This window comes from Schistocerca serialis, chromosome 8 (assembly GCF_023864345.2).
Source record: "Schistocerca serialis cubense isolate TAMUIC-IGC-003099 chromosome 8, iqSchSeri2.2, whole genome shotgun sequence".
In the NCBI taxonomy this organism is placed as follows: Eukaryota; Metazoa; Arthropoda; class Insecta; order Orthoptera; family Acrididae; genus Schistocerca; species Schistocerca serialis.
Genome location: NC_064645.1, coordinates 338,045,436 through 338,178,389, shown reverse-complemented (window position 1 = coordinate 338,178,389; position 132,954 = coordinate 338,045,436). Strand labels below are relative to the sequence as shown.

The 132,954-nt window shown below is 41.4% G+C and overlaps 1 protein-coding gene across 1 annotated transcript; it reads right to left on the bottom strand.

Moving 5' to 3' along the window:
- Positions 1-15,828: 15,828 nt before the first annotated feature.
- LOC126417006 (luciferin sulfotransferase-like) lies at positions 15,829-130,642 on the bottom strand. Its single transcript, XM_050084894.1, has 8 exons — positions 130,576-130,642; positions 71,713-71,891; positions 57,917-58,016; positions 52,874-53,015; positions 48,085-48,205; positions 33,493-33,587; positions 22,019-22,200; positions 15,829-16,012 (listed from the first exon to the last, which is right to left on the bottom strand). Exons 2-8 carry the CDS (start codon positions 71,882-71,884, stop codon positions 15,829-15,831), a joined length of 996 nt encoding a protein of 331 aa, XP_049940851.1. The 5' UTR covers positions 71,885-71,891; positions 130,576-130,642.
- Between the last annotated feature and the right edge of the window lie 2,312 nt (positions 130,643-132,954).

Sequence of the window (132,954 nt, the reverse complement as noted above, 5' to 3'; positions counted from 1 at the left end):
GTTTATGCATGTAAACAAAGTTTGCTCTGCAATAGACATAATGAAACAAATCATGCACATGGAAAAACATCGGCTTTAAGTACATGTGTTGTATGTCGCAATAATTTTTGTTTGCCATGTATCTACGATCAGTATCATCCTGATCATTGCAGTGCTTTCTAAGTTACGTATTATACTTGCCACACATATACATACAATAATATAAATGAAATGACTATACTCATATGACTAAAAGTTCTCGTGTATCGTTTTCTCATTTTCGAACCCCTTAAGAAAAATACATTCTCGTTTTTCAGTGTAAAGATTAGGAAAGTAATAAATGAATCATTAAATATGGATAATCTTCACAGTCATAATAAACCTGTTATTAGAATTATGTGGGAATAGAAGAAAAACACCGGCGGTGAGATTCGATCGAGAGACCTCGCTTTTATGGAATTAAGCGCTAAAATTCTCCAACTTGATTTTCTGGAAAACGGTTGATAGTTGCGTCTTCCTGTTTGCATATCTTGAGGTCCTTATAGTGCCCTACATACGCCGTCAATATGAATCCAACTGGTGAGAGGAAGTTCCTACCGTCCCTCTGCTAGAAAGAAAAAAATGGATAAGGTGAAAAGGCTCTGTTATTGCATTATAAATATTGATGTATTTGTCTACATATTTTCACTAGCCAATAAATTTCGAAGTTTTGAGATATTGGGGGACACTTTTCCTCTTGTTCCACTTCTCAACATTTTACTATAGCCTACAGATCTCGCCAAACGTCAGTTATGAAGCTTACTTTGGCTACTAATCAACTTAATCATTGATAGCTCCTTAATCCTGATTTATATCCCGGTTATTGGTGTACGGATGATATCTCATAACCTCAATTTCACCGTTCCGTGTTGAGTTAATGGAAATTATTTTGCGTAGAGGATCCGCCTAGTGCGAACACGCCATCACTTGACGGTGACGTCACTGGCTGTTCCACAGACTTCAAGAGCAAATCGGCCTTTAATCTTCCTGTTTCAGCAGTTTTGTTGTTGCTGCTGTTGTTTTTGTTGTCGTCGTCGTCGTCGTCTTGGTCAGACGGATTTGATGCAGTCCCCCATGCTAGTCCATCCTGTGCAAGTCCCTTCAACTCTGCACAACTACTTCAGCCTACACTCATTTGAACTCGCTTACTGTATTCAATCCTCGGTATCGCTGTAAAATTTTTACGCCTCACGCTTTCCTCCGTTTACAAATTGAGAACTGTAGGGATCGGCGGAAGTAATTAACTCTCAGTTTAGTGAGGATTAATTCGCTCACTTTATCAGTTGTATTTCCGAATATATCTACATCTACACCTACATGGTTACTGTGCAATTCACACTTAAGTGCCTGGCACAGGGTTCATCGAACCATTTTCATACTACTTCTCTACCATTCCACTCTCGAATGGCGCTTGGGAAAAAGAAACACCTAAAGCTTTCCGTTCGAGCTCTGATTTCTCTTATTTTATTATGATTATCATTTCTCCCTACGTAGGTGGGTGTCAACAAAATATTTTTCACATTCGTAAGAGAAAGTTGGTGATTTAAATTTCGTAAGTAGATCTCACCGCAAAGAAAACCGCCTTAGTTTCAGTGACTGCCACCCCAACTCGCATATCATACAAGTGACACTCTCACACCTATTGCGCGATAACACGAAGCGAGCTGCCTTTCTTTGCACTTTTTCGATGTCCTCCGTCAATCCCACCTGATAAGGATCCCACACCCCACAGCAATATTCCAGTGTAATGTAGGCTGTCTCTTTAGTGGGTTTGTCGCATCCTCCAAGTGTTCTGCCAACAAAGCGCAGTCTTTGTTTCGCCCTCCCCGCAATATTATCTATGTGGTCTTTCCAGTTTAAGGTGCTCGTAATTGTAATTCCTAGGTATTTAGTCGAACTGACAGCCCTTAAATTTGTGCGATTCATCGTATACGCAAAATTTATCGGATTTCTTTTAATACTCATGTGGATGATCTCGTACTTTTCTTTGTTTAGTGCCAATTGCCACTTTTCGCACCATACAGAAATTCTCCCTAGATCATTTTGTAATTGGAATTGATCGTCTGATGATTTTACTAGACGGTAAATTACAGCGTCATCTGCAAACAGTCTAAGGGGGCTGCTCAGATTATCACCTAGATCATTTATGTAAATCAGGAACAGCAGAGGACCTACGACACTACCTTGCGGAACGCCAGATATCACTTCTGTTCCACTCGATGATTTACCGTCTGTCACTAAGAACTGTGACCTCTCTGAGAGGAAATCCAGCCAGTCACACAACTGAGACGATACTCCATATGCACGCAATTTGATTAATAGTCGCTTGTGAGGAGCGGTATCAAATGCCTTCTAGAAATCTAGGAATATGGAACCGATCTGAGATCCCTTGTCGACAGCATTCATACTTCATGGGAAGTGCCACATGAACCATTATAATATTCCACCTACGACGTAAATTACTTTTTCTTTTGCGTTTATCCAAACATATAACACGCATTGGCACCAAATATTTGTGTATTAGCACATCCTTCTGCCGATCCCTTCAATCCCTTGCTGACTCGGGATGTGTCGCAACAACTCATCGCTTCTTTTATTATTTTAATCGGGTTGTTCCACAAACACCATTTTTCCCCATTTATTGACTCCTTTATCATTATTTTTGCGATGCACCCATCTAATGTTCAACATTGTTCCGTAGCAATACAATTCAAATGCCTCAAACCTCTTCTTACAACACAAATTATTTAAACACTCTAACCACCTACATAGCAAAGCCTGGTTATTGATACTGTCCTGATATCCCCCATGAGAATATCACACCCTTGGTCCCATAAAAATAGCTCTTGAAATGTCGACGATTCCCCTCCCATGAGGATGTGCAGATGGCAGTTACGAAAATATTCACGCACCAGGCTCAGATGTTTTTCCAAGTGGGTGTCTTCAGCTTAGCGCGTCGATAGAATGATTGCCCCAAAGCTCGCGGAAATTTTACCTAGTTGGCATACCGATTCTGGCCTCTATGACCTTCGAACATAAATTTTTGATCGCCCTTATATACAAGAGGATGCATGAAGATATGCAAATATTTTAATACGTTATTCTACAATTAAAACTAAAGAAAAAAATTCATAGAAACATAGGTCCGCAAATTTTTAGTTACGGAGTTACGGCTAATAAAAGATTTTCCCTGAAATTTAGCAAGTTCGGTAATGTGAAGCCATCGCAAAACTGCACGAGGTTAAAGCAAAGCACGATTTCCATATATTTTGTTGTTACTGATCTGGTGAATTTAGTAAAACATGTCCCAGACGACTATCTGCAGTAGTTTTCCAGAACAGCCAGAGAAGCAAAGACATAATTTCGTAAAGTTTTTAATTTATTAACTAGTTGGCCCAGTTCCTTATTTTAAATTCCAGACAATTACCCAAAATTTTCAGCTGAAGTTGTAGAGAATTTAATTTTGGAAAAATAGTGGTAATAACGTAACTGAAACTGTATAAATTTGTCAGATAATCTGCTTTTATTAACACCATAGCACACGTAAATTCATCTTAAACCTGAAAAACAAAGCTCAGTGTTAAGGATGTTGTACAGTGTACATACTGTTTCACAATACATTCATAATAAATGTTCAAAAATGTCGCAATCGAGTTCAATGCATTTAGCGGCATGTGTATGAACATATTTTATTGCTCGTTTCAGTTTCACAGAGTTGTTCTTAATTTCGTCTATTGCATTCATAATGCGAGCAGGTAATGCCTCATGCGTATTGACTTTGTCCTCATAAAATATGTCTTTCACCCATCCCCACACCCAAAAATCCATTGGTGGCAAATCGGGCGATATGGGTGGCTACAGACGTGTAGCACCACGATCAATCCATTTCTGGGGAAAATGTTCATTTAAATGTGTAGTAACGGCGTTGGGGAAATGTGGAGGCGCTCCGGCATGTTGAAAATACATCTGTAATCGCGTAGGTTAGGAAACGACTGCAACAACGCACTAACGGTTGCCAACAATGACATAAGCGTTTCCAGATTCTTAATGGAAAGTAAACAAATTTGCTTTTGTAATAAACTTTGCTTCTCCGGATTTTCTAGAAAACTACTGCAGTTCACGTCTGGGACGTGTTTTACTGCATTCACCAGAGCAATAACAACAAAATAAACGGAAATCGTGCTTTACTTTAACCTCCTACAGGTTTCCGTTGGCTTCATATTAGCGAAGTTGCTGAATTTCAGGCAAATTCCTTTATTAGCCGTAGCTCCGCAACTAAACATTTGTGGACGTATGTTTATCAGAACTTTTATCTTTATTTTTACTTGTAGAATAACGTATTAAAACATTTGCATATCTTCGTGAATCACCCTGTATGTCATCGCTCCCTACCGCTGTGTCTCCCCATACTGGTTAAATGTCATCGAAACTGGCATCAGTCATAGTACTAGCCCCGAAAGACACATCGTCGTTCAGGCGACTTTTACATGTCACACTCTTCACACTGCAATCCGCAACCATAAAGGGTACTAGGTGTGTCTTGTTACTTAAACCTTAAATCATTTATATTGTTTTTTTTACAGTATATAGGTTTTTGAGAGTTCACTCTAATACGCATTCTCGAATTTGGAGGTAGCAGGATAAAACTACGGGGAGTGAAAGCTTATTTGTAACTTGTATTGTGACCAGATCATTATTATAAGAGTAGAAGGAAATGAAATGGAAGACGTACTCAAAAAATCTGGATAAGTGCAAATAGGATCCGCACGTTGAGGATTCTGTAAAAACTTAATTATGTATATAAATAGTTCATTAATCGTAGGAATCGAGGAACTGGACAATTTTTGCTTTTTATCGATATCGGTACTGACATGATATTGGTCAAGGAAATTCCACGATTTACGAGAATGCTTCAATTTGAAGTGTTTGGTCGAAATTTTTTGTTTAATCTCACTATGGATATTGTAATTTTTTGTTCGTTTTATTAATTTTAGAAATACATTAACATGCTGTGCTAACTGGCAACTGTATATGGCTTGACTTCGTCTGCTGACGTCCTTGTTGCGATTACTAGTAAGATTTGAAAGAAGTCTCCGGACATCACGGTACAGCCCGTCATAGGAATACTGTTGTTACGCAGATGTCGAGTTTTTCTGTGGAACGCTTCAATGGTTACTTAATGGAACACTTGAACCTCATCACAAGCAATGCAAGTGCAATCCTGCATCAATTACCATGATTACTTCGCTCTCAAACATTACAGAAGCTGCACGTATCGTAGGCATACACTTTTAGCGCTGTAGTCCGGCGGCCGAACGCCCATAACCGGTAAATCACAAAGCATTGTTTTTACAGGCGCAACGGACTTCATTTCATCGTAACTCAGCCAATTAGCTCGAAATATTTCTAAACTGTTCACACAAATCTCCCTCGAGAATCACTCAACCTGTTACTGAAAACTCATCACAAAGTGGGTAACATTATTGGCAGGTTACGAATGCAGTGTAAGTTTGTAACAGCAAGAGAATATGTTTTATGTGCTATAATTACAGTTTAACAAATTTCGGAGTTTTCCCTTTCCTTTTACTGTAAAATCTTGCTTCTCGTCAATTTTCGTATTTCTATGTCAACGGAAAGCTCTGTATAAGTTTTGATGAATGATTTGGCGAGTATCAAAATATGTAACATACATGGCAGTATCTTTTGATTGAAATTTACGCAGAAGGTTCTGTTCTTTTCACCGCCAAAGGACGATATACCTCAGTATGTAACATTAATCTCAACTTGATATATCCATTTGGTCCTGAGAAAAGACGGACAGACATAGTCGGATAACAAAAGAAAAAAAGTTTTTCGTGTGATATAATTACAGTTGAACAATATCAGTATTATTATTTTACTTGTAGTGTGAAACTTTGCTTAGTGCCAAATTCCATTATTCTAGATTATCGGGAAGTAACCTACACGTTCTGATGAGTGAGTTTGCAAATATCAAAACATTTGACATAATAGGCTGTATTAACAGGACAGGCAGGCAGGCAAAAACATATTTTTTCGTGTGATGTAATTGTAAATTAACAACTTTGGGATTTTTCCCATTACTTGTACCGTGAAACCTCGCTTCTTCCCAAATTTCATGCGCTAGGTCAACGGGAAGCACACTATAGGCTTCGATGAGTGAGTTTGCAAGTCTCAAAGTATGTGACGTAAATGGCCACATCTTTTGATTGCACTGATTTACAAGCTTATATTTTTTACACCGCCAAAGAAAACTACATCTTATTGTATGACACAAGTTTCAACTTTACACATTTACCCGTTCCTAAGAAAAAGGGGTCTTAGCAGTCGGACAGAGAGAGATACAGTCAGACGGACACACAAACAACGAAGCGATGCTACACTGAAGCGTATTCAAATACAGAGACATGTAAACAGGCAGAATACGGCGCTGTAGTCGGCAACGCCTGCATCAGACAATAAGTGGCTGGCGCAGTTGTTAGATCGGCTACTGCTGCTACAATCGCAGGTTATCAAGATGTAAGTGAGTTTGAACGTGGTGTTATAGTCGGCGCACGAGCGATAGGACACAGCATCACCGAGGTATCGCTGACGTGAGGATTTTCCCGTACGATCATTTCACGAGTGTACCGTGAATATCAGGAAACCGGTGAAACATCAAATCTCCGACATCGCTGCGGCCAGGAAAAGATCCTGCAAGAACGGGACCAACGACTACTGAAGACAATCGTTCAACTTGACACAAGTACAAACCTTCCGCAAATTACTGTAGATTTCAATGCTGGGCCATCAGCAAGTGTCAGCTTGTGAACCATTCAACGAGACATAATCGATATGGGCTTTCGGAGCACAAGGCCCGCTCGTGTAACCTTGATGATTGCACGACACAAAGCTTTACACCTCGTCTGGGGCCGTCAACACCGACATTGGATTGTTGATGGCTGGAAACATGTTGCCTGGTCGGACGAGTCTCGTTTCAAGTAGTATCGAACGGATGGATGTGTACGGGTATGGAGACAATCTCATGGATCCATGCACCCTGAATGTCAAAAGGGGTCTGTTAAAGCTGGTGGAAGCTGTGTAATGGTATGGGGCTTCTGTAGTTGGAGCGATATGGGACCCCAGAAACGTCTAGATACGACTGTGACAAGTGAGACGTTCGTAAGCATCCTGTCTGATCACCTGCATCCATTCATGTCCATTGTGAAATTCCATCAGGATAATTCGACACCCCACATGTTTAGAATTGCTACAGAGTGACTCCAGGAACACTCTGATGAGCTTAAACACTTCCTCTGGCCACCAGACTCCCCAGACATAAACATTATCGAGCATATCAACGTGCTGTTCAGAATAGTTCTCTACGCCCTCGTACTCTTACTGATTTATGGACAGCCCTGCAAGATTCACGAAGTCAATTCCCTCCAGAACTACTTCAGACATTAGTCGAGTCCATGATACGTCGCGTTGCGGCACTTCTTCGTGCTCGCGGAGCCCTACTCGATACTATGCAGGCCTACCAGTTGTTTTGGCTCTTCAATGTATGATGGTTCAGTTTTTACCGACTGATGTGAGGTATCATGAAATGGAGTGAGTCTGGGTTATAGTGTATCTCTGTGTTATTAATACTGTACATCGAGCAAGGACCAAAGGAAAACATGGAGAAATCAGAGGCCTGCCGGAGTGGCCGTGCGGTTCTAGGCGCTACAGTCTGGAGCCGAGCGACCTCTACGGTCGCAGGTTCGAATCCTGCCTCGAGCATGGATGTGTGTGATGTCCTTACGTTAGTTAGGTTTAATTAGTTCTAAGTTCCAGGCGACTGATGACCTCCGAAGTTAAGTCGCATAGTGCTCAGCGGCATTTGAACCATTTTGAGAAATCAGAAAGGAAATTTAAGTTCAGGGAGAGGAAATAAAAACTTTGCAGTTTGCCAGTGACATTATAATTCTGTCACACACGGCAAAGGACTTGGAAGAATAATTGAACGGAGTGGATAGTGTCCTGAAAAGATGTTATAAGATGAATATCAACAAAATTGAGAAAAGAGTAATGGAATGCAGTCGACCTGGTAATGAAGGAATTAGATCGGCAAATGAGACACAAAAAGTAGTAGATGGTTTCTGCTACTTGGATAGCGGCATAACAGATGATGGCTGCAGGATATAAAAATCAGACAGGCGACAGCAACAAAAGCACTTCTGAAAAAAAGAAGTCTGTTAATATCGAATTTAAATTTACGTGTTAGGAAGTCTTTCGGTATGTTTGCGTCTGGAGTTTAGCTTTGTACGAAAGTCGGACATGGATGATAAGCAGTTAAGACAAGAAGAGAAAAAAAGGCTTTGGAAGTGTGGTGCTAAGGAAGAGTGCTGAAGATTGAATGGGTAGAACTAATAACAGTTAAGGAGGTACTAAATCGAACTGCGGAAAAATAAGTTTATGGGACACATCACGAGGCATCAAGCAATTGTCAGATTGGTAACGAAGGAAGTGTGAGATGAAAAAATTGTAGGTGATCTTGACATGGACGCAGTAAGCTGGTACAAATGGATGTAGGTAATCCCAAGTCGTGTAGAGATGAAGAGGTTTGCACAGGACAGCGTGGAGAGTTGCGTCAAAGCAGTATTCGGACTGAACTTGACAACAACAAGACGTTTATTTTTTTTCTTTAAAGGACATTATAAAAACGACACCTACCTTGCAAAAAGCGAGTCCAGTTCAGTAAAAACAAAGTATACGCTAGAAACAGACAAATTTCTCACAATTGTTACTCCAGTGGTTTTCAGAAGAGGATAAATAAATCTATAAATTTATCATTATTGGTATAGAGCCTTTTAGATCTCGTTCACTCGTATCCACATGAACTATGTGCTTTGCCTGTTGTCGAATGTAGAACAGATATGCAAGAATAAGAACGGGTGCAACTGTTCCTCACAGCAGTGAAAGCTAGTCACTAGGGTTATCTCACAGGCTTTCTAATAAAGGACGTGAAGAAATTTAGAAGATTTGAAGTAAAATCATCGATCCATATCGGTTCGAAAACTAGTGTGCGTAAAGTCAGGAACCGATGATACTGGAATCTTTTGGTATGTGTACATTATTTTTACAGACTGTTTATAAAACACTTTTGTTTTTTGTTGTGGAATGGTGAAGAACCTTATTTTGAGAGCCACGAACTTTCGCTTATACAATATTGATTCATAAGCATTACAGCACGGTGGGTGGAACACAAAACGCAGACACTGCCGTGTTAACCCTAGAACACTAAAGGGAGGAAGATGTTACTTTGGTACTAAACCACTATAAATTTTACTATTCAAGTTTTATTAAAAGGAAATAATAATTTATAGATTGTGATTTGTTTAATTCAATTATTAGATCCTCAACGGTATGATACATTCCAAACTGAGAACAAAATGTCCTGTTTTATACCCTACTGCAACCTTTAATTTTACGAGGGTTCACTAATCTATGTTTAAGAGAGTCTGTGTGAAACGTAAGCAATCAGTTCTCGTGTTAGATACCGCTGAAGTAAACTGAGTTCAACAACTTTTTGTACTGAAGCGAAGTCCTGTCAGCAGAAACACAAACTGACTTCGTAACAAGCGCTTGGATTGTGTCAGTTCGTGACGAAAAACGTAGGGATACGATTGAGCGACCGCTGTTGTGACTAACTTACCTCTGCTCACCAGTCGTCACCGAACCTTCAAAAAAACCAGTGCTACCACACGCCACATAGGTAGTTACTTATATCAATCAGATGACCTTGGCTAGAGGTGCGATAGCGCATCTGCAAAGATAGCATGTTAAATGTATCAGCGCTTTTAACCATCAATTCGGTCTACATTGTCCTTGAAGTGCAAATTGATCGATTAAACACTTTTCTTGACCTTTTCTCCGCTTGAGTGTGTTCGCAGACAGTGTTGGTTACGGGTAGTAAGTTTCTGTTTCACGGATCTTTTGCGTGGTAAATCATAACAAAGTGGAACGGGTCATTTTGTTTACACACCATATGGTATTGTGTAAGCACACTTGTGTTTCAGAGGAACGCTGGGGTAGTCACATCACATGAAAGCTGCTTGCAATTTTCATGGTTCTATTTGTTCATATTCGATGATTTTGTCTGACTTTTTACTTCGAAGGTCGTTTCTACGTTGCAAAACACGGGAATATGATGAGACTGCTACTTTCTGGCGCGCTTTTGCGTAAGTTTCAACTTTACATTTCAGCTTTCTTTGTGACCAAGATTAAATCTGTTGTTCCGAGCGAGAGACGTTAATCTATGTTCAGGGATCAATACTGGTGTCTCACTAGCTTATTCGTTACTATCTCACTTATTTAATCTAAGGGACTGGAGGGTATTATAGATTACATGGCGTTCTATTTTCTTCTATTTTGGTGATTTGTGGTAGTGTGTTCCACATGGTCCGATGGATGACATATGTAGTTTCATTACATAAATTTTCGTCTTTAGTAATCCATAATGATGTAGAATTCTCTTCAGTATTTTTCATCCAGACCCTCCCTCATAATTTATCACGTTTCCATGGGCAGCTCCTTTGTCTAAAGTCGTAATTGAGGCAAGAAGATTTAAATGAATACGTCCTACCCTCTGCGAAATCATTATTTAGGGAAGACACCATCAGAAGATGATATAAATATATTTATATATTTTTGCTGCTGAGAATTTCGCGGCATGTGCTGATCCTGAATACGTTGTGACTGACTTTTGTGATAAATGCCCGTATGTGCAACGTGAAGTCTGTTATTAGGAGGATGCTGTATACTTTCAGATTGCATTAACAGTTTTGAATGTACTGGTCATAATCAAGTATTCCTTAAACATATGTTCACGGCCGTCTATATTTATCGTTTCATTAAGGAAGTCTGATTCCAAATAGCTCATAAATAGAAGTTAGCTTGCATCACTATTCATTCTTAGATCAAAATTTTCTAAAGAAAGGGGAATATTTTTAGGGCATTATCTCCGAGGCCATACCAGTTATGAACTCAGATTAAGTTTAGAAAGGCAGCAGAAGTCTTACGTCCGGCGACTGTCTACGAGGATAAATTTTTGGTCCTTCTCATTAGTTATTTGTGGCCATACTATACAGTTTAGTTCACGTTCTGTAATTAATTCGTGTTTATCTGATAATGAGAAAAAGATTTTCTATGATGTAATTACAAATTGACAATTTTCGTATTTTTCCCTTCAGTTGTACCGCAAAACCTAACTTCCTGTCAATTTTTATGATTTCTGGTGAACAGGTGGTACCACATAGGTTTTGATGAGAGAGTTTGCCAGTATCAAAATATGTGACATAAATGGCTGCATCTTTGGCCTCATTGGCTTACAAGCTTCAGTTTTTTGCATCCGCAGCAGATCGGACAGTAGACTTTAATATGTGACATGAATTTCAATATTATATATCCACCAGTTCCTGACAAAAAGAGTTTTTAACAGTCGGACAGACAGACAGTCGAACAGACAGCAAAGTGATCCTATACGGATTCCAAGCAACTGAGGCACAGAACCCTAAAAATAGTGAATACTGACTTTAAATTTCCTTTGGGTAAATACTGCGTTATTTCAATACCAGTATTGTGTTCTGTAGCTACTCTGTTGAGAAACTTTTCCTATTTCTTTTTGTCTTGCTTTGCATATGGATTTATTTCTGGTATGCTGTGTCCTGAATTATCAGTGGTCATGTCTTCCATGTTTGAATTTTGTGCCTAACTTATTCACTTATTTTGTTACTCTTGCACTTAATCATTTTCAGGCGGCTTTGAGGTGTTTATTTAATGATTATTTGTGAGAATTCTGTATCTGTTTTAGTGTACTGGCATGATAGCAATAAATTTTTGAACAATTTTATGAATTTAGGCTCTCCTTATGATGTGGCTACAATGAGATAAGCATGTAATTTTTGCTGCAGAGGGAACTCAGAAGTGGCACTGAATTAATGGGCAGTCAAATGCAGGTAAGACATACTATAGATTTATGTTGAACTTACTTTGCAAGTTTATGTAAAATTCGAAGTGTATACAGATGATTTTCCAAAGGAACAATGCTAGCATACTAAATATCGTGATGAATTTATTAAGATTTAGCATTAACAATGTTGTTTGAACATACAGAATCAAAATAGTGCATTTTGTTAGGCAGATCATTGTTTTTGACTCTTCTATTGATACTGTGTGATACTGAATACCCTTGTGGAGTGAATACTAATTCAATTTTGCGCTGGAATGTTATTTTGTTACCTATACTTGAAAACTGATGTTTGAACTTGCTGTGAGGTATGTGATGTAAGAATCAATACTGAATTTTGGTGTCAATCTGAATTTTATTTTTTCTTTACTTGCAATTACGGATATTACTGTGATCTAATGCATACCCTTGGCTGGGGCCCCTGTATGAGAATGTCATCGCTAGTTAACTGAAACTGTGTCTGTACTATATAGATTATTCATGTGGATATGCAGTGTGTGTTATCAGCTTGTAGGTGGAGTACTTCTGATGAAGTTCACTTCTGAAACGCATGTACATTGTTGCAAAAAGTCGTAATGTAATTATAAGAGGACAGAGGAAGCTTTAATTATCAGTTTCACAATCATGATTGGCAGTGGAGATAAACTGTGAAAGTTAGAAGTGTATGGAAAGTATTTCAACCCCCATTCCCATCCACCCTGCTTGTTGGTATTGAGTGGGAATCTTTTGCAGTGGAGTGTATATTTATTTTTGCGCGACTTGAAAGTGTTTAATCCATTGGAGTTTACTAGTTTCATCGATTTTCCTCATTGAAGGGCCTATTGGACTTTCAAAACTTTCGTGGTGTTGATGAGATGAGGTAATTTTGGATCTTTACTGTCAAGACTTGGGATGTATCCACTACTAGTGCTGATCATTTACTGTGTGTGTATAATACAGGTGTTCTGATAATTTCTTATTCTATTGTTTTTTGTATTTGATGGAAAGTCTGATTATTGAAGGTTTGTCTGAATTCAGTCTTGATCCCTAACATTTTAAGAATATTTTTGAGCAAGCCTACTGAGAAACAATATTTGATATTGATGTTTTATTTTTCTGCATTTGTGGTGCTGTATAGAGATTTAGATGGTACAGTTAAACGTAATTTCTTTGTTATCAGTTGCGTGAGTGATGATTCTTGCATTTGTATGTGGTACAGTGAGGTGTTCTTAAAGCATTTTATTTGTTACTTTGTTTATGTGATCATTTGTTGCAAATTGGAAAGAACTTTGGCAAATTAAATAAAAAATAAGTGTAAATATTCGAAATAAGCCTGTATCTTTTGAATGCTGATTAGTCAGCGAACTTAGTCACAGCTGTTAAGTATCCATGAGCTTCTCGAAAGATTTAAGACTAAACAAACAGACAAATCTAACCATGGTGAAGTCAGGTGCTGCTCTGCGTTTGTTAGAAGAGTGCTAATTAAATATAGCTTGCTCATGAATAAATTACAAAGCTGTAACAAAACTAATTCTTAAACAACCATCCTTCCTCATTTACTAGCAGAACCTTTTTTGGCTTGTAAATTGAAATAACTATTTGTCCAGCTTTTGCAACTGAATTTTGTTTTCGTTTATAACAAATATCTTTCACTAAGCGAATTCTAACCTAATTCCATGACTTGGACATGTGACTGGATTCGTAATTTCCTCTCAGTTTGGTCATAATTCATAGTAATTTATGGGACATCTCCTTGTCTCTGGGCTTCTCACAGAGATGTTAGGCCCTTTGTTGTTCTTAATCTACATAATCGATGAATGAGTAGTCCTCTTAGCTTTGTTTTCAAGTGATACCGTCGTTTATTGTTTAGTAATGTCATGATAAGATAAAAACCAATTAAAAATTTGCATCTCAAATGAAGGAGTGTAAAACATCTGTATCAAATATTGTTTCTCAAGATCCAATAATACGATTAAGAACCAAGAATGAATTCAGAAAAATGTCCAAAAATCATCGGAAGATTTATATTAAACACAAGTAGTAAATGATCAGCACTAGTAGACTAGAGAAATGCACTTTAAGTCTCAAAAGCAGAAATCCAAAATTACCTTATCGCATCAGCACCACAAAAATTTTCAAAGACCAATATGCCCTTTCATAAGTAAACAAATTGCATAAAATCAATAACACAATTAATTCCAATGAATTTCACAAATGTCCTAGTGAATACTGTTTTTGTTATTTTATTTAATATAATATTAACTGCAACTTGACACCCACCCACCCACACACACACACACACACACACACACACACACACACACACACACACACACACACAAACACACACACACACACATATATATATATATATATATATATATATATATATATATATTATTGCTGTAGTTTTATGCTGCCATATGAGAAATTAGGGGAAAATTATCCTCATGATAAAATAATAGAAATTGTAGCTCTTATTTCTTTCATCTTTGGCAATGTTTGTTGAAGTGATACTGAGATGCACTATGGTTTGGCATCCATGTTAAACTGCAGTTACGCCTATAGCTTGCGGCATAAGTCAGTTCGAAGGTCAGAAGGATGCATTGGCATACCACCCTCCAATAACCCCACAACAAGCGAAGCACCATTCTGTTTGAACTATCTACCGTTTTGATAGTAAGTACTATGCTTATTCTCATGACTCCATATTCGTCGACTATGCTAGCTCATAGCCGCCTTTCGATCAAACTTTTCTGCCAGTTGCAGAATGTAACTTTCCTGAGTTCCTTATCCCAGCGATCAGGTGGTCTCCCTGGTGGTCTTCGTTTTTCTCTGGGACTTAACTATGAAACTGATTTTGTCCATTTCCATCCTCCGTTCGTGCAATATGTCCTGCCCACTGCCATTTTAGAGTCTTAACCCGATCTATAATATATTTTACTCTTGTTATTGCTCATATGTCTTCACTTTTCTGTCGATCTTTCTTAGTGAGACCTAAAATTGACCCTTTCACAGCTCTCTGAGCAGTTCTGAGTTTCCTTTTGAAAAATTCATTTATTGTATATGTGTATGTCCACATCCAGGATCTCCTCCTAAATTTCTTGATCGATTTCAACCAAATTTGGCACAGAAAACAGTAGGCCTCACGAGTATAATCAGTGTGGTGTATATAGCCTCCTAGTTCTAATAGTAACAGAGGTGTGGGGCGTAACACTGTTTTATCCAGGCCCTGGTTTATAGACTGCCCTTCATGACAGGCATGTTGTGTGGGAACTGTATTGGCCCACTAAATCAACCCACTTTTTGGGGGAACCTACATACCAGGGGCTCGAATGAAACATTTTTCCCCATTAGCTGTTGATAAATATACTACCATAATTAAATTCTTGTATTCAGATTCATTGACTTCACCAACTCACAATCAAGCTTTCACCTTTCTAACAAACCTGTATCTTGGATTGATAAAAAAAATATATGTTAAAAATATGGAACTGAAATAAATATCTCCACAATTCCATTCATTGTCACATTATTCACGATGATGTACATGCCTGAGAATAATCACGTCCTGGATTAAAGCCAGCATCTGGCATATGGGCTTGACCCACCCAGGGAAAGTACAGTTTCAGGCAGATATTGTGGAAAAATAATTTATTGTTTGGAAAGTAAATGCACCAACATGTTTCAAACACAATTTAGAACATTGTGTATGTTTGCTTTGTTGGGAGTCCTCGTGTTCATATTGCAGAATGCTTCAATCTTCTGGGATTCAGCGTCGATGCCGCCTATGCAGAGGTTGTGAGGACGCAGAAGACGGCCCCTCAGAAGTCGTCGTGTCCGCCAGACACGCCCACCTGGTAGCCCGTGCCTTCGATATGCTTCTGCGTCCACTGGTCGTACTTTTCTATCCAGCTGTCCGGCATCTCCGTGCGCCAGCCACCAGCCTCGCCGCGCCGCATAAACTTAGTGGGGTCAGCGCCAGTTTTCTCCACCTCAGCTGGCTCTCTGTGAACAACAGTACATTGTGGTAAGTCTCAAATATTCTTGTGCTTAAGCATACATAGCGCAAGTACGTATATTGCGGCATACAGAGTGCACTGTCGATGTAGGTGTTCAGAAATTTACAATGCCTTAGGTCGGAATTATGCATGTTGTAGAGGTTCCTTAAGTGGGTACTTTACGATAAGAAACGATCAGTTAGAGATAAACCAGCACCTTCCTCCCCCCCCCCCCCTCCTACCCTTCACAAACAATATTTTAAAAAATCGAATTTCCATATACAAAACATCTAAAAATGAGCTGTCACAGGTGGTACCGGTGGGGCAGTCAGAAGGTGGCGATGGTCACAGAGGGACGCAAGAGAGAGAGAGTGATAGATAAACTGATGAGACAACAGGGGAATGGCGTGCATTTACCGTCGGAAGTGTGCACACAGAATTAGCAAATATTCATCACGTGGACTTGCTGGTCTTGCATTTTCCGTGTTTCGAGTTCAAATTATTCGACATAATATCCTCCTGTTTTGCAAAACAATATTTCTTTATGTGACCCAAACACGTTTCAGCCCCTCTGTGGCGTCATCAGTGGGTTTCCTTTACTCAAATCTGTGAATTGTGAACATATTTTAAGTGATAGCAATTCTACGAAAACTGGGCCCAAAGACAGTTTTGGTTGTTTCTTTCATTACCTTAATTGTGCATTATACTATGCTAGTAGCTTGTCATATGCGATCAAACGATGTTAATATGAATTTTGTTGGCGAGTTAACATTTCACTTTATGTTTAAACGGAATTTTGTTGTGTCAAGATATTTCCTACATATATTTGATATTACTTACGTTTTGATGTGGCAGATCCTTTTATCTTGTTTCCTTTCTGAAGAGTTATTGAAAAATACTACACACATTTTTCGTAATTTTTCTTTGTAAGAAACATTCCTCATGTCAACAAAACACATGGTGAACACCATTGTTATGTGTTCCAATCGAGTCGACTTTCGCTTCTTCTCCTGAGATTCTGAATGCCCGTTGAAGTGCTCATGCCCTCTGGGTAAAAAAATTATTGAAGTGAGTTCGGTGCCGAATTTCGCTTCTGTTTACTTTCTGTCTTTCTTTGTGTGTCTGCATACGTGTATGTGTGGGGGGGGGGGGGGGGGGGGGAGGGGGGTCGGCGGTGTGTGCATGTCTTTTTAGCTGTTTGTGTTGTTGTATCTGTAAAATCCCTATAATGTACTAAATATCGTGCCTTTACAGAGTGTAATGTATTCAGTGATAACCTGTATTTAAAAAAAAATTAAAAACAAAGAACGAGATAATCAGAGCATCTTCGAGCTCTAAAAAGTGACAGCTCCGTAGTACATTGGCACAGCTCCTAATAGCCCACAACCACCACCACCTACAATAGAGATAAATTTAAAAATACGAAAACCCATCCACAGTCTACACAATAGAGGAAAACTTCCACATACAGAAGGCAATGCGAGAACGAAACCAGGATATACATGAGTACACTACAATGTGCAAAGGCACACTATTTAACACGTTAAAGGAACTTCACAGAAAAGACAATACACACACAAAAGAACACCACACACACACACACACACGCACACACACACACACACACACACACACACACACACACACATACAAAAGAGAAAGAAAGATACAATCAAAATACGAATTTGGCTCCAAGCTCACTCGTGAGCAAGTGAACGCCTACTGCGTTGTGGTGAAGCGAAAAGCTTTCGTTACAAACAAAAATTTAGTACAATATTTGTAAATTTGTATTTACTTGGGGTTCTCAATAACTCATGAGAATGCAAAAGACAAAGGACATTTCACAGCAAAATATAAGTAATGGCAAATACAGTATGTAATGTGTATAAGTGCAGATATTAATAAATGTACTACCTTAATATGAACACACATCAATGTGATGGCTGTTTCTTGTCTGTGTCGAACAGTCTTACCACAAACGTGTTACAAACTTTACGACCTGATGTTTTCTGTATGCCCATAACTACACCACTAAGTGGACTATGCCTGTCAGTACAGACTAAACGTTTTGCGTCCAGGCTTCCACACATCAACACCTGATCTGCTGCTCAGAGGGAAATAAACATCAATGGCTCGCTCTTGCAACATGTACGTGGAGGTACATACAACTTATAATAGCCGTAGATAATTAGTCTGCAAAGTACGTAAATACTGATGTAATATTGTTAAGTACACCATCCACAGTCACGAACAGAAGTATCTGCACATATACCTCCTACACTCTCCATGTGTGTAACACATCTTGATACAACAAAATTACGTTTAAACATGAATTGGTGTTTTAACTCGGCGACAACACCATTTGATTGCAGATGACATGCGGCTAGCACAAGATAATGAAAAAATGGAGCTGCATAACTGTATAGTGAAAAAATTAAGGCAATGACAGAAACAAACCAATAGCATCTTTAGATCTAATTTTCGTAACTTAGCTATTGCTTAAAATATGTTCACATTTCACAGATTTGATTTAAGAAAACCTGCTGATTATGGCTCAGAGGTGGTGAAACATGCATGGTTTACCCAAAAAAACATGTTTTGCAAACCTTGCGCTGACGTGACAAAAGTCATGGGATATCTCCTAATATCGTGTAGGACTTCCTTTTCCCGCCATAGTGCAGCAGCTCGATGTGGCATGCAATTGATAAATCGTTGGAAATTCCTCCAGAGATAATGAGCTGTGCTGCCTCTATAGACGTACAAGATTACGTAAGTGTTGCCAGTGGACGATTTTTGCACAAACTGACCTCCCAATCATTTCCAATAAATCTTCGATAGGATTCATGTTGATCTACATGGCCAAATCAGTCGCTCGAATTGTCCAGAATGTTCTCCAAACCAATCGCGAACAACTACGGCCTGGTGAGATGGTGTATTGTCATTAATACAAATTCCATCGCTGTTGGGAAACATGAAGTCCATGAATGGCTGCAAATGGTCTTCAAGTAGCCAAACATAACCGTTGCCAGTCAATGATCTGTTCATTTACACCGAAGTAGCCAGTCCATTCCGTGTAAACACAGCCCACACCATCACGGACCCACCACCAAGTTGCACAGTGCCCTGTTGACAGCTTGGGTGCGTCTCTTCGTGCTCTTACGAACTGCAGACGAAACTCATCTGACAAGGACACAGTTATCCAGTCGTCTACCGTCCAACCGATGTGGTCACGAGCCCAGGAAAAGCGCTGCAGGCGATGTCATCTGTTGCCATACCCCATTAACGTCAAATTTCGCCGCACTGCTCTAAATGATACGCTCGTCGCACGTCCCACATTATTTTCTGCAGTTATATCATACAGTGTTGCTTGTCTGTTAGCAATGACAACTCTACGCAAACGCCGCTGCTCCGGTCGTTAAGTGGAAGCAGTCGGCCACTGCATTGTCCATGGTGACCGGTAATACCTGAAATTTGGTATTCTTGACACATTCGTGACCCTGTGGATCTCGGAATATTGAATTCTGTAACGATTTACGAAATGGAATGTCCAATGCGTGTAGGTCCAACTACCATTGCGCCTTCAGAAACTGTTAATTCCCGTCTTGCGACCATTATCACGTCTGGAACTTTTTCACACGATGCACCGAAGTATAAATTGCAGCTCCGCCAACGCACTGCCCTTTTATACCTTGCGGTACGCGATGCTACCGCCATTTGTATGTATGCATATCGCTATCCCATGGCTTTTGTCACCACACTGTACATCCAGTAACTGGAACTGACAAAATTTAACAATTGGAAAAATCACGCTACAAAGGCACAAGTGGACAATAGGCAAAAGACAGTGTTCATTTCAACGTACGCACAAGTCTATAAGATGCAGAAGATGGTGCAATCATTACTCGGTCTGTAAATTAACAGTTGGTGGATAGAATCTAGGTTGTTTTTCTTGTGATCTTCAGTCCAGGGACTGATTTGATGCAGTTCTCAATGCTACTCTATCTTGTGCAAACCGGTTGACCTCTGAATAACTACTGCAACCTACATCCTTCTCAATCTGCTAGGCTTATTCATCTCTTGGTCTCCCTCTACGAATTTTACCTTCCACGCGTCCCTGCAGTGATCCCTTGATGCCTCAGAACATGTCCTACCAACCAACTCTTTCTTCTAGTCAAGTTGTGTCATAAATTCCTCTTCTCCCGAATTCTATCCAGGATGTAGGTACTTAATGACAATGCAGTATTCAGAAACTAATACAAATGTGGGCTTCTTGTTTAGCATAACAATCTTCCCACAAATATTGTGCCACCTCAAAATCCTCACAGTTGCGATGCGCTCGAACGCCAGTACGCGGCTGGTGTTGAGCGGCGGTATTGGCAGTCCGATAGTGACACCTCCTAAATAAAACTGTCTGCCGTCGGGTGACAACGTGTAACTTAACTAAATTCATGTTCTAAATTTTTCGTAGTTTACAAAACAAGATTTGTGCTAGAAATTTCTCATATCAACGGTGGACTCGTACCGTGCGGAAGGTATGACATCCAGAAAGCGACGTCACGCCTGTCTGAATGAAGATATGTAATGTAATAAACGGTAATACTTTTAAGCTTATCAATAATTCTCATTTTCTAAAAGAAACTCAGTGAAGCCATCTCAGGTTTTAAAGTTTTAGATCAGTAACATAATAATAAATGCAGTCTTGAAGGACATCCACTTGTATTTTAGCTTTCAGCGCACGAGTTGATCTTGTGATTCTGAGTCATTTGCAAGCGGTGGAAAAGAGAAGTGCGGATAGGTAAGCAGAGGTTGTGAAGGTGAGTCAAGATCCATCCTCCCATTAGTAACAATGAGAATTCAGAATTAATGTAAACAGCTCTAATATCGGAAGTGGCAGCAGCAGATGATGGGAAAAAGTCGTCTCTGTTATTTGGGTTACGGAATGCAAGATTTTCGAAACTGAAATTGATGACAATGTTCGGTGTTGCCACCAAGAGCATAATGACGTCAGGGAGCACCAAGGCTTGTTGCGACAGTGGTTACAAAAACTGAGGCTTGAAGACATCACTCTTCAGCGACCTCACCACAACAGCAGCATCTCCGTATCTGCATACTCAAGACAAGCCAGTTCTTACGATTGTTAATCTTTTTTCAGAACTTCCAGGAACCTCAGTCCATATTTCAATATATGTGGTGCTTTATTGGAAAAAGAGTACTCACGTTAATTGCCTTTAAACTATTATTTAGCATAACGAGTTTCCTGTTTCCTCTATTCAAGTAAATTTAACTCACAAGTTTGAATGTATAATAGTTTTTCAAAAGTCCACAATTACGACAAAAACTCGTTGTCATAAACATTGTAAGAATATGATATTGCTCCCACAGAGCTAAATAATTGTTAACGAATACTATGGACGCTTTTCTTATTTGAATCTGTTGAGAATATGTTTCAGTTAAAGTATATTTTCTTGACCGTAATTTTGTAAAGTAATTATTAACTCGGTAACTTATTTAGTCACACTGTGCAATGCACTTTTGCATTGGTAGCGGGTGTGGTACGTTAAGTTAAGGTCATCCTATGCATCTTGTATCCAAAAGTTGTTTAAATCTCAAGTTTGTTGGAACTTTTGTTTGTTTTGCCGTTTGACTGCCTCGTCCTGCAGCTTAATATTTAGTTACGGTTCGCTGAAGAGAAGTAATCTGCTACCATCTCATTTGTATGATGGGCAGTGGAGAGGCGCGGCGGGGTTGGGAGGGGACAGGGAGGGTACGAGAATACGAATTTTTCAACAAAGATTTTAAAAAGTCACTCGAGAATTGTACCACGAAACTAACTGTCAATAATACTCGCCAGAAGCTCACCAACTTTGAGCAAAACTGTACGGCAAAAAAAAAAAAAAAAAAAAAAAAAAAAAAAAAAAAAAAAAAAAAAAAAAAAATTTACTGAATTGTATTCACAGCGAGAGTGCATACGTCATAGTGCCCTATTTCGTAAGATCTACATGTAAATACATACTTTTTCGGTAATTCACTGAGGCCATTCCGCAGACGGATGTTGGCAATGTACTCTTGCTGGTTGACAGCGGGGTTGTTCTTCATGCTGGAGAAGCTGAGATGCTCACAGAGTTGTTCCATCTGTTCGTCAGTCACATTCTTTCCCAAGAACTTCGCGGTTCTCCTGATCACCCTCGGAAGATCCTGGAAACGAAACGTACTACTGTCAGTAGAATTTTCAAAATATTCCAAGCAAATGTAGAACCAAATTAACATACACTTAAGGAAGGTTTTTAGTTCGTAATATTAAACAGTGAACACAAAAACTGGTAGAGTACGACATCAGTTTCGAATCACCAATGACTGTGACGTACCCCACTTTACTTCAGTTAAGTTGTGTAACGAAGATGACATGTATTTTTGTAGTACGTTGACTGTCTATAGGGTAATGCTCCCGTGTCATTTCCTAGCAGTTCCTCTTGTAGAGCACATGACAGCAGCGCCAAACAATTTTAGACATATAAGTTGTGTTTATTTATTAATAAGTCTTCAGAATGTGATATACATATGAAATTTCTACAGTGGCTAGCCTAGTTACTATGAACATTTTCATGAACTGGGGAATCAGAAACCAATATTTGATGAAAGTCTGGCAGCCCTGCTGGCATACAAAATTAACATTTAGCTTTTTGTATTACGAATTACTGCATTCATGGCTAACAGCAGTTACCACTGAAGCCACCGAAAAGATGACAAAATTTCAAAACGACAAACATCGAAGTATAACGTAAAAATTGGTGAACACATTCGGTGCTAGGTATTGTTCTCACCTTAGCAAAAGCAGATGCTTGTTTAAAGAGAGGAAATTGTTGAGGTATCACAGAAGATTACAAAAGTAGCCCTTAAACAAATTATTGACCATCATGTGTACCATAAAGCGTAGACCTCCATCTTACGAGCCAGGTAGGTCAGCTAGAGCTGGTTTGATCTGCGTGTCGGTTTAATCACTATTCGTCGTGCACAGCGTGCTTAGATACGGGCCAGCCTGAAGTCGTCCTCGCACTGGACTTGAAAGCGGCTGTGGACGTGGATTTGATCAACGGTGGTTAATGCCTTAAGGACTGCATGACATCAAAGATGTACTGTTACAATACATCTGCTCACTGAGTGTAGTGCGTAAATTGTGGAATTGTGAACTTAGTGTAATTATTTACATTTTGGTATCTGCAAACATTGTAGGACTTTCTTATTAAATTAATAGAAGAGTGTTCCACAATATTACGCGTAAGGGTGCTGTCTCTCAGGAGTGGGTGTGTTCGATTTTGTGAAAATACCAGGGAACAGGCCACAATGAATTTTAGGACCGCTTCCTATGCACTGCCTGGTTCGACGAAATTCAAATTTTACTTTATTTATTCGTACAGAACGCTTGACCGATTGTGAAATACATAATTCCTTTGTAAATATTGTGTATGATTGTGTGTAGAAACGTAGAAACAAACAAGCACACAATCACACAAGCACACATACACACACACACACACACACACACACACACACGCACACACACACACACACACACACACACACACACACACACACACACACACACACACACATGAAGTGCAAGTAAATTTAACAGTGCTATTGCAGTAAATAAATTATTGCTTTGGTTTCATCTAAACGAGTGGTTGCACTATTTGCAGTAGAAGATTTTGCCCTCTCTTGTCACAACTCTTGTATTTCACCTATTTTAGAAATACCACTAATAAACTGAGGCAGTGACTTTGTACAAATGAGTATCGGGATTTTAACTTACTGAAAAGACAAAGATAAAATAATTTTTAAATTATGTTGAAGTTATTGCAAACTTTTTGTAATGGAAGTTTAAAAATCTGATGGCATTTCTGAGTGAATATGGAACTTTAATGTTTGGTAAGATCTTTCAGCAGAGTGAAAGTAGGATTTCCTATAAATTGCACAATTTTCATAGCCAAATGTGGAGTGTAAAATCGGTAAATGGGCATTCAAATTTACCAGCCTGAAGTTTAGTTTTGCATAAAAAAGTATAACTGGTTGAAAGTAATCAAGGTCATTAAGAAAAACGTAGTAGCGATTTGAGGGAAATAGAAATATTTCATGAACAGCTGCTGCTAGCTTTGGGAATGAAGTGTGCAAACGTTTGTGTCTTCAAGGTCTACCTATTTTACACATAAAAAGTTACATTAGTATGATATTTAACTGTCAGAAAGGCTTGTTCCGAATCAAGTACTAAATTTAGCACATTCTGACATCAGAGGACACATAAAATCAAATGAAGTGTCAGTAACATCATGCTTTCTGAACAGAACTCAAAAACAAAATAAAAACTGAAAATTGGTCAAGTCATTTGTGAAATGATTTTTCTGAAAGTTAGAAATAAAAAAGGTTAAAGAAATATTTTACACACTTTTGAATGATGCTCAGAATTATGTACAGCAAATGAGGTGCATCCTGAGCTAAATTAATAATGCAGATAATTAGATTAAAACTATTTGAGATACTGTAGACCAGGAGACAGGACAGCCAGTCTAACATTCCATGACAATTAAACCAAGTGCAAATGTTGTGACTGATAATTCAGAAGTTGTGAGTACTTTTAACAATCTCCTTCTAAAAGTACCAGCAAAAATAGTATGAAATTGTTCAGTTTAAGAAACAAGATAATGTATTAAAAGTGCCATTCTGCAAAACGTTAAGCAACTATAAGTAGCACCAACATCGTTCACTGGTGTTAACTGAATCATCAAAAGTCTCAAAAATAAAGTCTCATATAATGTTGATGGAATTTTAAACAAAATTCTGAAAAAAATGTTCTAATTTAATATGTAATGTTACTAGTAACATAAACGATGTATCATTGACCCAGGGATTTTTTCCAAACAGGTTAAAATATCCAACTGTTAAACCTCTATACAAGAAAGGTGACATAAAAGATTTAAATCATTACCATCCAATTTTCTTACTGACATATTTTTCCTAAAATACTGGAAAAAGTAATGTACTCCAGAGTGTTCACATTTTTAAGTAGAAACAGTTTACTTAGTGTAACACAGTTTGGATTCTAGAAGAGTTATTCAACTGAGGATGCTATTTAGACATTCACCCACCAAATATTGCAAGCCTTAAATAATAAATTATCGCCATTTGGAATTTTTTGTTATCTTTCCAAGATGTTCGATTGCGTAGATTAAAATCTTAGAAAAACACAGGTTTTATGGAATTACTGTCTTTACATGCAGCTTGTTTGAATCATACTTAATAAACAAAATTCGAAAAGTTGTGAATCATGCAGACAATGTTAGAAAGTTAGAAAACTATAATGACTGGGGAGAAATCACAAATGGGGTCCCATAGGGTTGAATTTTAGGTACACTCTTATTAATTATATATGTGAATGAACTTCCAAATAACATTTATCAAGCCGAATGGGTACTTTTTGCAGACAATAGTAGTGTCATAATAAATCCAATTAGAGAGGACGCAACAGAAGAGGTTGTTAATGACATTTTATAAAGACTTATCAAGTGGTTCTCAGTAAATGAACTCTCTCTCAATTTTGAGTAAGACACTGCATTCAACTATGTACAAAAATGATACCAACAAGTGATATAGCACTTGAGGAGCAGTCAGTGAATAGGTTATAATGCTCCAAATGTTTGGGTATATATATTGAAGAAAATTGGAACTGGAAGAAGGATATTACTGAGATACTTAAATGATTAAGTTCAGCCCTGGTGCAGATCACACATGCTTGGGTATTGAGCTCATGAAGATAAGTAATTAATTCTATAATAACTGTCAATTAAGTAATATTACACTGTATGTAATTTAGAGTCTGTTTCATATAATCTATTGAATGTTTCACTCTTTTCAAAGTATTTCTCGAAAAAACAAAAAAAATAGCCTAAGGGCCAGTTTCCAAGTACTTTACACATAGATTTACATACAAATTTAAGACATTTCTTTAAGTATTAAGTGAAGAATTTAGGTTGTTTTCATTACACATATATTTAGTAGTGTCATATCTATTCAGGGAATTAAAGGTTTTAAGTTCTATCTTTTATTTCCTTTCAATACACGTAAGGTAGATATTGCACATACACGATCTTAGGCCTAATTTTTAGGGTATATAAGTTTTGATTTTTGACGTTAGTTTAAGTGCATTACCTTGTTGTGTTAATAGTATACACGTATACAAGTGTTCCACATAACTTTAGTGACTCTTGTGGCCTGTAGTTAATAGAATATTACTGTTATTGCCTACGCAAATTTTGTAAAAATATTGCAAAAAACCATGAGTGAGAATGTCTGAGCTGCCATGGAGAGTCTGTCCGGGGCTTCTGTCCAGCTGTTGTGGCAGATGGTCACATTGGGGTGAATATAGTATCATGGGCATTGGGGAAGTAAATGGATCTCTTCCATGGTATTGCAGATTATGTTCAAGAGATAGGAAAATAGCGGAATGGGAAGGAAAGAGCCCTTCAGGCTGAACTGAATAGTGCTAGGGAGGAACTAATGAGGTCAAGGGGGAAGAAGGGTGAAGACAGGTGGAAAGTGGTTGCAAGGAACAGGGGCCACAGAAAGAGAACATTATCTGACAGTTTCAGCATTGGCACAAGCCATAGATTTGCCTTGCTACCTTAGCCAAGTAAGGGAAAGGCTCAAGTAGATGTAAGTGTAATCAGCAATCAACAGACTTTCACTAGGAAACCAACTGTTTCAAAAAAAGTAGTATATAGGAGGAAAGCTCTGATGTTAGGTAGTAGCTATGGAAGAGGTGTGGGCTAGATCCTGCAGGAAAAATTAAGTGGCAGGTACCAGGTCACAGGTATTTTCAAGCCCAGTGTATGTCTTAGCCAAGTGATAGAGGATGTAGGATCATTGTGCAAGGGATTTACAAAGCAGGATCATGTTCTGGTAGTGGATGGAGTGGGAAACAATATTGATAGGGATCAGGGTTACAATATTGAGTGTAACCTGGTAAAAATAGCATCTGCAACGAACCATACAGATGTTGGCTTGGTTACTGCTTTCATGCAGTATGATCAGCCCCAATTGGACAGCTCTATCAAGAGGGTCAATATGGAACTAGATCAGCTGTCACAAGATTCTCATAAAAACACAGTGAAAAATAATGTTGTATATTGCATCAGAATATCAGGGGATCAAAAAATAAAGTTAATGAGCTTCTTGTTTCCTTAGAAGATTTAAAAACTGAGGGTGGAATAGATGTACTATGCTTGTCTGAACATCATATAGTCAAATGTATAGAAATGGTAAATTTAGGTGGATATAAGCATTCAGCACATGTAAGTAGAGACACTATGGAGAGAGAGGAGTTACCATATATGTTAAAATCTGTAATAGTGTGCAAAGTTTCGAAATTAAAAATTTTTGTGTAGAGCAACATATAGAAGCATGTGCATGTGATCTTAAACTAAATAGTGGCACTTTTATAAGTAGCAATGTATAAGTCCCCACTGGAAAATTTTCAACTATTTTTGAAAAACTTGGATTGTTTATTGTGCTATCTGTCAGACAGAGGAAAGCAAATTGTTGTTTGTGGGGATTTCAATGTACATTTTCTGAAAGTCTGACAGAAAGCTTGAAGTAGTACTTGGTTCTTTCAATTTGATGTCAGTTATTGATATTTCTATTCAGGTGGTACAGGAAAGCAGCACACTGATAGATAATGTTTTCTTAGGACAAGAAAAATTTAACAAAAAAAAAATTTTCCTGTTAACATCATGATACATAGCTAGTTACAGTATATGATATAGCTCCATACAGTAATGCAAAATAGTCCTCCAAAATAGTGCATTCAGTTAAAAATTTAGCAACTGCAGATCTTAGGGAAAGCTCATAACAGTTAGACTGAGATGAGATGTACAGGGAACCTGATTCTAATTTAAAATTTAACCTCTTTCATGATACCTTCGTGAGTATATTTGAAAACAGTTTCCCTAAGAAAACAATGAAAAATAATTGTAAGAAATTATGTAAAAAGCCATGAATTACTAAAGGGATAAAAATATCTTGTAAACAGAAAATAGAAATATATCTTATAGCTAGGAGGAGTAATGATTCCAAAACAGTGAAACATTATAAAAACTACAGCATTGTATTAAGAAAAGTTATTAAAAAGTCCATAAGTATGTGCATTTGTCTGAAATTAGCACATCTGATAGTAAAATAGTAACAGAATATTGTTAAAAGGGAAGCAGGGAAACTGAGAGCACAGGAAGACTGTATTTCTATCAAACTCAGTGAATAGTTTAACAAGAATTCAGTTGTAGAAAACATTTTTAATTATCATTTTTTAAGTGTTGTAGAGAAAATAGGATCCACCTATTCATTAGAAAATGCAATACAGCATATGAAAGAGGCAATACCTGTGCAATTTGATAAAATTGATATTTAGCCCACCTCTCCTACTGAAATTAAGAAAATAATAAATTCACTCAAAAATAAATGCTCACATGGAATTGATGGCATTTCCAACAGAGTACTAAAAGCTTGTCCCAAGAAATAAGTAGGATTTTCAGGTGCATATGTAGTAGCTCACTGAAACAGGGTATTTTTCCAAATAGACTGAAATATGCTATTGTTAAACAATTGCATAAAAAAGGGGATAGGTCTGATGCTAACAACTACCACTTCCGACGATCTTATCCAAAATTCTTGGAAAAGTAATGTATTCAAGAGTAGCATCACATATCAATAAAAATGAAGTACTAATAAAATGTGAATTTGGTTTTCAGATGGGCTTTTCAATAGAAAATGCTATTATATGCTATCACTGATCAAATATTAAGTGCATTGAATAACTGAACGTCGCCAATTGGGATATTTTGTCATCTCTCGAAGGCTTTTGATTGTGTGAATCACGAAATTCTTCTAGATAAGCTTCAGCATTGTGGTATGAGCGGAACAGTGCACAAATGCTTTAATTCATATCTAATTGGAAGAATGCAGAATTTTAAAATTAGCAGTACAAATTGTCTGCAAAAATCAGCAGAGTCTTGGGTCCCTTATTGTTCTTAATATACAGGATGGTTCACCAACTGTTGTCACCTATAATAACTCCAAAAACATGACAGTATCTGAAAAGTTTGTGGAACAAATGTTGCATGGGACAATGGTGGCTATAATATGACATTGGTTTTTTGTTTCTAGGTGGGGTCACATAAGAAATACAAAGGTCAATTTTGTTTTTTATATGGTATGCTATAGTTTGGTACTTATTTTCTAATAGTGGCTATCAAGACAAATCCAATGACTTGTAACAGTAAGGCCTTTGAAGGTCAACAAAGGTCAAAGAAGTGGCATGAACGTCAATTTACAGGAGGTGTTCGAAGTGATGACCATTCATATCAATGCAGTGCTGCAATCTTCTTATCACTTTGGCACTTACCGAAGCACATGCTCTGACAATTCTCTCTTGTATATCGTGCAAATAGTAAATATTCTAAAATATTCTCCGATATCCATCTAATGTACCATTGACACGTAAACAAAATTTGACAGTTTCACAATACAACACTAATAGGAATGGTAACGCCAGTATCATCGAATCAAGTGAATGTGAATGATGTATTCCTTCGAGAAACAAGTCCATATGCCTCTCATTTACAGGGAATGCCAACGAAATTCAGTGAGAGCTAGAGACTTATACACTGATAGATATCCTCAACGTACTCACCTTACACATCATACATGTGTATGATACACTGACAACAACTGGATCTTTAACACATCAGAAAGGAAAGTTACTAACGAGGAAACGGAAATTGGTGCTCTTGCAAATGTTGTTCGAGATCCTGTCTTAGTTCATGTCAAATCGTAAGGGAATCTGGCATGAGCCAGAGTAATGTTGTTCGTGTTCTGCATCGCCATAAATATCATCCTAACCATATCAGTCTCCACCAAGGATTAACTGGTACAGATTGCGTGCATCACACTGAATTCTGCCGATGGGCTCAACTTCAGATTCAGAGGGCTGATACATCGATTAATTTAATTTTATTTACTGATGAGGCTACATTCACGAACCATAGAAATGCTAATTTGCATTATTGGGCAACTGAAAATTCGTGTTGGCTGCAGCAAGTTGCACACCAAAAACTGTGGGCAGTGAGTGTATGGTGTGGGATTCTGGAGGACAGAATTACAGGTCCCTATTTCATCGAAGGAAATCTTCATGGTAGGAAGTACACCACATTCTTGCAAGAAACATTAGGTGTGATATTGGAAGAAATACCTTTAGGAACCAGGAACAGAATGTTGTATCAACACGATGAGTGTCCGGCACATTTTTCACTGATGGCTAGAAATGAGTTGCAGAGGCAATTCCCAAATCGTTGGATTCGACGCCAAAGAGATGTGTCGTGGTGCCTCGTTTGCCAGACTTGATGCCTCTGGATTTTTTCTTGTGGGCATTCCTAAAAGACATTGTTTATAAAGATGTTCTAACTACACCTGAAGATATGAGAGAGAGAATTGTCAGAGCATGGGCTTCAATTAAGTGCTGATGTGATAAGGAATAACACGCAATCAATGATAAGAAGATTGCAGCACTGCTTTAATACCAATGGTCATCACTTCGAACACCTTCTGCAAATGGACGTCCATGCCAGCTTTGTGAGCTTCGTTGAGCTTCAAAGACCTTACTGTTACACATCACTGGATTTGTCTCGATAGATGCTATCAGAAAAAAACACCAAACTATAGCACCCCATTAAAAAAAAGTTACCTTGATATCTCTGAAGCGAACCCACCTAGCAACAAAAAAAACCAATGTCATATTATGGCCTCTTTTGTCCCATGCAACATTTGACCCTCAAACTTTTCAGCTCCTATCAAAATTTCGGAGTTGTTCTAGGTGGCAATAGTTAGTGACTCACCGTGTATATTAATGACTTGCCACTCTATATTCATGAAGATACAAAGCTAGTTCTTTTTGCTGATGATACAAGTACAGCAATCACACCCAAAAAACAAGAATCAGCTGAATTTCAGAATATCATTAAGTGGTTCTCTGCAAATGGCCTCTCACTAAATTTTGAGAAATTATACAATTCCATACAGTAAATGTCATAACACCATTGATAAATATAGACTATGAACATCCTGTTGCTAGGGGGAGAATACTCAACATTTCTGGATGTGGGCATTGATGAGAGATTGAATTGGAAGAAACACATCGATGATCTGCTGAAACGTTTAGGTTCAGCTACTTATGCTATTAGGGTTATTGCAAATTTTGGTGATAAACATATCAGTAAATTAGCCTACTATGCCTATTTTCATTCACTGATTTCACACAGCATCATATTTTGGGGCAATTCGTCATTAAGAGAGAAGTATAATCAGAAGTGTAATCAGAATAGTAGCTGGAACCCACCCAAGATCACCTTGCACACATTTATTTAAGAAACTCTGGATATTCACAGTACCTTCACAGCAGATATATTCATATATGAAATTTGTTGTTAATAATCCATCCCAATTCAAAAATAACAGTGATGTGCATATCTACAACACTGTAAGAAAGGATTATCTTAACTGGTCTGGATTAAATCTCACTTTGGCTCAGAAAGTGGTGAATTATGCTGCCACCTCCTGACATGTTTTGCATATTTCCTCACAGTAATGTCTTGTGGAATAATTTTCTGGGTTAGCTCATCACTTGTAAAGAAAGTATTGATTGCACAATAACGAGCAGTAAGAATAATATATGGTGTGCACCTGCAGTTGTCAAGCAGGCACCTCTTCAGATAGCTGGGCGCTGTAACTGCATCATCACAATACATATATATTCGCTAATGAAATTTGTCAATTTCAAAAGAATAGTGACATTCACACCTACAACACCAGAGGAAAAATGACGTTTATTACGATTCTTAAAGCTGTCACTCACTCAGAAAGGGATTCGGTGTAGAGCTACAAAAATTTTTGGTCATTTACCCAATATTGTAAAATGTCTGCTAAGTAGCAATGCAAGTTTTAATTAAGCTAAAATCATTTCTCCTTGACAACTCCTTCTGTTCAACTGACCAGTTTCTATTTAATAACTGGTAACTTGCAAAACAACTAGTTTTTAAGTGCAATTGCATCATGTATACATAACCTATAAACGGACTCATTCCACATCACTTTGATAAAAGAATCGTTCGTGTGATCCGTGGAACATGGAAAGACTTAACTAACGAATTAAATGTTTGTTTAATGGAGAAACAAGTTATTTGCACTGGACAGATCAGCTTGAAGAACTGCTTCAAACCACTCTTCAGAAGGACGATCATAACAATGAGAACTTGGACTCTCTGTTGTACACTACATTAAAGACCGGAACTGGAAACGTTTCTAGAACAGGATGCCTGAAAGGTTAAAGCACTAAGCAATGGTTAATTACCAGATATTTGGCATTCAACAGGGTACAAAATACGTACTCAAGACAAGAGCTCTTCTAATTTTTTTATCGCTATTACTAAAATCAAAGGTCAATTTACGCTTCATCTCCATTAAAATAACCCTAGTCTAAAGAAAACACTCCCAAAGGTAATACTATCAAAGACACTTTTCTTCAGAAAAGGAAAAGCATTTGCTTTTGACAGTTCTATGACACTGTAACTGGAGTGTGTTAAGGGCATATTGCATACAGAACTTACGAGTACATACTGAAAATTAATGCCTCCAAATTTTGTGTTCTGTTCTCACTATCATCTGAGGTATTACACGTCTTGCATATTACTCGTTCAACTTTCCCACGTCTCTGAATCACGTTGCAACTCTCTACCATTAGAGGGTTCCGAAATACAGCGTATAACTTGGCCGTGTATACCGTCATTATTTCAGTAATTGAGCAACAGTGAGCTGTAACCGAGTTTCTGAGTGAAGAAAACGTGCTTCTAATTGAAATCCTTCGCCCTTTATATGACAATACCAGACCACACATAAGCGAAGCGAAATCTACAATAGTCTTAGTGCTTGGGTTCATGGTCATTGATCGTCCACCATACCGATCCTGCTTGGCCCCTATCCTAGTTTTATCTGTTTGCAAAACTTAGAAACACCTTCGAGGGCTTCATTTTGACAGTGATAAAGTGGTGCATGGAGAAGTGAAATTGTGGCTTCATCAACTAAGTGAAATATTCTACAATGATGGTATCAACAAACCGGGAGAAATGTGTATGTCGGCAGGAAGCTTTAAGAGTTACCACACAAAAAATTCGTAGGCATTACTTTTCACCACTTACTCGTACATAACAAACCGGCAGTGGCCGTCAGGTTCTAATTATTGGTATCATATGCCACTATGAATAAATGGCAAATATCACATGGTAATTTTCGGTTTCCTGCCTAGCTTATAACTGTCAGCCACAGTGGAATTCACACCACCTTGCAGAATTTAAAGATGGTGCATTTGTTATTTAAGGCACTCGTAGTGCTTACCTTCTTCATTTCTTCATACGTGTTGAACAGTACATTCGGCTCATTTCTCATCTTCCAAAAATCGAGTACATGGTCCCAGAACGGAGTGAATGGTACTGTAAAACAAGAAGATGCCAGTTAAAACATGCAGTGAACGAGGCAAAATAGAATCTGCATGACAAAAAAAGTGAAGCACCCAAAAAGGAAGGAAGAAATGAGATGAAACTTCGTGGACTGAAAATCTATATGATTTTAATGGTTACAAAATCGAGTCACACTAATAAAGAACTCAGCAGTATGAGCACACTTGTAAGTATGACATTGCACCTCGTCTGTTCAGGATGCATGTATTGATTCGCTTGTATTCTCTCCTGAGGCAAGCTGGTCCATAACTGTTGCAAATAGTCCTTGATTCCTATTTAATGGCACTGGGCATTGCAGATGCTCCCATCCATGATCTATTGGGAACAGATCTGAGGGATCTTGCTACCTACAGGAGTACCTCAGCATCAGACAGACAGTTCATGAACGTTTGTGTCATGCGTGGACGAGAACTGTCTTGTTGAAACCAGTACATGAGAGGTAGCTCTAGAGTCCGCAGGAGGCTCGTGATTTACTTTTCTGCCGCTAGAGTTCATTAAACCACTGTCAGCCATGACCTGTAGTCTTACCGAATGGCTTGCCACACTATGACCCCAGGGTTAACATCGCTGTGTCTCTGCAGAACACTGGGAGAATGAGACCTCTCCCCAGATCTCCAGCATACTCGCGAATTATGAGCATCCAGGGTAGTCCAAAACCGCGATTCGCCACTGAACACAATTCATCAGCTGTCCATGCTTCTTGGTCGACTATAACGTCGTCACAAAAGTTTCTGTAATGATTGTAAGTACATTTTAATTCTTTCTGGCAAAGCTGCGTGATATTTTCAGTGTAGTTTATGTTTCCAATATCAGTAACAAGGCTGTCCAGATTCTTCAATAACAACTACATACCAAAGCGTTTGTTGGCTTCTTTCTTCTTCTTCACTAATAGTTGGGGATGTTTAGCATTTTGAAGGAATGCATATTGTCACTTACCGCTGTCACAAAAGACTGATGATATGCAGCTATCAAGCGTCCTTTTACACTCTAAACGTCCAAGATAGCAGCACTTCCAATAATATGATCTTCTATCACATCCTCTGAATATGTTTATTCTTGCAATCCAGCTATAATCTCCTAGGTCAGTTCCACTAGAGTGTGTGTGTGAGGGTGGGGGAGGGGGGGTTAGGTGGAGGGGAGGGGGGCTTGCGGGTGGGTGGGGAGAGGAGGGTGCTGTGTCATGGATACCCAGGGCCTGAGAAGATCGACAAGCAACTTGCATGTTTCCTTGTATGCTACTATATACAACTACAGAATGGACCTTGTGTTTGAACTTTATAAGTGTATTAAACCTCAACAAACTGTGCCAGTTAGTTCTACATGGTGTCATCTAATGAAGAAGTTACAGTACAGTTGCTGTGTAATGTTTAACAGTGTTCCGCAGTTTGTCTACTGATGCAAGAAGAATACCTGAAAATTGACTGTTATACAAGTTAATTTCCTGGGCAATTAAGAACAAGAAAAAAAATTGCGTTCTGTTTGCCGAATTTTAATTATTTACCGATGAACTACTTGGAGATTCTTAACACATACTCCAAAAAGACAATATATTTATTACACAGAAGAGATATATTAAAGTAGGAGAAATGTATTTTTCACAATCCATGTTATTGTTGTCCACATCCTCATCCTTTACACTCATCCTTTGTAATTAGAATCTATGCATCACCCTCTTCATTTGAGGTCTGTATACCATTGGGGGAGATCTTCTTCTTGTTGGAAACCATAGTTCTCCCGCTGAAGCATCATAATATTTAGGAATCTTTGTAACATCTGGGCTAATCCAATGTGTTGAATACAAAAAGTTGTGCAGTCACTGTTCTCACTGTTAATGGCTGTATGAGCACAGGCAGAAGCATCAGTGGTCATAACTTGCAATATAAACTCAATGTGTACTGTCACCCTGCATGTAGCGTCAAAGATCATAATCTCGTTCATTTTGACAATAAGCTGTCAGTAGAGCCCAGCATATCCAACTTTTATACCAAAACCAAATCTAAAATATAAATATTTTTAAATGACATCCACTGCTGCGAATAATACACATTAGCAGTGATAAACCGTCATGAGAGAACCATCAAAGGATAAAGATGTTGATGCTCATAGCAACACTACTTGCTGCAAGACAGTGTAAGTACCAGCACTGGTAATGATGATTGGTATATATATATATATATATATATATATATATATATATATATATATATATATATATATATGTGTGTGTGTGTGTGTGTGTGTGTGTGTGTGTGTGTGTGTGTGTGTGTGTGGGTGTGTGGGTGTGTGTGGGTGTGTCTAACTAATAGTGTTTATTTTGTTTCCTTGCAGATGAGGTGAAGTCACTGCAGCAGCAACACCACCTGATGCAGAAATTATGTTGTTTAGCATTAGTTACAGTGTAAACAACAGCAGCAGCAGCAGACATGTCAGTTGAGTACAATATTGGACCAGGAGTTGTATCCAGTGGTTGTATTACAATATTCACGATTTAGTGAAGCCAAAGTTGTATTATCCACAGATGAAGGGATTCGAATATGCAATGCATCAATGCAGATATTTGCTTTATCCATGGAAATGTTGACCCACCATAAGTTATGCTGGAAGAATTACAGGGCTTAACAACAAACAGTTCTCACCACCACAGGAGAATGCATTTAAGAATTTAATTAGCACCAATTATGTAATACAGCAGTCTCTAGAATGTTGACTACAGTGGCAAAAGCATGCCCACCGATTCTTAGACATTGTGGAGTAATCTGAGGGAGATAAATCACCACAGTCTCTCTTTGAAGCGTTAAGCCACTATCAGAAAGTATTAAACATTTCTCACACATGGCAGATGGAAGAAGAAGAAGAAGAAGGAGAAGAAAGGAGAAGGATATACTACCAATGACTTCATCAACCATCACAATATTAGCCAATCAGGAAAGACATTCGGGGTCAGCTGGGATTAATCGTATATGTTGGGAAAACATACAGTTCAAGAAGCACCAATACATGTTGGAGAAAAGGTGTTTGATTTGACACCCGGTTTAGTGGGCCAGGACTATTAGAGTCCTAAAAACAACGAACCCCAAAAAATTTTTGCCAGAAGATATATCATATGCTGAAACCTTGTGTATGACTTAAATACATAGGTGAGACAACGCCCCAAATAGGCTGTTAAAAAGCACAAACAGTAGAAAATCACATTCTAATTATTAGATCAGCATCAACTGGTGCACTTAGCAAAGCTGAAGAAATTGACATTCTGCATAAAAAACTGAATGCATTACCTCTGAAGTGCACGTGATGGTGTGATGAAAAGTAATGATCCAAAGCTTTTATTCCTTCTTCTATGATGACAGAGATATTCATGTCAGACGTATTACTCAGTCGACTTTCCCATTTCGCTTATGCAAGTTTCAACCCTCTGGTGCAAGAGGACTGTGTCACACAGTGATGTGTAACTATTTCAGTGTGTGAGAAACTGAATGCACGACTTCGAAGAGTACCTCTACAGATTGAACACCCTCTCCTCCAGTTTGACAATGCCCCCTGATGAAAGTTGTCATCTGCAACAGTGGGACACTTTGAGATCACTGTCATCGATCATCAACTGTAAAGTTCCGACTTAGCTCCATCCAGTTTTCACATGTTTCCAAAACTTGAACACCGTCGAGGACTTATCTTCGATAGTGACGAAGCTGTGCAGGCAGAGGTGAGTTGTGGCTCTGTCAACAAAGTCAAACATTCTAAAGCGAAGGTATCAAGAAATTTATCTCTCTTTGGGAGAAACGTGTTCAGTGCCAGGGGGTCTGCGTTGAGAAAGAAATATATAGACGTGAAGACAAGGGTTGTTGAATGTTAATAAAATTTATTTTATTAAAAAGCTTTAAGAGGTTCCACGTGAAAAATCCAGAAGCCCTTGTATACCATGATGACCTGAATGAAATCATCGAATACTTAAACTACACACGTCAGTTGCTGCAGGGAAAACAGTCCAAATGAATGAAATAACATAAAATATTTCAAAGCTTCAAGAAAGGTTGGGACGAAATGGTCTCATGACAAACTAAAACAGACCATAGACGCGAATTTTACAAGAAGAATTTCAAGCAGGTAACGGAACAGTGCGGAATAAACCACTACTCAACATTCTTCCACAAGAAAGCGAGTATTGTGGAACATCTGAACAGAACGATAAAAATGAAATGAAGATGCAATTTAATCTTTGAGGTTCATACAAATTTGCTCGACATTCTGCCACAATTTATTGGGGAGTATAATTGAACTAAACATCATAAGACTAAAATGAGGCCTATTGAGGTTCATGATAGTGGGTTTCAAAATACGCTGTACAGGCACACAATCGTATTAAGATTGTGGATCCACACAAGCAGAAATTGAGTGTATGTGATATGCTGCGTATGCCGAAGTATACAACTTTGCTTGAGAAGGCTTACCAACCGAACTGATTAACAGAGATATTTACATTTTCCAAAGTACAGTGGACAAACTCCGAGAACTGCATCTTGTGTGGATCAAAAAATGGCACACATTGAATCAGTCTCTTCAGGAACCTTGGTGAAACGATGCATCAAGATATGCATATCCCCATAGCTGCACATACTGATGGTGCAAAGTTTCAGCTTTTGACAAAGAAGGGGGTCTTTCCAGTTTAGTACCTGGATGTGAAGGAGTGACTCCATGGAACCATGTTAGCTGTCATAACCACATTCTGCAGTAAAATCACATATACTGCAGTAACAGATGCTGAGTATGGGCATACAGTGTACGTCTGACAGGAGTTCTGATTTTAGGACGCATCTTAAATTGAACATGACAGCCAATATATAGTTGTCTCAAACTTGTTTGAGATTTTCCAGCATCTGCGCGTAGGAAAATGCTCTCTGAATCCTGCCTTTTGTTACACTGTACCAGGGCTCTCATGGGACACAGTCTTAAGAACATGTGTCAAACTATTATATGTATCAATTCCGCTACGAGTTTGTGAAGCCGTACTTTGCTGATCCAAATTTGCTTTATACAGACAGTTTCATCTACTGGGTGGAAAGCTGCTATCCATATGAAGTAATTGGATGCTATCTCTAAGCATTCGAGATCTCCAGATATAGGACTGATAGTCCTTATTGAAAGACACCTCAAAACAAGGAAGTTATTGGCCTGAGGAAAAGCGAAGTGAATGGTTTGTGGAATTTGTAGTGTTCACATCGAAAATGTATGCATATCGTAAAGACACAGGTGCCATCCAAAGAAGGGCTAAGAGTTTTGCACTGTGGAACCTCAAAGGCTCTCACATTAGAGGATTACAAGAGGTGCTTGTTCGATGGCATTGGTGCCGCTCTGGATATGGTATGCCAAGTAGTATTGCACGACAGGTGAAAGGTGAGCTGTCGTGAGATGACAACGCTTCATCTTTGTGGATAGGATTGAGACCCTCTCATAGCCACACTTCATTTGCGAGTGACTGAGTGCACAGATCTGTATATATTTGTAAACAGCGGTTGTTTGATAAACAGTGGTTGTGTGTGTGTGTGTGTGTGTGTGTGTGTGTGTGTGTGTGTGTGTGTGTGGTTTTTCTTCATCTTCTGCGTCCAGTTTCTATGTTCCGTATATTGTATGTAGAAATGCTCAGAAGAAAATGAATAAAAATTTAATGGTGCATAAACTGTACATAGCATTTAAGTTTTCTCTCTACTACTTTTTAGTGTATAAATGTATCTTATAGTAGTAACACTGGATATAAGTCATCGGAAAATTTTATTGTAAGAATTTGCTTTGCAGTTTATTATAACTAAAGCAAGTACTAGTAATTTACATACATACTCCACAACACATCGAATGGTGCATGGTGGAGGGACCCTATACCACAGCTAGCCATTTCCTTTGCTGTTCCACCCATAAATACGAGCAACAAGGAAATACGACTGTCTATATGCCTCCGTGTGAGGGCTTATTTCCCTTATATTCGTGGACCATACGCAAAATGAACGTTGGCAACAGAAGAATTGTTGTGCCATCAGCTTCAGATGAGGGGTCTGTAAGTTTTGTCAATAGAGCACTGGGTTCTGTTACTTAAGCAGTCTCAGAGCCAGTCACATATTTGAGAACCTATTCTGTATGCTCGTAACTTCTTTAACGGTGTGCAGTATTCGAAAATTCTACAGCAAATCGATGTGAAGGAAACTGGTCTGTAATTAGGCAGATCCGATCTTTATTTCGAGTCGCTTGGGACTTCGCGCTGGGCGAGAGATTCGCGATAAATGTAAACTAATTAAGGCGCCAGTGTCATAGAGCACTCTCTGTAAAACCGAATTCAGATGACATCCGACTTATGTCTTTTCAACAGCTTCAGTTGCTTCCCTACGCCAGGGATGCCTGTTATTACGTCCTCCAAACGGAAGTCTGTGCGACTGTCAAACGACGGTATGTTTGTACGATGATCCAACGGGAAATTCTTAAACGCCAAATTTAAAATTTCAGCTTCCTTTTGCTGTCTTCTATTGCCACACCAGATTGGTCAACGAGTTTATAAGCCTTAATCCGCTTCGTAATTTCACATAGAGTCAGAGTTTTCTTGGGTTCTTGTCAAAATCATTTGTTAAGGTTGAAGTTTAAAATGCAAACATATTAGGTTAGGCTTTACCGTGCCGTGCGGTTTTAGCCGAGCGGTCCAAGGCGCTGCAGTCATGGACTGTGCGGCTGGTCCCGGCGGAGGTTCGAGTCCTCCCTCGGGCATCTCGGGCATGGGTGTGTGTGTTTGTCCTTAGGATAATTTAGGTTAAGTAGTATGTAAGCTTAGGGACTGATGACCTTAGCAGTTAAGCCCCATAAGATTTCACACACATTTGAACATTTTTTTTTTCTTTACCGTCACTGTTATGACATTAAATGAAACAACAAGTTTACTGTTACCAGTCACTCTTTATTTATCTCCACTACGCGTCTGAAAGGTTTAAACCTCCATCATAAGGTGGATTTAGATTTGTTAGTATGACATTTGTGTGTGAGTTGTGTTACGATTTTTTTTGAGGAAATTGTGGCACTGTCTAGTGGAGAAACAAAACACTAATTCAGAACTTGGTTTTGGGTTTCTTTTGATAAAAAACTAAACGTATATCTAACGGCAAGAATAAAATAAGTGAAATAGAATTATTAATTACAGGACTATATCACTAACGTCGATTTGCAGCAGGGTTTTGGAACATGTACTGTATTCGAACATTATGATGTACGTCGAAGAAAACGATTTATTGACACATAGTCAGCACGGTTTCGGAAAATATCGTTCTTGTGAAACACAACTAGCGCTTTATACTCATGAAGTAATAAGTGCTATCGACAGGGGATGTCAAATTGATTCCATGTTTTTAGATTTCCAGTGGGCTTTCGACACCGTTCCTCACAAGCGTCTTCTAACCAAACTGCGTGCCTACGGAATATCGCTTCAGTTGTGCGACTGGATTCGTTATTTCCTGTCAGAAAGGTCACAGTTCGTAGTAGTAGACGGAAAGTCATCGAGTAAAACAGAAGTAACATCCGGCGTTCCCCAAGGAAGTGTTATACGTCGTCTATTGTTCCTGATCTATATTAACGACATAGAAGACAATCTGAGTAGCGGTCTTAGATGATGCTGTCATTTTCCATCTTGTAAGGTCATCAGATGGCCAAAACGAATTGCAAAATTATTTACGTAAGATATCATATGGTGCGAAAAGTGGCAATTGACCCTGAACTAAAAAAAGCGTGAAGATGAGTACTAAAAGAAATCCGCTAAATTTCGATTACGCGATTAGTTCCACAAATCTGGAGGCTGTAATTTCAACTAAATACTTAGGGATTACAATTACAAAAACCCTAAATTGGAACGATCAGATAGATAATGTTGTGCATAGAGCCAACCAAAGACTGCGATCCATTGGAAGAACACTTAGAAGGGGCAGCAGGTCTACTAAAGAGACTGTTTACACCACGCTTGTCCGCCCTATTCTGGAGCATTGCTGTGCGCTGTGGGATCCGCATCAGGTGGGGCTGCCAGATGACATCGAAAAAGTACAAAGAAGGGCAGCTCGTTTTGTATTACCGCGAAATAGGGGAGATAGTACCACAGACATGGTACGTGAATTGGCGTGGTAATCATTAAAACAAAGGCGTTTTTCGTTGCGACGGGATCTTCTCATGAAATTTCAATCACCAGTTTTCTCCTCCGATTGCAAAAACATTCTGCTGGCACCCACCTACATATGGAGAAATGATCATCACGATAAAATAAGAGAAATCAGGGCCCCCACAGAAAAATTTAAGTGCTCGTTTTCCCGCGTGCCGTTCGAGAGTGGAAAGGTAGAGAGACAGCTTGAACGTGGTTCATTGAACCCTCTGCCAGGCACGTTATTGTGAATAGCAAAGTAATCAAGTAGATGTAGATGTAGAGTACCTACAGTACTGTAGGCAGTCTATTTTATTTATTTTATTTTTACGTTTCAGCCAGCTCTCGGTTCCGAGACGAAGTTGAGCACGACAGCTTTTCTGGAGGGTAGAAAATTCAGGAACTTTATTCTGTGCGCAGTTTGCTTTCGCTCTCTGCGTATCGACTGGCGAGCGTTCATCGGGGACCACAAACTACCGTCTACCCTAAAACAAAACCTTGTGCAGTGCGCAGATACTCTTCTACTAAAGACCTGCTTCATTTGCGTAGTGCACCATCGCCCTATCTATGTCTTACAATTCTCCACGCCATAACCCAGGTCCGGAAATCTGCAAACAGTACCGTCACAGAATCGGCAAATTCTTTTGCTGTGACCACTCGGCTCCAAACCAAAAGACCTCGATTAACCCTGTGAACAATTCTGCAGACTGCGAGCTCTGCTTGCACCCAGCGCGTGAGGCCAGCAGTCTTCACCACTTCCCGCGAGCCGCCCCGAAGCTGTGGATGGCCTCGAAACCCACGCGGGAGACGTCATTGCTGCCGACATGTGCCTTGACTAGCAGATGACTGCATCCTGCACGCTCGATAACAGCAAGCAAGGCCTCCTCTACATTTCCTATGAGGCCATCGACAGGTATACCGAATGCACACTGGATTTCTTTCCGGCCCTAAGCTGTTTCAGAACCTTCAACATCGCAGCGCGTCAGCAACCGTTGGTTAATATATTAAAAAACTAAAAACCCGCCTCGATTGCGAAAAAAGCACCTAGTGTTAAGTGTTAACCCAGGTTTCGGCGTAGATAACTACACCTTCTCCAGAACAACAATAAAACCCACAAGTGCCTATACATTTATAAACGAAAAAGAAAAGGAAAACACAAACAGTACATATGTACAAAGTCAAAACCACTACTTAACTTAATGGTGTACGCTCCACCTCACACTGGCCTATGTCCGATGGGCCATGACCCGCCATAAACTGCAGCTACAAACGGTCGCTCACTTGCAAGCCTCACCCGCTATGTTTGCACATGCGCAAGACAAGCGAAGTTACTTGAATGCGCGTGCTCATACGAATACGAGAAAGTTTATCCATGGGTCGGGGCTAAATAGCCCATATATTCCCAACCGTGGATCAACGTATATCAAAAAAATGAAATGGATAGAACAAGAGACGAGCTAAATAGGAGATGAAACCTAAAAATAACCGCACACGGTTGCTTATGCGAGTAAAGAAACTTATATATGAAGCCACATATGACAACAGGAGGAACTTTTAAAAACTATACGTAAAGCCAGTAGTTAGCCTGGGAGGGGAGTGGGGGGGCGGGGGGGGGGTTACTGAGTGGACGTAATCTAAAGACGTCGTGGTAATAAAGATATAGGGATAAAACGTGAGGTGATCAACGGGCTAAAATCACCTTCATCGTAAAAGGAGCATGAGGAAAAAAGAAAAAAGATGAACAGCTTGACCAACCGCGCTCGCCAATGAGCGCGCGCGTGTGATAATCCCCAGATGTTTTGGAAGAAACGCAGATCTTTAAGCATCTGCAACATGTTAAAGACAATATCCTCAAGGACCTATTCCTACTAAGAAATAGAAATTTTTTTTAAGATTTCGCGCCTTTACTTTGTTCTTTATACTTGCATATCTGATGATCTGGGGATTATCTCACGCGCGCGCTCATTGGCGAGCGCGGTTGGTCAAGCTGTTCATCTTCTTTCTTTTTATCCTCATTTTCCTTTTACGATGAAGGTGATTTTAGTCCGTTGATCACCTCGCGTTTTATCCCTATATCTTTATTACCACGACGTCTTTAGATTACGTCCACTCAGTAACCCCCCCCCCCCCCGCCCCCCCACTCCCCTCCCAGGCTAACTACTGGCTTTACGTATAGATTTTAAAAGTTCCTCCTGTTGTCATATGTGGCTTCATATATAAGTTTCTTTACTAGCATGAGCAACCGTGTGCGGTTATTTTTAGGTTTCATCTCCTATTTAGCTCGTCTCTTGTTCTATCCATTTCATTTTTTGATATAAGTTGATCCACGGGTGGGAATATGTGGGCTATTTAGCCCTGACCCATGGATAAACTTTCTTGTATTCGTATGCGCACGCGCATTCAAGTAACTTCCCTTGTATTGCGCATATGCATACATAGCGGGTGAGGCTTGTAAGTGAGCTACCGTTTGTAGCTGCAGTTTATGGCGGTTCATGGCCCATCGAACATAGGCCGGTGTGAGGTGGAGCGTACACCATTAAGTTAAATAGTGGTTTTGACTTTGTACATATGTACTGTTTGTGTTTTCCTTTTCTTTTTCGTTTATAAATGTATAGCTATTGTGTTATTTCAATCATTGACAAAGGTCTTCTTAGGCACTTGTGGGTTTTATTGTTGTTCTGGAGAAGGTGTAGTTATCTATGCCGAAACCTGAGTTAACACTTAACACTAGGTGCTTTTTTCGCAATCGAGGCGAATTTTTAGTTTTTTAATATACTAAGCTATTTCCCTAACGTGTTCCTGATGCACCTAACATTGGAGCTCCCAATAACTAGCAAACACCTTCCCCTGGTGCCTGCTCGGATCCTGCTCATCTAGACTCACAGATAAAATGGGTTAGGCCGGAGGCCCAGCCCATACGTCGACTCTCCGCCTCGAGCAACACGAACGTGTTAACATTCGCCAATTTCCCTGCACTGAGGGCAGATTCACAGCGTCGTGTACACAGCAAAGTACCTCGGAAGCAGAGTACGAGGAGAAACATGGTACACCTGAAGTGTCTGATGTGATGCGTCACATTCTCCGCCACCACTACACCCGAGGCAGGAGCCTGACGATCGCTGACCGTGGCCAAATGCATCTTCAGCTACATGTGAATTGCTGCCAGCTGTTCCTGGGCCCACACAAAACCTAAATATCCTGTCACTGCTAACTTAAGAATCAACCGTAAAAGCACACAGAGAAAGCTAACTATTGAACTTGCTACTCTCCCGATGTTTCGCCAAGGGAGACTGAACGCCTTACTGGACTGTGTAACCAACCATTCAAAAGAAATCACAACTATGCTACAGGTCGCGTAAACTACTCTTTACAGTTACTAAAACGCAAAATTACATGTCTTAAATATAAAAACACTCACGGAATTTAAGAATTAAACTATATAAAAGCACAGGCGGTAGCTACAAACTAACTGATTATACAGGGTGTAACAAGGGCAAGTACTTTTACATGTGGTATATTAAAGCGCACACACACCAGTATGTTGGTTGTTGTTTCTGTGTGTCGAAAAGTCTTCCCCCCCGATGTTTTCTGCACAGTTGTAACTGCAACATTAAATGGATTGCAGCTTTCTGTTTAGACCAACAGTTTGCCACTCAAACATCCACACTTCAAAACCTGACGTGCTGCCCAGGGGAAACTAGACATTAACGGCTTGGTTAGAGAATTTCTCCAAGCACGCCCGACTTTACCTGAATGATACCATTCCAGGATGTTGGATTGGAAGTGGAGGAGCAGAAGATGAACTTCATCGCCAGTGGCCTCCCACGTCTCCAGAACTCACACCTTCTAACTTATCTATGCCTGACAATCTTGATAGTCTGCGACATTTCATTGTTGAAGCTGTGAATTCGATAACGAGAGACCAGCTGCGTCATGAGTGGCAAGAAATAAGCCACCGTCCTGATAATTATCGTTTAACACATAGTGCTCACATTGAATGAATAAAAATTTGAACTTTTCTCTTTCCAGGGACATTGGAATTGTGTTTCTATTTTTTGTGGTTTTGAAGCAACAATTTTTTCAAATCTGTTCCTTCTTTTCGAATAACCCTGTGTAAACAACGAAATAGGTCAGTCCCGAATATACACTCCTGGAAATGGAAAAAAGAACACATTGACACCGGTGTGTCAGACCCACCATACTTGCTCCGGACACTGCGAGAGGGCTGTACAAGCAATGATCACACGCACGGCACAGCGGACACACCAGGAACCGCGGTGTTGGCCGTCGAATGGCGCTAGCTGCGCAGCATTTGTGCACCGCCGCCGTCAGTGTCAGCCAGTTTGCCGTGGCATACGGAGCTCCATCGCAGTCTTTTAACACTGGTAGCATGCCGCGACAGCGTGGACGTGAACCGTATGTGCAGTTGACGGACTTTGAGCGAGGGCGTATAGTGGGCATGCGGGAGGCCGGGTGGACGTACCGCCGAATTGCTCAACACGTGGGGCGTGAGGTCTCCACAGTACATCGATGTTGTCGCCAGTGGTCGGCGGAAGGTGCACGTGCCCGTCGACGTGGGACCGGACCGCAGCGACGCACGGATGCACGCCAAGACCGTAGGATCCTACGCAGTGCCGTAGGGGACCGCACCGCCACTTCCCAGCAAATTAGGGACACTGTTGCTCCTGGGGTATCGGCGAGGACCATTCGCAACCGTCTCCATGAAGCTGGGCTACGGTCCCGCACACCGCTAGGCCGTCTTCCGCTCACGCCCCAACATCGTGAAGCCCGCCTCCAGTGGTGTCGCGACAGGCGTGAATGGAGGGACGAATGGAGACGTGTCGTCTTCAGCGATGAGAGTCGCTTCTGCCTTGGTGCCAATGATGGTCGTATGCGTGTTTGGCGCCGTGCAGGTGAGCGCCACAATCAGGACTGCATACGACCGAGGCACACAGGGCCAACACCCGGCATCATGGTGTGGGGAGCGATCTCCTACACTGGCCGTACACCACTGGTGATCGTCGAGGGGACACTGAATAGTGCACGGTACATCCAAACCGTCATCGAACCCATCGTTCTACCATTCCTAGACCGGCAAGGGAACTTGCTGTTTCAACAGGACAATGCACGTCCGCATGTATCCCGTGCCACCCAACGTGCTCTAGAAGGTGTAAGTCAACTACCCTGGCCAGCAAGATCTCCGGATCTGTCCCCCATTGAGCATGTTTGGGACTGGATGAAGCGTCGTCTCACGCGGTCTGGATGTCCAGCACGAACGCTGGTCCAACTGAGGCGCCAGGTGGAAATGGCATGGCAAGCCGTTCCACAGGACTACATCCAGCATCTCTACGATCGTCTCCATGGGAGAATAGCAGCCTGCATTGCTGCGAAAGGTGGATATACACTGTACTAGTGCCGACATTGTGCATGCTCTGTTGCCTGTGTGTATGTGCCTGTGGTTCTGTCAGTGTGATCATGTGATGTATCTGACCCCAGGAATGTGTCAATAAAGTTTCCCCTTCCTGGGACAATGAATTCACGGTGTTCTTATTTCAATTTCCAGGAGTGTATGAACTCTGGTGATAGTCGTTACATTGATAGCTCTAAATACCTTGTGTGACATTTAAATACGATAAGTTTTGAGCCTCACAAAGTTCAGCTGTGTTTGTGAGTTAAAAATAGCCGATATTGATGTTTAACAGAATATCATATCCTTCGGAAAATGTATGCTCTTGTTAGATATTACATCTTGGTCTTTCAGATTAAGACGAAAAAACCGAAATTAATCTGCACCAAAATCGGTTTTTATGGTAGCGGTTAGGTGGGATGCAGTGTAATGTTCTCCAGCGAAGCTGTGGTTTACAGCTTAAAGAAAATTTCCCTAGAAATCATTTCTTGAAAAATTTTTATAATGACGTCGTGAATTGTCTATGTATTAAGTATTAAATTTGACGTTTTATTCCGTCCACACTGTTTCCGTTGCCATTACATCATTTAGTTTTTTTCTTTCTTCAGTGTACTGTCGAGATTCTTGGTTGACTTGAAAATTCAGTGGCTCAGTTGTATTCTGCAAGGCTGTTGCTTAATGCTTTCAAATCTTTCAGACTTTTTTATAGTCTCCACAACTGTAATTTGGACATAATGTTATACATTTTTAAGAACTATGAACATGGATAAATAAAAGGAGAAAGAAATTAATTATTCCGTAGTACTTTACACCAAGTCTTATTATGTCTTTCTCTTCGGACTCATCTACAGTGTAACCAAAATTATGATCACTATAGTTCTTACTAATTTGCAACTGCAATGGCCTGTACTTACTTTGATCCGTCATGAACCAGTCCAAAAAGTGCTCGAAGCTGAATCTGAAGCCATAGACCAGTTTATAGTAGTGGTAGTAAGAGAGTACCGCGTCTTTTGGATCTCTGGAGACGTAAATCACCTGCAGAGAACAGAAAACAAACGTAAGCAACTTTGCAGCAGGTGGCTTTCGATTGTTGTGCAGAAGGTTGCCTCCTCCTATTCTGGTTTTTCGTGGCTTTATAGCGTGCTGAGATTACTGTGTTGTTGTGCTGAAAGGTGTCCATGAACTTGATTGACTGTTCCAGTTTATAAACGTCAATATGTTTTAAAATTGTGTACATATCGATGGACCAACATGTTGAGAAGCGTGATGTGGTATCATGCAACACTAAATTGAAGCAGATTCATCTTCTTCGGCCCGATCAATGCAATGGGTGAATACTTACAGCAAAGTGAAGCACCAAATTTGTTAAGAGTTACGAAGAAACGGCGACACATAAATGTTGTGTTAATGCAAATGTGCTGAACCGAAGGGAGAGGAAAACTCGTTTACGAATGGTTAAAAACTTTTTACAGGACTGAAACATGGAACAAACATTTTGTTCACGAATGATGACTGTCCTGGCAATCAAAGAATTCCCATGTAGAAATTAACATGATTACTATAAGTAAGGACTTTGTGAAACCCAGATTACTCTACTCGTTCACGAGATTCAGAAGAGAGTTAAAGGTGAAGCCCTGATTGATGGCGTCTTTCTTGACTAACAGAAAACTTTGGGAAGTTCCTCACCACACCCTAGTAAAAGATGACACGTGCCTACAGAATTAGGAAGAGACAAACGATTCCATGGAAGACTTGCCAGGGAACAGAACTCAGCGCCTCTTCCTTAAGGAGAATAATCGACAGGAGTAAAGGCAGTACCGAGTACCTCAGGGTAGTGTTCTGGGGCTGCTACTGTTCACAATTGTGCAGAAGTAAGGAGGAGATAAGTGTTGAACGTCCCGTCGATAACGAGGTCACTAGAGACGAAGCACAAGCTCACATTAAAAAAAGGACGGAGAAGGGAATCGGCAATGCCCTTTCAAAGAACCATCCCAACATTTGCTTCAAGTGATTTAGGGAAATCACGGAAAGCCTAAATCTGGATGGCCAGACGCCCGTTTAAGCCATCATCTGAATGTTCATAGCTTACAATGGTGAGAAAAAACTGTAGGACCACTTTCTTAACAGGCTGTTATTCCATCTTTGGAACACAGTACAGCACTGTTCTTGGGCTACGTTAATTGTAGGTATAACTCTGCCGTTCAGAAATGAATAAAGTGCATTTTCTCAAAATTAAAGGGGTGCCCCTTAGTAATTCTTTAGACAGCGTCATTAACAATTTCTGCTTTTGCTTTCTCTTTAATGGGAACTAGTATCGTCTGCAAAGAGAACCAATTCTATTTGATTGAAAAAGGAATCAGGAAAACTACCACCTGTGGTTCTACAGCCAGTTTTCAGACCCTCAAACTCAGAAAATAAAGTAGCAAGTGTTAATGGAACATCTCTGAATCATCTTGCTGATAGCATTCTACTGTTTCCATATAGTGAAGACAATCATTAACAACAAATGGGGAGACTACATGGGGCGTCCCAGGAGGAACGGTAAAAATTCAAGAAATGGGAGGAACGACCATTTCAAGCGAAAACTTCATATGGACGTTTGTCCTGCTCCGAATGGATTCTGAAATAGAATACATCTAATGTACATTGTTATTTATGTTCGTTTTTAGTCGGTAGATTGTCTGCCTCCGTAGCTGAGTGGTCAGCGCGGCTGACATGTGGGGGACCTGAGTTTGATTCCTGGTATTGCCAGACATTTTTCTTGGTGACAGAACTGCTATGGGGTGTAACAGTGTCTCGAGGCCAACTGGGGAGGTACTAGATAGAGCAGTAGCGATTTCAAGGTCAAGAAACACGACGACGCCCAGGAGCGCCGTGTGCTGATCACATGGCCCTCCGTACTGCTTCCAGTGACGCCATTGAGAGAGGATTCCATGGCGATCGGTCGGGCCCCATGGCCCCGTCGAGGGCCAGAATGCGAAACTTTACCGGCCCTGCTTTATTATTCAATATATTGTCGCGGTTACACATCTACAACAGTTAGTAAACATTGCAACATGCGTTTCACGATCAATGGAAAGTTACATATCTTTAACAAATTCACGTCTAAGCATTATCGTAAATTCTCATTACAGGTGTCATACAGTGCACAATAAATTTTCGAATATGCCAGCGTCAACTTCAATGCAATTGTACACTGTCGAGAGAGTAGGCTGTTTGCTTGTTTCGCGAATACCTTCGTTTGTACACCTCCGAAATCATAACAAAAGAAAAAAAGACCTAATGGAATACTGTTTGGTTGATCGAAAAACGAATTTGGAAATTAATTTCCACTGTGGAATTGCCTGCGACTGTCGATGGTTATTATGTGTGTTGTTCATTCCATTCCGTATAAATGTTGCTTCATTGGTGAATAGTATTAATTCAATCAAATGAGGATTTCGTTTAACCAGTGATAAACTTCAAGTCTTGTGGTACTGCCGCCAATGTGAAGATTGTGGACACGCTGTACGAGAAATGGATAAAAGTTTTCCGTGCGTTGTATTCGCGACACACGAGTTATGAGACGCTGATACGTGCAGAAAGTCGCTGACTGCCGTTAGTGGCACCAGGAGCACCAACACATCAGAAGCCGTAAACACAAAGCATATCTGCAGTTAATCATTGTGCAGTTGTGTGTCATTTCGTTTTAGCCAATTCATGTACAAACACAACTAACCAGTGCTTCTCTCTGTTGCACTTTCAGTCCCTTAAACTCCTTCACTCACATCACCCAATGGTCGGGCTGGACTAAAACGTCGAAGAGGTTGTGTAAGTAAGTCGCACATGTACGCGCCACTATCCCCACGGCAAAAGTACACTCATGTTCAGAAAAACAGAACACCTTGAACGACTAGATATAGGACTTACATATTCACAAGGCCTGTACATTGGTGTGTACTGCAGAAATGATTTACATTTCAGTTCACATTGGTTCAGCATGTGCCCCGTTGCCCAGTAGATAGAAGGTCCGCCATGGTCCCTGATAACTTGTTCAAAGAATGATTGCATCGACACGTATAAGGCGGAAATGATGTCCTGTGGTAAAGCCATCCATGCTGCATTCACCTAGTTCCAAAGTTCGTCTGTGCTAACGTTCTGTGATACGAAGAATTCACTTGTTCATGCAGCTGGAAAACGGCGTCTGGGATGTTGTACAGAAAAGGTATCAGGTTGTCATTCACGTAGGTCACACTGGTCACAGTGCCCTGGACCTGCACCAACTGTGATTTGTGACTGTACCCAATAGCAGCGCAGACCGTAAGGGCTCGATTTTGCGCTGTATGTCTTGTGTGAATGCAGTGAATGTGATGCCACTCCCCATGTCTGCGGCAAACAAAAATGCGGCCATCATTTTAAACAAACAGAATCTGTATTCGTTCGAAAACACTATCTGATGCCATTCCAGTACCCAGTGATGTCGTTCCATACACTATTGCCATCTAGCATGTTTCTCCACATTCGTCACAGGTAGGTGGAGAAGTGGACGGCGCGCACGTAACCTATACCATAACAAACTGCGACGGACTGTCACCTCGGAATGTGTAGGACGTGCACACTGTTCCACTAGAACCCAGACGGACACAGATCTGTCCTGCAGTCCCGTTCGGATGAGTTGTCGATCTTCTCGGAGGGTGGTCTGGGTGGTGCGACTTGAGCCATTTCGCCGTGTTCTACGGCCTTCTGTAAACCATTCTTCACTGCCGAAACACTTTGTCCCACACTATCAGCAATTACCCGGATGGATACATCACATTCTCTCATGCGCATAATGCGCCCTCTTCCAAACTCACTGATTTGACGGTACGGTTCACGCATACGTCTGCGATGCCGCCTGCTCGTCTGCTGAAATCGGTTTATAGCGACAAAGAGAGCCGCAGGTACATTTTTCTGGTATGCGATGTTGCGCCGCTACGTCGATGTTGACCCTGAACCCGCGGACCGATATGGTTTAAATGCTAGTCATTTCTGTAGAACACAGTAATATACACGTCCTGAGAATATGAACGTCCTATCTATAGTCGTTCAAGGTGTTCTGTTTTTTCTGACCGTCAGTGTGTATTAAATATGTCCTGTCACATAAGCCATTCGGAACAGGACATGGGTCTATACGAAAGTTTTTGCTTCAAATGAGTGGGCCTGTCATATCCCTGAATCCCGAGCATTTTCGCTGGGACACTTTGTATACCGAATAAAAGTGGGTCCAATATTGAACTCTGTGGGACTCCCTACATGATTTGTCCCAGCCAATGAAAATCTCTCTCCTTCCAAAAATGTTTGATTAATTAAGCACAACTATTTGCATTCGATTTATTAAGTACGATTTAATCATTTGTTTATAAAGCCATCAACGCCATAAAACTTGCTTTTTTCTAAGAGAGGAATACAATATACACAATCAAATGCATGCCCACGTGCCGAGGAACTACAGTAGCACTCGTATTGTGAGACCAAAAGAGCAATCTCAAGACATCATTTTCGTAACTGAACGTTTATTTGGTGTTTTAAGCCCCATTTTTAAGGAGATACACATAAAAAGTAAAGAATCAATTACTCACATCTTTGGCGCCACAGGATAGATTTATAGACAGATCAAACAATTTCAACTGAGCAGCTGGTGTTTCAAGTATACTGTAAACAGAGTGATGTCTGATAAGGGCTAACCTTTGGTTTCTCGGTCCAGACCTGGGTGGGAAGCAGCTCCTTGGGCAGGTGGCTCTTGATATAGCGCGGTGGAGTCAGATTTGCTGCCTTCTGGACTGATTGCAGCTCACCATCTGCCACGTCGCCGCCGATGGTCATATTCCTGCACACACACGTACACAACGCTGCTGTGAACGATAGTTTCTTAAATTAACTACCTCGTAGCTGAATGAAAAATACAAAAACAAAGCGTGTGAGTAATCTTTCTTACATGTAGCGACGAGAGCAAAGTGAACTCGAAGTACGGAGACTTTCACCATCTCACCGACAAAATCTGAGGAGCGACAGTTTGCGTTTTGAAGAAATGTGAAAACACGTGAGGCAAATGCTGATCCTATGATTTATCTCAAAAGAGATACTGTAGAAGGGTAGATCTAAGTTTGTAGCATCCAGATTTAGAGGATGCTTTGAATAAAACTGCCTGGTACATAATATTTGCAATTCTGTGGATAGCAGGAATAAAATACACCACAAAAAATACACCAGAAGGTCATCTATTACATTTACAAAAAACACACTACAGCTATAAGAGATGAAGCACATGGAAGGAGTTGATCAACGAATGACAAAGGTGTACTCTATCCTTGAGGTTGTTCAACACATTAAGCAAGCAGTGAACGAAATTTAGAAGAAATTTGGAAGGCAAAATAAAGTTCAGGGGGAGTAAACAAAAACTCAAGATCTTTGCCGGTAACTTTCTAGTTCTCTCATGGACGGCGAAGGACTTGGAAGACCAGTTGAATGGAATGGATAGTACCTTGAAAAGAGATTATAAGGTGAATATAAGCAAAGGTATATTAAGTGTAATGAAAAGCAAATCATGTGATGTAAAGCCTATTACATTAACATATGAGACACAGAAAGAAGAAGAGTTTTAAACTTTGGGTAGCAAAATCTTAAATCGATTTTAAAATGTAGAATGCACATTGATAGTAACAACAGAATCATCTCTGAAAAAGAGAGATTCGGTGCCATCTTATATACAGGGTGATTCAGCTGCCCCTGCCGATGGGTCTTACGCAACCCACAACACCATCAAAAACCACACATATGATATTCATATTCTCTCGCTTGCTATGTGCAAGCTATAAGTTCTGCAGAAAAAATGGGCAGGACCTTTTCGTAGGAAATTTAACAGTTACATTCTGTACTGGGATACGTTATCGCTTTTGCCATGGTTTTCGAATTATCCAAGAAAACTCGTTTGAAAGCCACTTCTCTGCGTTTTCTTGAATAGTTCGAAAACTATGGCCTCTAGCGAAAACGTATACCAGTATTTTAACTACGTTAAAAATCCTACCTAAAGTTCATGTTCATTTTTTCTGTAGAACTAATAGTTTAGGCACAGCGAGCGAGAAAATATGAAAATCTCACATGCTGTTTTTGAAGGTCCTGCAGGTTACATAAAAGCTATCGATAGGGACAGCTGGATCACCCCGTATACAGGGTTATTGTTTTAACTAGATATCTCGAGAACCACACATCATACGAAAAAATGATCTAGGTGAAAAGTTGATATTATTAAAGAGGACATCCGTGCTACAACTGGCCAGATGACCACCTCCTAATCAACCCTCCTGTGTGGATGGGGTCAGCTTTGTATTTTGAAATGAGAACCCCATTTTTATTGCACATTTAGATTCTACACCAAAAAATACGTACAATTTACTCAAAGCATTGTTTTCCATTTGTGGTAGATGGTACTGTAATCGAAAAATGCCAGGTGTGCTTCTTTTTGTAATCAAGAACCGACGCTTTTGGTTCTACATGTCATTTACCACGTAAATGTAAACCTTTGTGTTCTAATAGTTGATGTTTATGTTATAAATTTACTTTAGTGTCGTACATTTCATTGTGCAGCACACTATGTTCGGAAACTATATTTAGTCTGATGTAGGAATAAGGACACGAATGTATTAGTATTATGTTATAAGAGGATTGAGTAATAAGATAGAAGAATTTCTTGTCTGTTTGGAGAATTTAGAGAGTTCCAAAAAGATAAGCATCCTGTGCCTTTCTGAGCACCAGATAACCACAGGATTAGGTAAGTGACATGTAAGCACCTTACTGATGTGAACTAATATGGAAGAAGGAGAATTTTTTACACATATTAAGACAGAAGACAAGTTCAAAAAAACTGGGATAGCAGATTTTGTTGTGATCAGCACATAAAAATGTGTGCTTGAGAATTGATGCAGAAAACAATTCACTTTTAGTTGTAACTATTCATAGATCCCCACTGGGAAATTTTGAAAAAACTTGTGAGAGTCTGGATCCCTTACCATGCTATCTGTCGCATAATGGTTAGCATTTAAGAGTCTTTGGACACTTAATATAGATATTCTAAAGTTTTGTGATAGGGAAAATGATCTGGAAACCATATTTGGAACCTACTATTTGATCCCAGTAAATAACTTTCCACCATGGTTGGATAAAGGTGGTAGGAACCTAATTGATAATGTTTATTTTTATGAAGTTCACAGCAAGAAAATAACCATATACCCAGTAACAAATGCTCTCTCTGATTATGGTGTGCAGTTAGTTAGGATAGATGACATAGTACCTTCCAGTACTGATACTCCACAGTGGAAGTCAGTTAGAATAATTAATTATTCAAAACAAATGTTACTAAGAATTGTTTACAAGAGATGACCTGGAATGAAAATCATAATAAATCGAATATTGGAATAAAATTTAATTTATTCCATGACCAATTTATATTGTCATTGAAAAACAACTTTCTGCTCAAGGTAATCAGGAAAGACATTAAGCAGCCATGTAAGAAACCATGGGAAATAGGAAGCATTAAATTATCTTGTGAAAGGAAAACGTAAATTCATCTGTTGGCAAGAATGAGCAGAAATCCTGCCATAGTAGTCCATAGTAAAATCTACTCAAAATTATAATTATACATTATTAAAAAATTAAGGAACATACACATTATTTCAAAAATCAGTAATTCCAACAACAGACTTATGTGGAATGTAGTGAAATGAGAGACAGGACAACCAGCCGCAGAATGAGATAAAATCACTATTAAACTGAATGGAAGGGCTATAAACGGTCAGACACAAGTAGCTAGTACATTTAATGATCATTTCATAAATGTAGCAGAAAGCAGAGGGACAAACAGACCAAAAGAAAAACATAGCAGGATGTCGAAAAAAAACAACGCTCATAACAATCTATCATATAAATAAAACATCAAATTCTTCTTCTGAAATTAAGAAAAATACATATTCTCTGAAAAATAAGAGTTCATCTGGATTTGAGAGTGTTTCCACTACTGTAGTAAAGATGTGTTCTTGTCTTATCTGAAACATGAAATGCATCACTGACTCAAGGTGTTTCTCCAGATAAACTGAAATATGCTGTTGTTAAACATCTCTTTAAGAAAAACGATGGGGAGATGTCAATAACTATCAACCTGTTTCATTACTGACACCATTTTCCAAAATGTTGAGAAGATGACATATCTTAGAACACTGTCTCACTTGAGCAACAATAATATCCGCAGTAAATCACAGTATGGCTTTCAGAACTGTTGCTCAACTGAAAATGTCATTCGCATGTTCACTCTTCAAATTTTACAAGCATTAAATGACATCATAACTCTGGGCTGGTACTATTTGCGATCTATCAAGAGCATTTGACTGAGTGAATCACAATATTCTCCTACAAAAACTGAAGTTTTTTGGAATTGATGATATAATCAACCAATCCATGATATCTCACCAAAAGGATGTAGAAAGCTGTAATTAGTAATTCAGAGAATGTAGCCTGGGGACATTGTTCTGAATGGGGAGAAATCATATATGGTGATCCCCAAGGCTCAATATTAGGTCCACTATAAATCCTAAAACAACTTAGTTCAGTCACATTTTCACTTTGAATCATTGCAAAACTCAGGGAGCTACAAATCAGTAAGTTGACATACTTTGCATATTTTCATCCAGTGACGTCGTATGGAATGTGCTCTGGGATAATTCATCTTTAAGAAAGAAAATATTCATTGCTCAAAATCGTACTGTAAGTATAATATGTGGTGTCACCCACGAGCATGTTGTATGCATCTGACTAAAATGTTGGGTACTTTAACTGCTGTTTCACAGTATATTTATTCCCTCATGAAATTTGTTGTTAATAATCCATCACAGTTCAAAAGGAACAATGATGCATATAATTACAACACTAGAAGAAAAAACGACATTCATCACACCACATTATGGGTATCTTTAGCACAAAAATGGGTGCACAGTGCTGCACTCAAAATTTTTGATCACTTACCCAGTGATATAAAATGTCTGAGAGACAAAAAAGTAAAATTTGAGAATAAACTGAAAAAGTTTCTCCTTTTTCCACGCACTCTATGCCATAGAAGAATTTCTATTACTGTAATATATAAAACATGGTGGTTAGGAATTAATCACGTCTGCCTGTCTTCTTTCATGTCAATTATCAGTATGTAGGTGAATATACCAAATAATTTGTGATGCGAATTTAAAATGACTCATTCCACATCATTACGATTTGTCGTGCGAGATATCTATGTAACTTGAAACTAACTAACTAGGTATCAAAGTATTTTAAAGTTACAGGATGGTACCAGATCATAATTTTAATCTTGTATGAACGCATGTAAAGCATGCACTACAGAATATATACAGTGCTCTACAGCGAGTGTTTGCTATTTCCATGGTAGTTTAACCTGTAATTTAGCCTCATTCCAATCAAACCATCTGTTCTTGTATTTGTTCATGCATCCAGGTTGCTGAGTTACTTAACAGGCACGAAGCAGTAACTGGTAGGATTCTTGTGTACTGGCTTCACAAGTTCACCCCTCATGGTTTGGTCTTAATAAGAAGCTAACACTGTAGTGTAAGGTGTCCAAATACAGCAGTTCATATATTGCATATGGCATCCCTTGCAGAAAGAATTAATGGGTATATTATGTGTCCGCTGTGGAGACGTGGTTTATAAGTGGATGTCTTACAACGTACTTACTGAATTTGAGGAAATCTGTCATCCAGGTTGATCTTCTTCGCCGTCTCGAAATCGCAGTCGTGCCCAAGAAGCCACACCATTTCTTGTGTCCATGTCGTTCCTGTAACAACATTTACCAATCGGTTCAGTTGCAGCAGCAGATACTTAGAAATTTGTACGAATGTCGCTCCATGTTTACCAGCAAACAGGGAAATTTTGTTGTGCAGGTGGTACCAAAACTTCGTGTGGCTAGCGGAGAAAGCTACAGGAGCTGTTCCTTACCTGGAACAGGAACAAACAGAAAAATGTTTGCGCATAAAAGTAACTGCGGCCTGCTGCCGTTAGCAAGCTACTGATTATTAATTTATCTCCGGTAAGTCGCCAGTCAGTAGTGGGGTATGCGCCGACAGTCGTCCTGCTGTATTCGAGATACATATTGAATCGAATTCCTTCTAGTTAACGTGAAAATGTGGTTTAATTTTGGTTTATAGCTTGTTAATCTCTAAAAATGAGGAAGGAAGTGGATGAAACATTTGCGGTTGGAGTATTCGCGTAGTACGATAGTCTTATGTCGAGTGTGCCGGTGAGCCCAGATATGGTTCTCCTTATGCCACTTTAGATGAGAAGAACATAGTCAACTGCTTTGCTCCATGGCCAGAATAGACGACTAGACTCGAAATTTCCGAGGTTTTGCACCCTGAAGCCACAATATTCTTCTTGAATTTTGTAAAATTATGAACTGAAACTTCCTGCAGTATTTCAAATGTCTTTCTACAAGGTGTGTAACACAACTGGGGCAATGCAACTTTAATACACAGCCTCCACGCCTGCCCTAATAATTCCTGAAGGATATTCCTGTAAACAAAAGTATTCATAAGATTCGACACCGAGAGTGAGAGGATAGGCGCTAATGTTCTTAACTGATTGTAAATTAAGATGGAGTTTTAATGGCCCACATTCGTCAATGAAGAAAGGACTACTTATTCATTCATTCATTCGTGGTATTCTGCATATTCGATCAGGAAGAAGAACCTTCAGGGCTATGGAATGAGTCAAGGTATATCCACTATGTAATCAAAACTATTCGGACACCTGGCTGAAAATGATTTAAAAGTTCATGGACCCCTCCATCTGTAATGCTGGAATTCAGTATGGTGTTAGCCCACCCTTAGCCTTGATAACAACATCCACTATTGATGGCATACGTTCAATCAGGTGCTGGAAGGTTTCTTGGGGAATGGCAGCCCATTCTTCACGGAGTGCTGCACTGAGAACAGGTATCGGTGTCGATTGGTGAGGCTTGGCACGAAGTCGGTGTTCCAAAACATCCGAAAGGTGTTCTATAGGATTCAGGTCAGGACTGTGTGCAGACCAGTCCGTTACAGGGATGTTATTGTCGTACAACCACTCCGCCACAGGCCGTGCATTATGAACATGTGCTCGATCGTGTTGGAAGATCCACTCGTCATCCCCGTATTGCTCTTCAACAGTTGGAAGCAAGAAGGTGCTTAAAACATCAATGTAGCCCTGTGCTGTGATAGAGCCACGGAAAACAACAAGGGGTGCAAGCCCCCTCCACGAAAAACAAGACCTCACTACAACACCTCCTCCTCCGAATTTTACTGTTGGCAGTACACACTGTGGCAGACGACGTTCACCAGGCATTCGCCATACCCACATCCTGCCATCGGATCGCCACACTGTGTGCCGTGATTCGTCACTTCACACAACGTTTTTCTACTGTTCAATCGTCCGTTGTTTACTCTCCTTACACCAAGCGAGGCGTCGTTTGGCTTATGAGCAGCCGCTCGACCATGAGATCCAAGTTTTCTTACCTCTTATCTAAATGTCATAGTACTTGCAGTGGATCCTGATGCACTTTGTAATTCCTGTGTGATGGTCTGGATACATGTCTGACTATTACACATTACGACCCTCTTCATCTGTCGCGGTCTCTGTCAGTCAACAGACGAGGTCGGCCTGTACGCTTTTGTTCTGTACGTGTCCCTTCACTTTTCCACTTCACTATCACATCGGAAACAGTGGACTACGGATGTTTAGGAGTGTGGAAATCTCGCGTACAGACGTATGACAAAAGTGACACCCAATCACCTACCCACGTTCAAAAACCGAAGAGCCCCATTCTGCTCGCTCACGAGGTTTAATGATTACTGAGGTCGCTGATATGGAGTATCTGGCGGTAGATGGCAGCAATACGCACCTAATATGGAAAACATATGTTTTTGGGGATGTCCGGATACTTTTGATCATATAGTGAATAAGATTAAATGGTTCAGTAGAAGAAGCAAGAGAACGTATTAAACATGTCATTCCATAAAACTTTAATCAATCGAAGTAGCCGAAATAAAAAGAACTACAAAAATTCTAAAAAACAAAACCTCTTGTGATGTTGATGGAATATCAAACACAATTTTGAAAAGTTATGCCAACATAATATGTAATAGCCTTAGTGATTCAACAGTGCATCACTGATACAGGGAATTGTCCAGACAGGTTAAAATATGCGAGTGTTAAACATCTTCATAAGAAAGGTGATGAGACACACATAAACAGTTATCTTTCGACTTCCTTACTGATATTTTTCCAAAATCTTCGAAATAGTTATGTACTCCAGCGTAGTCTCGAACTTAAGTGGAAAGAATTTATTTAGCACGTCACAGTTCGGATTCCGGAATGGTTGCGCGACTGAGAATGCTATTCACAGATGCAAACCTGAAACAGTACAGGCCTTAAATGCGTAAATATCGAAAGCTGGTATTTTTTTTATCTTCCAAAGGCGTTTTTTACGCATTTCGTAAAACTCAAGTTTTATGGAACTGATGGCTTTGTGCACCGCTGGTCTGAATGATACTTAGCAAACTGAATTAAAAAGATTTTGGTGAATAATACAATGTCGGTAGGATATAAAATCTTACTGAATGAAGTAGTGGTTAATGAGACATTTTCAATTTTCTTTTGTGTTGGTATAGGTTACCGGTTTCTTGATTTTTGTTAGATGGAAGCTTGTTGAATATCTCTGCACTTGTGTACAAAACTCCACTGTAAACCCTTGACAAGGAGACGAATAGTACACAAAAATAACTTCTGTTTGTTACACTGATATAGTGCAAGTCACAGTGCAGCTTATGAGCCAAGTGAGTGGACCTAGAATTTAGCCAATTGCACTTCCTCATCTATGTATTCACTACACTGACTGATTTCTGGATACTTTCCCAGGCATGTTCAGATACACAGTGAAGAGCAGGGAAATCCGGCTGTTGCTCTAATGGAAATCTCCTCTGTGACGTGTTGCTGCTCCTTCTGTCTACAATGGTAGTCAGGATGGGTTACTGTGTTCTTGAGGTTCCGCGGAAGGGTTTGCAGCCTGTCGCGATGGGGGAGGCTCATGAGTACAATCTATCTTTAAGCTGCTAGCCAAGGCGATGGAAGCCTGTTGCCATCCTCACGATCCACGTTGGAGGTGGGTAGCTTCATCATGAAAGTTGCATCTCGCCTCTTCCATCTGATGGTAATTGGCCACCTGGTAAGCACACCAGCTTCAAACTATATGTTGTCTGCTGCATTCATTTTAGTATTTTGACACTGCTGATTCAATAAGTTGTGTGAACTGTAAGTAACTCTCGTCCTCTTTTGGCCGTGAATTGACAGGTTGCCACATATCTGCGATATGGATTAATCTGTACTCACAGCAAAACCATATAAGTTATCAATGGGTATAGTGTACTCATGCTGCCTTTGATGGACCACAGCATGTCTCTACATTGTTTAGTGCTATGATAATTTAATCTTCACTTCCGGCATCCAACCATACAGCAAATTTAATTTACACTCCTTTTCAAGAACTGTAGACAGAAGTTAGTATACAAGAGCTAAAGTTTCATAGCCTCAATAGTACTACACCAGTAAGTCGCCCTCTCCCTGCCTCCTCACGATTCTAAACAGAGTCGAACGCCCACACGTAAAACAGCTTCAAATTATGTCCAAAAGTTGTTGGAAGCCGCTAAGTGTGAGCTAGAAAAAGTTCCGACAAAACCTTGAAACTATGTCTAAAATTTGTTGTAAGTCACTAGACACCCTCATTCCCAAACACTAGATGAATATAGTGCTGGTATTTTGCGCGCCATGCTGCCTCAAGACACATACACAATTTCTAGCTTTAATACTTAACTTATTGTATTAAACTTTTAACGTAAGATTGCACTTTTTATTGTCTGTGGAAGCATTCATATAGGCAACCTTTAACTGGGAGCATGTGATCGATTTAGTCTAATTAATATACACTGAGGTGCTAAAAGTCATGGGATAGCGATATGCACACATATACAGGGTGGTCCATTGATCGTGACCGGGACAAATACCTCACGAAATAAGCGACAAACGAAAAAACTACAAAGAACGAAACTTGTCTAGCTTTAAGGGGGAAACCAGATGGCGCTATGGTTGGCCCGCTAGATGGCGCTGCCATAGGTCAAACGGATATCAACTGCGTTTTTTTAAAAATAGGAACCCCCATTTTTATTACATATTCGTGTAGTACGTAAAGAAATATGATTGTTTTAGTTGGACCATTTTTTTCGCTTTGTGATAGATGGCACTGTAACAGTCACAAACGTATGGCTCACAATTTTAGACGAACAGTTGGTAACAGGTAGGTTTTTAAATTAAAATACAGAACCTAGGGACGTTTGAACATTTTATTTCGGATGTTCCATTGTGATACATATACCTTTGTCAACTTATCATTTCTGAGAAAGCATGCTGTTACAGCGTGATTACCTGTAAATACCACATTAATGCAATAAAAGCTCAAAATGATGTCCGTCAACCTCAATGCTTTGGGCAATACGTTTAACGACATTCCTCTCAACAGCGAGTAGTTCGCCTTCCGTAATGTTCGTGCATGCATTGACAATGCGCTGACACGTGTTGTCAGGCATTGTCGGTGGATCACGATAGCAAATATCCTTCAACTTTCCCCACAGAAAGAAATCCGGGGAGGTCAGATCCGGTGAACGTGCGGGCCACGGTATGGTGCTTCGACGACCAATCCACCTGTCATGAAAATTGCTGTTCAATACCGCTTCAGCCGCACGCGAGCTATGTGCCGGACATCCATCATGTTGGAAGTACATCGCCATTCCGTCATGCAATGAAACATCTTGTAGTAACATCGGTAGAACATTATGTAGGAAATCAGCATACATTGCACCATTTAGATTGCCATCGATAAAATGGGGGGGGCAAATATCCTTCCGCCCATAATGCTGCACCAAACATTAACCCGCCAAGGTCGCTGATGTTCCATTTGTTGCAGCCATCGTGGATTTTCCGTTGTCCAATAGTGCATATTATGCCGGTTTACGTTACCGCTGTTGGTGAAAGACGCTTCGTCGCTAAATAGAATGCGTGCAAAAAATCTGTCATCGTCCCGTAATTTCTCATGTGCCCAGTGGCAGAACTGTACACGACGTTCAAAGTCGTCGCCATGCAATTCCTGGTGCATAGAAATATGGTACAATTGCAATCGATGTAGCATTCTCAACACCGACGCTTTTGAGATTCCCGATTCTCACGCAGTTTGTCTGTTACTGATGTGCGGATTAGCCGCGACAGCAGCTAAAACACCTACTTGGCCATCATCATTTGTTCTAGGTCCTGGTTGACGTTTCACATGTGGCTGAATACTTCCTGTTTCCTTAAATAACCTAACTATCCGGCGAACGGTCCGGACATTTGGATGATGTAGTCCAGGACACCGAGCAGCATACATAGCACACGCCCGTTGGACATTTTGATCATACTAGCTATACATCAACACGATATCGACCTTTTCCGCAATTGGTAAAAGGTCCACTTTAACGCGGGTAATGTATCACGAAGCAAATACCGTCCGTACTGGCGGCATGTTACGTGTTACCACGTACTTATACGTTTGTGACTATTACAGTGCCATCTATCACAAAGCGAAAAAAGTGGTCCAACTAAAACATTCATATTTCTTTACATACTACACGAATATGTAATAAAAATGGGAGTTCCTATTTTAAAAAATGCAGTTGATATCCGTTTGACCTATGGCAGCGCCATCTAGCGTGCCAACCATAGCGCCACCTGGTTTCCCCCTTCAAGCTAGGCAAGTTTCGCTCTTTGTAGTTTTTTCGTTTGTCGCTTATTTCGTGAGATATTTGGCCCGGTCACTATCAATGGGCCACTCTGTAGATGGCGGTAGTATCGCGTCCTCGAGGTATAAACGTGCAGTGCATTGGCTGGTGGAGCTGCCATTTGTACTCATGTCATTCGTGTGAGACGCTTTCTGACGTGATTATGGCTGCAGGACGGAAATTAACAGACTTTCAACGCGGAATTATAGCTGGAACTAGATTCATGGGGCTTTCCATTTTGGAAATCTTTATGGAATTTAATACTCCGAGATGCACAATCTCAAGAGTGGGCCGACAGTACCAAATTTCAGGCATTATCTCCCACCATGGATAACGCAGTGGCCGACGGCCTTCACTTAACGACAGAGAGCAGTGGCGTTTGCGTACAGTTGTCAGTGCTAACAGACAAGTAGCACTGCTTAAAACAAACGCAGAAGTCAATGAGAGATGTACGATGAATTTATCCGTCTGGACTGTGAGTCGTGCTTGGGTAGTTCAGATGATAGAGCACTTGCTCGCGAAAGGCATAGGTCCCGATTTCGAGTCTCGGTCTGGCACACAGTTTTTACCTGCCAGGAAGTTTCATATCAGCGCACACTCCGCTGCAGAGTGAAAACCTCAGTCTGGAAACATATCCCAGGCTGTGGCTAAGCCATGTCTTCACAATATCCTTTCTTCCAGGAGTGCTAGTTCTGCAAGGTTCGCAGGAGAGCTTCTGTGAAGTTTGGAAGGTAGGAGACATGGTACTGGTAGAGCTAAAGCTGTGAGGACGGGGCGTGAGTCGTGCTTGGGTAGCTCCGATGGTAGAGCACTTGCCCGCGAAAGGCAAAGGTCCCGAGTTCGAGTCTCGGTGCGGCACACAGTTTTAATCTGCCAGGAAGTTTCATATCAGCGCACACTCCGCTGCAGAGTGAAAAACTCATTCTGAATTGTTTGTAACATTTATTTAGTGTGAGCAGTAATGGCCGACTGAACATCATCCATCGACGAAACCCGGGCACCTGTTGCGCCATCATGAACTAATGGCAGCCGTCTGCTTCCAGCGCGATTAATATCACGTGTACCTCTGGACACCGTGACTCTGTCAAGTGTGGCTACTCTAGAGTCGTGAAAGAATTTACTAGAGAGTGGAAAGGCACTCTGTCGGCTTCAGTGATGAGAGTAAGTTCTGTCTGCATGCGAGTACGGACGTAACCATGTATGACGTATACATGGTGAGCTGCCTATTCCAGCGTGCATTTGCCATGATAGACAGGCCCCACCACCGCAGGCATCATGGTGTGGGAGGACATCAGTTACGACTCGCAGTCACGTTTGGTGTTTCTGCAAGGTGGAGCAACCAGTATCCACTACATTGCCGTTACGTCCGTGTTACTGCCGGTTCTATGACAGGATGGCGATGTGCTTTTTGATCAGAACAATGCACGTCCACACATGGCTGCAACGACGCAACGTTCTCTTCGTGATGAACAACAGCTGCCGTGCCCAGCAAGATCACCAGATCTTTCGCCAATTGAATACGTATGGGAAATGATGAAGCAGGAATTCACTCGTTCTCTAAGGCATAGAGGATTCATTGACGAATTGAATAAAACGTGCAAGATGCTTAGGACAGTCTATCTCAGGATGCCATTCGGCACCTTTATGATCGTTTGCGTGTCAGAATATGCCTACATTGCCGCCAATGAGGCAGTTTGGGTGGGGTACATTGTTTATTGATGCTCACGTTTGGGCACCCTTTACTGTGACATGTATGTCTCATGGGTGTGGCCGAGCGCTTCTAGGCGCTTCAGTCTGGAAACGCGTGACCGCTACAGTCGCAGGTTCGAATCCTGCCTCGGGCATGGGTGTGTGTGCTGTCCTTAGGTTAGTTAGGTTTAATTAGTTCTAAGTTCTAGGCGAATGATGACCTCAGAAGTTAAGTCCCATAGTGCTCAGAACCATTTCTGTATGTCTCATCTTGTCTGAAATTGTTATCATATATCCGAAAATGACGAACTACCTGTCCCATCTCTTATCAATAATATGACCTTGTCGTTGAGGGTGCTGAAATTTTTTGCCAGCAGTGTATATAACTAACCAACTAACCCAGTTTATGGTTCATGGTTTATAGTCCATGATCCACATATCCAGTTGCTGTTGTCTATGAGACTGCTTCCAGGTGTAACAAAATTTTGTTTTTCTATATTTCATATAATTAATAAAATTGCTGCCATAATTCAGTCATTAACAGGTATATCCTTTGTTTAACGTGGGGCTGGGGGTGGGGGTGAAGGTGGTAGTGGAGTCGTAAAGCGCGTGTTTGAAAACGAATAGGTCATGGAACAGAATTTCACTCGGAACACGGATTTTTCGGTCTTGGATTTAACCTAGCCTTCACCTGCCGACCATGTGAAAAGTCGCCAGAAACGACACCTGGTTTGGATTTCACGTTAAACTACAGGTTTCCGGTTAGATAACTGGGATAGGTTCAGTTGGTGGTAAGGCAGGTGGCAGTCGTCAATTTATTGGTAGAATACTCAGTAAATGCCACCAATCTACAAACTAGATTGCTCACAGATCACTCATGCGATCAGTTCCAGAATATTACTCAAGTGTGTGGGACATATTCCAAATAGGACTAACACAGGATACTGAACGTATACACTGAAGGGCAGTACGAACGATGACACATTTCTTTGACCTGAGGGCGAGTGTCACAGAGATGATCGAAACCTAAACTGGAAGACTCTTGAAGATAGACGTAAAGAATCGCAAGAAAGACTACTAACAAAGCTCCAAAAATCGACTTTAGATGATGACTCTACGAATGTACATTATATGATCAAAAGTATCCGGACACCCGAAAAATATACGTTTTTCGTATTAGATGCATAGTGCTGCCACCTACTGCCAGGTACTCCATATCAGCGACCTCAGTAGTCATCATACATCGTGAGAGAGCATAATGGGGCGCTCCACGGAATTAACGGACTTCCAACGTGGTCAGGTGATTAGGTGTGACTTGTTTCTTACGGCCTTACGCGAGATTTCCACACTCCTAAACGTCCCTAGATCCACGTGAAGGGACACGTACAGTACAAAAGTGTACTGACCGACCTCGTCTGTTAACTGACAGAGACACCCGAGAGGGTTGAAAAATGGCTCTGAGCACTATGGGACTCAACGTCTGAGGTCATCAGCCCCGTAGAACTTAGAACTACTTAAACCTAACTAACCTAAGGACATCACAAACATCCATGCCCGAGGCAGGATTCGAACCTGTGACCGTAGCGGTCGCGCGGTTCCAGACTGAAGCGCCTAGAACCGCTCGGCCACCCCGGCCGGCCCCGACGGTTGAAGGGGGTCGTAATGTGTAATAGGCAAATCATCACACAGGAATTCCAAACTGCACTAGCATCCTCTGCAAGTACTATGACAGTTAGGTGGAAGGTGAGAAAACTTGGATTTCATAGTCAAGCGGCTGCTCATAAGCCAAACGACGCCTCGCTTGGTGTAAGGAGAGTAAACAACGGACGATTGAACAGTAGAAAAACGTTGTGTGGAGTGACGGATCACGGCACACAGTGTGGCGATCCGATGGCAGGGTGTGGGTATGGCGAATGCCCGGTGAACGTCGTCTGCCAGCGTGTGTACTGCCAACAGTAAAATTCGGAGGAGTAGGTGTTGTAGTGTGGTCTAGTTTTCGTGGAGGGGGCTTGCACCCCTTGTTGTCTTGCGTGGATCTATCACAGCACAGGCCTTCATTGACGTTTTAAGTACCTTCTTGCTTCCAACTGTTGAAGAGCAATTCGGCTACGGTAATTGCATCTTTCAACACGATCGAGCACCTGTTCTTAATGCACCGCATGTGGCGGAGTGGTTACACGACAATAACATCCCTGTAACGGACTGGCCTGCACAGAGTGTTGACCTGGATCCTATAGAACACCTTCTGGATGTTTTGGAAATCCGACTTTGTGACAGGCCTGCCTGACCGACATCGATACCTGTTCTCAGTGCAGCACTCCGTGAAGAATGAGCTGCCATTCCCCAAGAAACCTTCCAGCACCTGATTGAACGTATGCCATCAATAGTGGATGTTGTTATCAAAGCTAATGGTGGACCAACACCATACTGAATTCAAGCATTGCCATGGAGGGCGCCACCAACTTGTAACTCATTTTCAACCAACGTTTGATCACATAGTGTACTACAACGCCCTACGTATCGCTGACGTACGGATTGTGAGGACAAGAACTGAATAATTACATCAAACACTGAATCATTCATTCAGTTATTCTTCCCGTGCTCCATACGTCAACAGGAAGCAGCACTAATAACTGGTACATGTTACGCTCGCAGGTTCGAATCCTGGCTCGGGCATGGTTGTGTGTGATGTCCTTAGGATAGTTAGGTTTAAGTATTTCTAAGTCTAGGGACTGATGGCCTCAGTTGTTAAGTGCCACAGTGCTTAGAGGCATTTGATCCATTTAACTGGTACGATAGGACGTATCCTCTGCCATGCACATTGCCGTGGTTTGCGAAATATGGATAGAGATGCAGATGTAGAGGAAGAATGCCTTAGGCTTTTCGCTAGCCGCCGCTGTTGCGACTTGCTCCCTTGGCCTTAATGAAAATCGCTGGTAACGAGGCCGCCTCACAGAGACTTCCTTGTACGCGCGTGTGACGAGCGTCTGTCGTCGCCAGCAGCCGGGTGGCGACGCCGCGCCGTCGCTGCACACGCCGACCCACTTACCGAAGCTGCGCGGACCACGTCAAAGCGAGCCGCCTCCTCTGTGGCGCGGCGCACTGCGCTCACAGCGCCGACGCGCTCTCATTGCGGTCGTTAAATGTCATCGCCCAAGAAGTTCATCTGTTGGAAATGAGAGCACCAGCGGCTTGTTTCGTCGTGCTAAATATACAAAGGGTATAAGTGTTCGCATAAATATTTTAATATAAAAAGCTTTCCTGGTATTCTGCAAGTAGTATTTATTTAACCACAAATCGGTTTTCAGATTATTTGGTCATCATGAACATACATAAAAGAGATGCAGGTGGTAGTGTTTACAAAGGAAAGCATGGCATAATTAGTTGTCTGTTCCATCAGTCATTTGCACGATATCCCTATCCACTACCTTTCACACACAATAATAATAGAGATTCTTCTACGAAATAAAAGGAGTTGTCAGAACAAACTTTTTCAATTTGTTTTGAAATTTTACTTTTCTTCCTATCAGATATTTTAAATCACTGAGTTAGTGATCAAAAACTGTTGTTGCAGCATTATGCACCCCTTTCTGAAATGAAAACAACCTTAGTGTGGCGTAACGAATTTCATTTTTCCTTCACGTATTGTAATTCTGCACGCCACTTCTTCTTTTGAACTGCTCTTGATTATTTACAGCAAACTTCATGAGGTAACAAGTATATTGGTAGCAGTTTCCTATGGGACCAAACTGTTGAGGTCGTCAGTCCCTAGGCTTACTCACTAGTAAATCTAAACTTAAACTAGCTTACGCTACGGATAACACACACACACACACACACACACACACACACACACACACACACACACACACACACACACACACACACCTATGCCCGAGGGAGAACTCGAACCTCCGACGGGTGGAGCCGCGTGAATCGTGGCAAGGCGCCTGACACCGCGCGGCAACTCAGCGCGGTGGTAATAAGTATAACGTGGAGCAGTAGTCAAATATCCAACTCCTTAAACGGATAGCTATACGATGTTCATTGGTGAGCACCGCAAATTAATCTTACTTCAGGTTTCTGAGTAACGAAGACTTTCTTCTTTGGAAATGAGTTACCTCAGAATATTATTCTATACGACATTATTGAATGACATGACTGCAGCCATCAAGTTTATTGTTAGTTTTTTATTATCTTTCAAATGAAAATATGTTTAAGATTTTTTTGATATTACATTTCTATGAGGACCATCTGAGCTGGAATCTATGGAATGTACGTTAGCATTTGTCTCTTTTTCATTTAAACCCGATAAACCTTTGCGCATGCGTGTTGCGCAGTGTCTCTGGTAAGTCCGTCGATCGCGTCATATCACACTTTCCAGTTCTGAGCGCATAATGAACACGTAAAGATCCATAGAAGAATATAGTGTCTCTCGCCAATGTGAAATGCGTGATGTCTTCGATTTCTCCGTGATGAGGGTTTCCTCCTGATTTCCATGCAGCCACAGAACATAACTGTCATGGGTGACAGCAAAGTGCCGGCCGGTTTGGCCGAGCGGTTCTAGGCGCTTCAGTCTGGAACCGGGCGACCGCTACAGTCGCAGGCTCGAATCCTGCCTCGCGATTGAATGTGTGTGATGTCGTTAGTTTAGGTTTAAGTAGTTCTAAGTTCTAGGGGACTGATGACCTCAGATGTTAAAGTCCCATAGTGCTCAGAGCCATTTGAACCATTTTTGACAGCAAAGTGCGGCATCGATGCAGAACTTTTTAGCAGGGCGTACAGATATTCATGGTGCAGGCACTGAGGGAAGGAATCGAATGCCGATCAGTGACCAAATTTAGCAAGTGGATGAGGCGATTCGATAGGGTGATTCAGAAAACACAGGCGTTGTCCTTCTTTGTGACAACCTTCTGTTGCACACTGCAGCAGCAACAATAACGCTCCTGCTTCGAAGAGAGGTGTTTGGTCACCCACCATTGAACCCAGTCTTGGTTCTTTCCGATTTTATTCTCTTTGCCCACATGAACCGCTGGCTATGAGGACAGCATTTTGACACAGACAGCAAGCTGGCGAACAGAGTAGAGAACTAGAATGAAATTTTCACCCTACAGCGGAGTGTGCGCTGATATGAAACTTCCTGGCCAATTAAAACTGTGCACCAGACCGAGACTCGAACTCGTGACCTTTGCCTTTGCGAAGGTAGGAGACGATATACTGGCGGAATTAAAGCTGTGAGGACGGGGCGTGAGTCGTGCTTGGGTAGCTCAGTTGGTAGAGCACTTGCCAGCGAAAGGCGAAGGTCCCGAGTTCGAGTCTCGCTGCGGCACACAGTTTTAATTTGCCAGGAAGTTTCAGAGTAGAGAACTGTCCGAAAGCACAGGCACCTGCCTTCTACGAAGAGGTTATTGTAACGTTGGTACCACGAGGCGACAAATGTCTACATCGGAGAGGCGGCCATGTAGAGAAGTAACTGGATCTAGCTTAACGTTGAAATTAAAACATTTTTTATGTTCACCAGGGTTTCCATTGCACGATTGACGGGACTTTGAAAAAAAAGTAGCCCTCATGTGTACTGTGTATTCTTGTTTTATGACGTGTCTTGTATCTATATCACTGTGGATCTATGGAATGAAAAGTACATCTAATCTAATGAAGTCTAATCTTCTTCATGGAACGTCTGGGCTTTTATGGGTAGGTTGGCCTGGCCTGGGTGTTCCGTCGGCTGATGATAATGGCATGGCAGTTACTGCTTTGGAAACCAGGCGTCTCTTCCGGGTCCAGGCGAATTAAGGCCGTTATGAAGGTTGAAGATAGTCTTCCTTCACACGTAGCGCAATGCAATGGACCCATCAGCGAACTTCGACTGCATATGTCACTTATGTCTAACCAAATGCTTGGTCACATGGCGAGATCTGTAAATGTTTTGAGTGATGGATTACTCACCACACTTGGGGAATGAGACGACCCACACGTCGTCGGAGCGCACCTTGAAGTCTGAGACGCAGGTCCAGTTGCGGCGGTAGTGGTCGGTGACGATGCAGCGCGAAGGGTCTGCCCTCCACAGCACCACCTTCCCGTTCAGTTCTCTCACTGGCTCGAAGTGCATCGCGCCCATCTGCTGTCTGACAAATAAATCCTCTCTGAAGACGTTTTCAGAAGTATACTGGCGGTATAGTTGTGACGTCAGCGTTATGGCCGATTCACACTTGAGGAAACAGAACTGGACGGAACGGAACGTCAAAATATTCCACAATGCATTTCAAATGGTGGCATTCACACACGCCGGAACGTCATCTCCCAGCATCGGAAGTTAACCTAATTTCTCCACGCTCACTCGTGCTATAGTAGTGTATTTCGTGCTTCTGCATATTTCAGTGTTTATTATACAGGGTGTCCGAAAAGTCTTTCCCTGATTACATAAATTGATAACTCATTCTAGAAGTATGATACAAATATGAAACTGGTGTCTAATTGTTTACAAACTATCAAAGTTTTTTTCACACATCAGTAAACTTCCACATCGTTCAGGCCTTGTTGCCCAATGACAGTACACGTTGATATGATTTTGCGGCCGAAATGCTATCATGTATTGAGGACGATGATGGTTATCTCAGACGAATTGCCTTTTCCGACGAAGTGACCTTTTTTGTCAGTGGCGTAGTGAATCGCCATAATGTGCGCATTTAGGATTCACAACCCCCTGGCGAGATCATGGAGTGCACCAGAGGCAGTCCAAAGGTGAATGTTTGGTGCGCACTATTGCACGATCGAATTACCGGGATATTCTTCTTCGCTGAGGTTAGCATCACATCTGCAATGTATCTGGACATGTTGCAACTGTATGCTGTTCCTCATCCGCTTCAGTATCACCCCAATGTCTTGTTTCAGCAAGACGGTGCACCGCCTCATTGGGGTTTGGACGTCCGTGCCTATCTCGATATGACCTTTCCTGGGCGATGGATTGGTCGTGATGGGCCAACGGTTTGGCCTCCACCCTCTCCTGACGTAACCCCATTAGACTTCTTTTTATGGGGTTATGCCAAGGACGAGGTCTACCGAACACATGTACCGGATCTTGAAACCCTGCGGCAACGGATAACCACAGGGATGTTGGCTAATGTGTGGACGGAAATTAAATATCGCCTAGATGAGATACGTGCTACCAAGGGTGCTCATGTGAAAGTTTACTGATGTGCGAAAAAAACTTTGATTGTTTGTAAACAATTAGACACCAGTTCCATATTTGTATCTTACTTCTACCCTGAGTTATCAATTTATGTAATCAGGGAAAGACTTTTCGGACACCCAGTATTACATTTGTTTTCGTACCTGCCAATACAGCGTGACAAGCGGCGCACTAGCTTCCCAGATAGAAAGGTGCGCCAGGCCCGGGTCGAATTAACGCGGCGCTTTAACGACCGTGGCTGGTGCGCCATCAGCCTAACCGAGGCTTTTTTAACTCACACTCTCTTTTACGAAACTGCTAACAAGGGAACCATAGAACTTTCCCTCACCGATTTGATTCGTTCCGACAGGGTGTGTAGCGCACGACTAGGCCTTCAACACAACACGTGAACGGGAAGGTGCAACTCTCAACCGTTTTCGAGAAAATTTAGTTTGAAAATTTTAGCCGTCCTCATTCACTTTGCATGGTTGGTATTACTCAATAATCTCCACCCGAACGAGTAAACGCTTAGCTTCCGCAAGCGTAAGGTTTCTGTATCGAATCTCGCCGACGGTACTTTTTCTTATTTATTCCGACGAAATGGTAACAACAGTTTTAATATGACTCAATTATCAATACCTAATGAATCATTTATTATCTTCATGATCTTAGCCCTGAAAAATCAGATTCTTCTTCAAAATTTTGGAAGTACTTTCCCACTCACCGTGAGCCCGTTTCAACCGCATTCGTACGCGAGGAAAGAACTTTTTGTTTTGCTTCTCGGTTTGCGGGGAGTACAAACGAATCCAGGTTTGTACGGCTAACGTGTCTGCGGATCTGCTAACGTTAATGTTAAAGTGTTTCCTCCACGACATACACTGCTGGCACAGTTCTGAGACGTTTATTTTTACAAGTAGGTGTAGAACCTATGCGTACATCATCGAACGGAATAGTGAGTTAGCTTGTAAATCAGTTCGCATACAAATTCAGTCAGTCGCATATCGTCAATTGCCTGCACCTACATTCGGTGATATGCTGCAATATGCGTGGTATGCTGCGAGATTTTGATGATGACGGTGGACCGTTCCTGAATATAAACCAAGTTTGTTTTATAATATGTTGTTGTTGTTGTGGCCTTCAGTCCTGAGACTGGTTTGATGCAGCTCTCCATGCTACTCTATCCTGTGCAAGCTTCTTCATCTCCCAGTACCTACTGCAGCCTACATCCTTCTGAATCTGCTTAGTGTATTCATCTCTTGGTCTTCCTCTACGATTTTTATCCTCCACGATGCCCTCCAATACTAAATTGGTGATCCCTCGATGTCTCAGAACATGTCCTACCAAACGATCCCTTCTTCTAGTCAAATTGTGCCACAAACTCTTCTTGTCCCCAATTTTATTCAATACCTCCTCATTAGTTATGTGATCTGCCCATCTAATCTTCAGCATTCTTCTGTAGCACCACATTTCGAAATCTTCTATTCTCTTCTTGTCCAAACTATTTATCGTCCACGTTTCACTTCCATACATGGCTACACTCCATATAAATACTTTCTGAAACGACTTCCTGACACTTAAATCCATACTCGATGTTAACAAATTTTTCTTCTTCAGAAACGCTTTCCTTGCCATTGCCAGTCTACATTTTATATCCTCTCTACTTCGACTATCATCAGTTATTTTGCTCCCCAAATAGCATAACTCCTTTACTACTTTAAGTGTCTCATTTCCTAATCTAATTCCCTCAGCATCACCCGACTTAATTCGATTACATTCCATTATCTTCGTTTTGCTTTCGTTGATGTTCATCTTATGCCCTCCTTTCAAGACACTGTCCATTCCGTTCAACTGCTCTTCCAAGTCCTTTGCTGTCTCTGACAGAATTACAATGTCATCGGCGAACCTCAAAGTTTTTATTTCTTCTCCATGGATTTTAATACCTACTCCGAACTTTTCTTTTGTTTCCTTTATTGCTTTCCCAATATACAGATTGAACAACATTGGGGAGAGGCTACAACCCTGTCTCACTCCCTTCCCAACCACTGCTTCCCTTTCATACCCCTCGACTCTTATAACTGCCATCTGGTTTCTGTACAAATTGTAAATAGCCTTTCGCTCCCTGCGTTTTACCCTTGCCACCTAAAGAATTTGAAAGAGAGTATTCCAGTCAACATTGTCAAAAGCTTTCTCTAAGTCTACAAATGATAGAAACGTAGGTTTGCCTTTCCTTAATCTTTCTTCTAAGATAAGTCGTAGGGTCAGTATTGCCTCACGTGTTCCAACATTTCTACGGAATCCAAACTGATCTTCCCCGAGGTCGGCTTCTATCAGTTTTTCCATTCGCCTGAAAAGAATTCGCGTTAGTATTTTGCAGCTGAGACTTATTAAACTGATAGTTCGGTAATTTTCACATCCGTCAACACCTGCTTTCTTTGGGATTGGAATTATTCTATTCTTCTTGAAGTCTGAGGGTATTTCGCCTGTCTCATACATCTTGCTCACCAGATGGTAGATTTTTGTCAGGACTGGCTCTCCAAAGGCCGTCAGAAGTTCTAATGGAATGTTGTCTACTCCCGGGGCCTTGTTTCGACTCAGGTCTTTCAGCGCTTTGTCAAACTCTTCACGCAGTATCGTATCTCCCATTTCATCTTCATCTACATCTTCTTCCATTTCCATAATATAGTCCTGAAGTACATCGGCCTTGTATAGACCCTCTATATACTCCTTCAACCTTTCTGCTTTCCCTTCTTTGCTTAGAACTGGGTTTCCATCAAAGCTCTTGATATTCACGCAAGTGGTTCTCCTTTCTCCAAAGGTCTCTTTAATTTTCCTGTACGCAGTATCTGTCTTACCCCTAGTGAGATAAGCCTCTACATCCTTACATTTGTCCTCTAGCCATCCCTGCTTAGCCATTTTGCACTACCTGTCGATATCATTTTTTAGACGTTTGTATTCCTTTTTCCCTGCTTCATTTACTGCATTTTTATATTTTCTCCTTTCATCAATTAAATTCAGTATTTCATCTGTTACCCAAGGGTTTCTACTAGCCCTCGTCTTTTTACCTATTTGATCTTCTGCTGCCTTCACTACTTCATCCCTCAAAGTTACCCATTCTTCTTCTACTGTATTTATTTCCCCCATTCCTGTCAATTGTTCCCTTATGCTCTCCCTGAAACCGTGTACAACCTCTGGTTCTTTCAGTTTATCCAGGACCCATCTCCTTAAATTCCCACCTTTTTGCAATTTCTTCAGCTTTAATCTACAGTTCATAACCAACAGATTGTGGTCAGAGTCCACATCTGCCCCTGGAAATGTCTTACAATTTAAAACCTGGTTCCTAAATCTCTGTCTTGCCATTATGTAATCTATCTGATACCTTTTAGTATCTCCAGGGTTCTTACATGTATACAACCTTCTTTCATGATTCTTAAACCAAGTGTTAGCTATGATTAAGTTATGGTCTGCGCAAAATTCTACCAGACGGCTTCCTCTTTCATTTCTTTCCCCCAATCCATATTCACCTACTATGTTTCCTTCTCTCCCTTTTCCTACGCTTGAATTCCAGTCACCCATGACTACTAAATTTTCGTCTCCCTTCACTACCTGAATAATTTATTTTATCTCATCATACATTTCATCAATTTCTTTGTCATCTGCAGAGCTACTTGGCATATAAACTTGTACTACTGTAGTAGGCGTGGGCTTCGTGTCTGTCTTGGCCACAATAATGCGTTCACTATGCTGTTTGTAATAGCTTACCCGTACTCCTATTTTTTTATTCATTATCAAACCTACTCCTGCATTACCCCTATTTGATTTTGTATTTATAACCCTGTATTCACCTGACCAAATAGGCACAGATAAAATCATGCACATGCCAAAATTCTGCTTTCACTACGTGTACTCTACGCAGCAATTATTATTCTGTTCCGTGTCTCTACAATCATTAACATCCTGATTTGCGCAGTACTCCTTATTATATGTATTTGTCGCTGATGTAGTTACAATTAGGTAAATTAAATGGTTGTACTGATTCGACTGAAGGTTCTCGTGTACCCTCTTTTATTTACAATCTCCTTACGAAAAAAATTTCTCCTTTTTCCAGGATAAATATTATGAAAATAATAAATGAATCATTAAATATTTATAATTTACACAAGCATAACAAATCTGTTGTTACAATTACGCGGGAATGAAGGAAAAAGGTGACGACAGTGAGATTCTACCCAGATGCCTCGTCGTATAAAAATAAACGCATACCAGCTCGATTCCGGACGCCTTGAATGCTAGCGACCACACAAAGTATACAAGCACGCATGAAATTTTCAAACTCAAACTCAATTTTCTCGAAAACAACTGAGAGTTGCGTGTTCCGTTTACATATATTGAAGTCCTACTCGTGTCTACACGTTCTGTCAATATGAACTCGGTGTGCGGAAGTTTCTACGGTCATCTTGTAAGCTGGCCCACACTTCGCGCCTCACACAATACGGAACGCAAACAGTCAACATTCGATCACACACGGAACAATTACAGAGTTCACAAACAAGTGAGGCACACGACTTCCCTCCCTTAGGTAACTAACGATTTTTTGACATAACGTGAGTTCAGTGGAGCCCGTCCTGGATAGGATAAACTAAAACGAAAAGAAAAACAATTGCTTTGTTCTCGTGACATAGTCAAGTGTTCTGTCACGACTTTGACATTTTTTCCGCGAGTTTTCTTCCACAAGAGACCCCACATATCTATGTAAAAGCGAAAGATGCTTTAAATTTTGGAATACTTTTGCACAGAAAAACTTACACCGTGCATAAATAGGAACACAGATTGGTGAAATAATTTTTTAACAGTAAAAGAGTCTCCATTGGAAGGGAAATACATTTATAGACGTTATTTGATACTTAGAAAGCAAAAGCACGATGGATGAAGTAAGAAAGCTCTGTTTACTGCCTTATACTCATAGTTTGACGTGCATGTGTGTATAAAAGCAAACTTAAATTTTCTGAAATGTTTGGCCGACGCTTTTCCTATTTTTACACTTTCTAGCGGTTTACCACAGAGACTTTATCAAGAGTCAGTTACGAAATATGATGTGGTTGTTAACAAACTTTATCACAGCTAGTTTCTTTATGCTGATACTAAATTCCAACTTTTTATATCACAAAAAAATGGTTCAAATGGCTCTGAGCACTATGGGACTTAATTTCTGAGGTCATCAGTCCCCTAGAACTTAGAACTACTTAAACCTAACTAACCTAAGGACATCACACACATCCATGCCCGAGGTAGAATTCGAACCTGCGACCATAGCGGTCGCGCGGTTCCAGACTGTAGCGCCTAGAACCGCTCGGCCACTCCGGCCGGCCTTTTATGTCACCGATATTATTCACAGCCTCAACTTTCAGCCTTCAGTACTGGGCTAACCGAGCGGACGTTCTCTTGACTCTGTCTTTTTCCCACCTGTCTCGTTTTCATTTCACTGCCCCTTATACAAGCCACCTCCTGCGCATCCACGATGCGTTTCAGAGCGACGGCAAGGATGTCCTAAGCCATCTAGATTTCTTCTTTGAATAGGCCGTATATGCACCAACACTGAATGAAATCGCACCAAGCGTTCCAGAGTAATGCATTATAGTGCAGATGCCACAATGTGGCCTTTGGTAATGCCGATTAATACACGAGCATGGATAAGGACTACCGATCTCACTCGAACCCAGTCATGGCAACATTACTCAACATAACAAAGGAGAACTGTGAGCAACATACGACACAAAGCAAAGCGGAGTACATCAAGCATTGAGTGACAGCTGCCGTGCGATTGTTTGCTGATGTTGGCACTGCCGTAAACGAGGTATTCAGGACCGACTTCTACCGCTATCTAAAGCCGTCATAGTTTAAAACACCCCCCCCCCTCCTCCACCAAAGACCGCCACATTAAAATGTGCCTTTCTATCACCTCATCTCCTCATAGTGGTTAAATGTCGTTGGGACTGGCATCAATCAGCGTAGTAGCCTCGAAAACCACTCGTATGTAGTCGATACCAACGTCACTCGTTTCAGATTGTTTTTATATGTCACACGCTTCACAACCCCCAAGGATATCAGGTGAGCCTTATTACAAAAACTATAAACCCTTACATTGAGTACTTTTTTCTGCACGTACGTCACTAAATTTTAAAAATATTATAAGATCTATGCTAACTGTGCAAAAAAGCTATTCCAGTTCAGCAAACACAAATTTTTTCAAAATTTTGGCTTCTTTTTCACAAGAGGGTAAATGTTGTTGTTGTGCTGTGTGGTTTTCAGTATGAAGACTAGTTTCATGCAGCTCTCCTCGTTAGTCTATACTGTGCATAAGCCTCTTCATCGCTACATAACTACTGTAACCCACGTCCATTTCAACCCACTTAGTGTACTCAAGCCTTGATCCCCCGCTGCAGCTTTTTACTCTAGACCCATCCTGACATTACCAAATTGACGATTACTTGATACCTCAGCATGTCCCCAATCAACCGGTCCCTTTCTTTTTGTGAATTCGTACCTTCAATTCCGTATTTTCGCATTCGATTCAGTACCACTTCTTTAGTCACTAATTCTGTGCATCTAATTCTGTAGCATCTAATTCTGTAGCACTACGTTTCAGAAGCTCCTATTCTCTTCTTGCGTGAACTGCTTATCGTTCGCATTTCACTTCTGCTCAAGGCAGCACTCCAAATACTTTCGGTAATACCCGTGGTGACAAGTGACTAGGACTCGAAACCGGATTTTACGCTAGCGGCAGCCGTAACAGCTTCGGCTGTCTGAGCACACTTTCCATTCAACCGACATTCTCAACATGTCTCACACTATGCATGTTGCGTACACCGTCCATTATCCTCACTGCTCGCAGCCTCGCCTGAATCCCACAAGAGTTTGGACGTAGTGTGCAGCCACACTGAATGAATCATTATCCGCCAGCAAACGTGTGTGTGTGTTTGTATATGTGCATGTGTATGTGTGCGCATGCGCGTGTTCTTTTGGACATGTCCGAAACACACACACATATGTACATACAGGGTGGTCCATTGATAGTGGCCGAGCCAAATATAAGCATCAAACGAAGAAACTACAAAGGACAAAACTCGTCTAGCTTGAAGAGGGAAACCAGATGGCACTATGGTTGGCCCGCTAGATGGCGCTGCCATAGGTCAAATGGATATCAACTGCGTTTTTATTACATATTCGTGTAGTACCTAAAGAAATATGAATGTTTTAGTTGGACCACTTTTTTCGATTTGTGATAGATGGCGCTGTAACAGTCACAAACGTATAAGTACGTGGTAACACGTAACATTCCGCCAGTGCGTACGGTATTTGCTTCGTGATACATTACCCGTGTTAAAATGGACCGTTTACCAATTGCGGAAAAGGTCGATATCGTGTTGATGTATGGCTATTGTGATCAAAATGCCCAACGGGCGTGTGCTGTGTATGTTGCTCGGTATCCTGGACGACATCATCCAAGTGTCCGGACCGTTCGCCTGATAGTTGCCTTATTTAGGGAAACAGGAAGTGTTCAGCCACGTGTGAAACGTCAACAACGATCTGCAACAAATGATGATGCCCAATTGGGTGTTTTAGCTGCTGTCGCGGCTAATCCGCACATCAGTAGCAGACAAATTGCGCGAGAATCGGGAATCTCAAAAACGACGGTGTTGAGAATGCTACATCGATTGCATCCGTACCATATTTCTATGCACCAGGAATTGCATGGCGACGACTTTGAACGTCGTGTATAGTTCTGCCACTGGCCATAAGAGAAATTACGGGACGATGACAGATTTTTTGCACGCGTTCTATTTAGCGACGAAGCGTCATTCACCAACAGCGGTAACGTAAACCGGCATAGTATGCACTATTGGACAACGGAAAATCCACGATTGCTGCGACAAGTGGAAAATCAGCGACCTTGGCGGGTTAATGTATGATGCGGAATTATGGAGGAAGGATAATTCCGCGCGACCACTACGGTCGCAAGGTTCGAATCCTGCCTCGGGCATGGATGTGTGTGATGTCCTTAGGTTATTTAGGTTTGAGTAGTTCTAAGTTCTAGGGGACTGATGACCTTAGAAGTTAAGTCCCATAGTGCCCAGAGCCATTTTGAAGGATAATTGCCCCCTTTTTATCGATGCCAATCTAAATGGTGCAATGTATGCTGATTTCCTACGTAATGTTCTACCGATGTTACTACAAGATGTTACACTGCGTGACAGAACGGCGATGTACTTCCAACATCGTGGATGTCCGGCACATAGTTCGCGTGCGGTTGAAGCGGCATTGAATAGCGTATTTCATGACAGGTGGATTGGTCATCGAAGAACCATACCATGGCCCGCACGTTCACCGGATCTGACGTCCCCGGATATCTTTCTGTGGGAAAAGTTGAAGGATATTTGCTATTGTGATCAACCGACAACGCCTGACAACATGCGTCAGCGCATTGTCAATGCATGTGCGAACATTAAGGAAGGGGACCTACTCCCTGTTGAGAGGAATGTCGTTACGCGTATTGCCAAATGCATTGAGGTTGACGGACATCATTTTGAGCATTTATTGCTTTAATGTGGTATTTACAGGTAATCATGCTGTAACAGCACGCGTTCTCAGAAATGACAAGTTCACAAATGTACATGTATCACATTGGAACAACTGAAATAAAATGTTCAAACGTACCTACGTTCTGTATTTTAATTTAAAAAACCTACCATTTACCAACTGTTCGTCTAAAACTGTGAGCCGTATGTTTGTGACTGTTACAGCGCTATCTATCACAAAGCGAAAAAAGTGGTCCAACTAAAACATTCATATTTCTTTACGTACTGCATGAATACGTAATAAAAAAATAGGGGTTCCTATTTTAACAAACGCAGGTGATATGCGTTTGACCTATGGCAGCGCCATGAAGCGGGCCAACCATAGCGCCATATGGTTTCCCCCTTCAAGCTAGACAAGTTTCCTCTTTTTAGTTTTTTCGTTTGACGCTTATTTCGTGAGATATTTGGCCCGGTCACGATCAATGAACCACCCTGTATATACTCTTGATGGCTAATAATGATTCCTTCAGTACAGATGCACACGACGTCCAAACTCTTGTGGGAATTAGGTGAAGCTGCGAGCAGTGAGGATAATGGATTGTGCACACAACATGTGTAGTGTACTTCAAGTTGAGAATCTGGGTTGGATGGAAAGTGTGCTCAGATAGCCTAAGCGGTAAAGGCAGCCACTAGCGCAAAGTGTGAAGTCCGATTCTGGGTCCCAGTCTGGAACAAATCTTAATTTGTCAGTATTTCAATTATTTAAATGCACGATTGCGACTGCGGTCTGACTTCCTATTACGTCATGTATATACAGGATGCATCACCTAAAACTTACACCACGGAAATGAGAAGTGCTATTGATGTGAGGTTTTCACAGAACGGATTGGTAGACAGGAGTTCGTGTTGTTAGCTAATAAACAGGATGTAATAATACTTCTAAAGTGCATTTTTTGTGCAAAAACACACTTATAAAAGGAACAATGCCTATTGACATTAACATACTAATAGCAAGATAAATTGCGACATCATTTACCTGTAGTGAACACTATCCATTATCGTCACTGCTCGCAGCTTCACCTAATTCCCACTAGAGTTTGGACGTCGCGTACATCAGCTCTGACCCTATCATTATTAGCCATCAAGCGTATATATATATATATATATATATATATATATATATATATATATATATATATATATATATCTGTGTGTGTGTGTGTGTGTGTGTGATTCGGGCATTCGGACATGTCCAAAAGAACCCACACACGCGCATGCGCACTGCTAGCATAAAATCCGGTTTAGAGTCTTAGTCACTTGTCAGTGCAGCCATGTGCAGAAGTGGAATCTGAACGATAAGTAGTTCAGGCAAGAAGATAATAGGAGCTTCTGTATGTCAGTAGTGTTTGTTGCAAGATTTTAGTGCGAGTCGTTTACGAGGTACTGTATTTAGAAAAGTTCCCACACCGACACTTGTACAATATCTGTGGTAGCACACACTATAGTTCAACTCAAGTGCATACAGTAGTTGTGTGGATTCTGACCAGTAAAGAGACAGTTGACTGTCATAGGTTGTGTTCAAAATGATCATCGGCAGTAGCAATATACGCTTCCAGTCTGGTACGGAACGACTGCTGCACACGTGCTAACATTTCATCAGAATGTCCGTGCAGTCTGCTGTAACACGTTGCATGTCATTAGGTTAGTTAGTATGTTTTTGTAGACAACGTCTTTCAGAGTTCCCCATAAAAAAAATCGACAATGTCAAATGTGGGGAATGGGCCAACCATGTGCAGGTCTTCTGCGTCCAATCCAACGATTTGGAAACAATTCGTGCACTATGGGCTGGACAGTCATCATGTTGGTACTACAAGTTCCTTCTAGTCTGCAGAGGAACGTCTTTTAGCATCCGTGGAAGATGGTCTATTAGGAGGCCGCGATACTTGTGTGTGTTCAGGGTTCCGCCTATGAAACACGGGCCTATGAGCTAATGGTTCACAATCCCACACCACACATATACGTCCATGGACACTGATGTTCAACCTGACGAAACCAACGCAGATAGTCAACAGACCAACAGCGCATGTTTCGATGGCCATGATTGGTAATTTCGGATTCATCACTAAACAATGGAGCATCCTGTCGTAACGCACATAATCGTTTCCATGCAGCTCTTGATGGAGAGAGAAGTGATAGGGATGGAAAATATGTCGAAGGAGAATGCGCAGGACACTTTCTTGATACATACCACTTCCTCATGTGGATGCTAACGTGCCGATCAATTTCTACATCATCAAGAAGATTAATTTCCTACCCTTCTACCGCCACTTCTTTCCGTCTGTTATGTTGTGTAGGCGTTACACCGCCACCTTCACGTAACTGGTTGAAGACGTTGGGAAATAAATGTCGAGAACTGCCGAGGTGGTAGACGTCTTTTAAGATATCTAGCCTCATATACCGTAGAAGATTCATACACTCTTCATACACCACCAGCAAAATGATCAAATGTGTGTGAATTCCTAAGGGACCAAACTTCTGAGGTCATCGGTCCCTAGACTTACACACTACTTAAACTAACTTAACGCTAAGGACAACACTCACACACATGTCCGAGGAAGGACTCGAACCTCCGGCGGGAGGGTCCGCGCGATTAGTGACATGGCGCCCCTAACCGCGCGGAATCGGTTTTTTCTGCATTGGTAAATCTCATCGTCCACTCACGACCTACTGCTTGGACTGCCACACATTAAATGACTAGCAAGTTGCAGTGCACTCAAGGAACGCACAAGCACACTGAAAGCAAAGATAACAACATCGTACCTAGCAACTACGCAGATTGAATGGCACAAACAAGTGTCGGTGTTGAAACTTTTCAAAATACGATATCTCGTAAACGACTTGCACTATCATCCTGCAACAAACACCAATGACATTGCAATCTAATCAGCTTTTAGTTTGTTAATGCAAATAGACATGAAAAGTGTACGTTTGCACAAAAGATACACTTTCAAAGTGTTATTACAATCTGTTTATTAGCTAACAATATGAGCCCCTGTCTACCAATCCATTCTGCAAAGGCCGCACAGCATTTATGCAACATTTGCGGTGCAAATGTTAAGTGATTCACCCTGTATGCGGCCGCTGAAGCAAAAACAGACATGTCGGAAAGAACAGAACCCCACATATATACGTTCTAGAAAGATTTTCTGGCACTTAAGTTATACTTGATGTTAACAAAAATGGTTCAAATGGCTCTGAGCACTATGGGACTCAACTGCTGTGGTCATAAGTCCCCTATAACTTAGAACTACTTAAACCTAACTAACCTAAGGACATCACACACATCCATGCCCGAGGCAGGATTCGAACCTGCGACCGGAGCGGTCGTGCGGTTCCAGACTGTAGCGCCTTTAACCGCTCGGCCACTTCGGCCGGCTGATGTTAACAGACTGCTCTTTTGTAGAAATGCTTTTTCTGCTATAGCCAATCTAGTAGATTTTATGTCCACTCCATGTCGGCCGTCCTTAGTTATTTTGCTGCCCAAAGGGTAGAATTCGCCTACCTTTCGTGTCTCATTTCCTCATTTAATTCTTCAGCATCGTCTAATTTAATTCGACAACATTTATCACTCTTGTTTCATTTTAGTTCAAGTTCATCTTATAGCCCATTTTCAAGGCACAATTCACATTCCAAGTCTCTGATAGAATTGCATTGTAATCAGCAAGTTTTTAATTCTGCACCGTGAACATTAATTTCCTTTCCAAATTTCTCCATAGTTCCCTTTAACGCTTGCTGAATGTACAGATTGAATAACATCTGGGGCGGTCTTGTCTTTCTTCATTCTCAACCACTGCTTCCTTTTCATGTCCTTCTTCTCTTATAACAGTACCCTAGTTGCTGTACAATTTGTAAATAATCTTTCGCTCCCTGTACTTTATTGCATAAACTTATAAATGTAACAATGGCGATATATGGGGTTTCAATGCTCCTTAAACTTTCTCCACGGGAATCCCTTGCTTTGCCTACAATGATACTTTCGTCTAATGTAAAATAGAAATACAGAATTCCGAGAAAAGAACCAGATGAATCTTAAAGTTCTGCAGTAACAATTATTGATACCTTTCTCTTCAAAAACTAAACTCTGTAAAATTCACTATCCATCTAGGAATATTATTTTTACACGTTCGTCGTAAAACAGATCTTCTCGTATTATGAAATTATGAAGTTCGATGTTTTGTGAACTCCACTTCCCACTCTCGTCATTCCTTGCTAACGTTTTGGACTTTATGATATCCAACGCACTTTCGTTCATGTAGCTTCTCGACCTCCGCTATCGGGTGGAGAAATGTAGGGTCCCCCTGAATAGGTCAGGCGTGCACTACACGCCGGAAGCGGCTACAAGGGTAGCGGAGTACGTGTGGAATGCACATGGAGGTTTTTTAGGTTAGAGAATCCCCTCCCTAGGCCCGACAAGACGCCTCCTGAGACGCAGCAAGGTAGGAGTAGGCAAAATGCAACAGGGAATAACAATATTAATGTGCTAATAGTAAACTGCAGGAGCGTCTACAGAAAGGTCCCAGAACTGCTCTCATTAATAAACGGTCACAACACCCATATAGTACTAGGGACAGAAAGTTGGCTGAAACCAGATGTAAATAGTAATGAAATCCTAAACTCAGATTGGAATGTATACCGCAGAGACAGGCTGGACAGTGAAGGGGAAGGCGTGTTTATAGCGATAAGAAGTGCAATAGTATCGAAGGAAATTGACGGAGATCCGAAATGTGAAATGATTTGGGTGAAGGTCACGGTTAAAGCAGGCTCAGACATGGTAATTGGATGTCTCTATAGGCCCCCTGGCTCAGCAGCTGTTGTGGCTGAGCACCTGAAGGATAATTTGGAAAATATTTCGAGTAGATTTCCCCACCATGTTATAGTTCTGGGTGGAGATTTTAATTTGCCGGATATAGACTGGGAGACTCAGACGTTCATAACGGGTGGCAGGGACAAAGAATCCAGTGAAATTTTTTTAAGTGCTTTATCTGAAAACTGCCTTGAGCAGTTAAACAGAGAACCGACTCGTGGCGATAACATATTAGACCTTCTGGTGACAAACAGACCCGGACTATTTGAAAAAGTTAACGCAGAACAGGGAATCAGCGATTATAAAGCGGTTACGGCATCGATGATTTCAGCCGTAAATAGGAATATTAAAAAGGGTAGGAAGATTTTTCTGTTTAGAAAAAGTGACAAAAAGCAGATTTCAGAGTACCTGTTGGCTCAACACAAAAGTTTTGTCTCAAGTACAGATAGTGTTGAGGATCAGTGGACAAAGTTCAAAACCGTCGTACATAATGCGTTAGATGAGTATGTGCCAAGCAAGATCGTAAGAGATGGAAAAGAGCCACCGTGGTACAACAACCGAGTTACAAAACTGCTGCGGAAGCAAAAGGAACTTCACAGCAAACATAAACATAGCCAAAGCCTTGCAGACAAACAAAAATTACGCGAAGCGAAATGTAGTGTGAGGAGGGCTATGCGAGAGGCGTTCAATGAATTCGAAAGTAAAGTTCTATGTACTGACTTGGCAGAAAATCCTAAGAAATTTTGGTCTTATGTCAAAGCGGTAGGTGGATCAAAACAAAATGTCCAGACACTCTGTGACCAAAATGGTACTGAAACAGAGGATGACAGACTAAAGGCCGAAATATTAAATGTCTTTTTCCAAAGTTGTTTCACAGAGGAAGATTGCACTGCAGTTCCTTCTCTAGATTGTCGCACAGATGACAAAATGGTAGATATCGAAATAGACGACAGAGGGATAGAGAAACAATTAAAATCGCTCAAAAGAGGAAAGGCCTCTGGACCTGATGGGATACCAGTTCAGTTTTACACAGAGTACGCGAAGGAACTTGCCCCCCTTCTTGCAGCGGTGTACCGTAGGTCTCTAGAAGAGCGTAGCGTTCCAAAGGATTGGAAAAGGGCACAGGTCATCCCCGTTTTCAAGAAGGGACGTCGAGCAGATGTGCAGAACTATAGACCTATATCTCTAACGTCGATCAGTTGTAGAATTTTGGAACACGTATTGTGGTCGAGTATAATGACTTTTCTGGAGACTAGAAATCTACTCTGTAGGAATCAGCATGGGTTTCGAAAAAGACGGTCATGTGAAACCCAGTTCGCGCTATTCGTCCACGAGACTCAAAGGGCCATAGATACGGGTTACCAGGTAGATGCCGTGTTTCTTGACTTCCGCAAGGCGTTCGATACAGTTCCCCACAGTCGTTTAATGAACAAAGTAAGAGCATATGGACTATCAGACCAATTGTGTGATTGGATTGAGGAGTTCCTAGATAACAGGACGCAGCATGTCATTCTCAATGGAGAGAAGTCTTCCGAAGTAAGAGTGATTTCAGGTGTGCCGCAGGGGAGTGTCATAGGACCGTTGCTATTCAAAATATACATAAATGACCTTGTGGATGACATCGGAAGTTCACTGAGGCTTTTTGCGGATGATGCTGTGATGTATCGAGAGGTTGTAACAATGGAAAATTGTACTGAAATGCAGGAGGATCTGCAGCGAATTGACGCATGGTGCAGGGAATGGCAATTGAATCTCAATGTAGACAAGTGTAATGTGCTGCGAATACACAGAAAGATAGATCCTTTATCATTTAGCTACAAAATAGCAGGCCAACAACTGGAAGCAGTTAATACCATAAATTATCCGGGAGTACGCATTAGGAGTGATTTAAAATGGAATGATCATATAATGTTGATCGTCGGTAAAGCAGATGCCAGACTGAGATTCATTGGAAGAATCCTAAGGAAATGCAATACGAAAACAAAGGAAGTAGGTTACAGTACGCTTGTTCGCCCACTGCTTGAATACTGCTCAGCAGTGTGGGATCCGTACCAGATAGGGTTGATAGAAGAGATAGAGAAGATCCAACGGAGAGCAGCGCGCTTCGTTACAGGATCATTTAGTAATCGCGAAAGCGTTACGGAGATGATAGATGAACTCCAGTGGAAGACTCTGCAGGAGAGACGATCAGTAGCTCGGTACGGGCTTTTGTCAAAGTTTCGAGAGCATACCTTCACCGAAGAGTCAAGCAGTATGTTGCTCCCTCCTACGTTTATCTCGCGAAGAGACCATGAGGATAAAATCAGAGAGATTAGAGCCCACACAGAGGCATACCGACAATCCTTCTTTCCACGAACATTACGAGAATGGAATAGAAGGGAGAACCGATAGAGGTACTCAAGGTACCATCCGCCACACACCGTCAGGTGGCTTGCGGAGTATGGATGTAGATGTAGATGTAGTCTACCCAAGCGTTACAGCATGATAGATGGAACACTAATTGCTGAAACTGGGGGATTAGGTGAATATATACGCTCAAAACACTCAGCTCCCATGATCGATACCACCGGACTAAAGTGAGTTCAGCAGCTGTTTATTTTTAAGTGACATTGTGTTAAATGAAACTGGAATATGGACTTCGTAATAGGGATGTGCGACATTGGCAAATCATCGACGCTAATTTCGATTTCATCATCGATGTATGTACGTCGAGGGTCAGAAATAATTTACGCTGATATATCATCACGGCTGATGATTCATCGACGCTGATATCGGTTTCGTCATCGATGTATAAATTTCGATGACCAGAAATAATCTTTCCTAAAATTGCGATGTTTTTAACATGTATGCTAAAAGATGAATTTATAAAAAGGCATAAAAATCAATACACAAATACATCTAATGTATTTATTAACCAATAAATACAGCAAAAATTAATATTACATACCCTACAACGCTATGTCTGCAGATTGTAAAAACAACATTTTTGAGAGAAGTTTCCCCTCCAGATTACTACGTTGTTGACAGACTGAACATCAGTCTTTGAGAAACTAGCAATGTGTCTATGCAGCTCAAATATTTAAGTGCAACTTTCTGTAGCTTTTTTTGCGTTCAATGGGAGGTATCGAAGATGTAACCTCATATTTCTAATAGATATTGTTTAAGCTCTAGAATGCTTTCTTTCTGACGGTAAGTCCATTTCTATTCCGGTTTGCAAATTACTATTTCTTCTGTTATTTTATAATGATCATTTCGTAAATAAAATCTGGTTCCTCTGTTTTCTGTAACGTATCAAGTGTTTACAGCACTTCTTGACACCGCTAAAGGTTGAACTAAATGAACAATGCAATATATTAGTCCACGCTTAAATACAAAAATAGGCACTGTTCCTACCTTAGTTCATTCTAAAATTTTTCTCTCTCCCTCTCTCTCTCTCTCTCTCTCTCTCTCTCTCCCTCCCTCCCTCCCTCCCGCTCCACTAACCCCTTGAACCCCTTGAAGCCCCCACCCCCCTAACAACCATCTTTGCCAAGTAGTAAGTGTGTCGTTACGATATACGTTCAGAAAAATATTGGTTTAAATGACAAAACAGTTATTTCCAGTGATAGCAGGTAGACTGGTTCAAATGGCTCTGAGCACTATGGGACTCAACTGCTGAGGTCATTAGTCCCCTAGAACTTAGAACTAGTTAAACCTAACTAACCTAAGGACATCACAAACATCCATGCCAGAGGCAGGATTCGAACCTGCGACCGTAGCGGTCTTGCGGTTCCAGACTGCAGCGCCTTTAACCGCACGGCCACTTCGGCCGGCTTGCAGGTAGACTGGTTTCGTGCTAACATCGAAGGTCGAAATTTTGTCTTTAACATCTATATTACGACCTACCACAAAGTCTTCAGTATCGATATGCAAACATCAATGTATAAACTCTGAACATTGGTGTTTTGAGTGTATCGATCATTGAACAGCCCTGCTTTGCGATAAGCGCTAGCTTACCTCCGTACGCCTGTCGTCACTGATGCTGCCAGGAAAGCAATTTCTATCACGCCGTGCGGCTAGCTTCTTATATTAATCGGATGTCCTTGACAAGAGATACGATAGCGCCACTACATCGATATCATCTTACATGTGGCGTCGAGTTTACCCAGCACTTCTCTCCACATTTCCTTTGCAGAATAAATGTATCGTTTATTCTCTTTGTTGGAATTTTTCTCCTCTTGAATCGGTTCGCAGACTATGAAGTTTTGTACAGGGAATTAACGTAATTATAAAATGTTGGTTCAATGCAAAAGGCTTACAGACGTCCAACGATTGGTGTAAAGATTGACAAATTGCCATAAAAACTCTTAAATGTAATGGAATTTTCATTCGAAATGGCGTGATATCTTTTGAACAACGATCAGTCACTGGACTCGGTCACAGCCGTCAAATATCTGTGAACCTCTGCCGGCCGAAGTGGCCGTGCGGTTAAAGGCGCTGCAGTCTGGAACCGCAAGACCGCTACGGTCGCAGGTTCGAATCCTGCCTCGGGCATGGATGTTTGTGATGTCCTTAGGTTAGTTAAGTTTAACTAGTTCTGTTCTAGGGGACTAATGACCTCAGCAGTTGAGTCCCATAGTGCTCAGAGCCATTTGAACCATTTTTTTGTGAACCTCTGGAAAGATTTAAGGCGGAACTAACCAACAAATCTCGCCGTAGCGAGGTCAGGTGTTACTTCCAGTACTGTCCAGTGTATCCTAACGAAGTATAGCTGGCTCACGAAAAAGTTACAAAACTCTACTTAAATTAATTCTTGAGTATGTGTTTAGTATTTGCAAACCATTCTTCGTTGTTTACTAGTTCAACGTGGTATATCTACAAAAGAATAACTGTCGGCTCTGCTTTTTTGATACTGAGCCCATGTACTGGATACTGGCGAATATTTTCTCTTCTTTCACAGTGTGTCCACTCGTTGTCTTACTTTTGTGTATTTGTCTACTTGAATTGTGAGTTGTTTTGGCTTGTAGCCATTGGACACACCGTGAAAGAAGAGAAAATATTCGCCACTATCCCACACCTGGGCCCCATATCACAAAAAATAGCCCAACCTATTCAGAAAAACAAATGTAACAGTTGCATTCTCAACCAATAATAAGTTAGGAAACCTACTCATCCATAACGTAAAATCAAATACACAAACATACAACAACAGCGGAGTGTACACAGTATCATGCCCCAGTTGTCCTGCCTACTATTTAGGGAAAACAGGCAGGAACTTCAAGACCCGTTTTCAAAAACATGTAAATGCTTTCAGGCTCAAGTATTACGAAAAATCAGTCATTGCACAACATATGTTGGAAACGAAACATGTCATCAACACTCTCGAAAACAATTTGGTAATATTACATAACGAAGCCAATGGTAAGACCCTAAGTCTGTTAGAACAACTGGAGATATACCTACACAAAATAAAAAAAACAGAGTCTATGTTAAATGAACAAACAGATTTCGCAAGCAATAGTTATTTCAGTAATTTTAAAGACTTTTCTTAAGTTATTTCTGGCATATGTCAATTGTTTAATAGTTATGTCATTAGCACTACGAATAAATTCATCTTTGACAACGCCATGTACAAAAACGTCTGTGAAGCGTTTATTAACATGTGTGTGCAAATGTACATCTTGAATGAAGTGACATGTACTAAAACGACGCAGAAAAGAATGTTTGCCGGTACTAAAACGTTAAAAATGCTTTCCTTGGATTATGTGGTAAGTTTACACTGTTCATTTGCACATATTTTCCACGTTCGACTTACGAAATTCATAACCTAACATTAAACCTTTTCGTGACAGGAATATGCATTTCACCTCATTCAAGAGAAGAAATAAAACATGCCTTAAGGCAAATTACACGTGACGATGAACCCACAGGGTCCGAAGTGCATCGTGTGGTTAATAAAACACGAAAAAGTTGTGACTTCAGGCGTTCTTTAATTCATACCTCCAATACTTTAAATTGTGTTTATATCCTTCCGCATTTACCGTTTCCGTAACCAGAATAAGGAGGCCACACACTAACCACTAAAAAGGCCCCTGTGCCACAACATTGGCATTCGCCAAATCCAAGCCCTTCTATCGCATTGGTACGGGGTGCAGCGTGATGCATCACCCCAAATCTCTCGTTTCCACTCATCCAATGTCCTCTCACCACTACGTCAAACGTCGGTTAGTACTGAGCACTGTAATGTGTGCCTTTGAGGAGCTGCTCGCCCATTGTACTTTATTCTTTTGAACTTCCTGTACACACTCATTGTGCTAGCTGGACTTCTGGTAGCACTTTAGCAATTACACGTTATGCCTTCAGCATATTTCATGCGATTTTTCACAACCACCCTCTGCAATGCTCTATGATTCTTGTCCGTCAGTACATGAGGTCTGTTTGGTCTTGGTGCAGATGCACGTGTTCCTTCCCGTTTCCACTTCACAGTCACATCACCAACAGTCGACTTGGGAAGTTATAGAAGGAATAGAAAGTCACTGCTGGAGTTATTATTCTGGTGACGTCCAATTACTAGACCACGCTCGAAGTCGCCGAACTCTCCTGACCGACACATTCAGCTGTTACTCTGACAACACAAGTCTCTATCCTCTTGGCAGGTGCGTCTCTCGTGACTCCTAGTGGTCAACTCCGCATTACGTAGGAGTGTCTGGATACTTGTGATCAGACAGTGAACACTGTGACGAAGACCAATTTTATTCATGGATCCATCTCTTTAGTAGTATCCATCAGGGACGTTTGGCTCAATCGTTTTACCGTCATGTTGGCCTCTGTCCTGCTTGCAAGCATACTGCCGTTTATGTGGCAACATAGTTTTGAAGGATGTAATCCCGTTCCCCACAACCTAAGGAAAGCTGAGATGATGGTAGAAATCGATTTATGACAAGACTGGGATACTGTTGGCGTCCAGAAACGTCTAATCATGTTCAACAATATTGACATCAGTATTCGTAGCGCTACTTCGTCGTGGTAGAGCATACTTTGGTATGCACAATATGGTTTAAATGGCTCTGAGCACTATGGGACTTAACTTCTGAGGTCATCAGTCCCCTAGAACTACTTAAACCTAACTAACCTAAGGACATCACACATATCCATGCCCGAGGCAGGATTCGAACCAGCGACCGCAGCAGTCGCGCGGCGCCAGACTGTAGCGCCTAGAACCGCTCGGCCACTCCGGCCGCGGTATGGACAATAGCTTTGAAAGTGTTGAATAGAGCATAGGAAGGCCAGTACGCCAACATCAGGTAGCCAGGAAAGTTTGCATCGCAGGAAATTATTGGACTGTGCAGCATGTTTATTATGTAGGAACAAGGTGAAGAGGTCTCACTTCGATTATTTTACTCTGTTTCTTTTCTGAACTAAAAAGTGTATGCAGTTATCACCTCATCTGCATCCCATCTAACGTATTCAAAGTAAATTTTTTATAAATTACAGTTGACTTTTTGCTTTCGTGTGCAAAAACGAATTAGTTTTCTGGCTGACCAACACTCGACCACGCAACATATAGTTGTCCGTGCGCCAAACACGTTTCGCTTTAATCTCTCCGCAACATTGGAATATTTTCCCTTGTGCTGCATACTCTACTGTCATACTCTACGCTAAAATTACCAAAAATTGGACCATTTTAAAGCTGGAAATGACTGACTATGGACAGGCAAAAGAGGAAGAAGCTTAACACACGACAAGGCCTGCCGCAGGCAGAATACTTACTACTACTACTAATAGGGGTCCGGATATTTTTGATCATTGATGTAATGATGAACCAAGACGAAACCGTAAACTTCTCAACAGAATTCCTAAGTTCACTCATTATTCCCAGTATACTCTCGCAGGAAACCTGCTAAACAATACTACAGAAGCAGGAATATTAATCAGAAAAGAAAAAGGTGACTCAGTATTCATACTACGAACTCTGTCCATATCAATTGACTTATGGGTTTGTCCATCCTTCATCTTTATGACGGCTTGAACTCTGTTGGGTAATGTTATTCTCCACAAATCATTGCCTCTCGGATGCCGTTTTTATGATAGGATGCACACTGAACTTTGTTGAGAATGAGAAGCTTATGTCCACGAATCAACATGGTTTTAGAAAGCATCGCTCGTGCGAAACTCAGCTTGCCCTTTCTCACATGATATACCACGAAATACGGATGAAGGGTAACAGGGAGATTCCATATGTCTAGACTTCCGGAAAAATTTGACACGATGCCCCATTGCAGGCTGTTAACGAAGGTACGAGTATATGGAATAAGTTCTCAGATACGTGAGTGTCTCAAAGACTTCTTAAGTAATACATCAAAAAGAGTTTTGCTTCACCTCGGTTCCGAGAGTTCCGGAAACTGAACAGAAAATTGGAACAGAGATCAACATAAACATCATTTCCGCCCTTTTTATTGCTCATGAAAGCCACACATTGCATCTTGCACCAACATACAGCGAGACCTTCAGAGGTGGTGATCCAGATTTCTGTACACACAGGCACCTCTAATACCCAGTAGCACGTCCTCTTGCCTTGATGCATGCCTGTATTCGTTGTGGCACACTATCAAGAAGTTCATCAAGGCACTGTTGGTCCAAATTGTCCCACTTCTCAATGGCGATTCAGCGTAGATCCCTCAGAGTGATTGTGGATCACGTCGTCCATAAACAGCCCTTTTCAGTCTATCCCAGGCATGTTCGATAGGGTTCAAGTCTGAAGAAGATGCTGACAACTCTAGTTGAGCAATGTCGTTATCCTGTAGGAAGCCATTCACAAGCTGTGCAAGAGGGAGGCACGAATTGTCGTCGATGAAGACGAATGCCTCGCCAATATGCTGCCGATACGGTTGCGCTATCGGTCGGAGGACGGCATTCACGTATCGTACAGCCGTTACGGCGCCTTCCATGACGACTAGCGGTGTACGTCGCCCCCACACAATGCCACCCCGAAACAACAGGGAACCTCCACCTTCCTGCACTCGGTGGACAGTGTGTCTAAGGCGTTCAGCCTGACCGGATTGCCTCCGAACACGTCTCCGACGATTGTCTTGTTGAAGGCACATGCGACATTCATCGGTGAAGAGAACGTGATGCCAGTCCTGAGCGGTCCATTCTTCGTGTTGTTGAACCCATCTGTAACGCGCCATGTACGTCAGCAGTGAAGATGCGCATCATGCACCCTACTGCGCACAGTTTGAGTCGTAACACGACGTCCTGTGGCTTCACGAAAAGCATTATTCAAGAAGGTGGCATTGCTGTCAGGATTCCTCCGAGCCATAATCCGTAGTTAACGGTCATCCACTGCAGTAGTAGCCCCTGGGCGGCCTGAGCGAGGCATGTCATCGACAGTTCCTGTCTCTCTGTATCTCCTCCATGTCCGAACAACATCGCTTTGGTTCACTCCGAGACGCCTGGACACTTCCCTTGTTGACAGCCCTTCCTGGCACAAAGTAACAATACGGACGCGATCAAACTGCTGTAGTGACCCTCTAGGCATGGCTGAACTACAGACAACACGATCCGTGTACCTCCTCCCTGGTGGAATTACTGGAACTGATCGGCTGTCGGACCCGCCTCCATCTAATAGGTGCTACTCATGCGTGGTTGTTTACATCTCTGGGGGGAGGTTTAGTGACATCTCTGAACAGTCAAAGGGACTATGTCTGTGATACAATATCCACCGTCGACGTCTATTTTCAGGATTTTAGGGGAACTTGAGTGGTACAAAACTTTTTTTGATGTGTGTAGATCCCAGTATGTTTTCGTCGACGGTGAGTGTGCGTCAGAGACAAGGGTATCATCAGGAGTGCCCCAGAGAAGCGTGATACGACCGCTTTTTATTCTCTCTATATATAAATGAATTGGCGGACGCAGTGGTCTGCAATCTGCGGTTGTTTGCTGCTGATGTTGTGGTGTAGAGTAAGGTGTAGTAGATGAGTGACCTTAGCCGGCCGGGATGGCCGTGCGGTTCTAGGCGCTACAATCTGGAACCGCGCGACCGCTACGGTCGCAGGTTCGAATCCTGCCTCGGGCATGGATGTGTGTGATGTCCTTAGGTTAGGTTAGGTTAGGTTTAAGTAGTTCTAGGGGACCGATGACCTCAGAAGTTAAGTCCCATAGTGGAGCCATTTGAACCACTTTTTTGAGTGACCGTAGGAAGATATAACACGACGCAGACAAAATTCCACAGGGTGTGATGAACGTCAGCTAGTCCTAAATGTTGAAAAATGTAAGTTAATGCGGATGAGTAGGAAGAACAAATCTGTAATGTGCGGATACAGTAGTAGTAGTGTCCTGTTTGACAAGGGTCAAGTCGTTTAAACATATGGCGTAGCGTTGCAAACCGACATGAGGTGGAAGGAGAATATGAGAACTGTTGCAGGGAATGTGGTCGACTTCTGTTTATTGCGAGAATTTTAGGAATAAGTGGTTCACCTGCAAAAGAGACCGCACCCAAGGATGCTGTTGCAACGTATTCTTGAGTACTGCTCGGATTTTTGGATCCGTACCGAGTTCCGCTGAAAGAGGACATCGCAATTCAGAGGCGGGCTGCTAGATTTGTTCGAACAAAACGTAAGTGTTTCGGAGATGCTTCGGGAACTTAAATGGGAATCCCTGGAGAGAAGGCGACGTTCTTTTCGAGAAACACTATTGAGAAAATTTCGGGAGCCAGCATTTGAAGCTGACCGCCATACGATTCTACTGCCGCTAACATACATTGCGTGCAAGTACCACGATGATAAGATACGAGAAATTAGAGGTTATACGGTGGCATATAGCCAGTCATTGTTCCCTCGCTCTATTTGCAACTGGAACAGGAAAGGAAATGACTAGCAGTGGTACAGGGTACCCTCCGCCACGCATCGTACACTGATTTGCTGAGTATCTATGTAGATGTAGATGTACATGTAGATTGTCATCCTAACACAGTCATGACCTAAAACTGTCCCTCTGTTGTATACCTTATACGATGCTGTATATTGTGTTCATATCCAATCACATTTAGCGTTTTCGTAAGCACAATAAGAAGACCACACCCTATAGACACACAAAAAAAAAGCGTAACACGATCTCCACCTTATTTCATTGATGTCTTTACACATGATGGCAGGTAACGGCCTCTAGCTATTCGCCTGATCCAAACCATTTCATCGGAATGCCACAGGATATGGCGTCATTCATGCCACTTGTTCCCAGCCACCCACAGTCCAGTCACTCTTCACACTACCTCAAGCTCCACTTAGCAACGCCCATTACCTGACCAATTCAAATTGTAATATAATACTTGAACTAGACACGCCCTACAGACCTTGTCTCCATCATGCATAATTGGAGTACTATATTTGTTTTTCTTTTATCACAAAACCTCACTAGTTCCCTGAAAATCTATGGTGTGACTTCTGGCGAACTGCTCGCATTAGTCTACCCGCAACAGCCTGCCTGCCTATTGCGGAGTAAATAATCAGAACTACTCGGTGAAACTATAATGATTATTATCACTGCACCTCCTGCCGCCATTCTACGTTTCATTCCATTTAAAAGTATTCATTCTGGGAGGACCACATCCCTCACTATCAATGCGTAGTACGCAACCATCTTGTGAAACTCAAATCGCTCTGTTCGTTCGTGAGTTCTTGAGGGCAGTAAACTGTAGCGTCCAAGTTAATCCAGCGTTCCTTAACTTGCGGAAAGTATGCGATTGTTCGTCACATAAGAATTTACGGACAAAAGGACCAGTTTAGTGGCTGTATTTAGGATTTTCTAGAAGGTAAAACACAACACGTCCTTCTTAAGAGGGCGACATCGTCACATGAAAGAGTTATTTCGGAAGTAACTCAACGGAGAGATATGAAAGCCGTTACTGTTTTCGATGTATATAAGGAGCAGTCAAATTAAAACGTGACAGGTGAGAAAAAGTAAACTGTTCATTTTTTTCAAAGACAATCGGCATAATCGTTCATATATTTAGCTCATTGTGAGACTGTCAACGTCTTCATGAATAAATATTTGCGATTGCCTATGGAACCATTATTTAGTCGAAACAACAGGAATGCTAACTCCGGAAAAGTCATGATAACCTATTTCTTTGACTGCCAGAGCCCATTACTCACTGACTTTCTGGAATATGGCACAGTGGTAAATGGAGACTTTGAAAAAATTGAAGAGTGCCATCAATTCCAAACACCCAAGAATGTTGACGGACGGCATCAAATGGTTCAAATGGCGCTGAGCATTATGGGACTTAACATCTGAGGTCGTAAGTCCCCTAGAATTTAGAACTACTTAAACCTAACTAACCTAAGGACATCACACACTTCCATGCCCGAGGCAGGATTCGAACCTGCGACCGTAGCGGTCGCGCGGTTCCAGACTGAAGTGCCTAGAACCGCTCGGCCACTTCGGCCGGCCGACGGCATCATTTGGTTCTTGGATAATGCCCAACCACATGTTTCCAAGCTCGTTTCGGCTAGGCTGAAGAAGTTTCCCAAACACCCAGTCTCGTATCTATTGGTAGGTGGAGGATGACTAAAAGGTTCCGCTCGAACTTGCGGCCTTCACAAGACAATCATGCTACACCTGCTTCCTTAGTCCAACATTCTTCCCAAAAATCGCCCACTTTGTCTTCATTTTTTGCAGTGACAGCACAGGTCAGCTGCTAATTCCTTCACATTTCAAGAAAGCTTCGTCTGAAATGGCCAATATCTCGCTTCAGTTGTCAAAAATGTCACACAAATTTATTCTACAGGGTGTTTCAAAAATGACCGGTATATTTGAAACGGCAATAAAAACTAAACGAGCAGCGATAGAAATACACTGTTTGTTGCAATATGCTTGGGACAACAGTACATTTTCAGGCAGACAAACTTTCGAAATTACAGTAGTTACAATTTTCAACAACAGATGGCGCTGCGGTCTGGGAAACTCTATAGTACGATATTTTCCACATATCCACCATGCGTAGCAATAATATGGCGTAGTCTCTGAATGAAATTACCCGAAACCTTTGACAACGTGTCTGGCGGAATGGCTTCACATGCAGATGAGATGTACTGCTTCAGCTGTTCAATTGTTTCTGGATTCTGGCGGTACACCTGGTCTTTCAAGTGTCCCCACAGAAAGAAGTCACAGGGGTTCATGTCTGGCGAATAGGGAGACCAATCCACGCCGCCTCCTGTATGTTTCGGATAGCCCAAAGCAATCACACGATCATCGAAATATTCATTCAGGAAATTAAAGACGTCGGCCGTGCGATGTGGCCGGGCACCATCTTGCATAAACCACGAGGTGTTCGCAGTGTCGTCTAAGGCAGTTTGTACCGCCACAAATTCACGAAGAATGTCCAGATAGCGTGATGCAGTAATCGTTTCGGATCTGAAAAATGGGCCAATGATTCCTTTGGAAGAAATGGCGGCCCAGACCAGTACTTTTTGAGGATGCAGAGACGATGGGACTGCAACATGGGGCTTTTCGGTTCCCCATATGCGCCAGTTCTGTTTATTGACGAAGCCGTCCAGGTAAAAATAAGCATCGTCAGTTAACCAAATGTTGCCCACATGCATATCGCCGTCATCAATCCTGTGCAGTATATCGTTAGCGAATGTCTCTCGTGCAGCAATGGTAGCGGCGCTGAGGGGTTGCCGCGTTTGAATTTTGTATGGATAGAGGTGTAAACTCTGGCGCATGAGACGATACGTGGACGTTGGCGGCATTTGGACCGTAGCTGCAACACGGCGAACGGAAACCCGAGGCCGCTGTTGGATCACCTGCTGCACTAGCTGCGTGTTGCCCTCTGTGGTTGCCGTATGCGGTCGCCCTACCTTTCCAGCACGATCATCCGTCACGTTCCCAGTCTGTTGAAATTTTTCAAACAGATCCTTTATTGTATCGCTTTTCGGTCCTTTCATTACATTAAACCTCCGTTGAAAACTTCGTATTGTTGCAACAACACTGTGTTCTAGGCGGTGGAATTCCAACACCAGAAAAATCCTCTGTTCTAAGGAATAAACCATGTTGTCTACAGCACACTTGCACGTTGTGAACAGCACACGCTTACAGCAGAAAGACGACGTACAGAATGGCGCACCCACAGACTGCGTTGTCTTCTATATCTTTCACATCACTTGCAGCACCATCTGTTGTTGAAAATTGTAACTACTGTAATTTCGAAAGTTTGTCCGCCTGAAAATGTACTGTTGTCCCAAGCATATTGCAACAAACGGTGTATTTCTATCGCTGCTCGTTTAGTTTTTATTGCCGTTTCAAATATACCGGTCATTTTTGAAACACCCTGTACGTTTAGCTGTAATAATCCTAGGCTCCATATTATTAGTGCTCAAACTCGATTTCGCTTCTAATTACAGTCAAATACATCTCAAAGTTCAGTATACTGAATTGATTTAACTTGTAATTCGTCGGGGTCCTTGGATATCACATCCACGCTTCCCACCAAAGTAGCTTCTGGGGTGGTGCGAATTTGTTACTTGCATTGTTCCTTGGATCTAGAGACTGTATTTCTATAGTTTGAACCGGAGGTCTGAATCACTCTGGCTCACACAATTCTTGTCAAATATTACACGCATTATTCCTATGGAAATTGTCTCAATCCTATGGAAATTAGTTTCCTTGGTTCTGATCGTAAGACTTGAAGTCAGCTCCACCGTCTGAGTGAAATTTCATTTCAGTATGGCTTGTTACAATTCCTCTGATCTATACCAAGCTGTCTCAACTTCCCTCACAAAGTCTAACTCTTGCAACAACCTCTCAAAAGCTTCTATGTCATACGTACATCATCGTGCGGGAACCTAACTGTAGGCAACTTCATACAACCGAGTCGAATTATCTCAGCGGGACTGAATGGCGCATCCAGAAATTGGTTCTTCCTTAGCACTCCTTCGAAAAATTTTACTAGACTATTGAAACCTGAACCTTCAAAATTTATCAACATGCCATCATGATCTACCTTGTCTTGTGCTGTGTATGACCAGTAATTTCCAAGAACACTCCCTTGAACTGCTTGTCTGATAGGCATTCTTGTGCCACAGGTCCCATTCACATAGCAGATTCACCTCCATGGTATTCGCACACGAATTCCAATCAGTGGCACGGAGGCAAAGTAAGGGGCGAAGAATAATCAAACTTCACTATTTAGGTGTGCGGGTGTAGCGTGTTTCCATTGTCTCTAAACTATCAGCTTTTCTTCAAATAAGAAATATTTGTAATCGAAAGTTTCAGTTTCATGTAAATCATATGACTGCCCATAGGAGGGCAGCGACTTTCTCGTTGCGCGTGATGGGCAGAAGAATGATCATAATCCTGGTTTGACTCTCTGTACTCGCACATCCCAGTGCGTGCACTGACATTCCCCTATCTGAAGCTCCATCACGACTATCGTTTCAACTGCAGCAAACTTTTCTTTGAAATTTTTTTTATCATATACCATTGCGGGAGTGTGCTTGCACTGCTTTTTGTTCATCACCTCCTGATTTTTTTTGAGATTCAAGGAAGGACCATACTTCCTCTGTTTCCACAGCAGGAACAGGTTGCATACATTCAATGTTCTCTCTCACCTTAAGGACTTCTCGTTCGACTGTTTCTCGGTTACTAAGAGGAGCATCTCGAGTGCTTCCACCATCTTATGCTCAACTCCATCTGCAATCTTGCTGACTTTTTCCTCCACTACATTTAAAACTCTCCTCACTGGAACCACATGCAAACACTAAAGAAAAAAGTCAGTTTACTTATGAAAATTACATTCGCTAAATACCAGAAATGCAACATAAAACTATTGAAACATTTTGAATATAAAAAAATTGAAAAATGTATGTACCACGTATATGGTCCATCCAAATTAATGCGACCACCACCTATGTTCGACGTCAAAATGCAGTAACCACTCCCACGTGGCACGTGGCAGCACTAGCAGGGGAGGGTATATAAATAGCTTTTCTTTGGTCATCAGTCTACTGACTGGTTTGATGCGGGCCGCCACGAATTCCTTTCCTGTGCTAACCTCTTCATCTCAGAGTAGCACTTGCACCCTACGTCCTCAATTATTTGCTTGACGTATTCCAATCTCTGTCTTCCTCTACAGTTTTTGCCCTCTACAGCTCCCTCTAGTACCATGGAAGTCATTCCCTCATGTCTTAGCAGATGTCCTATCATCCTGTCCCTTCTCCTTATCAGTGTTTTACACATATTCCTTCCTCTCCGATTCTGTGTAGAACCTCCTCATTCCTTACCTTATCAGTCCACCTAATTTTCAACATTCGTCTATAGCACCACATCTCAAATGCTTCGATTCTCTTCTGTTTCGGTTTTCCCACAGTCCATGTTTCACTACCATACAATGCTGTACTCCAGACGTACATCCTCAGAAATTTCTTCCTCAAATTAAGGCCGGTATTTGATATTAGTAGACTTCTCTTGGCCAGAAATGCCTCTTTTTCCATAGCGAGTCTGCTTTTGATGTCCTCCTTGCTCCGTCCGTCATTGGTTATTTTACTGCCTAGGTAGCAGAATTCCTTAACTTCATTGACTTCTTGACCATCAATCCTGATGTTAAGTTTCTCGCTGTTCTCATTTCTACTACTTCTCATTACCTTCGTCTTTCTCCGATTTACTCTCAATCCATACTGTGTACTCATTAGACTGTTCATTCCGTTCATCAGATCATTTAATTCTTCTTCACTTTCACTCAGGATAGCAATGTCATCAGCGAATCGTATCATTAATATCCTTTCACCTTGTATTTTAATTCCACTCCTGAACCTTTCTTTTATTTCCATCATTGCTTCCTCGATGTACAGATTGAAGAGTAGGGGCGAAAGCCTACAGCCTTGTCTTACACCCTTCTTAATACGAGCACTTCGATCTTGATCGTCCACTCTTATTATTCCCTCTTGGTTGTTGTACGTATTGTATATGACCCGTCTCTCCCTATAGCTTACCCCTACTTTTTTCAGAATCTCGAACAGCTTACACCATTTTATATTGTCGAACGCTTTTTCCAGGTCGACAAATACTATGAAAGTGTCTTGATTTTTCTTTAGCCTTGCTTCCATTATTAACCGTAACGTCAGAATTGCTCTCTCGTCCCTTTACTTTTCCTAAAGCCAAACTGATCGTCACCTAGCGCATTTTCAATTTTCTTTTCCATTCTTCTGTATATTATTCTTGTAAGCAGCTTCGATGCATGAGCTGTTAAGCTGATTGTGCGATAATTCTCGCACTTGTCAGATCTTGCCGTCTTCGGAATTGTGTGGATGATGCTTTTCCGAAAGTCAGATGATATGTCGCCAGACTCATATATTCTACACACCAACGTGAATAGTCGTTTTGTTGCCACTTCCCCCAATGATTTTAGAAATTCTGATGGAATGTTATCTATCCCTTCTGCCTTATTTGACCGTAAGTCCTCCAAAGCTCTTTCAAATTCCGATTCTAATACTGGATCCCGTATCTCTTCTAAATCGACTCCTGTTTCTTCTTCTATCACATCAGACAAATCTTCACCCTCATAGAGGATTTCAATGTATTCTTTCCACCTATCTGCTCTCTCCTCTGCATTTAACAGTGGAATTCCCGTTGCACTCTTAATGTTACCAACGTTGCTTTTAATGTCACCAAAGGTTGTTTTGACTTTCCTGTATGCTGAGTCTGTCCTTCCGACAATCATATCTTTTTCGATGTCTTCACATTTCTCCTGCAGCCATTTCGTCTTAGCTTCCCTGTACTTCCTATTTATTTCATTCCTCAGCGACTTGTATTTCTGTATTCCTGATTTTCCCGGAACATGTTTGTACTTCCTCCTTTCATCAATCAACTGAAGTATTTCTTCTGTTGCCCATGGTTTCTTCGCAGCTACCTTCTTTGTACCTATGTTTTCCTTCCCAACTTCTGTGATGGCCCTTTTTAGAGATGTCCATTCCTCTTCAACTGTACTGCCTACTGCGCTGTTCCTTATTGCTGTATCTATAGCGTTAGAGAACTTCAAACGTATCTCGTCATTCCTTAGTACTTCCGTATCCCACTTCTTTGCGTATTGATTCTTCCTGACTAATGTCTTGAACTTCAGCCTACTCTTCATCACTACTATATTGTGATCTGAGTCTATATCTGCTCTTGGGTACGCCTTACAATCCAGTATCTGATTTCGGAATCTCTGTCTGACCATGATGTAATCTAATTGAAATCTTCCCGTATCTCCCGGCCTTTTCCAAGTATACCTCCTCCTCTTGTGATTCTTGAACAGGATATTCGCTATTACTAGCTGAAACTTATTACAGAACTCAATTAGTCTTTCTCCACTTTCATTCCTCGTCCCAAGCCCATATTCTCCTGTAACCTTTTCTTCTACTCCTTCCCCTACAACTGCATTCCAGTCGCCCATGACTATTAGATTTTCGTCCCCCTTTACATACTGCATTACCCTTTCAATATCCTCATACACTTTCTCCATCTGTTCATCTTCAGCTTGCGACGTCGGCATGTATACCTGAACTATCGTTGTCGGTGTTGGTCTGCTGTCGATTCTGATTAGAACAACCCGGTCACTGAACTGTTCACAGTAACACACCCTCTGCCCTACCTTCCTATTCATAACGAATCCTACACCTGTTATACCATTTTCTGCTGCTGTTGATATTACCCGATACTCATCTGACCAGAAATCCTTGTCTTCCTTCCACTTCACTTCACTGACCCCTACTATATCTAGATTGAACTTTTGCATTTCCCTTTTCAGATTTTCTAGTTTCCCTACCACGTTCAAGCTTCTGACATTCCACGCCCCGATTCGTAGAACGTTATCCTTTCGTTGATTATTCAATCTTTTTCTCATGGTAACCTCCCCATTGGCAGTTCCCTCCCGGAGATCCGAATGGGGGACTATTCCGGAGTCCTTTGCCAGTGGAGAGATCATCATGACACTTATTCAATTACAGACCACATGTCCTGTGGATACACGTTACGTGTCTTTAATGCAGTGGTTTCCATTGCCTTCTGCATCCTCATGTCGTTGATCATTGGTGATTCTTCCGCCTTTAGGGGCAATTTCCCACTCCTAGGACAAGAGAGTGCCCTGAACCTGTATCCGCTCCGCTCCTCCGCCGTTGGCAGAATGAGGCTGACTTCTTATGCCGGAAGTCTTCGGCCGGCAATGCTGATTATTTATCAAAATTTAGGCAGTGGCGGGGATCGAACCCGGGACCGAAGACGTTTTGACTATGAATCAAAGACGCTACCCCTAGACCACGGGTAAATGGTAGAGTAGTTGTAATGTGGGCAGCGAGCGATTTATCTGACGTCCAAAAGGGGGTCATCATTGGCTTTCAGGCCAAGGGTGGAAGCATTTCCGACAAATCTATGATTGTAAACCGTTTGCGTGCCACCTATTTTAAAATATACTGTCTTACAACAAAATGGCTCTTCCAAAGCCAGTGCCGAGCAACTATGGTGCATCACGAGCCATAGATGACAGAAATGACGTGCCCCTCAAAACTTACAGCGTATGTGCCTCCACAGCAGGCGCCTGGTTCATACAATCAAGATTGCTGATGACTGCCGTTCATTGGCGATGGAAGCTGGAAGCTGCACGCCAGTACTGCAATTGGATGCCCACTGAGCGACGACAGGTGGCCTTTCCAGATAAATCACGTTTTATGCTCCACCAGATAGATGGCTGTTGGCGTGTATGGTATGAAACAACTAAGACAGAGCATTATCATCTGGAGAACGTTTTGTGCCATTCTTTTTGTGGCACTCCCTGCATGACGTCGTCATTCTAGAAGGCACAGTGGATCTACACAAGCATCAGTTGTTACGCACAAATGTGAAGTTTGATTGGACTCCCACCTGTGATAAGCCTGCCCTGTCTTTTAGACGTGCCTTCTGGAGACATGCCTTCTGGCCTACACACCATCAAGACCTTCAATTGTAGTAGCCGATTCTTTTGATTATTTCTTGGGTGCGATGTTATTCCACGAAGTAGATGATGTGGAATGTCTTATCGCGTTCACACGTTGACACAGGCGCAACACAACTACAGCTAAACAGAAAATGAGACTCTGACTATTGTGTTTGCCCTAGAGAAATTCTAAAATTATGTATACAGCCGACATCTCATGTTACTGGTTGACCATGAACCTCTTTTACCATTATTCAGGACAGACTCCAACATTCTGACCAAATCAGCGCTTCGCCTGCAGAGACGGGCATTGATTTCGTCTAGCTACTCTTACAGTAACTTATATCTCTCAACAACTCAACATACCAACGCCAACATTCTCGTCACGTTACTACTGGGATGGACACACAGTCAGTTCAGAACCAGAAATCTGTTGCCACATGGACGCAGAAGCGGAAGAAGCTGTAGCCACACTCTCCTTGAATATAAAGGTAATCGTCCATCACTCCTCAGAGGACTCGGTCAGCCAGCCGGGGTGAACGAGCGGTTCTACGCGCTACAGTCTGGAACCGCGCGACCGTAACAGTCGCAGGTGCAAATCCTGCCTCGGGCATGGATATGTGTGATGTCCTTAGGTTAGTTAGGTTTAAGTAGTTCTAAGTTCTAGGGGACTGATGACCTCAGAAGTTAAGTCCCATAGTGCTCAGAGCCATTTGAACAAATTGACTCGGTCATTCGAGAACTCCTCCATCTAGTGCACCGAGGGTGGCTGACGGATCGGAGAAAAAGTTGGTTCACCTGAAAGCCCAAGCATTTTGGCACATGCGCCACGAGTTCTCCACCCTCAACAGCGTCCTTTTGTTGCAAGGAGAAAATGGTCGCACTGACGTCGTGATCCGATGCGCCTTGCGGCACCATACTTGTACCTCCTACAGCAAGGCCACTGGGAAATTATGCTCACGAAGGTGCTGGCCCATCAACGTGTGTATTCACGAGGTACCGATGACATATTGCGAACTTGGTGGCAGCATGTGAAACCTGTCAAGGCAGACAGGCAATACCCGTTCGTAGATACTTTCCACAGCCAAATGCTTCAGCACCCTGATTGCAATTCCATTTAGACTTTGCATGCTCCTTCCTTGGCTATTCTTGGTTTATTCTGGTTGATGCCGGAACCGGATTCACCTACATTTCTCGGATTCTTCAATATCCTCGAGACAGACTACACAGGCTCTGGCATAAATCTTCTCTATAAGACTCCCAGAAACCATACTTATCGACAACAGGCCTCGTTTCACATCTTCCGAATTCACCTTTTTTTATTCTTCCAACGGCATCACCGTATGCTTACAGCACCTTCTCATCCCACATCCACTGGATTAGTGGGATGCTTAGTCCACACATTCAGGTCACAGTAGCAAAGTTATACCGCCATCATGTTGTAGACGAAGTCCTCACTCTGTTTTTGGCGTCTTATCACTCCACCCCTCATGACGGTACCAACTCTGCAGAAAAACTCCATGGACAGCAGCAACCCACGAGAGCTCCATCTCCCCATCCACCGTCTCGACACCACAATTATTCCATCAAAGATGATATCTGGGCATTAGTCTTCTCCAAAAATCGCCGCCGTTGGCCCCCAGCAGTAGTAAGTCGTTTATTGGGACGCGCCTTGGTGGAAGTACTATTACATGAGAACTCCATTTGCTCCAAGCATGTGAACCAAGTGCACCTACTGAAAACAGCGTAGCCTCCTAGCAGTGAATTATCACCATTTATTGTTCCAGAATCGGGCTGAACGATAAAACACAACCTCCATAGCCACAGGGTCCACACATTCTGCCCTCTGATGAGATCTGCCTATCCCTGGTCCCGACATGAACGTCGACTTAAGCCTGCTGCAGTCACCAGTTACAAAGATGGCCAACGAAGAAACACCAGGCTCTCAGACAATGAGATGTGCTACTCCCTTTCTTCCTATGAGAGAGGGGAGGGGTGTTGTGTATGGGCTGTATACCCTACAGATCATATCAAGTGGTCTAACCTCAAAGACGTTACCTTAGCAGATAACAGAAGTCAACCATGCATGCTTCCTCGGTCTATGGGCGGCATTCCGAGCGCCGCTAGAGGACACTGGCCGTGTGGACCTGTTTGCCTCCGCGGACCAGGTGATCACAAATAGTTCCTCTAATATTTCCACCTGGAGTCTTAGGAAGGCGCAAAGCCGTTCCGAGTCATCAACGTCGTGCTCTGAGCCAGGCGCTGACTCACCTGCAGTTTCACATTTAGTGCCTCGACTGGAACCTTTGCAACTTACGACGCTGCCGATTGACGGAGCCACCAGGCCTGGTTTCATCATCGCCGGGACTCAGCCTCTGTATCGGATACTTCCAGGAACTTTGTATCGGAGACGACCTTCACTACGTTATTTTGCTTTACTTTCGAGTGAACATTACCTTTCACCGTTCATCATTGTATGCTTCAGCTAAACTTGGTTATTTATAAATTCATTGTTAATCCTATCACAAACTTTTATTGACCAATTTTTCTCCAAAGGTGGAGTATTTTGATTTATGTATTTTGCAATAAAATATTTTCCAATATAACGGATGTATATTGTTTATCTGGTTTATGTTCTCAATGTGGCTCAACTGGCGCAAGACTTAGCACCATGCGCCACACATGAAAGGAAAAGGAAAGGTGAGATATCACACTAGTACAGAAACATTCTCGGCTATGCACTGAAAGCCAACTTTAGCAGTATAGATGTAGAGCTTCAACCGAAATAGTAACTCTCATCACATTTCTAGCAGGTTGTAACGTTGTACAAAGGAGAAAACAGCAGTAGTGGAACTGAGCACTGATGGAGTTTTTAAATCATCCAACTTTTGTTTGTAGTAGTCGCCGGAGCGATAGCGTGGGACACCGGGTGGCCCATTGATAGTGACCGGGCCAAATATCTCACGAAATAAGCGTCAAACGAAAAAACTACCAAGAACGAAACTCGTCTAGCTTGAAGGGGGAAACCAGATGGCGCTATGGTTGGCCCGCTAGATAGCTCTGCCATAGGTCAAACGGATATCAACTGCTTTTTTCTTTTTTAATAGGAACCCCCATTTATTATTACATATTCGTGTATTACGTAAAGAAATATGAATGTTTTAGTTGGACCACTTTTTTTGCTTTGTGATGGATGGCGCTGTAATAGTCACAAACGTATAATTAAGTGGTATCACGTAACATTCCGCCAGTCCGGGCGGTATTTGCTTCGTGATACATTACCCGTGTTAAAGTGGACCGTTTACCAATTGCAGAAAAGGTCGATATCGTGGTGATGTATAGCTATTGTGATCAAAATGCCCAACGGGCGTGTGCTATGTATGCTGCTCGGTATCCTGGCCGACATCATCCAAGTATCCGGACCGTTCGCCGGATAGTTACGTTATTTAAGGAAACAGGAAGTGTTCAGCCACTTGTGAAACGTCAAACACGACCTGCAACAAATAATGATGCCCAAGTAGGTGTTTTAGCTGCTGTCGCGGCTAATCCGAACGTCAGTAGCAGACAAATAGCGCGAGAATCGGGAATCTCAAAAACGTCAGTGTTGAGAATGCTACATCAACATCGATTGCACCTGTACCATATTCCTATGCACCAGGAATTGCATGGCGACGACTTTGAACGTCGTGTACAGTTCTGCCACTGGGCACAAGAAAAATTACGGGAAGATGACATACTTCTATTTAGCGACGAAGCGTCATTCACCAACAGCGGTAACGTAAACCGGCATAATATGCACTATTGGGCAACGGAAAATCCACGATGGCTGCGAAAAGTGGGACATCAGCGACCTTCGCGTGTTAATGTATGGTGCGGCATTATGGGAGGAAGGATAATTGGCCCCCATTTTATCGATGGCAATCTGAATGGTGCAATGTATGCTGATATCCTACGTAATGTTCTACCGATGTTACTACAAGATGTAGTATGACAGGATGGCGATGTACTTCCAACAAGATGGATGTCCGGCACATAGCTCGCGTGCGGTTGAAGCGGTATCGAACAGTATATTTCATGACAGGTGGATTGGTCGTCGAAACACCATACCATGGCCCGCACGTTCACCGGATCTGACGTCCCCGGATTTCTTTCTGTGGGGAAAGTTGAAGGATATTTGGTATTGTGATCCACCGACAACGCCTGACAACATGCGTCAGCGCATTGTCAATGAATGTGCAAACATTACGGAAGGCGAACTACTCGCTGTTGAGAGGAATGTCGTTACACGTATTGCAAATGCATTGAGGTTGACCGACATCATTTTGAGCTTTTATTGCATTAATGTGGTATTTACAGGTTCTCACACTGTAACAGCATGCGTTCTCAGAAATGATACGTTCACAAAGGTACATGTATCACATTGGAAAAACCGAAATAAAATGTTCAAACGTACCTACGTTCTGTATTTTAATTTAAAAACCTACCTGGTACCAGCTGTTCGTCTAAAATTGTGAGCCATATGTTTCTGACTATTACAGCGCCATCTATCACAAAGTGAAAAAAGTTGTCCAACTAAAACATTCATATATCTTTACGTACTACACGAATATGTAATAAAATATGAGGGTTCCTATTTTTAAAAAAAAACGCAGTTGACCTATGGCAGCGCCATCTAGCGGGTTTCCGCCTTCAAGCTAGACAAGTTTCGTACTTTGTAGTTTTTTCGTTTGATGCTTATTTCGTGAGATATTTGGCCCGGTCACGATCAATGGACCACCCTGTATATAGGAAATCCTCACTAACTCGAATTTAGCTATAATTCGGACTAGACTTTTTATCGCGAAGTACACCGCCGTGTTACTGTGACAAAAATCATTCGCGGCAAACTCATTTATTTATCTGCCTCACCCGTGGCCGATACTGAGTAACATACGTATCGTGAATTACCACAAACACGTAACAGAGTCAAAGCGCAATTCGCTTCCTGAAGCTCACACGACGAGTTATGTCACATTCCATCTCTGTAACGCCCTGCCCCGGTAGCTGAGTGGTCAGTGCGAAGGAATGTCAATCCTGAGGTCCTGGGTTCGATTCCCCGCTGGGTCGGAGATTTTCTCCGCTCAGGGACTGGGTGTTGTGTTGTCCTAATCATCATCATTCCATTGCCAGCGACGCGAAAGTCGCCGAAGTGGCGTCATGTCGAACGATTTGCACTCAGCGAATGGTCTCCCCGACGGGAGGCCCCAGTCACACGACATCTCTCTAACTTCTTAAAAGTTTATTAAAGTATCGTACAGGACGATACTGTAACTAGTGATATGCTACTAGTAAATTTACATTGAAGCGCCAAAGAAACTGGTATAGGCATGCGAATTCAAATACAGAGATATGTAAACAGGCAGAATACGGCGCTGCGGTCGGCAACGCCTATACAACACGTCTGGCGCAGTGGTTAGATCGGTTACTACCGCTAAAATGTCAGCTTATTAAGATTTAAGTGAGTTTGAACGTGGTCTTATAGTGGCGCACAAGCGATGGGACAAGCATCTCCGAGGTAGCGACGAGGTGGAGATTTTCCCGTACGACCACATCACGAGTCTACCGTGGATCTCAGGAATCTGGTAAAACAACAGATCGCCGACAACGCTGCGGCCGGAAAAAGATTCTTCCAGAACGGGACCAAATACGACTGAAGAGAATCAGTCAACTTGACAAAAGTGCAAACCTTCCGCAAATTGCCGTAGATTTCAATGCTGGGCCATCAGCAAATGTCAGCGTGCGTACCGTTCAACGAAACATCATTGATATGGACTTTAGGAGGCAAAGGCCCGCTCAGTACCCTTGATGACACAAAGCTTTACGCCTCGCCTGGGCCCGTTGACACCGACATTGAACTGTTGATGATTGGAAACGTGTTGCCCGGTCGGACGAGTCACGTTTCAAATTGTATCGAGCGGATGGAGGTGTACGGGAACGGAGAAAATCTCAGAAATCCATGGGCCCTGCATGTCAGCAGGGAACTTTTCAAGCTGATGGAGGCTCTGTAATGGTGTGGAGCGAGCGCATTTGGAGTGATATGGAACCCCTGATACGTCTAGATACGACTATAACAGGTGACACGTATGTAAGCATCCTGTCTGATCACCTGCATCCATTCATGTCCATTGTGCATTCCGACGGGCCTGGGCAATTCCAGTAGAGCAATGCGACATCCCACACGTCCAGAATTGCTACAGAGTAGCTGCAGGTTTTCTGAGTTTAAACACTTCCACTGGCCACTAAACTCCCCAAACATGAACACTGTTGAGCATATCTGAGATATCTTGCAACGTGCTGCTCGGAAGAGATTTCACTCCCTTACTGATTTATGGACAGCCCTGCAGTATTCATGGTGTCAGTTCCCTCCAGTTCTACTTCAGACATTAGTCGAGTCCATCTTACGTCGTGTTGCGGCACTTTAGCTTGCTTGCGGGAGCCCTGCACGATATTATTCAGGTGTACCAGTTTGTTTGGCTCTTCCGTGTACATCATAACTTTTAGAAGATGGAGGAGAGTAACTAATAAAATCCAAGCTGGTACTTCTGCCTAGATTGTTATGATACTGTTTGGCATTTCTAAAGGGTCGAACACAGCAACTACCGTAACCCACATTCTCAGGAACTTCGCTTAGTGGGAGTGAAAATAAGCGGAGCCGTGTCTCGGCTTATCCACAGATACTCGACCGTTTCTGAGAAAACGACGGTCAAATTCTTCGACGTACTTTATATGCGTTTTAGCGGGTAAGTTCTTCATCTAAAGACGTGGCGCAGTGGCTAGCGTCCTGCTTTCATATCGTGCTTTCATACTTTTGCGTTTCGTGTTAGAAACCCGATTATTTCTTTTTATTTTTGGTTTTCAGTTATCTACACGTGTCCGTAGAAGATTACTACACATATGTTTTCCATTGTGTATTGAAATAATGTTGATCTTATTTGTCTAATGATTGTACGTGTGGTGAAAGAATAAAAAAGTAAAAACAATAAATGAAAGTGAAAATTGTCTGAAATTGTTTTCGGTAATATTCTTGTAGTGTATCTTTACTCATAATCATTTGCGAGCTTCAGTTTTCGGTAGAGTGATCCGCTATGCGTGATTTGCGGCGAAATTATTGCTAAAGAATGAAATATTCGACATTGTTAACGACGTTTCATTCGCGGGTGAAAATCAAACGACGAAATGTCATTACGGCAAACACGCTTTCGCACGATGCTCGTGGTGTTCGGAATTTCTGTTTCGAATGTTACTATGATCGGTATCATCGAAGGGAATGCACCAAATTTTCCTGAAGAATGGACATAAGAATAAAATATAAGAATTAACACAAGAATTGATATAAGAATGAAATATATGAGAATTTAAAAATATTGTAACCCCGTAAAATACCATACACACACATATATTATCTAGTAAATATATGATATTTATTGTGAAAACCAGTTTTGATTTTCAACTATTATAACGCCCTTGTATGCCCTAAGTTGATAAGAAACATTCGTTTACTAATCTTTCACGAACATCGATAGGAAAACGAAAAATGAATAAATAAATAAAACCAATAATCGGCTTTCGAACACGGGGCGCAAAAGTTGCTATTTTGGCTGGGATTATCGCACGCTAAAAGGCACCAAAATTGCATCAAAAACTTTGACCGTCGTTCTCTTAGAAACGGTAGAATATCTACAGATAATCCGAGAGACGTGCTCGCTTCCACTGGGCGAAGTTTTTTGGGAAATTAGGTTACTGCACTTGCCGTGCTCTCCTCGAAAGTTAGCTTTTTACAACATTAAGAAAATCACAATAAAAGTGGCCATCATTCATGACTGTGTACTCATGGTAAAAATCACAACGTTCTGTTGTGGACTATAAACTGCATTGGAAAGAGTAGCAGATAAAGAAGGTCAAACAGGCCTCAAGGCTATTACTGAATGGCTGGTCAGATTCCGAAATCAGCACAGGACTGTGAAGAAAGTTAGAATAAGGACGTTGAAAGTGTTGAACCATTTCTTAAAGAATTGAAGACTGTTTTACAAGGTGGAAAACTATATGTGTGACAGTTTCAACGCGTAGATGAAACAAGCGTGTTTAAAAAGTCCATCCCTGACTGCATGCGATTCAGCTGCTAAGACATTCAACATCCAGTCGTAAAGCAAGTAACGAACAAATTATTTCCTCTTTTTTGTGCAAATGCTGATAGTGCGCACTGTTTGAAATTACTCGTATTTAGGAAAACTATAAAACCTAGGTCAATCGAAAATAAAGGGTGTCCATAAATTATCTTTACAGCTCAAGACTACAAGGCCTTTGAAACTATATTAGATACTAACAGGTGGCTTTCAACATGTGATAACTCGTAAAGTTTTGTTTCCTGATTCATACTCATAGACACGTGCATCCTTAGTGGCATGGATAATGTCTAGTCAGAATTCCATTTCTCTCCATGTATGATTCAAGATCTCCACGGTGACACGGTCAAATGCAATGCGAATGAGTGGTTTCAAGTCCTGTAGGTGTCTGACCTTTGTTCGGTACACTATATACTTAACAAAGTACCTAGGAACAAGTCTAGTGGTCTGAGGTCAGAGGTTCGTGGCTGCCATCGAATTGGACCATCTTGTCCATTCCACCCAAACGGTAACTTTTTATCTAGAAGCTGTCGGACTTTCAGGGACCAGTAGGGTTGTGCCCCATCCTGCTGGAATATGACATCACGTTTCAGGTGTTCTAATTGTGGCACAGCAGACTCTTGTAACAGGTCCAGGTAAACACCATCAATGACGCAGGTTCAGTGAAAAAAATGGACAACAGGTAAACACCATCAATGACGCAGGTTCAGTGAAAAAAATGGACAATTTATACAATTCTGCATCAGTCTGCAACAAACATTGACCTTGGTACTGTCTCTTTGCATTTCATGAGGATGCTGTGAACCCCATTTTGAACGCAGTGACGATTCAGTTTGCCGAATACATGAAGCGTTGCCTCATCGGAGAAACAAATCTTTTCCGAGCAATCATTGTTTGTGTCAATCTTGCCTATCGTATCCACTGCAAACTGTACGCGCTTTGGTTTGTCCGTAAACTTTAATGTCTGGAGCAGCTGCACCTTGTGGGGATATAGCCGTAACCTCTTATGCAAGACATTGTGCACTGTTGATCGTCTCATTTCCAACCCTCTATCTGCCGTACGCACAAATTTTGTCGGACTTCCTTGCAAACACCTGCCGTACCTTGTTCACTTTGGCTTCTGAAACAGATTGGCGACCTCCTCCCTCCCTTTTTATGGAGCACACTACCCGTTTCCATAAATGACGTTTGTCAGATCCGAATAGTTGGTCGGGACGATGGTTGCCACCCACACGGTGTTCCAAAGTTTAGCTGCACTTGCGTATTGGACGTGGTCTGTATATACCAGGCAGCACATTGAGGTCTCCCCTGTGACGTCCACATTTCTTAAGGTTTAAAGTTTAATTTTACGTCAGAATTTTGTCACATGGAAGGTAAAAGAGTCTTTATGAGTTATCTCATCACATTTTGAAAACCATTTGTTAATATCTAGTATAGTTTTAAAGTTATCGAAGTCTTAAGTTGTAAACATAATTTATGGACACCGCTGTCACGTAGCATCTCCCAGTCATCTACTAAGCTAAAAGAAAAAATTGAGTTGCCACACAGATATTTCCAGATCTGTTCAAGAATGGCTTTGTGCCTGATTTTCGAAAATTCCATATTGAAGAAGTAAAGTTGAGACCTGAGAATGTGAAATTGTTGGTGATTATGCACAATGCTCCTGCTTATACTGCTGTTGCGTCTGGTGATAATGAAGCGATTAAGTGTATGTTTCTGCCTACAAACACTGCTTTGCTGATACAGCCTTTGGATTAAGGAGAAATTCTCAGTTATAGGCGCATTTATTGATAAAGCAGTTTGATGATGTGCGGTGTTCTTCAGTACTGACAATGGCGAAGGCAAAGCAGTCGAATAGACTATAATGAAACTGGAAGCTTATAATATGGAGCGTGACATCTTCGACTGGAGGAGCAGCTGGAGTAAAAACGACTGCGACTCTTCCAAACGCGTAGAATACTCATTTTAGCAACAAAGAAACAGAGTTTGGTCTTTTAGGGTTAGAAGACTCAGGCTTCACAAGGTACATTTGGAGCAATACGCATGGAAGATCGTTGTGACTGACTGGAAGAAGAAAAAGAAGATTTTGGCCACTAAATCCTGACTGTGCGCGAAACAGAGTGCCAGACTCAGAGATTTTCTCGCGAAGAAGAGGAAGTCAGCGGTGTCAGTAAATGTACAGGCAACAGGGATAAATTTAAACTTTCAAACGTAAGGTAAAAGTCGAACTCACTATCAACTTTACTGACATTAATGCGAGTTACCAAAAGTATTACCGTGCACTAAAAGATAGACAAGAACAATCGCTAAAAGAACAGTGTACAAAAGAGACTCAACCACAAATAAATTCCATCTTTAAGCCACCATCAACAGATATTGTGGGTGAAAACTTTGTCATGAAATCAGCGTGGCTTAGTAGTGCCTCTTTGAATGCTGTGAACCATATCATTGTAGATCCAGGTGAGAGTAGAACTGGTCAAGTATGTACCGTTCTACAGTAAACGTAGCATACGTGTACGAAGTTCCATCACAGTGGAGACTTTTGTTTGTGAAAACATACAGCAACGTAAACGTGTAACAGCGCATACAGGGTGGTCAAAAACAGTCTCAGAATCTTGTAAGGGTGTTACATGATAGGATGTGCTTTAAAAACAACTGTGAAGAAAAAATTCGGTATGTTGTGCCGTTTCCGAGTTAATAAGCATTGAAATTGCCCATCAGGCAGTTACGGTCTGCGAGATATAGTGTAGATGATAGGTACACGAGATTGCTCAGCCATTTTCTCGGATTCGATCCTTACTGCGTCCCACGTCCAATTTTTGCTCTCTCTCTTGTTCGGTTTTTGAAAACCAAGTGAAGGACACATTTGGTGACACCATCTCTCGCGAGCCTTTTGAATTTATGCGCGGAACGGCCTGATAGACTAACTTCAATGCTATATAACTCGGAAATGGCGCTACGTATCGAATTTTTTCTTAAGAATTATTTCTCAGCACAACCTACCCTGCAATACCCTTACAAGCTTTTCAGACTGTTTCTGACCATCCTGAATATCAAGCTTCTTCAGTGTAATCTTTGAATACGCTTAATGCGTTGATTCCTGTTGTTCATTATTATGATACAGTAACGTTAGCTGCTTTTAAATGAAGTATATTGTACAGTATTTCGCATTATATTACAGTTGTTATTTAATCACTACATCCACTGTATATTATATTCCTAATTATAGCTTGGACAGCTATTTTAGAGAACACTTCTATAATTCAGACATTCAGTAATTCGGACTGGGATTCCCCCCAATTAGTCGAAGCTAATGAGGTTTCATTGCATTCGGATACACATTTTTAAAAGAAATATGAAATAAAGAGAGGCTTTCAGGTAATTAGATTGCTTTTTCACTTCTGAGCGCAACGTCTGGGAAGTATGTTCGGAGTTCTCCTTGATGAAAACCAGACTTCCTGGTATTTCCTGATGACCAGAGGACTTTGATGAGCAGAGTATCACTGAAACAGTGAGATAACTCAGATAACGTCGGGAGCCTTTAACAGTCTGCAGATGCTATCAATAGTGGGTATTTGTATTACCTTTGGCTATAAAAATGACGTGAACTCGTCAGTGAGTCATTTCGAGATTTTTCAAACATATTCCTTTGCCGTTACTTTCTCAGTTGTCCCTGAGACTTAGGCAAAGGTACTTTTTCATCACGTACATCATTTATGGAATAGTGATCAAAACAACTCATAACTTCAAGGCAGTAATAGTCGTAGTTTACAAAACTGAGCATGAAAATTTTATTCATTCATGAGCCGACCTTGTCTGTTCTCAATTGCTGCAAACAAAATTCATCTCTGAGCTGATGTGTTTTATCGAAGCCTACCGGTTTCAGAAGATTAATGTTCCTTCTTCAGACATCTGTTGAATATGACTGCATTATTGAACAGTCAAGTAGTAAGGTAATAGAGAATAATTAGATTAAAGATAATAGCATCGCAGTGTTACATTTTAATGAAAAAAGTGCATATATCGAACTATATGTAGTGTAGAGTGCGTGATTTTGGAATCAATAAATTTGTTTAAATCTGAAGAGTAATATGGATGGGCTAGATTGTACTTAATTAGTACATTTGACTATGAAATCTTATTCTTGATAACGTAAGTTCTGGAATCGTACAATCCAGTTACACATTTTGCTTTTAATCTGTATTATTTAATCGATTAATATTTCGTATTTTTATTTCAGTACCGGTCAATATTGCTTACATGTTGTAACCGACCCATTTTTAATTTAGTAATTTTGTAGTCTGCCGGCAATTAAGAGAAGTGGATTGGCGGTTACGTCCAGAGAAGTAGCCAGTTGTTGAATTCTGTTGTGTGCCAGAAACCAACCCAATACTGCTTTCTAAGATTATAGGGATCTATATTTAACCATATTTTGAAATTACAAAGGTGACTCACCCCCTAAAATGAAACACCTACGCAACATTCTGAATCGATTATTAAAGACTTGAGTGATCAGGCAGTCGGTGTCCCCATAGTCGTCAGTCGGTCTTAGACTTAAATCAGTCTTATCATCAGTTACCTTTATCATAGGATTCCAAACCACTGATCACCTTTTGTACTGAAGATAGCCTGTACGAATGTAATAACAGCTCGTCACAGGGGCAGCGGTGCTCCGCCACTTGCTGGGCTCAGTGTTATGGGAGTTAAAATTTCGATGTGCGTACAGTCACCTGGACGATGTAATCATTTATAGGGCTAACTTTGAAGAACATCTGGAACATCAAGAGTAAGTCCCAGTTCGATTAAGTGAGAAGGGTATGACGCTCAAGACAAATAAGGTCACATTAGTTAGTAGCGTAATATCCTTCCTAGGGCACATTGTGGCGGCAAAAGTTATTAGTATTGATCAGTCGAGAACCTGGTAAAGTAAAAGGTACGACGCCCGTTTCATCGGCATGGTCAACTTTGCTGAGCTAGCGGCTCCGCTCAGTCAGCTGCAACGAAAAGCAGAAAATTTCAAATACGGCGAGAGGCAGTAAGCCGGCCTCGAATCCTAAAACCTGCCGCCAGTAACGCTCTGGTACTGGCAATATCTAACTTTAATCTGCCATTTGTTGTTCAGACGGACACTTTCGATTCGGACATTGTGGCGGTTCTACTACAACAATTCGGTGTATGGTCTTGAAGACCTTGCTATGCTGTTCGCTCTCGAAAAGTTCAGGTTCTACCTAGAGCATAGGAAGCTTCAATTAAAAATGGCCTTAAGCTGGGTCTTGACTTGCCACACAAAATGGTAAGAATAGCACAGTGGGTAGTGAGAATATCGGCCTCCCAATTTGTCGTTGTGCGTATTACAGGGACACTGAGCCAAGTGGCCGACGCACTAATATGTTCGGCCAGGAAAAAGAAGGGAGTCGTGGAAGGTGGGCTAGGAACATCGTCATCTGCAGGTGCTTCAGAGGTGCCTGGTCGCCAAGATGCCGCTGCTGTACTGACCGAAATCAGTGACTCGATTCGTGATCTTGAGCAAGAGCAGGAAACAAATGAAGAGTTAAATGTCATCTGAAAGAATTTGAGGAAGGGGCCTCCGGTGAAGGGGTAGTTGATGGAGAAAGAAATTTTGGAGAGGTGAAGATCTGCCTACCCAGGAATTTTGTGCAAGCTGCTTTCAGATATGTTTTCCCAATCATTGTGTGACGGGCACTTGTCCATCCATAAGACGCTGATGAACATTAGCGAGCACTCAATATGGAAGAGCATGAAAAGTGAAATCCAGAAGTCAGTGGGTAGGTATCAGGAGTGTAAGCGAGGGAAACCCGACATCGAAGACAGAAGAGGCCTCTTGCAGCCCACCTTTCAGCTTCATCGCTTAAGCAAATTATTTATCGAGTATCTCGGCCCACTTTCGCGCACCAAGGACGGTAATCGTTTTGCGTTCATGGTCGTCAATGCATTTACGCGGTTCGTGTGGTTTATCCCAAGCAAGCTTGTGGCTTGTGGACTTTTCCCACGACGGCGATAAGCATTCAGCACCTATCAACCATTTCTTCGAGCTTCAGCCTGTTTGTAAGTGACAATGTTCCGGCGTTCATGTCATGCGAGTTCCAGGGTTTTTGCTTTAGCCTCAGAATCAAGCAAATAACTACCACATACTACTACCCTCAACCTTCACTGGCTCAGCGCATTAACTGGAACTTCAAGTATGCCCTCGTCCTCTATCACTCTGGCTCGCAAAGAAAGTGGAATTCATCGCTGAATTGGCTTAGCCTGGCATTTAACACAGCTTGCCACGAAGCTCACAGAACGACCCTAGCCAAGTTGATCTTTGCAGTCGAGGTAAACACTCCATTGAGCAACCCCTGGTCCTTCAGCGACCTACTGCGGCAGCGTGTTGATCCTGACGATCTGGGAGGCAGGGAGGAGGAACATTACTGTCGCCCACCAGAGAGAAGCCCGCGCCTATAACCGTCAGAAGTGGTGGGTGACAAGGTGTATGTGAGGTATGGGTGGGGACAGAGTGAAGGGGAAAAAGGGATCTCATTGATTAGTTGAAAAGAATCCATAGTTCAAAAATATGCTGCTTGAGTAAATAGTAAATATGCCTTTATTCTTTTCAGTGTAAATTATTTGTTTGACTGTGTTTCTACTAGCGATGTTATTAGCGTAGCTCACTACGACTGATATTGATGATGAGGTCCCATACTCCGTGGAGCGTAGGGGACGATGCAAGAGACCCGCACCGCCGACTAGGCAAGGTCCTAGCGGAGGTGGTTTGCCATTGCCTTCCTCCTCGCTTCTGATATATCAGTAATATATGTAACCGCTGAATGTGCTTCTAAAATAAATTACGTAAATTCCAGTCCTCTGCCCTCTACCGAGTTGACTTCTCTCATAGGATGCTATTTAATATTTCTTATAAACTTTACTTTTATTTACACTAAGTCAGTTAGTCGTCGAATAGGAAGATTTTTTTTGTTTATGTAAGCACTCCGTCTTCAGGCCACGAGAGGCCTACCGGGACCATCCGACCGCCGTGTCATCCTCGGTGGAGGATGCGGATACAACACTTTATCATGAATGTACTCCTTAAATGTTTTTAATTCTTTGTTTTTTTTTTCTTTTCTTTTCAAATATTGATTGTAACTTGAAGTGCAAGTTTGTCGTTTCCTGGAAGACTAATTATCGCAAATGTCTTCATTAAAGAATATGTGATACAAAAAACTTTCACCTGTTCCAAATCCTATCAGCCTCCAGCAGTAATGGCGTACACATAGGGAATCTAACTGCCAAATCATAAAACGTTTTATTTTGTTTATTTTATTTTATTTTATTTATTTATTTATTTATTTATTTATTTATTTATTTTTTGCTTCGGTCAGGGCATATCCTTTTTCGTGCTTTATTGACAATCTGTGAGTAATTCATACACTGCTTACTGCAAATGTGCCATAGTACCAGCAAAGAAAACTAATCCCCACTGTCGGAATCGAATTAGCCAAGAAAAATAAAACAAAAAACTTAAGTGTCACTCTCACTTTTCATTTATAGTTACATAATGCAAAACAGAACTCTGCCTCTCCAAACGTTGGCAATCACAAGCCAACTAGCACAATCTAATTTAATTATGGTCAGTCATCACACAGTGTATTCCTAAATTACGAAGTAGCCACACGTCATATCTCGTCATGGATCTAAACTTTAAGGGACAAAATCTTTGTATACAACAGGGTAGATCTCAACTTTAAAAATGCCATGCGCTTTAATAAATACTAAATATTAACTTTTCCTGATTTCTTCTCGCTAGGTAGTGTTGCAACAACAGTCTATTCACCTCGAGACATTGCCTTGCTCGGGTACACCAAATCCCCATTAATCTTGAAACAAAAATAAAGCCCACACTCAAGTACCTTAGAGTAGGCCTACAGTCCCACTGGCTTTACTTACAGGAGCCGACCGTTATGGCCGAGCGGTTGTAGGCGCTTCAGTCTGGAACCGCGCTGCTGCTACGGTCGCAGGTTCGAATCCTGCCTCAGTAGTGCTCAGAGCCATTTTTTTTTTTTTTTTTTTTCTTACAGGAAACAATCTGAGCCTCCGTCTGACAAAGTGAAACAATCATTTCCATACACCAGCAAATGAAATTCAATAGTACCGCGTAAGTGAACCCATTCTTTCAATTATTAGCGTCGTCACTTAAATAGATATCCCTAACCTCAATTTCCTCGATAAGAAATACTTGGAATTCATCAAAATTCCGAGCCAGCATGCTCAAGCACAACGTGCTAACCACAGTCTCTATGTGCAGTTAGATTTACCGCGCCGAGACGTATAATTCCTAACCTAGGTCCTCCAAATAAGACGATCTACCTTATACTGTAGTCTCTCCCTGTTAACCAGAGCATGAGCTGTACTTTGACACAAACACATAGGGATTTTGAAATTTTACAATAATAAACTCATTGAAAGGATTGGTTGTAGCATCTGCATGTAGCGGCCAGATCGCGGTGCTGGTGGTGATCTTTGGAATCAACTATAGCTGCTGCACTGTCTCTGCCTTCCTGATAGCTGTTAACACCCAGCCTTCCTCGTTCTGGTTTTCTCCGACAAAGTTACATACAAATGATCAGACAACTATTAAAACAATATTTTACTTGAATACCTTTAGTTCTTTGCGTTTCTTCGAGTGGATTTGCCAAAGGTGGAGGCGAAAAGTAAAGCACTTTCGTATGGCAAAACCTTTTGTCCCAGAACACTAGGCAGAATCCGCACAGGATAACGTGACTGATGCGCAGTGAGCAGTTTACGTCCAGAGCGCTGGCCGAGTTCATTCCTTTGTTTGGAAGGGGAAGCCGACAGTGTTTGCTACCTTTCGGCCGGTCGGCGATGACAGAATAGAGGTGCAGGCACTGCAATTTTTCTTAAACGCTTTTACAGAAATCATTCGGTAAAAAAAAAAAAAATCATTTTTGCATCTCTTATCCATCGTTTCGTTAATGGTCATAGTTATTGTGATACATAGAAGTAACACAGTGCGCGAAATCTGAAAAATTTTGCAATGAAAATTGGGGGTCGCTATGATTTTGTGTTTGGTGCGAATACATAATATGTTGCTGCATATGTAATTTATCTAAAGTACAGAATTTTTGTTTAGACTTGGATGGAGATCTCCATATATCACCAACCTTGAGAAAATTTATCTGATGTAGAACACACACTTGCGATCGCGCTGCGTCAGTGATAAGGCCAGAATGAATCGTCCACAACATCCCTCATATTTCACTAACGGTTTGAGGTATCGAAATTAGATTTTGGCAAATGAAAGCACACGGAGAGGAGAGTATTTTACTATATAGTTATTATGCAAAACTTCGTTATCCACCGTGTTATTTCAGCAAGTACAGACTTTTTCGATGTAAGAATGTCATTTTTGGGAGCCATCGATAGCTGGTGAAACGAAAAATGGTATGCGTTTTGGACTAACGTAAGTGAAGACTTTACACGTTTACTTTGTACCGAGGATGTGTTTTTTTAAATAAGCTACTGACTTTACTTTTCTGCAGTTATTCACTTAATGAAATTAATAAAACACTTTTTCATAATTCTGTCGCAATTGCGTCTGCACAACATGTTAGTGAGGTGAGGCTGTGTAATCTCCGCTGTATTTTGACAAATGAAGAAAATTTTAACATGGTAAAAAGAGAAATGTGTAGGTTTTACTCAAAATTTTCCATTCATGACGCTTTTCTGAGAGCTACAAATGGTTAACAAGTGAAACGGAAATAAATTGCTGCAATTCCAGTGGTACTCTGTTTAGAAACTAATCAGAGCAGAGGTGACAGAACTTTTTGAGTTGTCACCAGGCAAGTGTGGGCGTGGAGGGGCTCCACTTAATATTCACAAAAAAAGTGAGCATAGACTTCAGTTAAGAGCGGCACTTCCCCTTCCAGCGCTCAGCTTTTCCCCTACAGCGCCTGTCCATAAGCCTGACTATCACCAGTCCCTGCCGATTGCGCTTCCACTGGCCACAGTATTCTGCATAGACTCTTACACGTCACCATGCTCCACTGTTTCCCTGATTGGTAGCCTTTGTCTCCCTCTCGCTTGTCTCCATATAGGTGCTTCATTGATTACATTTTTGTAACTTTTATTTCAACTGATCCTTGATAACACGTAAAAATTATACTGACTACTGCACCACTCTTTTCTCCCGATTTATGAACTAAATATTCATTTTCTTTAGGTTCATAAATCTTGCATGCGGAACATATCGCATTTGAGGAGTCAGATTTAGGCACCTGATTCACACCTGCAAGCAGGATCGAGTCAGTTGCTTATGAGGCGACGTGGTATGGCATTACCATCATTGGGTTCCATTTGTTATTAAAGTCGCAGGGCGGGCGAGATGTAACACCACATGCTGTATTTTATCACTGAGATCGAAGTCTCGATTCAACATTTTCCCACGGTTAAGCAACTTGAAGTAGATATGATAAATAACGTCGCCACTAGATGTAGATATGATAAACAGGTTTCCCAAATTAAGAGTAAATCGAGAGTCGCTGGAAAATTAGGAATTTCTCTGTGCCACAAACCATGAGTGACAGCTTTCAAGACACTGTACAAGTTTAAAGTTTGAGGACACAAGTTTTCTTGGTGAACTAAGAGGTTATGCTGCGTTACATAATTCTTTCGTGCCTTTTCTGCTTCTGCCTGGAATAATTTAACTAGTCCTTTCCGCTGTCCCGCAAATGAAATGGCTCCGTCAGTCGTGACTGCAGACAGATTCATTTGTTTCAGACCAAGTCTGATTATGGTCCCAATGATGATGGGCTGTTAATCGCAGACGATTATGACTGTTTCCTTCCTTTCTGGGAGATCTTAAGTGACTGTAGATGACAATTCTGGTACCACGAGACGCGAAATTTGAATCCCCGCCAGACGTCGCGGACGTCGAAGACCCATAGAGGTCTGTGCATCTTAAGCTGTGGCGGCGCGCGCCTCCTGGCCCGCCTCTAGTGTGGGCGCGCCACAGCGGAAGACGTTGCTGCAGCGGCGAGTAGCGGCGTCCCCGATCGAGTACTTTAGCGCCTGCCCGTCACTCAGCCTGCTAGTCTGACCTTGCGTACGTCTCAGGACATATCGCCTCGCATTAGACAGCGTATTTGCTTTTGTGTTTTCTTTACGAGTGGACGTGGTTGTTTTGTTTGGTTTTCTTGACTCTGTTATCCGTTCTTGTTGTTGTCGTTCTGTCCTTCGCTGGTCGCGTCCGTCCTCTCCCGTTGTGTTGTTGTTCGCGGGCCGCCCCGCGGGTCCCCCCGCGTTTCCGTCACTTCAACCCCGCGACTGTTGCGGTCGCCGTTACAAGAACAATCACGAATTGTAGATATTTCAGCGTTGTTGACGCAGGTTTGTTCTGCTGGGGACACGCTGCGTAGCATTGCATATCTTCAGTAATCACCGTCCTTTCCTAGCATTGCGAAAAAATTCAAATAGCTCTAAGCACTATGGGACTTAACATTTGATGTCATCAGTCCCCTAGACTTAGAACTACTTAAACCTAATTAACCTAAGGTTTAAGGACATCACACACATCCATGCCCGACGCATAATTCGAACCTGCGACCGCAGCAGCAGCGCGGTTCCCGACTGAAGCGCCTAACACTGCATTTTTCAGTTTCTGTGTCCCGTGTAATTTACTCGAAGCGCTGAATTTCTTCCCAAATCCTTACTAGACGATTAAGTGCAGTACTTTCTCAGTTACCAGTTCCACTTTGACATGTTTTTATGTGTCTTTTAATACAGCTTTGTATCGTTTCTATGGTCTTCCAAGCTTTCTTTGACTATCCTTTAGCTGGGAATAAACAATTTGCTTTGGTAGACGATATTCAGGCACACGAATGATGTGGCCCGATGTGGTTCCAATAACGCCCTCCATGTAAGAAGAATTAGAGCAGCCAATTGTTTCATAATACTGAAATTGTCATGGATTACCCTCACGGAAAGTACTAAATGCGCAGTATACACCAGCTCTTCAAAGTACCAGGAAATAAAATTCAACCTCCATGGCTGCCGTTTTAAAGTTTTCTCAGTTACTTCATGATTAAAATTTATTTAGCATATATTTGACAAATAAAAAGTCAAAACCTGTCTTTCTTTGTGATAAACAGTATACTTTCACTACCAAAAAATTTTAAGCTGACCGGTTTTGAAAATCGGTGAAGTGGGACACATGTGTCCTATGAAAATTTTTTCATGTGAACCTAGGATTTTTAGAGTTAAATGTTTAATTTTAAAAAGATTTGACCAGGATGGAACCTATGAAAGAAAGTATAACAAACCAGTACCAAAACACATTTATTCTCCTGACAGTGAAAAAAAATGAAATTTTACGCACAAATTTTCAACATAACATTCGAAGATGGTTTCACCATATTGCACAACAATATTTTCTATATTCTATGAAGTTTTGTGGGACATATATGTCTCACTATATACAAACTATGTACAAACTTTTAAAATTATGAGTAGTGTAGTAATGTTTCAAAAATGGTCTATGATGTATAAGAAAACATAGTTAGTTCAGTCTTGGAATATGGAAGCTGGCGATTTGATTTGATTTTCGTGAAACAGACGGACTGTAAGAATACGCCGCCCCATTTGGTCGCACAAAGCTTTCTATACATACACCCGACGGTCCGTAACATTTTTCTCCAAGTTCCGAAATCATCTCACTACATGCTATCACTAGACAAATAAGAGATACATATGTCCTGTACCAACGCTCAAAACTGCTTATTACTTCAGTGCAATACACGTAACCCATCAACCACGGAAGGGTTAAGTCAATACGGCGAGCTCCAAACTGTCGTGGTAAGTTTAATTTAGCAAACTGCGCTTTCTTGTCAGGGCTTAAAACACCAGCGACGATTTCAAAGCCTTTGACAAATCCTACATTTCGACATGGTTTTGATTCCGTAGATGAAATTTCCGCTACTTTAACAAGCTAGTACCACGAGTACATTTTCATAAGAAGCAACACATTCACTTCAAGAAATTCGCTGTCAAATTTATCATATAATGAAGCAGGTTCCAAGTTCTAATGCTTCATGTTGTAAACCTGGTGAAATGAAACTGTTTCACAAGAAATTACATTGACGTAACAAAAGCCATGGAATAGCTGTATGCACATATACAGATGGCGGTCCGGCCGGAGTGGCCGAGCGATTCTAGGCGCTACAGTCTGGAACAGCGCGACCGCTACGGTGGCAGGATCGAATCCTGCCTCGGGCATGGATGTGTGTGATGTCCTTAGCTTAGTTAGGTTTAAGTAGTCCTAAGTTCTAGGGAACTGATCACCTCAGAAGTTAAGTCCCATAGTGCTCAGAGCCATTTTTTTCACCCGAAGTGAATCCCATTAAACATTTATGAGACACAATCGAGAGGTCAATTCGTGCACAAACTCCTGCACCGGCAACTCTTTCGCAATTGTGGATGGCTGTGGAGGCAGGTTGGTTCAATATTTTTCTGTAGGGGACTTCCAACGACTTGTTGAGTCTGTGCCACGTAGAGTTGCCGTAATAGGAGGACCGACACGATATTACGGAGTATCGCACGACTTTTGTCACCTCAGTGTAACCACACTGCTTTTTTGTTTACCGTAAAACAGAGTAATTTTGTGACTGAGGTATTAGTTTGTGACGACAGCGCTCTCTAGCTTTTTGCTCTTAAGTCTTGCACTTCGGGTTAACATTCAAGAGACAGTTCTGCTGCTGTGTGTACTTGCAAACTACTGCCATTAATGGTGACAGCTACGAGTACCTACAATATACTTGAGCAGTCACAAATTCATTTTGTTCGTAGGTGGAAAAACGTGTTTGAGGATTCTTGGAAACTGTCTCCTACTGCCGATAACCTTGAACAGCTAATTAACTGAAGATAAGTCGATATAAGAAAGTTATATATGCAGACCATTATGTACACGATTTAAGTTCTAAAATTTTCTTTAGCTATTCGAAAGCGAAAAAATCTATTTCCTTTAGCTATACGAGTACCTTTGTGACAGCATGTCAAATAACTTTAACAACAATAGGGTTATTTTTGAACGGTTTAGTAAAAAAAAAAAAAAGCACGCTCTTCCGTGGAGCGATCGTTAAGTTAGGAAATGAACACACTTCGTACGGCGCGATCGAAGTGTACATACTTTTACTGTTCCAAGATGACGGTTTCAATGATCTTATGCTACCACCATTTGATCTTTCGAAACTTGTTATGAAATTGGCAACAATTTTATAACAAGTTCCATAAGATCAGATGATGGCAGCAAATGACTGTTGCAACCGTCATCTTGGAACAGTAAAAGTGTCTACACTGCGATCGCGCCGTAAGAAGTGTGTTCAGTTCGAAAAAGGAAGAAGTATTATTTCACAGTATAACCCTGGTGCTCAGAATATTGTATTAAATGCCATGTCTGTGTTTTTTCTCATACCAGTGAATTTGTAAGTGTCTAGCTCTTTGATCTGATTACCTTGCTTAGAGAATACTGTGTTAAATGTAGGTACTATGACCTGTTTTCCTCTCATAAGGTTACATCAACAGATATGTAAATACGTGTGTAACGGTTTTGTTTAATTACCTTTCTTAACACAGATTAATCTTTTATTCTTATTCTGTTTCATTGAGGATAGGTGTACAATCACGGTTTTAAGAAAACTTGAAAAATAAACCTCATCACCTTAGCACACTTTGTCACAAATGACTTTATGTGTACGGATAAAACAAAACTTATAAAATTGGGCAAATTTGTAACGAAGTCGCAACTGTCTATCATAAGGGAACGCTAGGTCAATTCATCTCTGTGACAGATAAATTTAACTCTACTTTTCCTGTGTTAGACTTCATGTCACAATTTTGTCCTAAGGGGGATGGGGAGGAGGGGGTGTAGCTTTGTGACAATTAATATTCCATATTGCTAGCACATCATTGCACATAAAAACTTTATTGTTATTTAAAACTGAAGGATAAAGATAGTAAAGTTCCTTATATATGGAATTTAAATGTCACAGTACACACATGGTGAGTCAGGAGGGAAGTTACGTGCTTTACGAGTATTGGTGATTCTGAACAAAAAACTTCAAATTGGCATACACTCTATTCCTAATCGTTTCCGAGACAGAACACATTTAATACACACTGTTATTTCTTTTCTATATTATTCAGTACATTGTCACTATTTACAACGTACCACAGTAGTGTAGAGGATTTCGATACGAACAATTTGATATAAGACACTTGTGTTCTACCAAGTCTGGAAACTACCTCAAACTGGTCTTCAAAAACTACCTAAGCTACTGCTTATGCGCGTCGGGCGAGATTTTCAGTATAGTCTCGCTCTCTTAGTGCAAACTATTAGCCCCAAAGAAAAAATGTAGAGGACTATATTTGTAGGAAATTTCATGACGGGTAATTGTGCACTGTAACACGAGCTCATAGAGGCCGCGGTTTTCGAGTTTTGTGAGAAAAACGTACAGGGAACACTACGTATGTAGCGAGCGATGTATGGGAATTTGGGTCAGACAGAAAACATGCTCGATAGCCGAAGTGGTTAGGGCGACTGCTCGCCATAAGCGGGAAATCCGGGATCGAGTCACAGTATGGTACCAATTTTCTGTTTCTGCTACTGGATTTATTTCAATTTCCAGAAAGAAAAGACACCACACAAAAATATAAGTGCCTTCGAGGCAAACAATTACACCTTCAGTGCAGATGCACTCTTTGTTCGATACCTTGCCGGAATCAGGAGAGGATGCGAGCAATGACGATAATGGACAGGGGACACTACGTATGTAGAAGGTGATACATGGGTGTTGTGTTTCATTCGGATGACGTTAAATTCTATAACATAAATATAGATTATAAGGCGCATAACCTGGTAAAAGTTTAATATAATACTGCATACTTAGCTTCGTACAATGATTCCACTGAATGTCTTAATATAAACCCTGACAGTAGTCCGAAGCATGCACATGTACGCTGGTAAAAACAAGTCCTACTTGAACTTTCATCACTGTGATAACAGCCAGAGGCCTGAGTCTCTTAAACTTGCACTCGCAACTCTATCTCACCTAAGCTTACTTCGGACGTAGACCGATGACTGAAGAATCTGGAGACTTGAATGCTGTAGCCAGAAGGCTGGAGCCTGAACACTAGAGACTGGAGGCTTCTTGTGGCAACCTCTTATCGGCATGCTGTGTGGCAGTGGAGGCGCCGATCCAGGGATGTGTGTTCTTCAGGCAACCAGCGCGTGGAGGAAGCACTCGCTCTTGGCTGTCCCTCACGATAACCTCCATAACTACAGTTGCCTGCTTCGTATATTGCATGGCGTGATACCACAGTAGGAATTTGGCTTGGATTGGACAGGAAGCGTGCTCAGATAGCCGAAGTCGTCAACGTGGCCGCTTCTACTGAGGAAGAAATCCGTGTTTGAGTCCTGGTCCGGCACAAATTTTTCATTTGTCGCCATTGGATTTATTTCAGTGACCAATAACAATAGGAGTCGGAATTTCTCTTTCATCATGTATATACAGATGCAAATTCATGAACGGTGTCTGTGGTTTTGGACGTGCTCGAACGAACAGACACCACACATACCAACGTTATTGTGCCTGTCGGTGCTTTAGAAAGTCACTGTCGGTTCCATTAACACACAGTATTTCTTTCCTCGTAATCTGAAGTTCCCAAACACTTGTGTTGGACGTAGTTGAAGATTTTTGGAAAAATTATCTTTGTTCCACAGGCCACAAACAATGTAGACGAGGGCCACATGTGGCCCATGGACCACAGGTTGAACACGTCTGTAGTAAAGGCAGATATAGAAGAAATTTGGAAGCATGCTGCGAAATTTGTTACCAGTTCTGGAATGTTACGGAAATGCGCCGTGAGCTTGGATGGGAATCCCTGGAAGAAAGAAGTTTCCTTTTCTTTTTGTTGCGAAAAGCTATTGTGTAATATGAGAACGTGAAGGTGTACCATTAATACCTATAATTAGTGCTACTGATTGTCCCACCTATAAGCTAGCCAACCAAAGTAATGACTGAGAGTTGGCTGCTGTAAAATCACGTTAAAAACACCAAGGTATTGAATGATAAATCTAACAAATTAGGATCAGTCCAACCTATACAACAGACTCATTAGAATAGTTCATAAAGGCTTTCCTCGAACGTTATGTGAAACTGTGAGGAATTCGTTGATGCGGCACGGTTTGGGTTTAGGAAAGTTTAAGTACAAGAAAAGCAATAGCTACACTACAAAACCGCTATCATCAGGATAAAAATGTAGGCCTCAGTTTCATAGATTAAGTCACTGGCTGTGAAGAGAATTTATATTGGAACCAGACAGCATAGGCTAAGTTTGATAATCTAGTTACCAACTTGGTTAATATCTATACAGGAGTATGATGAGGATGCATTCTGTCACTCCTGTTATTCAATTTGTACTCAATGAGTAATTTTCAAGAAGCAATTGTTGATGTAGAAAAATACATAAAGGTTAACGCAGATTGCATCAACAACATTCGTTACGCTGATGACACAGTATTGATTGCTGACAATTTATATTATCTTCAACAACTTGTCAACATACTAGGATATTATAGCAATAATCTCGGTCTGAATATTACCTTCAAAAAGATGTATTTTATGACTGTCACACTACATCCCGATGGTTCAGTGACTCCTGAATAGTACCATGGAATACTTCTTTGTGAAATCTTAAGATGACACATAGAAATAAAATGTCACATACAGAACTCCCGTAATACTTTCATAAAAATTTAAGAAAATTCACGAAATTACAGCCGTAGACTAAAAGACCTTAGAGTTGGATTAGTAAGGTGTTAAATGTGGTCCGTAATTCTATACGGTTCTGAAGGATGGCACTAAATATGACAAAAGCAAGGAAGATAGAGGCCTTTGAAATCTGGATTTGCCGCAGAACGCTTAAAATGCCGAGGGCAGTATGAGTAACTAACACTAAGTATTGCGAAAACTTCACACACAGCGATAATTATTAACAACGTTTAAAAGAAGAAAAACTGCGTACCTGTGACATACCTTACTGAATACCAACAACATACTTCCACAGGTCATAATAGCAGGGAAGACCGAGAGTAAAGGAAGAAAAAGGGCGAAGAAGAATATCTTGATTAGATAACGTAGGACCTAAACCACTGCACAGGATTACAAAGTGCATACCAGCTGCTACATGCTACAGTTCACAGAATAAAGATGCTCGTAAGGCCTGTAATCTCCCCACGGAAAATTACCCTCTACCACGCAATAATTAATAATGGTCAACCAAATCATCCACATGTATTTACGTTTGAAAAGTATCTGATCAGATTTTCTAGTAATATATGCGCCGACAGCTCGTCGACGCCAAGGTATTTTTCTAGTACGTTTATTCTTTGGAACAACGGAGGTACAGAAATGTATGCTCCATGGTTA

Coding starts and splice junctions, on each gene's coding strand:
- LOC126417006 (XM_050084894.1), bottom strand. CDS start 71,884: ATGGGCGCGATGCACTTCGAGCCAGTGAGAGAACTGAACGGGAAGGTG. Junction 33,588..48,084: donor CTGGTTCATGACGGATCAAA/GTAAGTACAGGC, acceptor CTTGTTTTACAG/TACCATTCACTCCGTTCTGG. Junction 22,201..33,492: donor CGTATGAAGAAATGAAGAAG/GTAAGCACTACG, acceptor TTTCGTTTCCAG/GATCTTCCGAGGGTGATCAG.